Consider the following 144,179-nt stretch of genomic DNA (forward strand, 5'->3'; position numbering starts at 1 on the left):
TATGATATCATTATGCAATGGTAGGCATTCAGTTTTTCCACAATTTATCTTATATCCCGAAATAGGGGAGAAAGAAGATATCAGAGACAAAATAAATGGAATTGAAGGAATGTTAGTATATAGTAACAAATGGTCAGCATATAATGATAATTTAATAACACTGGTTCCAATTTGGAAACCTGTAATATTTGGATCTGCCCTAATGGCTAATGCTAGAGGTTCTATGGCTATGTTAAATAGTAATGGAGACAGTGGGCAACCCTGTCTAGTCCCTTTTGACACAGAAAAATATTATGTTAAGCTATTATTAACAAAAACTTGTTTTAGGATTTTGATATAGTAATTTCACCCTATTTATGAATAAACTTCCAAACCCAAAATACTCCATTGTTGGAAACAAATATCTCCATTCTACTCTATCAATTGCTTTTTCCACATCTAAAATAATGGCCACCAGTTTATCTAAGTGTTGATTAGCCACAGGTAAAATATTACAAAATAATCTTGCTTTATCATTTGTGGACTTATTGATCATAAAGCCACATTGATCCGAGTGAAAAATTTCTGGCAATACTTTTAAACCTAAGACCGTGTGTCAAAGGTTTCTGAGGGCTTTTCTCTTTATCAAAAAAATAGTTCATGAGCTACTGTGAATGCTTTAGAGCTAGAGCTAGTATCTTCTTGTATTAGTTTACATGTGCTCTAGCTATTACTGCAATTGTGAGTAGTTTTCCACTATAATATAGCAGTATGGCCACTCAACCTTGGAATACTGCCTTTAGCTTTACTACTCAGCAAGTTAACGATTTGTTAAGCACTCCTTCTGATTTCAGTCTGGATCAAGAAAATCCTAACACTATCATAGGATGGGAAGACATTACACAGAAATTTAAAAACATTGTTAAAATAGAACTTAACAGCAGTCTATTAATAGAATACTGTAAAAAAAAAGAACGTATCCCTAGAGGTCTACGTTTAAATAAAGCACCGCAGAACTTTAATACAGATAAGGAATTTATTGACAAATGGAATAAGATCTTAAATAAATGCTCATTAGATCTGATGCTGCTCATTATAGAAAGACGTCATCAAATCCAGATCAATCAATCTAAATAATCATTAGATCAAGAAATGATTAAAATCAAGAGTAATATCTCACAAGAGGAGTTTGACAAACAACATCAACTCTTGAAAGATAACATAGATAAATTCAGAGAGAATGTTAAAAACTCCAAACTAAAGAAATTTGCACGCGACGAAAAAGATTATGCCAACAATAAAGTATACCCATGGGTTTATAAGGAAGATGAAGAACACTATAAGTCAAGTGAACCCAATAAACAAGCAAAATTTAAAGACTCATCATCCTCTTCTAGCAGCAGTGATGGTTCCTCCGGTAGAGAGGACCATTTTTTAGAGCGCAGACCCCTGAGACGTGGCAGAGGCAACAAAAGGAACCGGGGAGGACAAACCAACAGACCGTGGACCAGATCCCAATGGCAAAACCAGTGGTAATTAATCTATCCAACAGAATCCTAACAGACTGTGAAACTCAAGTTCTCTCCAGAGGTTTATCCTTTGTGCCATCTCTGCAATTCAATAAATTCCAATCTGCAGTAGACTTTGAGAAATTTACCAGAAAATTACATCTAAGATTATTTTTCAATGATGCAGACAACGTTCCAGATAGGACTATTATTAAGCCTAAATCCAACTGGACTCCATCTACTCCAGTAGACCCAGCAATATTATTGTTCAAACAACTAGTATATAAAGACATCGATCAGTTTGAAACAGACAAGAGACTTAATTATAGAAAATACAACTTGTCTAAAGAAGAAACAGCAGCCCTTAAAAGCTTACAGAATGACACCAATATTATATTAAAGAAAGCTGACAAAGGAGGAGCAATAGTCATATTTAATAAGAATGACTACCTTGAAGAAGGATTTCGTCAGCTTAACGATATCACATCATATACCTTTAAATCCGACAAAGCATTTACAATCGATGATCTCACGGGCAATAACCCCAGCAGTTAAAGAAGGAATGATTACGATGAAAGACAAACAATTTCTCACACGTCACAATCCGAAAATACCTGTTATGTACTTTGTCCTAAAGATACATAAAACTTTGCTTAAACCATCAGGAAGGCCGATCCTATCAGGAAAAGAATCAGTACTTGAACCTTTGTCTACTTTTGTAGACATGTTTCTTAAACTGGAGGTTGCTAAAAGTGCATCATATATCAGAGACAGCACGCACTTCATGCAAAAATTAGAAGAGGTTACAATAGAAGGAGACATCCTGATGACAACACTGGATGTGAAATCCTTGTACACGTTTATACCCCAGGAAGAGGCCCTGTCAACTATTAAATCAACATTGGACTCGAGGGAAAGACCTCACCTGATCACCACAGATTTTTTTTGATGATGATAGCAAGGATTGCGCTCAAAGAGAATTACTTTATGTTTGAAGGCAAATTGTTTCTTCAAGTTAGCGGAGTAGCCATGGGAGCTACATTCGCTCCTTCTATTGCCAACCTGCTTATGACTAACTTTGAAAATGAATGGATTGTCAATTCACCTTTTCATGAATTAATAAAGTGCTGGTGGAGATTCATCGACGACATCTTTATGCTTTGGGAGGGCACAGAACAACAACTCTTTGGTTTTATGAGATGGATTAACAGTTGCCATCCCAATATACAATTCAGAGAGTAACATCCCCATACAATTATCAACTACCTGGATGTAGAAGTTACGTTACAGGACCAGCAATTTGTAACGAGTGTCTACAAGAAGGACACAGATAGGAACACTTTTTTGCACAACACCAGCTGTCATCCATACACATTGAAAAACAACTTGCCGTCTTCACAGATGCTAAGGTTGAGAAGAATATGCAAAAGAACTTCCAGCTTTAAAGCACAAGCAAAGATCCTGAAAATTGATCTCATGAACAGAGGCTATTCATTAAGAACCTTAGACAAAGCTTATAAACGTGCTAAATATAATAACAGGGATCTTCTTCTCTACCATCCAGTGGTGAGAGATAAGGACACTAACATCTTAACAAGGGTTATGAAATACAACGAAACTATAGCGCGCATAATTAAGAATAGATGGGAAATTCTGCAGATTAATCCGATTTTCCAAGAAAAATTTTTACTATAGCCTTTACTAGAGGTAATAATTTAAGGGATATAGTGAGCCCAGCAGAACAAAGAGACAACAGAAGAACAGCTAAAACCACAGGGCATTATAAATGTGGAAGGTAATCTGTTGCAGGAATGGATGCATGAATTTGTGATGCTTCAGGAGTCAGACAGCACACACCAGAATGAGAAAGTAATCTTCTTTATTTGCCAGCAAACAAAGCAAGACATCAGTTCTAGCTCTCTTCTCTTCTGTCACTCAGCTCTCTGGGTCTTTCTCTCAGCTCTCTGTGTCTTTGTCTCAGCTCTCTGTCTCAGCTCTCTTCTTATGCTGTCTTCTCCTCCTTCTGTCTGTTCCTTCTGTCCTTCTCTTTCTTCTGAGCTCCTTCTGACGTAAACTGCTTCTGCTCCTACTTAAATAGGGTCCTAAGCCCTCCTCCTAGCCTAGCCCCCTTTACTCCCAATTGGTTAAGAAATTGATTGGCTACCTTGCCTCAACCAATCATTACTTTTGAAATATCAGTTACATAGGTTCCAGACATCCTAAACTGACCTCTGACCTGGGGCCCCTTAAGCCAGACATTTGGTCTCCAGTCTCTTACATGTTATTATGATTGATTTCTCATATTCCTAGTACTAACTGCTAACTAAACTCTGGCATTCATTAAAGGGGTCAAAAGCCAATCTTACTTAATAGCATACATATCAGGTTATTACTTCCAGGAGGCCAGTCCTACACTTAGCTATAATTAATCAAGACTTTTCCTGACCTTCTTCACCTATCAGCTTATACATTGAACCAGCCAGAACTATGGCTAAGTCAAACCACATGTTGATCTCCTCAACTGCAGTCTTAAACAGCAGACAAAGAGTAATACAGAATTTAACAGACATTCTACATATTAACTACACAGAATACACATATTCTAAAATAAGCATTCTTATAAGACATATTCTAAACATCAGGAATATCTAGAATTATTTAGAATCTAACTAGCATTAAACTAATTCTTTTAAAACTACGGCATGTCTGGCTCAGGCTTTGTTCATTCATAATAGTTTACAGCTGTGCCAGCTAGCATTGGCAATTCACAAGGGACAGAGTTTCATTTCTCACTGACCTTTCCTAACCTTAGCTCGGCCAAGACTTTCAAATAATATGAACCATCTGGCATTCCTTTGCTCTGCTTGCAAGGTAAAAAGCTGATTTTGAAATAGGAATTCAAACACCACTTTTAAACCCCAGATTTTAACAGTTAATATCACTTCTTATATATATAATTTCTTTGTCCACTGCCTCATTCCCCCCTTTGAGACTAAAATCAGCTTATGCAGAGATAAGTCTCACTACTCAAACTCTGGAGATTAGTGATCCTAACTAGGAATAGACTTATGAATCACCATTACCCTACTTGTTAAGGTCCGACGGCATACTGCCGAAGCACATGAGGCCAGGAAACAAAACAAAAACCCTGCTAAAACTAAGACTATTAGGGAAATGAACAAGGGGCGTATCCAGGAGGTCAATGACCACCACCAGGAGGTAAGATCTAATCCTCCTCGGTAATCCTCCACATTAAGGCTAGCCAACTGTAGGACTTTATCCATAGCATGCCTAACTACATGCGTCCTATTTATGACAATAGTACAGCACTCTGAGGAATTTAGCACTGTGCAGAGACCACCCTGAGCTGCAAAGAGATAGTCAAGGCCCATACGATTATACCGAGAAACTATACTTAATTCATTAATTTGATCCTGCAATGCATTGACTACCACATTCAGCTCATGAACTAAAACATGGAGTAGGGACTGAAGTCTCCGGGTAGCCATACCTAGTTCAGTAATACCCGCTACCGGGCCTCCAATTGGAATCCAGGCCGTGGCAGAAAGGGCTACAAGTCTCTTTTTAGTCAGAGGATAAGTAGAATTAATATACTGGAGGGCTAATTCAATCGCCTCATCCTCTGTGGCAACGGAGGAGGGTAAGGACAAAGCCTCTCGCTTAGAGCGGTGCGGGGATAGTGGCTTAAGAGGAATAACTTTAGGAAAATAATTCAAGGTTACCAATACACAAAAATCATATGTGGGGGGAAGAATCATGTGGAGGACATTATCACAGAGCCAGTAATGACCAAGGAGAGGGTGAGGAAAGTTCCCAATAAATGTTGGCTCAGGCTGGACAGGGTACTTAGGGTGCCCATAATGCGAGCCCCTATCCCAGGGGGAACGAAGACGAAATGGAGACTTTGCACACCATAGGCGCCAATCCCCAATTGTGACAGGCTGCTCATTTGTTAATAACTCTTCATACCCCGGGGACTTATGAAAGTAGAAAATAAGCTTGGACACTATAGTCTTCTCAGTGGTACGCTTAGGAGCCAGATAATCACCTGGGTCATAATCTACAGGTATGGTAGCAGGGCACATAGGAGTACCTGGAGAAACTACCCACACAGGTTCCTCCTTCTCTGGGAGAACATTAGTATAGTTACAGGGAATGGGAAGAACAGTTGAGATGCTTCTTGTTAAACAAAACACTCCAGAAGCTGGATAGGGAGACGTAAAGACTGGCCTTAGAGAAGAGTCAGAGGGGGAAGTAGCATTATAAAAGGACCACCAAGTATAATCCTGGCTCCAAGGGCCTGAACTCGAAAAGTAGGGAGGTATAAGAGCTGGGAGCTGCACAGGGACAGGTACAGCTGGGACATCTGTGGTATAAGGAGAAAATCGGGAACACACAATACAAGGGGAAGTAATCTTTGCCTGGCTAATTAGTTCCTGGACAGAGTGTAACCAAAGGTTGGAGCGAGTTGGGGTATTAGGAACAAGGAGGCAAGGAGTAGAAAACAACAAAAGCATCCAAACTACTAACATTTTCTTTCTTCCTAATCTAAAACAAATACAGCAAACTAATTAAGCAATAATATTTCAACAGTCTGTGCTAATCACAGATTACTCTCATATAGTGTTCTCAGTCTTTGAGTTCTTATACCAGTTGGGATAAACCCTCAACTGATAAGGATCAAGCTTTCAAATTCCAAGAAAGCCAGAATCAGGCAAGAAAGAGTCTCAGTATGAAGCCGAAGTTCAGCCGCTCCTGCAGTATGCAGTTGACCCTTCTTTTCAGCTAGTAGATTCTTTGGTTCGGGTCAAGCGCAACTTCAATGGCTCCGCTGGATCTCTTTCTGCTCTCCACTGTCTAGGCTCCGTCTGATCCGTGCTGGGCTCAGTCTGGTCAGCAGACTTAATTCGAGACCAATGGACCCATGGAGTAATCCCTGCGACCTTCACAGCTGCAGGGGTAGAAAGCAAAACAGTAAAAGGTCCTTTCCATCGGGGCCCCAAAGGCTGGAGCTTCCAGTCTTTCACCCAAACTCTATCCCCTGGCAGGAAGGAATGTACCTGAGCCTGGAAGGGGACAGGGTTTATTTCTCTCACATAAGACTGAAGCTCAGAAATTATCTTGCCCAAGAGGGCTACCTGCTCCTGCACCTGGGCAGACCCTAAAATCCCTATGTCTCCCTTAATTCCCTGTAAAATGGCTGGGGGCTTCCCATACACAATTTCAAAGGGAGAGAGGGCTGTTCCTTTAGTTGGGGTGCATCGGAGGCGAAAGAGGGCTAGTGGCAATGCCTGTGGCCATTTCAATTGGGTTTCCTGACAAATCTTTGCTAGGCTATTTTTCAAGGTTCTGTTTGCTCGCTCAACCTGCCCTGAACTCTGGGGACGATAGGCACAATGCAATTTCCAGGTAATGCGCAATGCGCGGGACAGGGCCTGAAGTGTAGCTTCAACAAAGGCGGGACCATTATCTGAACCTATGGCAAGGGGCAGTCCATACCTGGGGATGACATCCCTAAGGAGGGCTCGGGCTACTTCTGTGGCTTTCTCAGTGACTGTAGGATATGCTTCCACCCACCCAGAAAAGGTACAGACCATAACTAAGAGGTATCGGAACCTACCACTCCTGGGCATTTCTGTGAAGTCTATAACTAGGGACTCAAAGGGTGTTAGTCCTCTAGACTGAACTCCTGGTGGAATACGGGGTCCCTGACGAGCATTATTCTGGGCACAGAGAGTACATCGGGCAGAGGCAGTGGCAACCAGACTATCCAATCCTTCCAGCACCACTACTCGATTGAGTAGGCGGGCTAGTGCTGTTTTCCCTAAGTGTGATAGGTCATGAGCTTGAGACACTACAGGCCAAGCTAGGTGGCGTGGCACCAGAACTCTGGTATCAGGGAGATGTAACCAGCCATCAGGTCTCCTTACTGCACCTTCTTCTTGAGCCCATTTCTCTTCCGTTTGGGTGTACATAGGCGTCCATTCTTGCAGTCGAATTTGGAACAGGGGGGTCACAGTACTTGCTGGGGGTCCTCGAGCAGCTTCCTTGGCCACCCGATCAGCATGGCGATTCCCTCGGGCCACTGGAGTATCTATTCTTTGGTGTCCCCTGCAGTGAATGACAGCTACCTTCTTGGGGGCCCAAACAGCCTCTAGCAGCTGAAGTATTTCAGGTCCATACTTAACAGGTTGGCCTGCAGCATTTATGAGTCCCTTTTCCTTATACAAAGCTCCATGAGCATGTAGAGTTGTGAAGGCATATTTGGAATCAGTATAAATGTTGGTTACCAGTCCTGCTGCTAACTCCAGAGCTCGTATGAGGGCCACAAGTTCTGCTTTCTGGGCTGAAGTTCCTTGGGGCAGGGCTCTTGCTTCTATCACCTTGTCTTCTGTCACCACAGCATAGCCTGCCAATCGCTTGGAGTTCTCCACATAACTGCTTCCATCTGTAAAATAAATTACATCTGGGTCCCTCCAAGGAACATCTTTAAGATCTGGTCGACTGGAGTACACTTCATCCATGGTTTGGATACAGTCATGATCTGGTGGTCCCTCAGATGCTGGCAAAAGAGTAGCAGGATTGAATGTAGCCACTGTTTCCAGGTGTATCCGTGGATTCTCACACAAACTAGCTTGGTACTTAACCATACGGTTATTTGTAAACCAGTGGTTGCCCTTATACTCCATGAGGGTAAGAACTGCATGGGGGACTTTAACAACCAGTTCTTGCCCCAAGGTCAACTTATCAGCTTCCTGGACCAGTAAGGCTGTTGCTGCAATGGCCCTCATGCAGGCTGGCCATCCTTTAGCCACTCCATCCAGCTGTTTAGACAGGTATGCAACAGGCCTCTGCCAGGATCCCATCATCTGGGTCAGCACACCCAGAGCAACCCCCTGTCGCTCATGGACATACAGTGAGAAAGGTTTCTCCACATCAGGAAGGCCTAACGCAGGGGCTTGGAGTAGGGCTTTCTTTATGGCAATGAAGGATTGTTGAGCAGTAGGTCCCCATTCAAATGGTTCCTTTTCACCCCCCTTTGTGGCTTGGTAAAGGGGTTTCGCCATCAATGCAAAATTTGGAATCCAAATTCTGCAGAATCCAGCTGCTCCCAGAAACTCCCTAACTTCTCTTCTGGACTTGGGTTGGGGAATTGCAGCTACCGCTTGCTTCCTACTAGCATCCAGTCTCCGACTTCCCTGGGAAATGCAAAAGCCCAGATACTTCACTTCTGACTGACAAAGTTGGGCCTTTGAGCGTGAGACCTTATAGCCTGCATCCAAGAGTAGCTCCAGCAATTCTCTAGTAGCCTCAAAACACTCTTCCTGGGTCACTGCTGCAATCAGGAGGTCATCTACATACTGGAGTAAAACTCGCCTGGAAGGCTCAGATTTAAAAGTCTTAAGGTCTTGCCCTAGGGCTGTCCCAAAAATGGTGGGGGAGTTCTTGAACCCCTGTGGCAGGCGGGTCCATGTATACTGAAGCTTCCTTCCTGTTACTGGGTTTTCCCATTGAAAGGCAAAAAGCAACTGACTGGCTGGGGCCACCCGAATACAAAAGAAGGCATCTTTTAGGTCTAGTGTTGTGAAATGGGTAGCTCCAGAAGGTATCAATCCTAACAGGACATATGGATTAGGCACTACAGGGTGTAATGAGATAGTGGATTTGTTAACCACTCGTAAGTCTTGGACTGGCCGGTAGTCCTCAGTCCCTGGCTTCTGAACTGGCAATAGTGGCGTATTCCATGGAGACTGGCAAGGACGAATAATTCCATAGGATAACAGACGATTCAGGTGTGCTTGGATCCCTTCCAGAGCCTTTCTGGGAATTGGGTATTGGCGAAGATGGATTGGCCGGGCACTTGGAAGTAAGTCTACATGTACAGGAGGAATATTTCGGGCCAACCCTGGGGGATTATCTTCTGCCCATACCCCACTGACCTGAAAGCTGTCTGCCAGGGGTAGGTCAACTTGGCTATGTGACTGATGCAGCCGCCATTCTTCTTCAAGAGGGCAGCAGAAACTCAATATACCCTTAGGGCTGGATATCGGGGGCCGAAAGGAGACTGAAGTCTGGCCATCAGAGTCAAAGGAAATTTGGGCCCTAAGCTTGGACAGCAGGTCTCGGCCTAACAAAGGGATTGGACAGTCTGGCATATACAGGAATTCATGAGTGACTATGTGTGAGCCTAATTGGCATCTACGGGTTGTCAGGAAAGGCCTCCGGTTCTGCACCCCCGTGGCACCCACCACTCGGACAGTTTTTCCAGACACAGGCGCTAATCGCTCCGTCACAACAGAATGTTCAGCTCCTGTATCAATCATGAATGGAATTGAGCGGCTCCCTATAGTTAGCTTGACCATAGGTTCCTGGGAGCCCAGTTTGTAGGAACCCGGTCTGTCCTATTCGTCCCATTCTGCCATCTCGGCTATCCCGATGATGTCAGATTCAGCAGGCTCATATCTTCCCTCTCGAACTCGGCCTCGGCTTCCCCGATCTCCTGGTCCCCTTCTCAGTCCCTGGCGCCTCTGGGGGCATTCATCTTTCCAGTGCCCTCTTTCCTTACAATAGGCACACTGGTCCCTCTCCAATCTTGGTCTGGGATTCTCCCCCCTTGGCCGGGATTGATTGAAGGAATCTCGGGGCCTGGCTGGTGGTCCGGGGTCCCACTTTGGCTTCCCATTAGCTAGAGGTCGACCTCGGTTAAGGGTGGAATTAGTAATGGCTGCCGCTAAAAGGTCGGCCTTCTTCTGCATCTTCCGGTCAGCCTCTCGGCGCACCTCCTGATCTCTATTAATGAAAACCTTGGTTGCGATCTCAATTAGCTGGGTGGTATTCATCCCTGCGAATCCCTCCTGACGCTGCAACTTCTTCCGAATATCTGGCATACTCTGGGCCACCAATGCGCTATTCACCATTCTCTGGTTTTCTTGGGCTTCAGGGTCAAATGGGGTGTATGTTCTGTAGGCTTCAATTAGTCGCTCTAGAAAGGCCCCAGGGGATTCAGTTGCCCCTTGGAGAATTTCAGAGACCTTTGCCAGATTAATGGGCCTCTTTATACCTTTCCTCATACCTTCCAGTAAGTCCCGGCAATAGCCAGACAACAGTTCATAGTGCTGCCCATCATTTGGATCCCAATCTGGAGCTGCGCGAGGAAACCGAGCTCTAACCCATCCCTCTGGGTCCTGTGTCCCCCCGGGGACACGCTCTCGCGTGATGGCCTCAGCATTTTGCAAAATCTTCCGCCTCTCCTCAGTTGTGAAGAGGGTCAGGAGAAGTTGTTGACAATCAGTCCAGGTTGGGTTATGGGTGGCCATAATGCTAGCCACTAGGTCCACCACTGCCTGAGGCTTTTCAGTATAAGAGGGGTAATGCGTCTTCCAATTCAGGAGATCGGTGGTTGTGAAGGGTACATACTGATAGGCCTGTGCCTGTATAACCTGACCCTGATTATTAGGATCTGGTCGAGTGGTAGTTACCTGACGGAGGGGCAGAACTCTCGAGGAGGTGGGAATGGAACCTGAGGTAGAGCTAGGAGCTACCCTCCTATCATGCTCAAAGGTGATTGCAGCAGGTCTAACCCATTCAGTGGAGGTATGTTGAACCCCTGAGGGATGGGGAGGGGTACTCATAGACTGAGAGGTGGTCACAGGTGAGTCAGTCCATTGAAAGGGATGCCGGGCCCCTGATGAGTGGGTAGGGGTATTAGAGGGAGAGGCTGGGCTGTCAGGAGTTGAGGAGTCAGGGAGTGGAACCCAAAACGGGTCTTCAGAGGTTAACAGGAGAGGATTTGGCACAGAAGGGTAGAGGCCAGGTGAAAAGTCCAACCTAGGATGTGGTGGGGTTCGCACAGAAGAGGAACTATCCGGAGAAGCCTGTACTGGAGAGGCTTGAGCTGGGCGGCGTGGATCTCTAGGGGCGGCACGGAACCCCAACAATGGGCCATAAGGTGGTGGCTCAAGGTCTGAGGGGTCATCAGAGAGTATGGGTTTCTCGGACAGGGTAGGGGCGGAAGCCACCGATTGGGTGGTAGGCTTCCTGGGGCTCTTTCCCTCTTCTAGTTTAGATTTTCTAATCTTTCTTTGAACACGGCCTAACATAAATTTTACTGGGGATCCCATATAAATTTTCAACCAGGAGGGAGGGTCAGTCACAAGGCTGTCCCAGGAATCTATATAGGGGAGTTGTTCAGAATATTCTGATTCTCTTACAACTATGCTGTAGACCTTCCGGATTACTTCAATATCTAAGCTGCCACTAGGGGGCCACCCCACTCCCATAGATGGCCACTCAACTTCACACAAGGTTCTTAAGGTACTTGAGCTTAAAGTCTGTCCATAGTCATTAATTAAAAATCCTTTTTTAAAGTTTTTAAGCATACAGTCTAGGGGGGTAGCAATTTGTCTAGACGATTTCCCACCCATAATGCTTACAGTTACAACACACAAAGAGGGAGGGAGTTTTTGAAAGTGCAGTAAGGGGTCTGCACTCTCGAGACACTAGGTAGACAGACAGCAATCGCTTCCTTCCGTTGCTGACCAATTGAACTCGCGTTAATTGGAAATGCAGCTATAAGAAGTCCGCACTCATTAACATTCAGGCATCACACATTCCATACAGAAAATCCCACCCAACAATTTCAGATTTCTCAGTACAGATAAGCTCAAGCGTTTTCGCTTCTAATCTCCTCTAGATTAGAAGGTACTAGGGCCTTCGCTGAGCGTTGATCAGGCTCTCCTTCCTCAATTTGTTTGAGGGGCTGATTTACAATTTTCTAGCTAGAATTACAATACAAAATACAGAATACATACCCGGCGAATGTTCTCCAGTCAGTTGGGTGCTGGGATTAATGCAGGATTCATCCCACCGCTGCCACCAAGAATTGTTGCAGGAATTAATACATGAATTTGTGATGCTTCAGGAGTCAGACAGCACACACCAGAATGAGAAAGTAATCTTCTTTATTTGCCAGCAAACAAAGCAAGACATCAGTTCTAGCTCTCTTCTCTTCTGTCACTCAGCTCTCTGGGTCTTTCTCTCAGCTCTCTGTGTCTTTGTCTCAGCTCTCTGTCTCAGCTCTCTTCTTATGCTGTCTTCTCCTCCTTCTGTCTGTTCCTTCTGTCCTTCTCTTTCTTCTGAGCTCCTTCTGACGTAAACTGCTTCTGCTCCTACTTAAATAGGGTCCTAAGCCCTCCTCCTAGCCTAGCCCCCTTTACTCCCAATTGGTTAAGAAATTGATTGGCTACCTTGCCTCAACCAATCATTACTTTTGAAATATCAGTTACATAGGTTCCAGACATCCTAAACTGACCTCTGACCTGGGGCCCCTTAAGCCAGACATTTGGTCTCCAGTCTCTTACATGTTATTATGATTGATTTCTCATATTCCTAGTACTAACTGCTAACTAAACTCTGGCATTCATTAAAGGGGTCAAAAGCCAATCTTACAAAATAGCATACATATCAGGTTATTACTTCCAGGAGGCCAGTCCTACACTTAGCTATAATTAATCAAGACTTTTCCTGACCTTCTTCACCTATCAGCTTATACATTGAACCAGCCAGAACTATGGCTAAGTCAAACCACATGTTGATCTCCTCAACTGCAGTCTTAAACAGCAGACAAAGAGTAATACAGAATTTAACAGACATTCTACATATTAACTACACAGAATACACATATTCTAAAATAAGCATTCTTATAAGACATATTCTAAACATCAGGAATATCTAGAATTATTTAGAATCTAACTAGCATTAAACTAATTCTTTTAAAACTACGGCATGTCTGGCTCAGGCTTTGTTCATTCATAATAGTTTACAGCTGTGCCAGCTAGCATTGGCAATTCACAAGGGACAGAGTTTCATTTCTCACTGACCTTTCCTAACCTTAGCTCGGCCAAGACTTTCAAATAATATGAACCATCTGGCATTCCTTTGCTCTGCTTGCAAGGTAAAAAGCTGATTTTGAAATAGGAATTCAAACACCACTTTTAAACCCCAGATTTTAACAGTTAATATCACTTCTTATATATATAATTTCTTTGTCCACTGCCTCAAATCGATCTGTTGTTACACTATTCAATCAAAAACTTTTTATAACAGGATTACAGATGAAGAGTTCAGGCTCACTAAATTTACAAACTGCCAATCTGATTATGTAATCTATTCAATAACGTGCTCCTGTCAGAAAGTGTATATTGGTATGACAACCAGAGCTTTGAAAATCAGGCTGTTGGAACATAAATCTAACATCAAAAGGAAAGCTATCAAGGAACCATTAGTAGAGCATTGTATATCAATGAAGCATTCATTTGAGGATTTAAAATGTTGTGCAATAGATAGAATAGAACCACTAAAGAGAGGTGGAAATAGAAAGCTCCTATTACAACAGAAGGAAGCACAATGGATATTTAGATTGAAATCAGTGGAGCCGTGTGGGTTGAATAGCTCAATAGACTGGCATGTGTTTTACTAGAATTCCCTTCTGGCAGGTAGTTTGCCTTTAAGATGACATAGAGGGGGAGTGTATTTAATCGTAGCTGAGAGCATCTGACGTTGTCGGCGTCATTTTGAAAACAGAGTTTCAAGATTAAAAGTAAGTGCACCAGGAGTTGTAGTTGTAGCCAGCAAGAAAAGGAAATGTTAATGGCAAGTGCTTGTGTAATTAACATAATGTTATCTTTCAGCCAGCACAAAGTATAGTTCCTGACGAAGCCGTTTGAGAGTGAAACGGAGGCTCCCTCGAACTTCAAAGACTACATGCTGGGTCCTGAATGCTTGACCATTAAAGCTAAGTGCTCCTTCAAATAAAGTTTCAAGCCCATTTAGACTAGTGCTTTGATTAAACATAAGCAGCGCGTTGCCAATAGAGTACATTAAAAGCAAAAGGAAAAGTTTTTTGCCCTATGATAGAAACTAAACACTGTATACAACGTTACAAACTAAGTAACAGTGTTTTAAACCTAAGACCGTGTGTCAAAGGTTTCTGAGGGCTTTTCTCTTTATCAAAAAAATAGTTCATGAGCTATTGTGAATGCTTTAGAGCTAGAGCTAGTATCTTCTTGTATTAGTTTACCTGTGCTCTAGCTATTACTGCAATTGTGAATACTTTTGATAATCTAAGTGCAAGTAATTTAGCATAAACATCCCATCTTGAAATCGTCTCAATTAGAATCCACCACACTACCCTGCTTGACCACCTAAACTGTCTCTTGTTCTTTAGACCACCAGGTAATTGGAATTAATGCCAATCACACTTCATGGACTTCATATCAAATACCTGTGTAACCAACCCCAATATACTTGTATTGGGTGACATCAACCTTCACCTAGAAGACCCAAACTCTGCCAACACACGCGAATGCAAGGAATTCCTCCATTTATGGGACCTTAAATGGCCACACATTCGAGCAACCCATATCAAAGGGCACACACTCGACCTTATCTCACACAAACTGTCCATGGACCAGAATCTAATTATATCAGATATTAAATGGACAAACACACCATGGTCAGACCACTACAAACTAAACTTATCCCTACTCTGGCGGAAAAAGGGTTCACACCGTATACAAGAACACACAACCTACAGCACACGAGACCAAATAGACTCAGAAAATTCTGGCAGCAAATGTACAGCAATGAATGGTCAGCACAAACAGATACTACATACTATCTCTCAGATTGGGATAAAAGATGCAAAAGCATATTAGACGAAATAGCACCCTTACAAACAATAACCTCACGTAGGCATAACCCAATACCATGGGTCAACGAAGAACTGAAAAAATTAAAAACACAATCAAGGAAACTCAAAAGGGCATGGAAAAAAATAAAAGATGCACAAACACTCAACGCATGGCAACAAACTCAAAGAAAATACAAATATGCAATGAGGCAAGCCAAAAGGCTTTACTACAAAACCAAAATAGGGCCTGAATACAAGGACACGAAAAAATTATACCAACTCGTAAACAAACTACTAGACACCACCACGGTCACCACAACTAACACAGACACCCCAGCGGCAGACGAACTTGCCAAATACTTCAAGGAAAAAATTGTAAATCTACGCAACACACTACCTCAGAACATCTTCAAAATCGAATACTTCATCGAATGTATGGACCCAAACCCCGATGAATCCCCAGCGGACAGACTTTGGACAAGATTTGCTCTCCTCACCACTGAAACAGTCAATCAAGCGACTAACAGGTTCTCCAAGACTAACTGTAAACTGGATAGCTGCCCAGTTACCTAATCTGCCCCCCACCGCTTCATAGCAAACCTCACATACCACATAAACCATATACTTCAACATTTTCTCTTGGCTAAGGACAACAGCAACATCCTCCTCACCCCAATACCAAAAGATACCAAGAAAAAAACAAACGATATCACGAACTACCGCCCAGTAGCATCTATCCCAATGGTAGTCTAACTGATGGAAAGCATGGTAACCAAACAACTTACTGATTACATTAACAAATTCTCAATACTACACGATTTACAATCAGGATTTTGCGCCAACCACAGCACCAAAACAGTACTAATTACTCTCTTAGCCAAATTCAAACAAGAAATTGCATTAGGCAATAACATACTTCTCCTACAATTCGACATGTCTAGTGCGTTCGACATAGTTAACCACAATATACTACTAAGCTTCCTAGGATTGGCGGAAGTGTACTTAGTTGGATCAAGGGTTTCCTAACTAATAGAACATATCAAATGAAATCAAATTCGAACATATCATCACCATGGAAAGCAGACTGTGGAGTACCCCAAGGATCACCACTATTGCCGCTCCTTTTCAACCTAATGATGACCCCACTAGCCAAGTCCTTATCCAATCAAGGCCTCAACCCCTTCATTTACGCAGACGATGTCACAATATATATCCCTTACAAACATGATCTAGCAGAAATCACCAATGAAATCAAGCTCAGCCTAAACATAATGAACTCATGGGCGAATGCATTTCAACTAAAACTTAACACAGAAAAAACACACTGTCTCATCCTCTTATCCCAATACAACATGAGCAAACCCACCAATATAATAACCCCAGATCACAACCTCCCTATCTCAGACAGCCTAAAAATTCTCTGAGTTACAATTGACCGCAATCTCACAATGGAGAGCCAAGTGAAAGCCACAACAAAGAAAAGGTTCCACTCAATGTGGAAGCTCAAATGAGTAAAACCTTTTTTCCCGATATTTTGCAACCTGGTACAAACCATGGTACTAAGTCATCTAGACTACTGCAATGGAATCTATGCGGGATGCAAAGAACAAATTCTAAAGAAACTCCAAACTGCGCAAAACACAGCAGCCAGGCTTATATATGGAAAAATGAGATTCGAAAGCGCCACACTCCTATGACAAAAACTGCACTGGCTGCCAATCAAAGAACGCATTACATTCAAAGTCTGCACCATGGTTCATAAAATCATCTACTGAGATGCCCCAGGATACATGACAGATCTCATTGACCTACCTACCAGAAACGCATCAAGATCAATACGAACATACCTAAATCTCCACCACCCAAGCTGCAAAGGAGTCAAATACAAATCAACCTACTCATCCAGCTTTTCCTGTATAACCACACAACTATGGAATGCACTACCAAGCACCGTGAAAACAACAAACAACCACCTAAAATTCCGGAATTTACTGACAACTTACCTGTTCAGAAAGGCATACCCTAACCATCCAACTTAAATGCCTTAACCCTGCAACACAACGAAACCAAAGCTCTTCCCCTTTACGATTCCCTAATGTGTCTGTAACACATGAACCATCTTCTACTACACCATCAGTCTGTATTTGTTCCTACCGATATTGGTGATCGCCTGTACGGTACTATAGGTAACCCACATTGAGCCTGCAAATAGATGGGGAAATGTGGGATACAAATGTAACAAATAAATTAAATAAAATCTCACTAAGTTAATTAATGAAATTGGTCTATAATTAGATACTAAGGTTGAATATCTATCTGGTTTAGGCAACGCAATTATTTTTGCCTCTGTAAATGTCCCATCAACCAACTGATTTTCTGATATAAAAAACTCTAATAATAAAGGAGAGAATTCTGAAGCAAAAAGTTATAGTACTCGGTAGGTAGTAAACTCATCTGGTCCAGGTGATTTGTTTAAGGGTAGAGATTTTATGGCTTTGCTCAATCTCTTTTTTTGAAAAAGGTAATTCTAAGGTTTGAACTTTATCCTGCGATAATTTAGGAAATGTCAAATTATTTTAAAAATCTTTAATACTCTTATCTGAAGCAGTTCTGAAGAGTACAACTTTTTATAAAATTCTTGAAATAACCTCACATCTGTGACTACAGAAACGTTATTTTGTTCTCTGATAGAAGTTACCTTGCTTCTACTCTTTTTTCTTTTTAATAGATTAACCAATAATCAGCCCATCTTATTATTTTCTGAATAATATTTAGCACCAAAAATGGCCATTTGATGATTAGAGATTTTACTTAATATTGAATTATATTCTGAATGCAGTTTACACAAAGCTTGAAAAATACTAAATTTTGAATTAGAAACATATTCAATCTCTAATGATCTAATTTTTGATTCTAATTTTACTAGGTCTGCTTTCTGTTCTTTATAACATGTTGGATACAGAAAGTGAAAGTGCCTTGGTGCTTTGTAGCTTTTACTATATGAGACGTGGGGTAAGGAATAATATATTGTAGAGGAATATATTCGAGTTATTCCCCAAGTTTTCCACATCATCACTGTGACCCATGACGCCGGTGCTAGTCACCGAAACACGGCCCGTGTCGGGTCTTTTTGTCAAGGCTCATTCATTAAAGAACTGTGTTCCATTTTTAAAGGCCCGTGGTGCTGTTTTTTTTGTCTGGACTTTAGTTTGTACTTCGTTCCCTCTCTTTTGTTATATCGCAGTAAAATTTATAATAATTCCTCTTATATAAGTCTTAAGAGTGTCCCACCAATTACACAGAGAAGTATCTTCCATTTTATTAAAGTAGCAGAACTCTTCAATACCTTTAACAATAGTTTCTTTAAATCCTTTTTCATTAATTAATTTTGCATTAAATCTCCATGCTAAGGCATATTTGACTGCACCCGGAATTTTTAATGATAAATGTATAGGTGCATGATCAGAAATAATCATCTGTAAGATTTCTGTTGAAGAAGTATCTGAAATTAACTCACTATACACCAAAAACATATCTATCCTTGAAAATAATTTATGTGGAATGGAATAAAATGTATAGTCTTTAGTTGTAGGATTTAATAATCTCCAAATATCAAGCAGACCTAAGTTTTCCATGATCTTCTCAAGTACCAGTCTGCCTTTTGGATAAAGGATCTGGACAAGCAGATTTCCTGTCCAATAGAGGATTGAGGGTTACATTAAAGTCACCTCCAATTAAAATGGGAATTTTAGAATAATTAACTAGAGTATCAGCAATATTTTAAAAAAATTGAGGATCATCATTAGTCGAAGCATAAATACATCCAAGAAAAACTTGTATTGAACCAAAGGTTGTTACAATATAGGTCCATCTACTTTCTGTATCTGAGTTAGAAGAGATAATATTTACAGCTAGAGAAGATTTCAAAAATATAGCAATTCCATTTTTTTCCATTCACAGGAGAACAGGAACCAAGAGTATATTTTAAATTTGAAAGCAGATTCCCAACGTTAGAAGTTAAATGAGTTTCTTGAATAAAAAGCACATCTGGTGACAATTTTGGAATATAGGTCCAAACTTTGTTTCTCTTGAAAAGGTTTTTTAGACCCTTTATATTTGTGGATAGTATATTAATATGACTGGCCATTAAAAAATTTTAAAAATGACTGACAATGGAAAATGTAAATACTAAATGGAAAATATTCTAAGTACTCCACCATATGTATAAAAATATATATCATAAAACTCAGCATTGCAAAAAGAGACAAAAACTGCATATAAACAATAACAGAAAAAATAACTGAATACCCAGTTATATAACTAGCATAAAACAACTGAGAAAGTGCCAGCACAAGCTGAATTCCAAGCAAAAAAGAGAACAGCTTCCCTAGGAGATAAAAAGTTATAGTCATACCAGTGCTTTTTTGTGCCGGTACGCACTTTTTTTTTGCGCCCCCCCCCCCCCCCCCCCCCCGGCGACCCTCCCGGCGAGTCCTGCACTTCCTCTCAGTCCCCTTACTTACTTTTTTTTTAAAGACTCAGCAGTGCGAACGGTGCAGACAGTGATTGAAAGAGGCTGTCATCATTGGAGCTTCCCTCTGCGAGTCCCGCCTACGTTGTTACAACTTCCTGTTTCTGTATAGGTGGGACTCACAGAGGGAAGCTCCAATGCTGACAGCCTCTTTCAATCGCTGCCTGCACCATTTGCGCTGCTGAGTCCGAGAATTGCTGGACATGGGAGAGGAGAGGGCAGGGAACGGAGAATTGCTGGACATCGCTGGGAGGGGAGGGAACAGAGAATTTCTGGACCTTGCTGGGAGGGGAGGGCAGGGAACGGAGAATTGCTGGACATTGCTGGGAGGGGAGGGAACAGAGAATTGCTGGACATTGCTGGGCGGGGAGGGCAGGGAACGGAGAATTGCTGGACATGGCTGGGAGGAGAGGGCAGGGAACAGAGAATTGCTGGGCAGGGAAGGGAACAGAGAATTGCTGGACATGAATGGGAAGGGAGGGAAGGGATGAGAAGAGAGAATTGCTGGACATGGATGGGAGGAGAGGGCAGGGATGAGAGAATCACTGGATGTGGATGGCAGGGGGAAGAGAAGAATCGTTGGACATGGATGGCAGGGGAGGACGGGACAGAGGAGAATCGTTGGACATGGGAGGGCAGGGGAGAGATGAGACATGCTGGACATGGATGGAGGGGAGGGAAGAGAGGAAGGAGATGCACATAGATGGGAGGGCAGGGAAGAGAGGAGAAATGCTGGAAGTGGATGGAGAGGGAGAGCAGGAGATAGAGAATTGCTGGACATGGATGGATGGATGGGTTGGCGGGGAGAGAGGAGAAATGCTGGACTTGGATAGAGGAGAGGGGAGAGAGAATTATTGCTTTATATGAATACAGTGGAGGGAAGAGAGAGGAGAAGTGCTGGACATGGATGGCGGGTAGGAAAGAAAAAAGAAGAAGATGCACATGGATGGAGATGAGGGAAAGGGAAGAGGAGAAAAACTGCACATGGATGGAGAAAATAGGCAAAAACTGGATCCACGTTGTATCTCCTCCAGTCAATTCCATGGAGGAGGATCCAGCTTTTACTTATGGATGCAGGGCAAGAAATGAAGAAGAAAGGAGGAAAGTAAAGAAATAAATGGAAAGGAAGCCCTGGAAACAGAGTTAAGAGAACAGATAGAGAGCAGCAGAATCAGAGACTGGGACCAATATGGATAGAAAAACAAAGTTACCAGACAACAAAGGTAGAAAAAATCATTTTATTTTCATTTTAGTGTTTGAAATATGTCCAATTTGAGAATTTACATCTGCTGTCTTATTTTGCACTGGGTATACTGGCGCTGTACAAGCTTACAGAAATTATTTATAATGAAAAAAATCATGTTATTTTTTTTCTTCTATACTAGTATAATATTTTCAATGATGTCTGTTTATATGCGCCATGGCTGGTATAAGGGGTGCGGCTATCATAGGGGTGGAGCCATATGTGGTGGCCCCACCCATAATGAGTACCGGCACCTTTTTTTCTACAAAAAAAGCACTGAGTAATACATCAAGAACACATTAAAATGAGAACAGCAAAATCGAAGAAGAATCATAAGGCAGACGCTATCTTCTCTATAGTGACATCCATTGGTGAAAAACCTTGCTGGTCCAGATAGTCCTGAGAGCATCTGGGTCATCAAAAGATTTGGTAATATTGTTAATGGTAATTTTCATTGTTGTAAGGAAAAAATAACCCATATCTTGAACTGATGCTTTTTAAATGAGCTCGCATTACAAGAAATCATTTTAATGGTGTTGAAATAGCCCCATAATGTCAGTGCTAAAGCTAATGATTGTAGGCACATTTTCTACACTTTAGTTGTTAAAGAGTCACTATTAACCACAATACTCTGGTTCAAAAAATTTGTAAACTAGACTCCTGAGGGGTCCTTTTACTAAGGTGCGCCGACATCTGTATTGGATGCACGCGGGTACATTTTTCAGCGTGCCTGCAAAAAAGGCCTTTTGGGGGGTTTTGGCCGAAAATGGAAGTGCGGCAAAATGAAAATTGGTGCGCATCCATTTTGGGCCTAAGATCTTAGCACCACCCATTCACTTAATGGTAAGGTCTCAAGCATTAACCAGGCGGTAATCATCAGTGCACGTACAATGCTGATTACCACCTGGTTAGCACCACGCGCCAGAAAATATATTTTCTGGCATGCATACTGGACATGTGTAAAAAATTAAATTACTGCCTGGGCCATGTGGTAACCGGGTGGTAGTTTTGAATTGGCTTGCGTTGGGCATGCGTAGGTGCCTACGCAGCTCAGTAAAAGGGCCCCTAAATATTTGAAAGCTTCTGGGCAACAATGAATGGGGACTAAGAACCTACTACTATCATTTATAGAATACTAGCCTAGCCTAAGCACCTAAATACATGCTTAACAGTTAGTACAGACATTTATCCCAGCCATAGAAATGGTATGTTTGCACCTAATCAGTGTTGTTCAAACTATTAGGTCAAAGTACTTAAGTGTTAAAATATACATTTATTTTTACTTAAGTGAAAGTAAAAAGTATAGTGAAAAACACATTAAAAAACTATATTTCTATGGGTGTTCTCTAGCATTAATGCATGCTAAAATGTGTGTGTACCTACAGTATGGTTTAATAAACAGGGCCCTTACACTTAAGTGAAAGTACAAAAGTTATTACCTAATATAATCATTTTTTAGTAAAAAGTAAAAGTAGCACAACTACAATGAATGCAACTATCTCAGGGGCATTACTGGTCTGCAGCAGACCTTTCGCCTCTGATCTGTCCCACCCTTCCGACAACAGGAAGTTGCATCAGAAGGGCAGGACATGTCAGAGGGGAAAAGCCTGCTGCATGCTGGAGGCAGCCAGTGAGCCAGCACCGAACAGGAAAGGTACCTGAACAAAGAGCAAGTGGGCAGGGCCAGGAGGGTGGGGAAAGACACCAGACCATGGAAAGGGGGGAGCAAAGAAAGGGGGGATAAGCCATGGGGGGGGGGCCTTAGGAACCTGGGAGAGGGGCTGGCTGAAAGGTAAATTTTAATAAAGATGTGAGGAATTCATCCCCACGGCTGATCGTCATTTGTTTCATCCTCTACTCCTTTTTGATCTCACTTATAGCCCTCATCATACTTTATCTGAAATTTGTTTCCCTTTTATAAAAAAAAACCATTTGATCTGAGTGTATTCAAAGAATTTCTATTTTCTTTTTCAGAATCTTAGTGAATATTTTAATGTCCCAATTAAGCAATGCTATAAGCCTATAACCCAGGACTCTCAAAGCTACATGGCATTTCAAGTAGTTTAACATTTGAAATATGCACATTTTGGGTACACTTTAAAAATTAAATAAATGCAATGATTATAAACAAGTGGACAATATAAGACCTTGACGATCTATGCTAGAGAGAGCTTTCTTCTCTCATTTAATTACTGGTGCAGGAGCCGACGAGAGAAGGAAAAATTCTAGGCTTGGTCCTTAGTGGAGCGCATGATCTGGTGAGGGACGTTATGGTACTGGGGCCGCTTGATAACAGTGACCATAATATGATCAGTTTTGACATCGACCTTGAAGTAACTGTACACAGAAAGTCAAATACGTTAGCGTTTAACTTTAAAAAAGGAGACTATGATAAAATGAGAAGAACGGTAAAAAAAAAAACTTAGGGGGGCAACTGAGAGAGTAAAAACTGTACAACAGGCGTGGACGCTGTTCAAAAATACCATCCTGGAGGCCCAGGCCATACATATTCCGCGAATTAGAAAAGAAAGACGGAAGTCCAAAAGACACCCGGCCTGGTTGAAAAGTGAGGTGAAGGAAGCTATTAGGGCTAAAAGAAACGCCTTCAGAAAATGGAAGAAGGAACCGTCTGAAAATAACAAGAAACAGCATAAGGATTGTCAAAGCAAATGCAAGGCGCAGATTAAGAAGGCCAAGAGGGAGTATGAAAAAAAGATAGCATTAGAGGCAAAAAAACATAGTAAAAATTTTTTTCGGTATATTAAAAGCAGGAAGCCGGCAAAAGAATCGGTTGGGCCGCTGGATGACCGAGGGGTAAAAGGGGCGATCAAGGAAGACAAAGACGTAGCGGAGAGACTGAATGAATTCTTTGCTTCGGTCTTCACCGAGGAAGATTTGGGTGGGATACCGGTGTCGGAAATGGTATTTCAAGCGGACGAGTCGGAGAAACTTACTGACTTCACAGTAAACCTGGAGGACGTAATGGGGCAGTTCGGCAAACTGAAGAGTAGCAAATCTCCTGGACCGGATGGTATTCATCCTAGAGTACTGATAGAACTGAAAAACGAGCTTGCGGAGCTACTGCTAGTGATATGCAACTTATCCTTAAAATCGAGCGTGGTACCGGAAGATTGGAAGGTGGCCAATGTAACGCCCATTTTTAAAAAAGGCTCCAGGGGAGATCCGGGAAATTATAGACTGGTGAGTCTGACGTCGGTGCCGGGGAAAATGGTAGAGGCTATTATTAAAAACAAAATTACAGAGCACATCCGAGGACATGGATTACTGAGACCGAGTCAGCATGGCTTTTGTGTGGGGAAATCTTGCCTGACCAATTTACTTCAATTCTTTGAAGGAGTGAACAAACATGTGGACAAAGGGGAGTCGGTTGATATTGTGTATCTGGATTTTCAAAAGGCGTTTGACAAGGTACCTCATGAAAGGCTACAGAGGAAATTGGAGGGTCATGGGATAGGAGGAAATGTCCTATTGTGGATTAAAAACTGGTTGAAGGATAGGAAACAGAGAGTGGGGTTAAATGGGCAGTATTCACAATGGAGAAGGGTAGTTAGTGGGGTTCCTCAGGGGGGTTCAAAGTCATTAAATTGCGACAGGATTGTGAAAAATTACAAGAGGACCTTACGAGACTGGGAGACTGGGCGGCTAAATGGCAGATGATGTTTAATGTGAGCAAGTGCAAGGTGATGCATGTGGGAAAAAAGAACCCGAATTATAGCTACGTCATGCAAGGTTCCACGTTAGGAGTTACGGACCAAGAAAGGGATCTGGGTGTCGTCGTCAATAACACACTGAAACCTTCTGCTCAGTGTGCTGCTGCGGCTAAGAAAGCGAATAGAATGTTGGGTATTATTAGGAAAGGTATGGAAAACAGGTGTGAGGATGTTATAATGCCGTTGTATCGCTCCATGGTGCGACCTCACCTTGAGTATTGTGTTCAATTCTGGTCGCCGCATCTCAAGAAAGATATAGTAGAACTGGAAAAGGTGCAGCGAAGGGCGACTAAAATGATAGCGGGGATGGGACGACTTCCCTATGAAGAAAGACTAAGGAGGCTAGGGCTATACAGCTTGGAGAAGAGACGGCTGAGGGGAGACATGATAGAGGTATATAAAATAATGAGTGGAGTGGAACAGGTGGATGTGAAGCGTCTGTTCACGCTTTCCAAAAATACTAGGACTAGGGGGCATGCGATGAAACTACAGTGTAGTAAATTTAAAACAAATCGGAGAAAATATTTCTTCACCCAACGTGTAATTAAACTCTGGAATTCGTTGCCGGAGAAAGTGGTGAAGGCGGTTAGCTTAGCAGAGTTTAAAAAGGGGTTGGACGGATTCCTAAAGGACAAGTCCATAAACCGCTACTAAACGGACTTGGAAAAATCCAAAATTCCAGGAATAACATGTATAGAATGTTTGTACGTTTGGGAAGCTTGCCAGGTGCCCTTGGCCTGGATTGGCCGCCGTCGTGGACAGGATGCTGGGCTCGATGGACCCTTGGTCTTTTCCCAGTATGGCATTACTTATGTACTTATGTATGTACTTATGTCTTCGTGAAAACTAATGAGCACATCAAAAAATGATTTTACAAAGTATTTAGTTCAAGAAAAAGTTTTTAAACACCCACCCACCCCTAGGACAACTCTTCATTTATAGTCAGTTATTGTAATTAGGGTAACAAGCAAGGTGTGCTCTTACAGAGTTTTAAATACATTTCATTACCATCTAAGAAGGAAACACTTAATAACTCACACAATATACTATCCTGCTTATAATCGAAAGAGAAAAACGCCTATATTGCGACCCAAATCGGAAGATGGGCGTCTTTCTCCAGTGGGCGCCCAAATCGGTATAATCGAAAGCAGATTTTGGGCGTTTCCAACTGCAATCCGTTGTGGAAACAGGTAAAGTTGACGGGGGCGTGGTGAAGGCGAAACTGGGGCGTGGTTATCAGCCGAGCAGAGATGGGCGTCTTTAGCTAATAATGGAAAAAAAAAAAGGCATTTTTACCGCGATTTTGGGTCACTTTTTTTGAACCCTTTTTCTTCACGAACAGGTCCCAAAAAAGTGCCCCAACTGACTAGATGACCACTGGAGGGAATCGGGGATGACCTCCCCAGACTCCCCCAGTGGTCACTAACCCCCTCCCACAAAAAAAAAACCCACTTTAAAAACTTTTTTCCAGCCTCTATGCCAGCCTCAAATGCCGTACCCACCTCCATGACAGCAAAATGTGTTCTATCCTGTGACAGCCTTTCCCTGGTTCTGATGTGGCTCTTGGGTGAGTGTGACACCCTTTTCTGTTATGCGCACTGCAGAGTCACATCAGCAATGCATTGTGGTGGGTGTAGGGTATTGGACTCCGTGATTCCACTGGCTTGTGGCAAATGCTCACTATGTTGGTAGTTGGTAGGCTCTTCTCCCATGGTGCTTTTCCCCCTGCTTACTGGGTCAGAGTGTGCCCTGTTTTGTTTCCAGTAGTCCATGAGGTAGTGGCCATTTTTGTAAGCCAGTTTTAGATCCCTTTCACGTGATAGCCACGTTACAGAACTTAGTTCTTACCTTGAATGTGCCTGAAAGAGGGCATTGTACAGCATTCTGCCAGCTCTGACCTACTGCTAATCTCAGTACCAGGGAGACTCGTTGCCAGTGGGGCACAACCTCTGATCTGCAGTTAACTGTGAGTAAGCGTGCTTATTCCAATAAAGGACATTTTCGGAGAGATTAGTCTTCAGGTGTCAACTGGTGTGCCAATGTTATATAGCAGCAACAAGTCCTAGAGGCCTGCGTGTATGCAGGTCCCTGGAGCACTTTTAGTGGGTACCGCAGTGCACTTCAGCCAGGTGGACCCAGGCCCATCCCCCCCTACCTGTAACACTTGTGCTGGTAAATGGGAGGTCTCCAAAACCCACTGTACCCACATGTAGGTGCCCCCTTCACCCCTAAGAGCTATGGTAGTGTTGTACATTTGTGGGTTTTGGGGGAGGGGGGTTGGGTGCTCAGCATCCGTGGTAAGGGAGCTATGCATGTGGGAGCGTTGTCTGAAGTCCACTGCACTGACCTCTAGGGTGCCCAGTTGGTGTCCTGGCATGTCAGGGGGGCGAGTGTACTACGAATCGTGGCCCCTCCCACGATCAAATGGCTCGGATTAGGACATTTTTGAGCTGGGCGTTTTTAGTTTCCATTATCGCTAAAAAAAACAAACGCCCAGCTGAAAAACGTCCATTTTTTCGAAAATACAGTCTGTCCCGCCTCTTCACGTACCCGTTTTCGGACATAGACGCCCATGGAGATAGGCGTTCGCGTTCGATTATGCCCCTCTATATAAACTAAAAGACACTTTTATATTAGGCTAATATTCTTAATACTGTAGCAAGTTTTAAATTATTGAAAAATTCAAAAACACTAAGATGGAGTCAGCAGTCCAGCAGCGAGAGGGGTGCTATCCAGTCTTTTGCATTGAGTGTCTCATGTATGATTATCTCCCAGTTGGTGAGATGTCATATGTTTGTGCCTGATGCAAAGAGCTCCTAGCTCTCAGAGAACATGTTCGTTCTCTTGAGGCTAGAGTAGCAGACTTTGTGGCGCTGAGGGAGAATGTGGTAAAGGTGGTTAGCTTAGCGGAGTTTAATAGAGGTTTGGACAGCTTCCTAAAGAAGAAGTCCATAGACCATTATTGAATGGACTTGGGGAAAATCCACTATTTCTGGGATAAGCAGTATAAAATGTTTTGTACTTTTTTAGGATCTTGCCAGGTATATTGTGACCTGGATTGGCCACTGTTGGAAACAGGATGCTGGGCTTGATGGACCTTTGGTCTTTCCCAGTATGGCAATACTTATGTACTATAGATGGAATTTGCATATGGTGATTTTGATATCCCATAATTTCATCATTGTTCCCTTTGATTTGTGACAAATTGTTACAAATGTCATACTTGGAAGTCTGAATTTTGATTATTGGAAACATATAATATGATGACACTCCCTTCAAAATCTTATAAACTAAGCAACAAATCTTATAAAAGACTAGCCTCAATTGGTAACCAATGGAGTCTTTTGTAACATGCAGAAACTCTGTCAAATCTACCTAAACCACATATAAGACAAATTGCCATGTTCTGAATAGTTCTGTCTTCTCATTAGATGTTTCGTAAAGCCAAGATATATGATATTACAATAGTCAAGCTTTGTAAGGATTAATGCTTGTATTAACAATTGAAATGACTCTAGAGTGAAGTATTTCCAAATCCACTTTAAATTATTCATCATCCAAAATTTTTTTTACATGACTGTTCACCTGGGATTCCCAAGACATTATGTTCAAACCAAACTCTTAAAATTTTCAAAGATTTTTCCAGTATATAAGTTAAACCAGGGGTAGGCAACTCCAGTCCTCGAGAGCCGCAGGCAGGTCAGGTTTTCAGGATATCCACAATGAATATGCAGGAGATAGATTTGCAAGCACTGCCTCAATGGTATGCAGATCTATCTCATGCATATTCATTGTGGATATCCTGAAAACCTGACCTGCCTGCGGCTCTCGAGGACCAGAGTTGCCTACCCCTGAGTTAAACCATTTAGTACTAGAAAAGATGGCTAACAAAATATATTGTGTCAATCAAAAGAAACTTAGTTTTCTCACTGTTTTTAAGATGATTGTTAAACATCCAAATGGACATCATTGACATACAATTTTCTATTTGTGGAATTACCTTCATTACATCTTTATCTATTGGAATCAAAATAGTAATATCATCTGCATAAATATAAGCTTTGTAACCAGCCTCTTCTAGTTATGGTTTCCATATGGCTCCAGAAAAAGGAGGACAGATTGCTTCCATTCAAAGCAATGGAAGTAAAACCCGGACTGGATCAATGTGTCCTCCTTTTTCTAGAGCCATATGGTAACCCTACTTCTAGTTGATAACCCAATGATGCCATAAGAACATTGAAGAGGACTGGGGGAAAAGAGGAACCCTGTGGGACCCCGCAGACCGCGTCCCATCTTTTTGAATATTCTTCCTCTAGCTTCACTGAGTAAGATCTTGCAGGTACAAAATCTCGAAACCAATTCAAAACATTTCCTGTTATACCTATATTGCTCAAAATATTTAAAAGTAAGGTATGGTCCACAAGATCAAACACACTTGATAGATCAAGCGTACATAAGCACACAGTTGTGGAATGCATTACCTACAGCCATGAAAACTATTGATGAAATAACTAACTTTCGCAAATCTCTGAAGACATATCTCTTCAACAAGGCCTACAAAGAGAACCTATAGCCTTATTAAACTACCTCGCCAAACCACCCAGTTACGAAAGATCACCTTCTATACTTACCCGCCTAACACTCTCCTTTTTCTCTTCCCATACTTAATCTCTGTGCATTACTAATTGTATCTGATATCTTGGAATGACAATGTCATAACAAAACTCTGTAAGCCACATTGAGCCTGCAAATAGGTGGGAAAATATGGGATACAAATGCAATAAATAAATAAATAAATTATAAGAGCTTTTTACCCTCACTCAACTTAGTATGTATATCAAAGGTACACAATAACATCTCTGTACTAAAGCTAGAACGAAAACCTGATTGCAAGTGGTGCAGAATATTGAATTTGTCCAAGTACAATGTTAATTAAGTGGTAACTATACCTTCCATAAGCTTAGGGGAAAAAAAGCACTCGAGTGGCCTGTAGTTATTGACCACTATTTGAGATTCTAATTTATTTTTAAGGATAGGAATTAAAATATTACTCAAATAAGAAGGGAAAGAACCTTGTGATAGCAAAATTGTCTACCAATCATAAATCTTGCGCTTAAATTGTAAGGAAGCTGATTTCACGTAATCCAAAGGATTACTTAAGGATTATGTAAGGAGAGTAAATAAAAGCAAGAGGAAAAGGAAACCGATATGGTTCTCCAAGCAAGTGGCTGAGAAAATAAAGGCTAAAGAGTTGGCGTTCCAGAAATATAGAAAATCTCAAGAAGAGCACGGGGAGGAATACCGGATGAAACTGAAAGAAGCCAAGAGAGAGGTACATCTGGCGAAGGCGCAAGCGGAAGAACAAATGGCTAGAAATGTAAGGAGGGGCGACAAAAGTTTCTTCAGGTATATTAGTGAAGGAAGAATGACTAAAAAGGGAATTGTGAGACTAAAAGATACAGCGAACCGCTATGTAGATAATGATGAAGAAAAAGCCAATTTGCTAAATAGATACTTTTGTTCTGTTTTCACTGAAGAAAATCCTGGAGAAGGACCGCGAGGGACTGGCAAAAGTACACCTGAGAATGGAATGGATATAGCACCGTTCACGGAAGAGAGTGTGTATCAACAACTTGAAAAGCTAAAGGTGGACAAAGCCATGGGACCGGACGGAATTCACCCCAGAATATTGAGGGAGCTCAGAGAGGTCCTGGCGGGTCCACTTAAAGATTTGTTTAATAAATCCTTGGAGACGGGAGAGGTTCCGAGGGACTGGAGAACGGCGGAGGTGGTACCTCTTCACAAAAGTGGTGATAGGGAAGAAGCTGGAAACTACAGGCCGGTAAGCCTCACTTCGGTTATTGGAAAAGTAATGGAAGCCATGCTGAAGGAAAGGATAGTGAATTTCCTAGAAGCCAACAAGCTGCAAGATCCGAGACAACATGGTTTTACCAGAGGGAAATCGTGCCAAACGAATCTCATTGAATTCTTTGATTGGGTAACTGGAGAATTGAATCATCGACGTGCTATAGACGTAATCTACTTAGATTTTAGCAAAGCTTTTGACACGGTTCCTCACAGGAGGCTCTTAAATAACCTAGATGGGCTGAAGATAGGTCCCGAAGTGGTGAACTGGATTAGGAACTGGTTGACGGACAGACGACAGAGGGTGGTGGTAAATGGAGTTCGCTCGGAGGAGGAAAAGGTGAGTAGTGGAGTGCCTCAGGGATCGGTGCTGGGGCCGATTCTGTTCAATATATTTGTGAGTGACATTGCCGAAGGGTTAGAAGGTAAAGTTTGCCTATTTGCGGATGATACTAAGATTTGCAACAGAGTGGACACCCGGGAGGGAGTGGAAAGCATGAAAAGGGATCTGAGGAAGCTAGAAGAATGATCTAAGCCAGTGATGGGCAACCTTTTGAGCTTGGTGTGTCAAAATTCACCAAAAAACCGAGCATAACTCGGGTGGTGTGTCACTTCAAGAAAAATCACTGCTACTAGGACCGCCCCCCCTCCACCCGCTACCGGGCCTGGAACTAACTTTAAAGCCTCCTTTCACGTTGCAGCAGCAGGGCAGACCTCGCCTCCTTCCTTCTGTGCTCCGCCCTCGCGGACGTTACGTCAGGCGAGGTCAGGACACGGAAGGAAGGAGTGGCCTGCCCTGCTGCTGCTTGCTGCGACGTGAAAGGAGGCTTTAAGGTTAGTTTCCAGGAGCGAGGAGGGAGGGCGGACCACACTGCAGCGGCGCCGCGTGTCATCAAAAATGGCTACGCGTGTCATAGGTTTGCCATCAGGGGTCTAAGCAATTAAAATTCAATGCGAAGAAATGCAAAGTGATGCATTTAGGGAGTAGAAACCCACGAGAGACTTATGTGTTAGGTGGTGAGAGGCTGATAGGTACTGAGGGGGAGAGGGATCTTGGGGTGATAGTATCCGAGGATCTGAAGGCAACGAAACAGTGTGACAAGGCGGTGGCCATAGCGAGAAGGTTGCTAGGCTGTATAGAGAGAGGTGTGATCAGCAGACGAAAGGAAGTGTTGATGCCCCTGTACAAGTCGTTGGTGAGGCCCCACCTGGCGTATTGTGTTCAGTTTTGGAGGCCGTACCTTGTGAAGGATGTTAAAAAAATGGAAGCAGTGCAAAGAAAAGCTACGAGAATGATATGGGATTTGCGTTCCAAGACGTATGAACAAAGACTTGCTGACCTGAACATGTATACCCTGGAGGAAAGGAGGAACAGGGGTGATATGATACAGACGTTCAAATACTTGAAAGGTATTAATCCACAAAAAAATCTTTTCCGGAGATGGGAAGGCAGTAGAACGAGAGGACATGAAATGAGATTGAAGGGGGGCAGACTCAAAAAAGATGTCAGGAAGTATTTTTTCATGGAGAGGGTGGTGGATGCTTGGAGATTTCTTTATTTACATCAACGAATAACAAAAATACAGAAATCATATAAATACCACTATTCACATGCCTAACACAAACCATTCTATCACCAAAACAATCCCTTCTTCCCCTATACGTATATACACCCCTCCCCCTCCCTTTCCCCCCCCTTATTCCCCCCCTACAATTAAAACCAACACAACATCACAGTAACTATAATCATAAGGCCTTTAACCTCACATGCTTCCACCACAAGGACACCATCGGTGAATCCCTCTCCACTCTTTCCCATTGCGCCACTTGCTGTACCGCCCGCACCACATCCCAACTGACCTGTTCAATGGATCTATCTTCTTGGTGCAAGGATACCCGGCAACGAGCCATCCAAAGACAGAACCGGAGAATGAGCGAAATCAAGAACCCTGTCCCCGGATCCAGCTGACCTCTCTTGAATCGATATCCATACACCCAGTCCGCATACGTATAGGAACGGAACGTGGGGATCTGGAGGAGAGCAGAAACCCTGTCACCCACCCCCCGGGAAAAGGGACAGTCCTTCAAAAAGTGGTCCATGGTTTCTAACTTCCCCACACATTCCCCCCTTGGACAGTTCCTGTCCTGGATCTTCCTATCTCTCAGATTCTCTCTGACATATAATTTGCCGTGTAGGGACAGCCAGGCAATGTCCCGATATTTAGCCGGAATCCTCTCCGAATTGATATTCCGTAGCCCCTGCCTCAGCACTTCCCTAGGAGCATCCCTAAGTACCAGAGGGGAAGAGAACATCTGGGAGCGCACTCTCTCCACCCAGATTCCTCTCTTCCCATCCCTAATCTCCCCCACTAGAATCCCCCAGACCCGTACTAATTTTACTAACGTTTTATAGTACCCTACCCTTTCCGGAGCCCCTTTCCGCAATACCCCTACCCTCTCCCCTCTCCTCCACCCCACCCAAACCCTCTCCCACCACCCCAGCACACTACTCGCCCACCCTGGAGGAGCCTGACCCACCGCTCTCCCTAGATTAAAGTGCACAAACAAAGAACTAAAAAACAAAACCGGATTGATCATCCCTACCCCCCCCTCCTTCCTAGATAGATATGTGGTGTTTCGTTTAACTGGATTCAACCGATTGCCCCACAGCAGCTGGAAGAAAATGCTATACAACGAGGCATAGCACTTTTCAGGTACCAAACAAATGTAGCTGATGAACAAAAAGAGGGGCACCAAATGGGTCTTGATGAGTTTCACCCGATCTTCCATGGACATTTTCCACCTCTTCCACCTGTCCACCCGCCCCTTTGCTTCCTGAAGACAACTGTCCCAGTTGAATTTAGCATAATCTCCTATCTCAAAGTAAATCCCCAAAACCCTCATTCTATCCACCACCCCCGGGAAACCCCCTCCTAATTCAAACTGCTCCCCTCCTGGCCCCAACCACAAACTGTTGCATTTGTGGATATTCACCCGTGACCCTGTAGCCCCTGCGAAATCGTGGATGAACTCCAAAAGTTTATCCCCTTCTGCTTTGTTCGCCATCCACACAGTAATATCGTCTGCGTATGCCACCACCCGCAACTGTTCTCCCGTGCTTACCTCCACCCCCCTCAATCCTCCCACCCCACCCTGCTCCAGACGCCTAATAAAAGGGTCTATAGAAAATGCATACAGCAAAGGGCTTAAAGGGCACCCTTGCCGAACCCCTGCCGTCAGCTCAAATTCCCCCCCTTTCCACCCATTGATCAATGGAAATGCATGTGCATGAGAATATAACAATCGTAATTGTGCCACCCAATCCCTAGGGAACCCGTAATACTCTAAAACCCGCCAGAGAAATTCCCATTGGACCCTGTCAAAGGCTTTCTCTTGGTCAAGCGCCACCATCAGCCACCCTGACCCCTCCTCCCGACTCCGCTCTAAACCTTCCCTCACCCATGCCGCAGCCTCCAGAACCCCTCTACCTGGCACCCCACAAGCCTGTGAGGCTGCCAACAAGTCCCCCGAGAATTGCCGCATACGCTTGAAGAGCATCTGCGCAAAGATCTTACGATCACAGTTTAGTAGCGCAATAGGCCTCCAGTTAGTTAACAGCTGCGGATCTTTGCCCTTACTTAACAAAATCAATGCAGACTCCAACAAGGATTTTGGAAGAGACCCCCTCTGACGTGCCTCTTCCCAGAGATCCAATAGAATCGGAGCCAGGCGCCTGCGAAACGTATGATAGAATTCTGCCGGCAGCCCGTCCGGCCCCGGAGATGTCCTCTTTCTCAGGGCCCCTATAGCCTCCTCAACCTCCTGCAGTGTCCAGGGGCACGAAAGGGCCTGGAGATGAGACCCCCAATTCCCCACCCCCGGAGTCCCTTCCACATACTGATCCATCCTCCCCCCATCCAAGTGCTGATCCGAAAAAAAACCCCTGAAGTGCTCTTCCACCACCTTCAATATTCCCTCTTTGGAATCCTGCATCACCCCCCTAGTATCCCTAAAACCCTCCACCACCCTATGCTCTCTTCTTTCCCTACAACAAACGAAGGGATCTGGGCTAATCAATTTACCAAAGTCCCTCTCATAAACTAAAGAGGAATACCGATCGTATTGAGTCTTCTCTAACAGACACTGTAATTCTTGGATATCCTCTTTCCTCCCTCCCTTGGAAATCAAATAATCCTTCCTTTGCTTCAAGGCCATCCCCAAACGTGTCCTTTCCCTTCCCCTCCTCCGTGCCTGTCCCATGAAAAGGAAACGCGTCCGTTTTTTCACCACCTCCCACCATTCTCCTCTGGAGGGAAAGATCCCCCGTAAGGATAACTGGTCTTCTAAAAAATTCAAATATTTCTTTTGAGCCTCCTCATCCTGGACCCATCTTAAATTCATCCTCCACAACCCCCTACCTATCCTATGAGCCGCCGACCCCCCTACTTCCACAAGAAGCAGTTTATGGTCGGAAAAATCCATGTCCAGCAGGCGAGGCCCCCGCTGGCATACCCCTCTTCGAACCAAAAACCGATCAATACGGCTCCTACATCTCCCCCTGCTAAACGTGAATCCATCCTCATCTGGGAAATGTTCTATGTGAACATCTATCAACCCCCCCTCTTTCATGATCCCGAGCAAGCGCACCCCATCATATGTCACCTGTACCTTAGTACCCCCACTATCCTGTTTCCTAAGAATTAAATTGAAATCTCCCCCCCAAATTACCTGGCATGCAGTAAACAAGTAAGGCCTGATCTTCCCTAATAACAAACTGCGCTCCTTCCTAGTCTGTGGCCCATAAAGATTAATAATTCGCAACGCCATACCCTGCCATAATACGTCTACCACTAAACACCTCCCCACCCCGAGTTCCATCACACGCTGAATTTCCACCTTATGTGACTTAAATAAAATCCCCACTCCCCCATATCTTTCCCCTGCCAGCCCCCACACCGAGGGTCCCCATCTCCAATCCCTGCGCGCCCTTCTCAGCTGCTCCAGGTTCTGCAAACGCGTTTCCTGAATCAGAAAACAATCGGCCTTAACCTGAGAAAAGCACTCATAGGCCAAACACTGAGCTCTCTGGGAAGCCACACTCGCCACATTTAGGGTGGCGAACGTCAGAAGAAGCCCTGCCATACCCCCCATTAGGACTCATGCAACTCCTCACTCTCCTCCTTCCTTTGCATACTATCTACTCTCTGTGGCAACCTGCTACCCAGAATGTAATCCTCCTCTCCATTATCCCCTATCTCTGCCGCCCAGTCCCTTATCCTTGTATCCTGATCCCCACCTTCCCCTCCCCCCTCCCTCATTCCTTTCTTCCTCCCTTTCTTCTTTTTAAACCCTACGGAATCCCTCCCTGCAACCTTCCCCTCTTGAACCTCTCCCCTCTGCACCCCCTCCCCCTCCTTTCCTACCTCTACACTACCGTCCCCTTGAGCCTGCTCCTGGCTAACCACCCCCTGCCCCATCCTCCTCTTACCCCCCCCACCCTTCCCTACCGGAACCCCCTCCTCCTCCCCAACCCCAGCATCTTCCACTTCCATCCCCCCCTCCTCGTCATGGGTACCCCTTCCCTTCCTACCTTGACTCCTTTCCCCCTTATCCTTTCCCCGACTCCTCTCCCCTCCTCCCTCTTCCTGAGGTCCCTTCTCCCCATCATCCCCCTCCCCCTGTATCTCTGCCCCCCCATCCTCTTCTTCCAAAATCTGAAATCGATTACCCCCCTGCCCCACCCCAGGCGACCCCTGTAATGTCAAACCCTTACCCTTTGAAACCTTCCGTTTCTTTAATTTTGACACTTGAACCCACTCTCCCTTTCCCTCCCCCTCCTGTCCCCCTCTATTCTCTAGACCCCCGCCCTCCTCTAACCGTAAACCCTCCTCTTCCCCCTGCAAACCACCCCTCCCCTGTACCCCCAAACCTCCCTCTCCTCCCCCTTCCTCCCAAGCCCTCCCAACCCCCAGACCCCCAGAACCCTGACCTAGATCCTGCCCCTCTCCCCGAATCATATTCCCCCTGCCCTCATCCCTCCTATTATGACGCGCCCTCGGGCAGTCTCTAAAGGCATGCCCCAGACCCCCGCACAAATTGCAACGGATAGAGGAACAATTTTCTGTATAGTGCTCCTTACTCCCGCACTTTACACACTGTTGTACTGGGCAAGACATACTATAATGGCGAAAGGATCTGCAACGGAAACACTGCCGTGGCTGTCCCTTGTAAAAACAGAGAATCCTGTCCCGGCCAATAAAAGCCGCAGAAGGAATGTGCTTGACCACTTGCCCTTCCTGTCTTAGCTTAACCCAAGCCCCCCACCCCCCTGCCCACACCCTACTTGGATCCGGGAGTTTGGATAACGGGGTTCTCAAATCCGCATGCCTCTGTAACCAGTAGGCCAGGTCTGCCCCTGAAATGGACTCGTTTCGTACCAATACAGTGACTTGCACCAAGTCAGGTCTACTAATAGGAATAACCACATAATTGCTCCAATCCCCCCTTCCTTTCACCCCCTCATACCTTTCCCAAAAGATTTCCATACCCCTCTGCGTTAGAAAACTAACATCGTACTCAGGCAAATTAACTGGGTGAATACAGGCATAGAAGTCCTCCGGCACAAACCCCAGACCCATGACCATCCTCAAAACCATCTCCCGAGAAGGCATAGCCCCCTTCCCCACCCATCTAATCTGCACAACATTCCTTCGTTTGGGGATTTGCCCCGCCCCTCTCCCTTCCCCCCCTTTCCCCCTTGATCCCTCCACAGGCACTGGCCGCCCCCCCATCTCCCCTCCCCCCTCACCACCGCCGCAAAGGAAAGAGCACCCTGCCCCTCCCCCGCCCCCCTCACTTCTCCCATACCCTTCTTCCCTTCCTCCGAATCTCGGCTCCCCACATCCCCCTCCCCCACCTGCCGACAAGAAAGCATACCCCTCTCTTGACCAAGACCCTCCCCCCGCCCCCCACCCTCCCCTCGCACACAGCCCCCCTCAACCAGTTCAAACCCAGACCTTCAACTGGGACATCAGGAGCTTTAGCAATTAGTGCACTTTCAGAGCTTACTCTGGTCTGAGCAATTGGTCCAATGTCCTGCTCCATTCCATGCAACTCCTGTTCCAGTTCCTCTTTCTCCTGCTGATTCTCTATGTCCTGGGCACCATACCCTAGCAGGTCCCCTGCAAACTTGGCTGCAGATTGAACAGAGATCTCTCCTGATTCTTCCTCCTGTCCGTCCTGACCTCGCGGGCAGACCTGCTCTGAGCCAAGCTGCACAGCTGATGATAATTGATCACCAGAAACTGCTGCCTCAATCAGAGCACCTTTGGAGTGCTCCTGCAGTTGGAAGCCTGCTGGTTTTTGCTTCTCTTGCAATCTCTCCACACAGGTAAGTTCAATACTTTTTTCCACACCCTGTTCTTCTTCCCCACTAGTGGGTACTGAAAAAGTGTCCTGGGTGGAAAACCTGTCTCCATCCGTTTCAATAATATGAAAGTGTTGTAACTTTGTGTCTTTTCCTTTCTGTTCTACCGGAATACCTGAGGCCAAACAATCCGCCCCTCCCCCTTCTCCTGGAGCTGTATCCAACCTGAGTACTCCCTCTTCCCTTGGGCTCATCAGGGCTTTCATAGTTTGCAATGTACTTTGACTGTTTGGACTTTGTACAATCTCTGTTACCTGTAGATAGAATGTATTTGGATACAGGCAGCAGATGATGTTTTGTATATTCCTGAGAATCTAGCATGTGATGTTTTTGTTCTTTCCTGAGAAAGTAGCAGAATAGCAGGTGATGTTTGTACATTCCTGAGCAGGTTCACGAGCTGTTCATGTAGAGTTGTTCTTGTAAGCAATGCATGATCATGGTTGTGTAAGCAAAATGTAACCAATAGTAATGATAATACATGTAATATCCATGAATATTCATAGAGTATATAAGAAGGGGATTGACTCCCAAATAAAGAGTTTTTTGCCCAGACACACGAGAGGAGAGTTATTTTGCAACATCTGGTGATCCCCGACGTGATCGGTGAAAACGTGACGTACTTACTACGACTGGAACAGTCAGCGCGCCATTCCTTCTACGGAACACTGTAAGTATGGGGGGAAATTTAACATCATCACATAAACAACATGCACAGGAGCTATATACTATAACGCAAAGATATGGTTCCTCCCGAAATCCAATAACTCTTAAAGATATAGAGCGTTTAATTGAGGAAATAGTTTGTCAATGTCCCTGGTATCCAGAGAAGGGATCATTCGATCCTCAAACATGGGAAAAGATAGGGCAGCAGTTTCGTTTAGAGCCTAGAGTTTCGACTCCTATATTATTGACTTGGAGAGAGATATATTCTACTATAGTAATTCTCTCTTCTGGATTGACAGGCATTACTAACGAAAATATATCCAACAAATTGCCAGGCAAGACCTGGTCTCTTTTACCTCCCGCGACTCTTGGACCTACACCTTCTCCTCCTTCTTGTCGGCTGGCCACCGATATGGGAAGGGAAGAGCAAAACAAAACTCCTGACTTTACTACTACTACCCCTAATAAACCAATTGAAAATATCCAAAACAACAACGCTAATGATAGCGTTATTATTACCAAAACACCAAAGAGCGTAGAACGACCTAGTTTAATTCAATTAGGTATACAGCAAGCACGAAAAAATGGTGAATTCATTTGGAACGATGATCTATGGGATAATTCGGAACCTAATCCTAATTTATACCCAGTTACTAGAACTACAACAATAGAGGCAGGGAACGAAACACATCATGCAGAATGGACTGCTCTACCTTATCAAGTTTTGAGAGAATTACGTAGAGCTATCGTAGAATCAGGTTTAAAAGTTCATTTGTTCAAGGCATGATAGAAGGGATTAGTAACGGTTACTTAATGACTCCAAAAGATTGGAAAGACCTTTTCCGTATGCTGTTAACTCCTGCGCAATATGTAGTGTGGGATAATGAATATAAGCAAGCAGCACAACTTATCACTGGGACTAATTTGGTGCCTGATCAAATTTATGGATCGGGACCATTTTCAACCCTTGATATGCAAATTCAACAAAACGATACCTGTTTTCAAGCCATAGGCACTTGTATCTTGCGAGCATTTAAAAGAACACCAGAAGGGAATAAACCAACAAAATCTTTTGCATCAATTAAACAGGGTGCAACCGAATCTTACCTTCAATTTGTTAATCGATTGCAGGAAGCTGTAACTAGGCAAATTGATAATCTTGATGCGCAAACAGAGTTATTGATTAAATTAGCCCAAGAAAATGCAAATTCAGATTGCAAAAAGGCATTGCAGACTGTAGCTCATCGCCCAGGAATTACTTTAGCAGATTTATTGAGCGCATGTGCAGATGTGGGGACTCATGGTTATTCTATGAATTTGTTAGCAGGAGCTATACAAAAAGGTAATAAGCCACAGGGGACGTGTTTTAATTGTAAGAAACCAGGACATTTTCGAGCTCAGTGTAGAGCCCCAGGAGGGGGTGCCAACTTTGCAAAAGGACCTTCTCGACCTTCTCGAAAATGTCCTCGATGTCAAAAAGGATATCATTGGGCCAATCAATGTCGCTCTAATCCAATTAATTCCACACCGCCACCCCCAAAAAACTTTGCTCCGGGTTAACTCCTAACCTCGGTCCAAAGGGAGTGCAAGGGTCTTTTGCTCATAGTACTACTGCTACACAAGGTAGTGCAGGAATTGACCTTATTGCAGCGGAATGTAAAACTGCCATCTTACCTCATGAAGTTCTGGTATATAATACTACCTTTAAAGGACCCATTCCAGCGGCTACTGTAGGTTTAGTATTACCTCGCTCCTCTGCATCGAAGGCAGGTATTCATGTTATCCCTGGAGTTATTGATGCTGATTACACAGGCATTGTTAAAATTCAAGTATGGTCCTCATCACCTTTAACAATTTCTCCCGGGGACTCGTGGGCACAATTAATTATTTTACCATATTTTACAGCACCTATTCCTTCTACTGTCTCTCGTACAGGGGGCTTTGGATCTACGCGACAGGTAAGTGCAGTTTTAAAACCGGTTTCTAATGCACGACCCACTGCTCAATTTTTATTGCAACAAAAGCCCTTTGTTGGTATATTAGATACCGGGGCGGATGTTTCTGTCATAGCTTATAAACAATGGCCTGTGGAATGGCCCATTGAAGATACTTCACATGTGACAGGAATAGGGGGAACTCAGTCAGCCTCCCAAAGTTCTCAATGGTTATCTATTACATATCCTAACGATACCAAGGTTCTAGGACATATTAAGCCCTGTATTTTACAAGTACCCTTTAATTTATGGGGTCGTGACCTTTTGGAACAATTAGATGCATCATTGATCCTACCTGATTAACAGTTCATAAATATGTCTTTTTCTCTTCCTTTGGAATGGAAAACTGACAAACCTGTTTGGGTAGAGCAGTGGCCGATTACCAGAGAAAAACTGTTGATTTTACATCAATTGGTGGAAGAACAATTACAATTAAATCACATTGAGCCTACCAATTCTCCATATAATACTCCGGTATTTGTGATCAAGAAAAAATCCGGAAAATGGAGATTTTTACATGACCTACGAGCTATTAATGCGATTTTAGAACCAATGGGCCCGTTACAATGTGGTATTCCAAATCCTAATTTGATTCCTTATGATTATCAATTAGCTATTATAGATCTGAAGGATTGTTTTTTTTCAATTCCTCTCCAGGAAAAAGATTATAAATACTTTGCTTTTACTGTACCTGTTTACAATAATGCACACCCTACTACTAGGTATTGTTGGAAAGTTTTGCCCCAGGGAATGTTAAATTCACCCACTATTTGTCAATACTATGTTCATCAAGCCTTGCAACCATTTCGTGCCTATTTCCCTCAACTTTTGGTATATCATTATATGGATGATATACTAATTGCAGGGATAACTCTTCCCCCTTCTTGGAAATCTACTTTAATTTCTATCTTGGCCTCCTCAGGATTAACAATTGCCTCAGAGAAGGTTCAAGAAAAGGAACCCTATTTATATCTAGGTTTCCGTATGACTAAAGCTGCAGCCCAACCTGTCGCTCCTCATCTCAATTTACAGTCTCCCACGACATTACATCAATTACAAGAGATTTTAGGAAATCTCAATTGGTTACGTCCCTACTTGAAACTTCCTACAGAATTTTTACAACCCCTGTTTCTCGCATTAAAAGGTCATAAAACACCTGCTGAATTAATTACACTCACTGCATCGCAACAAACAATTCTGTCACAATTGGATCAAATCTTACAAACAAAATGGACAGATAGACGAGATGCATTTGCCCTTTTTTGTTTTTGCGTTCTCAAAGACCCCACCCACCGACAACCGTTTGGTGTCTTATATCAAGATACAACTCCTCCGAAATTGATAGAATGGGTCTATTTACAGAATACTCTCCATTCTACTATTACACAATGGCCCCAGCAACTAGCCTTGCTGATTACTAAAGCTCGAGAGCGAGCAACATTCATGACTGGTTTCGACATTCTTAAACTCATCATTCCTCATTCTTTGTGGCAGTGGGAAAAAATGATTCAGTTCTCCGACGACTTGCAATTTATTTTAGCCACTTATGTTGGTATTATAGATTGCCACTATCCTAAAGACCCTCGCATACAGGGCACATCCATTTTGCCAATCACTCTTCATGATCCCATTTCTTTACGTCCACTCCCTACTGCTCTCACCGTCTTTACAGATGGTAGTCCCACTCGTGGGGTGGTTACTTGGTACAATCTGAACAAATGGCACGTCAAATTTACCTCTCCACAAACCTCTGCTCAACGTTCAGAGCTTGCTGCCATCATCCTGGCTCTTTCTTTATTTTCAGATCAACCACTGAATCTTATTGTTGACAGTCAATATTGTGCTAATCTTGTCCGTCGCATGCCCGACAGTTATGTATCATTCAAAATGGATGCCTCTTTTTATGCTTTACTGTTAACCCTCCAAGGTTACTTGGAGAATCGCCTTTCTTCTCTCTTTATAGGTCATATCCGCAGTCATCAACCTTTTCCTGGTGGTCTGTCTGAAGGGAATGCTCGAGCGGATCGCCATCTTCATTTTTTCTCCACAGCACACTGCAGTCATGAACTTCATCATCAAAATGCACCTAGCCTAGCTCGCCAGTTTCAAATTTCTTTAGAAGAAGCTAGAGCTATTATCAAAAATTGTCCACAATGTTCCTTTTCAGCTCCTACTACCTTTTTTCCTGGAGTTAATCCTCGTGGTCTGGAAGTTAATAGCCTCTGGCAAATGGACGTTACTCACTTTCCCCCTTTTGGTCAATGGTCTAAGCTTCATGTGGTTGTTGATACTCATTCTGGATTTTTGTGGGTCACTGCACAAAAAGGGGAAACTACATCTCATGTCCGCTCTCATCTTCTCCAAGCTTTTGCGGTCATGGGTGTTCCTAAAACTCTCAAGACAGACAATGCCCCTGCTTATACTTCCACCTCCTTACAGGAGTTCCTGACCCTCTGGCATATTGAGCACCTTTTTGGTATCCCCTATAACTCCACTGGTCAAGCTATTGTTGAACGTGCTAATCGCACACTGAAAACTGCTTTAAGTAATCTGACTACAAAAAAAGACGGTATTCTCCGTCATAGAGTAAGCATTGATGAATGCTTAGCACAAATCCTTTACACACTGAATCATCTCAATCTCATCAATAATCCTGCTACAAAAACTTTTTCTTCCAGATTTGAACAACATTTTCGTACTCCTGCCCCACCTTTATCTCGTCCTTTGGTCATATACCGACAACTACCTTCTGATCAGTGGAGTTCCCCTGTGCCTCTCCTTACCTGGGGTCGTGGTTACGCTGCTGTTCAAACAGATTCTGGCCCGGTGTGGATTCCAGCAAAGTGGGTGAAACCTCATGTCGTGGCATCAAGGTCTTCACAACCCAATTCCCAATTTCACACTCACCCTTCAAGGACCGCAGATGCAAACACGCAAACGGTCAGTGACTCGTCAACCTAATGCTCCTGTTACTTGGGGACAAATTAAAGCCTTGAGTCAACAAGCTACAGAGACTTTAGAAAAAGCTCATATTGAAAAGACTGATGATAACTTCGTAGTGGCTATTATTGCAGCGCTTAATGCTAATTCCATTACATTGCTTCTACTGTGTTGTTGTTTGTACATACCTTGTGGACAGTCACAATTACTTCCCACAAAAAATATTTGGGAAGCGTTTGCAATTTCACTGAACCAAACTGATTTCTGTCTTTCTCATCAAAAGGCAGTTGGAGAAGTTTTGGCAACTTGCCTGATTCCAGTATGTCATGATCCTAAAGATATGCAAAATGATACTTGGTTTTATTCACAGATTCCTGTTAATTCATCCTATCGAAATGCTTCTTATGAATACCATAATTGGGGAACACAAACCCTGTTGCCGCCTACTTTGGCAATGCATGTGAGAACCAATCAAATAGCTAGTATCAATATGACATGTGCTCGTATGGTTAATTGTACCCGATCAAATTGTGTTAATTTTGGACCAACTTTGTTAAATTGTAGCTCCTACGAAAATGTTTCATATATTTATAAATTTACTCATTTACCCCCTGGCTGGTTTTGGTCATGTGGAATGTATACCTTTAATTATATTCCAGCTAATATATCTGATGGTACTACATGCTGTCTAAGTCGACTCACTATGGTACTTCCCAGTAAACATATTTTATTTTCTAACTCCTCACATATGCGATCCAAGCGTATGACCCTTGCTGCCAATTGCAATGATAATGTTAAATTTCTGAGTCAAACTGAATATCTGGCACTTGCATTTTCATTAATAGGTGTCCCTGCATTGGCAGCGGCAAATGCAAAAAATATTCGTGAATTAGCCTGTTGGGCAATTAAATCAATCAATGCAACCTCCACTGCTATTAGTTTACTTAATGCTGAGCAACAGCAATTACGTCATGGAGTTTTACAAAATCGAGCAGCCATTGATTATCTTTTATTACTTAACCATCATGGTTGCGAAGAGTTTCAGGACATGTGCTGTTTTAATTTATCTGACAATTCAAAGGCCATTGACAAACAATTAGCTTTCCTACGGAATTTAACTACTCATATTACTATTCATAATAACCTACTCTCTGATGTATGGGATCAATTGTGGCAATGGATCCCTTGGACCTGGCTCCGCCCTATTATCCAGTATTTAGTCATTGGTATTTTTGTTTTCACTATTTTTTGCTGTTGTATACAATGCATTCCTAACCTTTTTTCTTTATGTTTTCCTCGTCCATTCGCTCCAACACGTCACTCTGCTCAATATGTTTATAAGCTATTACAAACATCTCCACCTCCATCTCCAGCTGGCACACCACGGAGATTTCATTAAAAAAAAAAAAAAAAAAAAAAAGGTGGAGATGTAGATAGAATGTATTTGGATACAGGCAGCAGATGATGTTTTGTATATTCCTGAGAATCTAGCATGTGATGTTTTTGTTCTTTCCTGAGAAAGTAGCAGAATAGCAGGTGATGTTTGTACATTCCTGAGCAGGTTCACGAGCTGTTCATGTAGAGTTGTTCTTGTAAGCAATGCATGATCATGGTTGTGTAAGCAAAATGTAACCAATAGTAATGATAATACATGTAATATCCATGAATATTCATAGAGTATATAAGAAGGGGATTGACTCCCAAATAAAGAGTTTTTTGCCCAGACACACGAGAGGAGAGTTATTTTGCAACAGTTACCAACTGCCTTTTGTGAAACAATGTTCCTGAGCTTAAACTGGTAGATTCCTGTGCTGGGGAAAAAACCTCCTGGCTCCTAGTTTTAGATGTACCAGCCTGCATCCTCTCTTGATTCTCATAAACCTCCCTCAAGGGATTTGCAGAGCCTGTTTTAAAACAAGCAATTCTTTTTTCCTTCTGTTTCAGCAACTTTGTTAAGCGCTTTTCTTCCGTCTTATACTTTTGACCATGCTCTGCTGGGGCAAGCCTACTCATGGCTTTAGTCATTTTCAACCGTTTCCCCAGCTCCTCTATTTCCTTCTCCAGAGACTTGATGTGCCTCACCCGCTCCACCGTTTCTCTGGCACACTGTCCTGGGTCCATCTTCTCCCACTCACCGGCCTCCTCCCCTTCTTCTGACCACTCTTCTTCACTGCCGGCTTCCTCAAATCCCAACTGGGCCTCCTGCCCCACCTCCATTCCTTCTTGTCCTTGCTCCTTCTGGGTCTGCACCTTTAGGGCCTCAACCTTCCTCCTTCCTCCCCCATGATCTTCAGGCTCCTTACCTGGACGCCGCTGGGTCATGGAGGAGGCGCCAGATCCACAATCCTCCCTGGCCCTGGAAGCTTTACGGTCCAGGGGACTACGCTCCCTTCGTGCTGGAGGAGGGGCTGGCTGAGAGCTACTCCGCCGGGCCTTCAGATCCTTCGGCCTTGTAGGCCCCATAGCCTGGGAGTTTCCTGGGCCTCTCTCCCCAGGACCCCTCCGCCTAGCTGGGGAAGGGACCAGGCCTGGCTCCCTTTCCTCAGAGCCTCTGACAGCACCTCCTTCCTGTCCTATGTCTGACAACAACTGACACTTGGAATGCCCTCCCGCGGGAGGTGGTGGAGATGAAAACGGTAACGGAATTCAAACACGCGTGGGATATGCATAAAGGAATCCTGTGCAGTAGGAATGGATCCTCAGAAGCTTAGCCGAAATTGGGTGGCGGAGCAGGTGGGGGAAGAGAGGTTGGTGGTTGGGAGGCGAGGATAGTGGAGGGCAGACTTATATGGTCCGTGCCAGAGCCGGTGATGGGAGGCGGGACTGGTGGTTGGGAGGCGGGAAATACTGCTGGGCAGACTTGTACGGTCTGTGCCCTGAAAAAGGCAGGTACAAATCAAGGTAAGGTATACACATATGAGTTTATCTTGTTGGGCAGACTGGATGGACCATGCAGGTCTTTTTCTGCTGTCATCTACTATGTTACTATGTATGTTACAAAGGACAAAAGTTCAATTGGCAATGTGATTTAGCAAATTTATTAATTGATTCATATCTTCCAACTAACCTTGCAAATCATGCCAGATCATATCTACCGGAATCCTGTCAGCACTAAATTTAAAATTTGGGAATTCCACCAACTGGCTACCATTAAATTGAGCTCTTACATTAAGTATCTTGTTCCTAAAAAACTGGGCCAATTGATCTACCAAAGGAACAGAAGATGTAATGGTCACTTGCTCAACATCAAACAGACTTTGAACTATTGTAACAAGCCATTTAGTGCTTAGATTATCATACCAACTAATTTAGAAAAATAAATGTTCTCTGCCTGAGTTAAAGCTCTTTGGTATGAATTTACTTCCTGTGACATGGATATGAATGTGAGTATATACCTTCCTGAAGTCCAGAGAGCATAGCCAATCCCCTTCTTGGATCAAGAGAATGATGGTGTCTAAGGAAACCATCCCCAACCTTTTATCTGGCTAGATATTTTTGAGGGCCTTCAAGCTCCAAGGCTCATGTAAGCAGTGTGTGTTGTTGCTGGCAATTACTGCATTTGAAAATTTGAGGGTGTGAGGAGGAAAGGGAGAGATAGATGCCAGAGTTGCACAGGGGGAGTGAGGGAGATGCCAGAGGGGAAAGGGGGGTAGTGCCATAGTTGCATGAGAGAGAGAAGGGGAGGGGGAGATCCCAGTCCTGCACACAACTAAGGGGAAGGGAGAGAGATGCTGGTCTAAGAGTTGCACAGGGGGAGAGGAAAGGGGAGGTGCCAGAGTTGCATGAGAGGGAGAAGGGGAGAGGGGGAGGAGGAGATCCAAGACCTGCACACAGCTCTGGGGGAGGGTAGAGGGATGCAGTATCCACAGGGGGAGAAAGCAGAGGGAAAAGAAACAGAGACCAGATGGGAGATGAGAGGAGAGATGCTGCATCGACGCAGGGAGGGAGATAGAAGCTGGACTGGGGAGGAGAGATGGACAGAGGACAAATTCTGGCTGCAGGTTGGGGGGGGGGGTGCAAGAGGAGGGGAAGAGAGAGGCGATAAGCTTGACTATGAATGAGATAGGGACACAGAGAAAGGATGTTATGCTTGGAGGGAGCATAGGAACACTTAGGGCAATGTTGGACAAAGGAGGAGAGATAAGTACACTGAGAAGGCATGCAGAATGGGGGTGGGGGTTGGAAAAGACAGGGACACAGAGGGAAGATGCTGGACAGAATTAAAAGGAGACACAGCAGGGAAGATGTATGGTGGGCATGGAATGAGAAATGTGAAATGGACAGGATACCCTGACAACAGAATTAGAAAGAAAACAGAGAAAAGCAGAAAAGGGACACTGGAACCAAAGCAGATGGAAAAATAAATGTTCAGACAATAAAGGCAGAAAAATATTTTATTTTGAATTTATCGATTAGAATATGTCAGCTTTGACAAATATGTATCTCTATCTTGCATTTCAATTTCTATTCCTCTACTATTGCTATATATGAAGACTCTGACTTAATGAGTTTTCCCACTGATGTGTGGTCCCTTGTTTCATATTTGTTGAGTGTCTGTTTGTATTTTGTGCATATGACCAAGGTATAATATTCTGCTAGCATGTAGTTTCTGTGAGGTATTCTGCTAACGTTTAGTTTCTATGTAGGGATCTGTAGCAGTTGGACTTGTTCTGGTTTATTTTTTTTTAGCAGGAAATTAGGGTGGTGCCCTTTCTATGGGTAGGGTTGTTGCTATTTGAGTCCTGGGCATTCTATCACTCTAGTCCCTGCTGCCTACAAGCAGCAAGCTGTGAAAGGCTTATAGAACTGCTGTAAGTGTGATGGTTTTGATGGCAGACCCTCAATTGGGTGAGGTTGCCAGTGCCACCCCTGGCCATTCCAAGGCAATGGAGGGTAAAGTGGCTTACCTAAGACCAGAAGAAGATGCTATGGTACTTAAACTTGGGCCCTTGAATTCCTAGCCTGCTGCTTTGACCATTTGGCTATTCCTCTGCCCTGTTCTGGACAATAGTGCTACTTTATTATAACAGTTTTTCTATAGCATGTAAGTCTGGAATGTGTTTGTTGTACAGTTTAGTTACTGGAGCTGCTGTTATGTAAATGTAATCTCCTGGTAAACTGGGGTTGGAAATTTCCTCAGGGGATTACTAGACTGCTGTAGAACTCTCCAGGTTCACTGGGTGGGGGAGGGAGAACAGTATGGTGGGTGGGAGTAGAGCCCAGCCCAAAGGAGGAGTGACAATGGATGTCATAACTGGAGTGGAGTTGGGAAGTTATAAAAGTAATAGAATTAGCAATCACATGGTCTTTGGTTGCCTTCACCCCCACCAGGACTCATGAGGAAAGGGGGCTGTCCTGGATAGGTGCAATAACCTAAGGCTGATTAAAGAGGAGGTTTTTGCCAACAGGAGCATTAATTGGTGAGAAGTGCTATGGATGGGTAGAAAGGGCAGTGGCATAGCTAGGTGGGGCGCAGGGGGAGCGGTCACTCCCCCAAATGGATTTCTAAAAATAAAGGCACCTATGCGCATGCACTGCTGCTGCCTTCCCGCTGCCAGATCGTGAGTGACACCTTTCTCGACGACGACCCGACTCCAACTTTCAGCAGCCAGCACTGTGGGGCAGAAGACTGCAGAGGCAGAGTCTTCCTCCTCAGGCCCAGAGCGGGCGGGGTCATCCGTCTCCCTCGGGCACAGTGCCGGTCGGTGCGGTGTTTGGCACCAGCGTACCAATGAATGCAGATTTCACTTACTCCTCTGAGCCCAGCTGTTCCACGTTCAGACGCATCGCGCGGAGCCTCTCTTGGCCTCAGCTTCAGCTGAGCTCTTCTTGACTCTGTGTGGAGTAAGGGACCGCGGTGCGCTGTGCTGGCTGGCTGACTGTGTGTGTGTGGGGGCTGGGGTGGACTCAGGGAGGGGAATTGATGGTGGCAGCAGGGAGAGAGAGGGGAGGGTGCTGGACTCAGGGAGGGGGGTCGAAGACAAGGAGGTTAGACAAAACAGGAGAATGGGTGAGGCTATCTAGCCTTTTGACCCAAAACAATAGCAAAAAATGATTAGAAGTAAGGGACTGCCTATGCATGGTCCATCCTAAAACGTTTAAGCTGTTCCAGTTGGATAGGCAGTGCCTGAAAAGGGGGAGGACAAAATATTTTTTATTTTAGTTTAACTTAGTTGAAAGCTTCCCATATGTAGATATAAATATCATGAAATGACAATTGAATATCACTAAAATAGCTTTACAAATTATTGTAGCTGGTAGAAACAGCACTAAAACTCTATTTTGTGCTAATTTTTCTACACTGTTCAATATAATACAGTTGACCAAATTTCAGTGAGGATATCCTGTTTCCTGATGGATTCAACTTTATGTTAACTATTGTAATCTGCTTTGGGAAGCCTGGTGTTATAAAGATGGAAAGCGGGAAGAGAAGTGGAAGATAGCAGACCATAGGAGAAGGGGAGAGATGCAGCTACACAAACCCTGATAGCTTGGTTCCTTCCTGGATTGTGTACACTCAGCAGGCTTTCATTTCTGGTGTGCAGTGTGCTGTCTATACAACCTGGAAGGCACATGGCATTGGGAATTTGTGTAGCCATGTCTCCTGGCACAATAAGGAGGAAAGGTGGAGAGAGGGGATAGGGAATTGCTGGACCATACGGGTGGAGGGAACAAATAGAGGGGATAGGGAACTGCTAGACCATAGGGGTGGAGGAGAGAGAAGGGTTGAGGGGTCAAGGAGATGCTGGGCTACAAGGGTACAAGAAGGGAGAGGGAGGGAGGGGAGATATTGGCATGGTGGAACAATGTGGGCAGAGACAATAAAGGTTCTCAAGGAGAGATGAGTGAGAGGAGGATGGTAAGTACAGAGGGTAAAATTGTATAATGGGGAGTGAGTGAGAAAAGAAGGTTAGGGAAGAAGTGAGACAGAAGAGGTAGGGGTGAGAGGAAAATATGGAAAGTTGATAGGTACTGGTAAGTTGATAGGTACTGGTAAGTGAAATATAGGTGGAGGACTGAAGAGTGAGAAGATAAAATCTGAGAGGAGAGACAGAAAACAGAGAAAGAAGAAATGTGTCAGAGACAGATATTGTGAGGGAATAGAAGAAGATAAGAAGGAAATGGAGAAAGGACAAATGGACCGTACCTACTGGAAAGGCAGCAGAAAACAGACAGAAAAACAGAAAAGAAACTGGGGCCAACATGCTTGAAAAAATAAAATACCTAGACAACAAAGGTAGAAAAAAGTGTTTTATTTTGAATGTATTTGGTGGAATATGTTAGCTTTGGGAAATGTGCATCACAGATGTCTTTTGTAATTTTTTTTTTCAGTACAAGAAAAAATACATTTGTGTTCTCATTTCTCCCATGTTATGCAACATGCCTAGTTTGATTTCTTGGGGTTCCCAATTCAATTTTTAGCTTTATATTTCTGAAGTGATCCCTTGTTCTATATTTGGTACGTGACCAAGGTGTGGTATTCTGTGGGCAAGTAGTTTCTGCGTAGAACTCTTTAGCAGTCTCACTTGTTCTGTTTTACCAGTAGTAAATGTGTTGGTGTTCTAGAGCTCCATATATAGTATTTGTAGTGCAGGTATATTGGTGCTCTAGGACCCAGTGTAATATTTATAGTACCAGCTTTTCATAGGTGAATATGGTGTGGTTCATTTTCTGTATAGGTTTTAGTGTCTTTAGTGTGTTGTTGGTGTTATTTCATAAACTGTCAGGCTGTATTTGAAAGTAGGCTGTAGGGCAAGGGCTGCCTTTGGTGACCCTTGTCACCAAAAATAAAAATGCTCAGGACTAATGGGCTCCACATCCTGTACAGTCACCACACAAACAAAACCCCATCTGATTTAAACAAAGTTTCTGCTAGTGGAACGAGTGTTCCTGAGGAGATGGTCCCAATTTGAATAATTTTACTTGTAGTTAAGAAGACAGGCTGCCTTCTCTGGCTGGTCTTGGGACCTCTGCTACCACCCGTCTCCTGATGTAACTTCCAGGTTCCTTGTAGGTGGGATGCAGCAGAAGCAGCCTGTGTTAATTATTGCCGGCCACAGTCACTGCACCTAAGCGACAATACCGGCACTGGCGCCTGTCCGACACTGACTAGCGCCTAATTTACAAAAGTTTGCACCCCCTGATGTCAAAACCTGGCTACGCCTCTGAGAAAGGGTTAACCCAGCCCGGGAGCAGAACAGGAAAGATCCTGTTCAGTGCCAGAGCAACAACTTGTGGAAGTGCATCTCTGGAGGAAGGACAGACAGGGAGATCTGGTTCTTAGTGGGTCCTGTGGCTGCGTAAAAGCCCAGCGGGACAGCTTGCTGTGGAAGCACAGCGTTGGATTGTTCTGCCAGAAGGATAGGTATTAGAGGTCTGGTGGTGCTGTAAATATGCAAATATCCTAGGATTTATAAAGAGACTATTAATTAAGTAGATAAGATTCAAATCAAGAGTCTTGGACTGGCCCCCCCAAAAACTGATTGGATACAAAAAACATTTTTTGATATTAAGAAAGTACGAAGTTTGGATCTTTGCCTGTTGCAGCATTCCAGTAAAGTTCTGTTTTGCATAAAATACAAATCCTGGAGTGGAGAGTTTCTTTGGAGTGAGAGTGAAGTTAATTTGCTTCCAGACTGATACTCAGCTGCCAAGGGGTCCCAATTTTTGAGAGGGAGATTTTACTAGATGCTTCCCAGCCCCGCCCCACTCTGCCTTGACTCCACCTACTCTACATGGATCCGCCCCTTGACACACCTCAATCCCACAGCCATTTCTGAAAATATTTTATTTAATAGCCTAATATCCGTTTCAATTAGCTTTCAGAGGCCAAAACCTCCTGCCTCAGGTCAGGTCAGGACAGTATAATGCTGTTACGGTATCCTCTCATGACCTGAGGAAGGAAGTGCTGGTCTCTGAAGGATAATCAAAAGTGTTTTAAAAATCAATGACGGTATCACCTTATTTTCTATTTTGTGTTTTATTTGCATTTATTATCCTTCCTTAAAACAGCTAACACATTGCTGTCTTCTCTTAACTCTCTTGCCAGGGTATCCCACGTTTTCCCACTTTTTTGCAGGCTCAATGTGGCTTACATTTTACCGTTAATGGCGTTAGCCAATCCCGGTCCGAACAAACACATGGCATGAATGAACACAAAGTGACACCATGGCAGAACGAGGTACATGTACGGTAGGTAATTGGGGGGAACTCAGAGAGGGAGAGGAGAGGAAGAGTCAGGCAACGTCCACTACGGTCCCCGGCCATATCGTGTCACAAGTGTTCAGGCATTCCACGTTGGGCCTTTGGGGCATGCTCCTCCGAACAGGTCCGTCCCCAGTGCCCTCCAGAAACCTAGGCGGTCGAGCGCAGCCCCCACTGCTTCTGGCAGTGTGCTCCAAATTACATTGGAAATCAGATCCAAGGCTATATAAAAAAAGACTAAAATAAACTACTATGGAAATCTAATCTCAACTGATCCTTTTGATACCAAATGTATTTTCAATATAGCCAACACCCTCTTAGATACTCAGACTATTAGCTATTACTAGCTCCAAAGAATCATTTGTCATTTTCTCTCCTTTTTCTTTGTTTCTTCAATTTATTTTTCTGCCTCGTTCTCTGTCCACATTTAATTCATTCTTACTATCCATTCTTTAATTTCCCTCTTTTTCATCTACCTATGGCTTTTCCTCACTTTTGTTCTCCCCATGCCCCTTCTTCTTATTCTCCAGTCTTTCACTAACTCTATCCTCTCCCCCTTTCCATCCAGCATCTCCCTTCTTTCTCTCCCCATCTTTCCAGTGTCTCTCTCTCTCTCTCTCTCTCTCTCTCTCTCTCTCTCTGCATCCTTCCATCCAGCGTCTCCTCTTTCTCTCCCTAACATTCATCCAGCACCTTCCCTCTTTCTCTCCTACCCTTCCATCCAGTGTCATCCCTCTTTCTCTCTCCATCCTTCCACCCATTACCCTCTCCCAATCCTTCCATCCATTGTCTCCCTCTCCTTCCATCCATTGTCTCCTTCTATCTTCCCCTTCCTTCTAGACAGTTTTCTCTCTTGACCCTTTTCCATTCAGCATGTCCTCTCTCTCCCTATCCTTCCAATGTCTTTCCTCTTTCCCTCCCTACCCTTCCATCCAGCGTTTTCCCTCTTTCTGCCCCCTCCTTCCAGCATTTTCCCTCTTTCTACCTCCTTTCATCCAGCATTTCTCCATTTGACAGCTAGGGTCTCTCCCAGTTTCTCCTCATCAGCTTCTCTCTCTCTCTCTCCTGCCCATGTCTCCTCTTTCTCTCTCCATCTTGCTATTCATCTCTCTCTCTTTCTCGCTCTCTCTCTCTCTCTCTCTCTGTATTCCTCTTCCATCCAGCATCTTCTCTCTGGCTCTCCCCTGCTCTTTTCCACTCTCTCCTCCAGCATCCTCACTCCCCTACCCTTTCCAGCCATGTTTCTCTCTCCCTCGCAGCGCTGACACAAGAACAAAAACAAGCGCGGTGCCACAGACGCCTTCAAGCATGCAATGTCGGCTCTGCCGGTCCTCTGCCCCCAGAACGAGAAATTGATGTCAGCGGGGGCAGAGGACAGCAGAGCTGACAGTGCATGCCTGAAGGCTGCTGCGACCCCGCGCTTATTTTTGTTATTATGCCGGCTGTGGAAAGAAGCAGCGTGGTGCTTGCCGCTGCTCAACAGAAGGTGCAGCAGCAAAATTCAGCGAGAGACTTTCCCGCTTTGGCGAGAGTGCAGGAGATGGCCCGCCAAAGCAGGTATGCTGATAAAAGAAGAAATAATAAAATGTGACTTAAAACCTTACGGCCTACCAGGATCAGGACACGCCCCAGCCTACGCCCAGCTCAGTGGAATAAAACCTTTGTTTGTGGCCCTGGTTAGGGTACTGACCTGAAAAGCTAGCTGGTGCCCAGAACTGTGTGGGGAGACAACAGTTACATAAAGTTTGTGAAATAATCATAAAATGTACATACATGTGGCAGCTTTTTCTTCTGAGATGACAACCCTAGTGTGGACAGTTGATTGTAGAGGGATGGGGCAGGGGAAAGATGCAACAGTAGGTAAAGCATGGGGGCAGAACATGGAGCAGGGCAAAATGTTGGCAACCCTAAATCTATGTGGGGTCTAGAATCCAACTTAATCCCCATTTCTTTCTGTTTCAGGCTGCCTCCCCCTCCCAAAAAAAGGCGGGGGGATTTGATACAATATATGCAGTTATAGCAACTTGATAGTTCTTGTTCAGAACCTATGTGCCCTGCCTTTTGTGGGCCTTGTTCTTCCCCATTTTTTGTTTAAGATAGCCTGGTAGCTAGGTATTCACACATGTATGAACATCTTATATTTCCTCAGAGAAAATAAAATTACTGAACTGTTGCATAAGCTCTCCAAGGACAGCCTCCCCTTGGAGTTGAATTCTATCAGCTATATCATGGTCCTGTTTGATGGTGGCAGGCAGAAATATGGATGCATGCTTGGGAAAATGCTTCCAAAACTTGAATTAAATAAGTTGAGCAGCACTCTCACATGAGCTTCTTCAGGATGATGTCACCCACATGTAAAAATAGTCATCTTGCTGTCCTTAGAGAACACCTACTACAGGTGATTAACTTTGTTTTCTCTGCCTATTAATACCCCAACATTAAAAAACACCTTAAAGCCCATAACAGTACCTTAATATAATGTATCTTTCCTCCTCTACCATCCCACAGCACCCTCATGCTCTCAGTACTGCCCCTTGTTGCATACTCAGTCTCATATACTTCTTGTAGGCACCAATTCTATGGAAAGAGTCAACAACTAGAACTAGCAGTATCTAGTGTTTCAACAATTTTATTGATGACAATTCAGAATAAACATATTCAAAAATATACATGTTTACGAAGATTCATATACATAACTGTGCCCAGTAAAGACCAAACGAAATAATCTGTCATCAAGCTTTTCACAAGCTTTATTACCCACCCTTCCCCTATATGTACTGTACGTGCAAAACATGGTAGACAAGTACTCCCAGATGCAGTTCAAAACTATAAGACCCTCACCCATTCTTCTCTACCCATCCCCCCCCCCCAAAAAAAAACGGGGATAACAGTACTCTTATTGGGAATTTAGAATAAAGCTACGAGCCCTTGGGGATAAAGATTGTATGTACGGGTCCCAAGTTATCAGAAAAGCCCTTCTTCGGGGGGGAGGATCCAACCATTCTGCACTCCATTAGCAAGAGATCATGTAATTTATTTCGCCAATGCCAAAACTCTGGTGGAGAATTACTCTTCCATGCACTCAGAATGAGACGTTTGCCCAATATACAAGCCTTGCACACCAATAATTGAGCCCCTCTACTTGCTACAGCAAATAATTTGTACTTCTCTAGGATTATTCTGAGAGGAGAAAATGAGATTTTCATCCCCAACAGCGCCTCCAAAAAGCTGATCAACCCAGTCCAGAAAGCCTGGATCATCGGACATTCCCAGAGAGAGTGAAAAAAGGATCCCGCCTGCCTTCCACATTTTGAACACAGGGGGTCTGCCTCCCCTCCCATCCTAAAGACTTGAAAGCCTTAGTCAAATATGCTCTGTGCAAAATACGATATTGGCATTCAAGGATATCTGCATTTATTGACAGTGAAGGTATACAGGCCAATAACTGATCAAAATCTAGAACAAGATCTGGCCTCTCTAAGTCTTGAGCCCAACGGTTTCTGATACTATCCTTATTCTTACGAGGAGCTAACCTCGTGAGTGCCTTATACAACCCTGAGACCGAAAGATGATCCCCCAGGACCAGACCAAAGAAATCTCTCGCATGCTTGCTATGTCTAGCTCCCAAAATCTCACCTCCTATTGTACATACATAATGAGCTAATTGGTTGTGCGCATAAATGTTACTAAAGTCAATTCCCACAACCAATGCACCAAGATTCAACATCAAACCTCTCACATTCAGAACATGTTCCAGTCTAGTAATGCCCATGGCCTCCCATCTTCGAAACACTGGGTTATCTGAGCCCGGGGAAAACAATGCTCCTCTGAATGGGCAGCAGGTCAGAGGCTTCCGAAGCTATTCCCCAATATCTAGTCAGGTATCTCCAGACCTCCCTCAAGGGCCGTAACAGTACATTCGCTCTAAAAGGGGCCAGCAACTCCTGGCTCGGGACTTGCAGCAAAAAAATACAAGTGGCATGGTCAAAAGTGATTCTTTTCTAGTTCCAAGGAATTTTAATCCTGTCTATCTAGTAGCCAAGTGCCCAAATGACGGAGTAAACAAGCTTGATTATAACAACGTAAATTTGGAATGCCTATGCCCCCCTCTCGCCAAAACCCTAACATGAACTGTATGGACAGTTTGGGCTTAGCTCCTCCCCAAATGAATTTTCTGTCTATGCAATAAGACCAGATCCTTTGCCAAAATACGTAATGGCAGCATCTGAAAAGCATAAAGCCATCTCGGATGTTCAATCATGCGAAATAAATGTATTCTGCCATGGAGGGAAAAAGGGAGGGTCCTCCAGTTTTTCAAATGTTCTACAGTATTCTCCAACAAGCGAGAAACATTTAAATGCTATAAAGTCCCTACCTTCATTATAAGCTTGATTCTCAGGTAGGTAAAAGATTTGTGAGCCCACTTAAAAGGAAATGCCTCTCCCCATTCCTGTCTCAATTGCTCCATCGACACCAATGCTAGAGATTTGGAGAAATTTAATTTAAAACCTACAAAATCTCTGAACTCATAAAACAAGGACAAAACAGCTTCCAGAGACCCATGGGGTCTAGTAAGATGCACTAAGAGATCATCAGCAAAAGCTGATATCTTGAAGGTGGAATGCCCAATGGGTACTCAAAAAATCTCTGGATGAGAAATGATTTCTCTAATGAGGGGATCCAGAGAAAGCACAAAAAGCAATGGGGATAACGGGCAACCCTGTCTTGTGCCACAACATATGGGGAATACCGAAGACCTCTTCCCATTGACCCACATAAAAGCCTTTGGGTCGGAATATAACACTCCTACTGCCGCCCCAAAAACCTCAATACCAACCTTTTTCAAGACTGCAAAAAGAAACTGCTATACCACTCGATCGAAGGCCTTCTCTGCATCAAAGCTTATCAGCAAAGATTGCCTTCAAGACCATTCCACTGCCTCCAAGGAAGCCAAAATAGATCTGATATTCCTAGCCACCGTCCTTCCCTTCACAAATCCCACTTGCGGAGGAGAAATCAAGTCCAGGGAGCACATGAGATAATCTATTCGCCAAACTTTTTGCATAGAGTTTCACATCACAATTGAGAAGAGAGATGGGTCTATATGATCCCGGATCCTCCGGAGTCCTCCCTGGTTTCAAAAGTACTATCATTTTAGCAACTTTAAAGGACTCCAGCATGGTCCCAGATACTGCCATTGAATTAAAAAGGTTTAGCAAGGGGGATTTCATCTGATCATAAAGTAACTTATAGAATTCCATACTATACCCATCTCGGCCTGGTGCCTTGTGGAACTTGCTCTGTTGTATTGCCAGCAGCAGGTCTCCCTCTGTAATGGGGACATTGAGAAATTCCCGCTGCAAGGATGAGAGTTTGGGCAGTGATAAAGTATCTAAATATAAGTCACTATCTAGAATAGCGTCTGCAGGCTCCTGATATAATCGTTCATAATATTTCCTGAAATACGTCGCTATCTCTGCGACTGATCTAATCCAACCACCTCTGGGGTCTCGCAATTGCATTATCCTAGAAGGTCCTTTTCTTTTTTTTGAGTATTCGTGCCAACAGGGCCCCCGCCTTGTTCCCATGAAGGTACAGCTTATACCGGTAATACAGTTGGGACTTTCTTGCCCGCTGGTGGAGTAACTCATTCAACTCTCTCTGGGAAGTCAAAAGGGCTTCTCTAGCAGCCACTGACTGGGTGGCCCCATAATGGAGGCCCTGCTTTCAGACTACCTTCTCCAAACAGAGAATTTCTTTATCTCTCATTTTCCGGGCATGGGCTCTATAGGAAATTATCTCCCCTCGCAGCACTGCTTTAGCTGTTTCCCAAAAAAGACAATGTTGGTGGGTATGAGCTCCATTATGGAACACAAAGTCCTCCCCTCTCTCCCGGAGAAAAGCACCAAAACCCGCATCCCAATAAAGGTCTAATGGGAACCTCTAGTTTTCTCTCTGCTTAATACCCGCCCCTTTTTCCCAGTGAAACCATATGATGGCATGATCTGAAACCTCACAAGGGCCAATTTCTTCTGTAGTAATTTTAGAGAAGGGGACTTGATATCAAAAAATAATCAATGCGTGACTACATCAAATGCGCTCATGAGAGATGTGTATAATTTCTAAGTGTGGGGTGCAGGACCCACCAAACATCTATCAAATCTAAAGCACTGCAGAGGAAAGGCAGGCCCCTAGAGTACAGACTTAAGCTCTGGGACCTGGAAGAGGATTTATCCATCTGAGGGTCAAAAACCGTATTAAAATCCCTCCCAAAATAATTAAGCTATGAAAAAACTTCTTGTTAAAAACATTAGGAGTGTAAACATTACAAAGTACTAATCGTTAACCCTCCAACACTATCTACCCTCTGGGCAGCATTTGACTGACTTAATCTGTACATCTAGTCCTCTGCAAAAAAGAAGCAGTACGCCTGCCCTCCTCTGCACTGCCGGGGCCTCTACCAAATGACCCACCCACCCTTTCAGAAATTTAGCATGCTCTACTGAGGAAAGATGGGTCTCCTGCAGGAACGCCACATCTGTTTTATGATGTTTCAGAGCCTGTAGCACCTTCATTTGTTTAATCGGTGAGGAGATCCCCCCCCAAATTCCAGGATATAAACTTGTGACCCCAGGGCCCTCAAAGATTATATTCTTATTACCATAGACAGTACCAAATTGAAGAGAGAAAGGGTGCCCCCCAGCCCTTAGGCAACCCCCCCCCCCCACACACACACACACAGCCAAAAACACAAGCACTCGATATTCCCCAATCCTACCCAAAGGGATTGACTTATATCATGGACTTTCATCCCCATCAAACCAAACACTAACAAAACAAATCCCCCTCCCAAAACACAGCCACTCCTCCCCTCCTCCCTCCCTCACCATTCTTCCCCTTTCCCTACCCCTCCTAAACAAGAAATTCTAACTTAGAATCAGATCTTGAGTTCTTTCCATTTCCCCTCCCCCCTCGCATCATTATTACTCTGAAATATTATAACCCTTATTAAACTTAGCAAGAACAGTATATTGGTGCATATCATTGCAAATATTTTTCCTTCCAGAAAGAAAAGAAAAAAAAATTGGTCTGAAGAGCCACTCTGTTTAGAACTGTTTCTTGTTCTCCACTTGATACGCACAGTTCCAGATACAAGCTGCACTCAATGTTCCTTTCTGCTCTTGAGGCTCCTATACCAGTTATCCAGAGGAATGTTCTGTGTGGTATTTCGTCCTGCACCTTTCATTTCAGGTCAAAAAAACAAAACAAAACATGACACTTCCAAACATAACGTTAAAACAATGCTCCTTGCTACTTTTGAGCCCATTACATCCATAATCCAAAGTATTAGTCTGTGCAGAGATTCATTCTCCTGTCTTCATGCCTGAATTCAGTGGCTAAGCTACTGAAAGAGCCCAGCTCCCGCCTCAGGTGGCACCCGGCTCAACGACCATCACCTGATCCGAGGTCAATTGAATAGAATATTTTGAGGCCTCCTCGGCGGAAATGAAAAACCTGGTCTTACTATTGTGGGAAATTCTGAGCCGCGCTGGGTACAGTAAAGCAAAAGGTATTTTCCTTGCATACAGCAACTTACAGGTCTCGGAAAATAAACGTTGTTGTGCAGCTAGCGCCGCTGAAAAGTCCTGAAAGCAAGAGACTTGGTTGTTTTCATAAGTTAGTGTTCGCATCATCCGCATAGCCTGTATGATTTCCATCTTTTGCACATAATGAAGAAGCTTGAGAATCAAAATCCTCGGGCACAGATCTTCTGGGTGAGCCGGCCCCAATCGGTGCACTCGCTCAATTTTCAATGGGCCCTCCGCCAATTTTAAGTTTAAAACCTTTGGCAGCCAGGTCTCCAAGAAAACCTGCAGGTCGATGTCTTTAATAGACTCCGGTAGCCCAACTAGCCTGAGGTTATTGTGGCGAGTTTGATTTTCCAAATCCTCTAGTTTCGATTCTAGCCACTCTACCTTATTTTGCAGAATCTGCTGGTGGTTTTCCTACTGCAGGCATTTGTCTTCCACATCAGAGAGTCTCTGTTGGTACCCTGTTAGATCCGTACATAAACTTTCTAGTTTCTCATCCATTACCTCCAGTTTATCTGATATCTTCTGTAATTTCCGATCTACTGAGGCCTCCAACAATGCAGACACTTCCACAGCTATTTCAGCTGCCCATGCCGAACCAACTGATGACAATCCCGAGGAGCCACCATCCGCCATCTTGCTTGCTCCCATGCGGCCTCGTGTTCCTTCCTTTCTCTGCGATTTTGCCGACATAGTCTGTAGAGCAAGCACTCACCACTTCTCCTCTCCCTTGCCGGATACTTCCACCACTGGAATCTGTCGCTGAATGGTTCTTTGCACAAGTTTATGAGATGCTTGGGGTTAGATGTTTATCGAGGGGACCTGGAGCTTCTCTCTGCGGCTTCCTCTCCCTAGCCTAGTATCACGTGATCCTCCTGAGACTCAAACTAGCAGTATCTAAACACATTCTTTTCATGACAGCCATCACAGTTTTATGTTTTAGATTTCACAAGCTATAGTACTCACTTTAAAAAAAAAAAACCCTTTGCATCCACTATCACTTCCCCAGATCTTTTCATTTTCCTATGTTCCCTCCTCCTCTCATTCACCTAAATGTTGACCCCTCTTCCTCTGACCAATGTCACCACTCCCCAGCAGCCCCAAGTGGCAACCTTCAATTAAAACTTTAGCTACCATATTCACCAGACAGTACAGTACCCAAAGTACTTAAGATAAAACACTTTGCTCTCTGCTCATGCTCCACTGCTATATATCCTTCCTTCTCTCTACTACTCTCTCTGGCAGGCTGTGGAGGACTTTACCTCCTCTATTGCTGCTGCTGCTGCTGCCCTGAAGTGAGCATCTATGTCATTTCTCCTGAGCCTTGCCCACATCCACCATCTTAAGTAAAGTCAAAAACGTCTCCACTGCCTTCAGGGCAGGGCCAATCTTAGGCAGGGGCGACAGGAGCGGTCGCACAGGGCCTCGCACCTCCAGGGGCCCCGCGGCGCTTCCTGTCACTCCCTGCCATATCATCGCTCAGCTGCTTTCCTTCCAGCCGCCCTGTGTTTAAAAAGTCGCAGCAGCAGTGAAAAAGCAGGCTCGCCTCTAGCCTTTAAGCCTTCCACTTCTCTCTCAGCGTGCACTATGCAATTTCCTGTTTCCAGTTTCCGCGAAGTTGGCAAGGTGTGCAGGCTAAGAAAGAAGGGGAAGGCTTAAAGGCTAGAAGCGAGCCTGCTTTTTCGCCGCCGCTAAGACTTTTAAATGCTGAGCGGCTGGAAGGAAAGCAGCTGAGGAAAACTGAGGGCACAGATGGGGTTGGGGTAAAACAGGTTGGGACCTGAAACTCGGGAGCTGAAAAGGGGGGTAAGTTAAGGGGGGCTGGGGCGGGAGAGTAACTGGACATGGAGGGGAGGGCAGAGGAGAATCACTGGATATGGATGGGATGGGAGGGCATGGGACAGAGGAGAATCACTGGATGTGGATTAGAGGGGAGGACAGGGGGCAAAGGAGAATTGCTGGGCATGGATGGATGGAGGGGAGGGAAGAGAGAAAGGCGATGTACATGGATGGATGGAGGGGAGGAGGAGGGCAGGGGACAGAGGAAAATCACTGGATGTGAATGAGAGGGGAGGACAGGGGGCAAAGGAGAATCGCTAGGCATGGATGGGTGGGGAGGGCAGGGGAGAGAGTTGCTGGACATGGATGGATGGAGGGAAGGGCAGGAGAAATGCTGGACATGGATGGAGGTGAGGGAAGACAGGAAGGAGATGCACATGGATGGAGGGGAGGGAAGAGAGGAGAGGGCAGGGGACAGAGGAAAAATCACTGGATGTGAATGAGAGGTGGAGGACGGGGGCAAAGGAGAATCACTGGACATAGATGGGAGGGGAGGGCAGAGGAGAATTGCTGGACAAGGATGGATAGGGAGGGCAGGGGAGAGAGAAGAGTTGCTATGGAGGGGAGGGCAGGAGAAATGCTGGACATGGATGGAAGTGAGGGAAGACAGGAAGGAGATGCACATGGATGGAGGGGAGAGGAGAGATTCTGGATAAGGATGGAGGAGAGAGGAGAGTTGAAATGCTGGATATGGATGAGGGGAGGGAGGAGAGGAAGTGAGATGAACATGGATGGAGGGGAGGAGAGAGAGGAGAAATGCTGGACTTGGATGGAGGAGAAGGAAGAGAGAGGAAGGAGATGCATACTGACGGAGATGAGGGAAAGGGAAAAGAGGAGAAAAACTGCACATGGTTGGAGAAAATAGGCAAAAGCTGGATCCACTCTATAACTCCTCTAGTCAAGTCCGCAGAGGACCCAGCTTTTACCTATGGATGTAGGACAAGAAATGAAGGAGAAAGGAGGAAAGTAAAGAAATAAATGGAAAGGAAGCCCTTAAGTGGATTTAAGGGAGCAGATAGAGAGCAGCAGAATCAGAGACTGGGACCAACATGATCAGAAAAACAAAGTCACAAGACAACAAAGGTAGAAAAAAATCATTTTATTTTCATTTTAGTGTTTGGAATATGTCCAATTTGAGAATTTATATCTGCTGTCTTATTTTGCAATGTATAGCAATGTTCTGTTTTTCTGGTATTGTGCTGCATGCAGACTCTGTATGCTAATTTGGTTTGTGTCATTTTGGGTATACTGGAGCTGTAACAGCTTACAGAAATTATTTATAATGAAAAAAAAAGTTATTTTTCTTCTCCTGTACTGGTGTAATATTTTCAATGATTACTGTTTATATGCGCCATGGCTGATAAATGGGTGTGGCTAAAATGTGCCAACATTGTCTAGTTCAGCACACTATTAGCAGCCAAGTTCATACAAAGTTAATTATGTTCAGAGGAAAATAAATTTGTTGGCTCAGGCTGCTTGCTATCTGAATATTCAATCACTGTTTCATTATTGCTACCAAGTATTACATATTAAGGGAATTCATTTTAATTCATTTATCTAGTCCTTACGTGCACATGGTTTTGCTTTTTTAACCCAAAGGTTTCCTAGTATAGCATTTTTCATGTTTGAATTAGTTTTTGTGTACAAGCTTTGTTTGATTTGTCTTTATTTGAAATGGGGGCGGGGCTGGGGCCTGGGGGTTGCCCAGCGAACTGGTGGTCTGCACAGGGCCCCGCAGTTGCTAAGACCAGCCCTGCTTCAGGGAATGTAGATATGGTTCCTTTCCATTGCCTAAATCAATCAGAGAGACTAGATTCTATATGCTTGCACTGTATCCCTAGTCATATAAACCATTTCAGCACAGAGGTCCATAAATACAAAACTTTCCAATTTTTGTAAAATACATGACAAATTACTTACTCTGTCTTGAAACCACAGAAAGTGTACGATAGTAGCTTGGGAGTCCCTGTTTCAGCATTTTCCTTTATAAAATTACCAATCTTTTGGAGTTTCTACACCACCTCTTGCTCCTATGCTCTGTCACTGTTGCTTGCACCTTCTAACTTTTCTTCAAATTTCTCTACTACTTTTGCCATGATTTCATACTTTGACTCATACATTTTTCTTGGAGCAATAAACTTATCCTTGCATCAGTGCATAGCTTGCCTTCCTCTGAAAGATTGCCCTCTGGGGAACCAGACTCCAGTTTCAGGTTTGAAAAGCAAGGCCAAATAAATGGGTTTTGAGAGCAGCCTTGAAGTTTCCACAAATCAGTTCAGCACAAAAGTGTGCGAGTAGTGAATTCCACAGTGTGACTGCTAAGAAGAAAAATGCAGGATATCACGTCTATCATAGCATACCTGCAACAATGGGGGACGGGAAAGAAACGAGTCATTTGAAGAACCGAGGTAACAGGTTGGTTTATAAGGGACTAGTAGAGAGAACAGATACAGTGGAAGGCTTTTGAAAACAGCATCATGTGCAAACATAAAAATCTTGAACTGGATACAGAAGAAAATTGGTAAAAAGTGGTGTTCACAAAGTGACGTGATCATATTTCTGTGTGTTAGAGGACCCTTATCTCTTCATTCTCTATTATCTATAACCTTTTTAGTGCATATTGAGGGAGACTAGTGAGGACCACTTTAGCATTTTCTAGATGAGAAGTAGCCAAACCATGAAGAACTATTTGTTGATAGAGAACAGTAGTACCAAACAAAATTGATGAAGAGCCATGAAGCTTTGCTAAGCAACGGAGGAGATATGTTGATCAAATAGTAATGAGTCTTGACCTCAAGATAATGGAACTATATTAAACCAATTGAATTGGTAACCCAGAAAGATGAGTTGTGAGAACATGTTGTAAAGATCTGTCGGTGAACCAGGTAGTCACTCTTTCTGAAGGATTTTCTGAAGGAGTTCAGAGAGATGAGGACATCTCTCTGGGTAAGTGAACATTATTTTTCTCTGTGCTTTGGTGACTTAAAAGATTGAGATAGAAGAGAATTTGTAGCTTTATTGATAAAAACAGTTTGGATTTAATTTTTAAAAAGCATACAGTATATAACATTTAAATAGTGTACAACTCTTTTCCTCATAGTTTCAAACTTAAAAACTATCTGCCAGAAGCTTAAAACTTAACTGTTCTAGCCTAGACCTTTAACAGATAACCTATAAAAAATTAGACCAAGGCTTAGTTTGCATTTCATAAAAAAAAAAAGCAAAATTATTTTATTAACTTGTTTAAATAAGGTAAAATTCCTTTCCCCATAGTTTTAAACCTAAAACTTTCTGCCAGAGGCTTAAACTTAAAATGGAAAAAGGATCCAAATCATGAAAACAAGAAGCAATGCAAATAAATGATAAAGAAGGGTAAAAGAGAATAAGAAGAGAAACTTGCCACAGAGACAAAAACCCTTAGTAATAACTTTTTCAAGTATATCAGAAACAGAAAGCCTGTGAGGGAATCCATGGGACCATTTGGATCATCAAGGAGGCACTCATGGAGGACAAGGCCATAGTAGAGAGACTGAATGAGTTCTATCCTTTGGTCTTTACTGAAGAAGATGTAAGAGATCTACTTTCAAGGGTGATGACGCAGAGGAACATTTCCTGTCACAAAGTGTTGCTTGCTGATCGGTTGGCTGTTTCTTTGTTCTCTCTGTGGATTAACTTGTTTTTATAACCACATGTATACATAAAGGATTTATTCAAGCCAATCAGCTTCTTCTCAGAGAGAGTTGTTTGTGACCCCTGAGGCAGGCGCTTTGGCACTGAAACACGGACCGTGTCGGGTCCTTGATATGAATATTCTGAATAAACTGCTTCTTGATATTATCTCCCTATTGGTTTGCACATTTGTCAGCCTCTAGTTTTACTGTTTTGCAAAGGAACTGAGGCCATGATGCTCAGTAGCAAATGCCATTAGCGTCAGACTAGCACCCGCATTTGCTAGTACCAAATGCTCAGAGTCGACAAGCGCAAGAACCAACGAACTCAACTGGATCTGAGCGCATTGAGCATACAAATGCATGCTGATGTGGTGATTTGCTTTTCCTGCTACAAACCCTACACCAGCTCGGACTCGCTTGGTGCAGAAGAGGCAGGAGAAGGCCACCATCATGAGAAAAATCTCTTACCTTCAGTATCACTGGTTGTTAAATGTCATTCTCTGGACCAGGTTGCCTTTGGCATCTGTAATTCTGGAGCTTGCTGGTTTATAAAGAGTCCTCGGACGGAGCCCTGGGTGCCTGTTTTTACTGTTAGCTTACAGAGACAGGTTAGAGATGGATGCCCCCTCTCCAGTCTGCCAGCCTTTGTATATACAGTATACCTGAACAAGCAAGGAGAGTGTGCATGCAGAGAGGCCTATTTAAAGTGCAGGAAATATGGTACTGTGTGCCGGCCACACTGCCTCTTCCCCCATTGGAAACCAGCACCTCTTTCTCCTCCTTCTCTCCTCCCCCTCTGGTGTTCTAGGCATGTGCTTAAGAGCTGTGCTTAATGTAAAACTCTTGAGTGCAAGTGCCAGACACTATCCTTCTGAATTCCCTAATGCTCAATGCTATAAGCATGCCTAAATTTGCATCTCATTAGCATTGAGCATAAGGGAGTTCCTTCACTGCACTGTTTGGATGTTGTTTTTCTGGCACTGTTCCATACAGCTCCGGAGTTCTGACCATCAAGGCCTGAAAGATATCTTGGTGAACCTGAAAAAGGTACTGAGCCAAATCAGCAAATTAAAGAGTAGTAAATCATCTTGACCAGATGGTATACACCCTAGAGTACTGAAGGAACTCAAGCATGAAATGGCTGATTTGCTGTTAGTGATCTGTAACCTTAAACTTTTCCTCAGTATCTGAAGATTGGAAAGTTGCTAATGTAATGCCGATTTTTTTAAAGGGTTCTAGGAAATTACAGACTGATAAGCTCGACATTCATAGACGGTCGGTGGCCCAACTGTTTGGGGAGGCTAAAGGGGGCGGTGTTAGGGGTGGGGCCAGGGGCGGGGCTTACATCCATAATTGTCTGACGACAAAGAAAAAAAATAAGTAAAAAATAAGTCACAATTAATACCTTATTAAATTTAGATATTAAATATGTATCATATGTCAAAGAATAAAGTGGTTGCTCAAAGTATGTACTAACCACAATTGCTCAACTGCAAAACACTATGCACAAATTTCTGCAAAAACACACTCATAAACCTTACTGTACCATAACACTGGGCAGACCCTAATAAACCAATATACCACCCATACGGAAAATGCAGACAGTCAACAATATGAAACAAGGGATCATAATATCACAATTCTCATGTAGAGCCACAAAACACCTTTTTAGGGTGGAAAGTGTTCACAATGAGCTCCTTTTATGTAGATCCTTCAAGAGGAAGTGTGTCATGATTTCGGCTCTAAAACCCTTTCTGATGATTTGGTGCCACTTCAGTAAGGCCAATACACAATCTCTCCACTGCAAAACACTATACACAAACTTGTGCAAAAACACACTCATAACCTTACCAAACCATAACAGTACTAATTCCAAGGACAGGACAAGCTACAACCTTATGCATGGAAAGGCAGCACTGTAATTACACCAGGCTCTAAAACACCAGTGCACAACCTAGTGAAAAAAAAAAAAAAGGGCTGAAAATACTACACGCTAGCAGAATACTGCACCTTGATCACATGAAAAACACATGACACAACAGATATGAAGGCAAAATACTGAACTGGAAAGTTACCTCAAGAAGTCAGACTCAGCATGCAGCAATACTAGAAACATTGAAACTTACATGCAAAACATCACAGATGCACATTTCCAAAAGCTGACATATTCCAGTTAATAAATTCTGAATAAAATACTTCTTTCTACCTTTGTTGTCTGATCATTTAGTTTTTCTATTCGCTTTGGTCCCAGTGTCTTCTGTTTTATGCAGGGTCTTCTTTCTATTTGATATTTTTTCTCTCACCATGTCCACCATCCTCCTGTGTCCTTATGCGTCCTGTCTACCATCTGTAGCCCTGTCCCTATCCTTCAGTATCCCGATCCAGCTCTTAAATTCAACAGTTTCCCCTCCATCCAGTGGTGTGCTGGAGCCGGCTCGCACCGGCTCTGCAGAGCCTGTTGTTAATTTTTTAACAATTTAGGGAGCCGGTTGTTCTGCTCTCAGCTGCGACTTGAATGTTTTTTTTTTTTTTTACAAATTGCAACAGGAGGCTGGAGGCAGGCATGCCCAAACACACCAGCTGTCACCTGATATTGGTGCATGTGTGGTGTGTGGCAACCCTGCCTCCTCGTGCTGCACTGCAGGCAAGAGGTTCCTCGGAGTTCCTGATTCTCTCTTCCCTGCTGCTGCCCTTCACACTGCCCCATGCATTGAACTTTGTTTCTTCCCTCCCGTATCCGCTCCCTCTCCCTGCCTCCCTCCTTCAACCTCTCCCCCACCCCTACCCCCGCCGCAGTTCAGACTGGATCGTTACTTACTTGTAGACAGTAGGCAGCATGATACCAAACAATACCACCGACTACACAAAAATCCTTGACTGCTTAGATCCAAAACCTGGGGAATACCCAGCTGATCGTTCGTGGACCAACTTCGACGAATTCTCAGTAGATGAACTCTCACAATGGCTTAAAAAATATAGCAAGTCTCAATGCAAATTAGACATCTGCCCTGTTAGCCTAATAAGAGCTGCTCCAAAACAATTCAAGAAAGACCTTACGGACCAAATCAACCACAGACTCCAAAATGGCCTATTCCCCACGAATAAAGGAAACATCCTACTCACACCTCTGCCAAAAGACGCTAAAAAAAGCACAATGGACTTAACTAACTATCGACCAGTTGCATCTATACCGCTCATTACTAAAATAATGGAGGGCATAGTAACGAAACAACTCACTGAATACCTAAATAAACACTCGATTCTACATGAGTCACAATCAGGATTTCGATCAAATCACAGCACCGAAACTTTACTAGTGGCGGCAATGAACTCATTCAAAAAAACAATTACAACCGGCAAGAACATACTAGTACTGCAATTTGACATGTCAAGCGCCTTCGACATGGTTGATCATGGAATACTACTTCATATTCTAGAATACTTCGGAGTCGGAGGCCCGGTCCTCAAGTGGTTCGAAGGATTCCTCACCACCAGATCCTACCAAGTAATAACAGATGCCGAAAGATCACCTCCATGGACGCCGGAATGCAGAGTTTCTCAAGGATCCCCCTTATCACCTACCATCTTCAACTTCATGATGATAACACTAGCTAAACTATTAGCCAATCACAACCTTAACCCTTTCATATATGCAGACGATGTCACAATCTACATCCCGTTCAAACACAATATAACCGAAATCACCAACGAGATCAACCAAGGCCTCAGAATTATGCACACCTGGGCAGACTCATTCCGTCTAAAACTCAACGCTGGAAAAACTCAATGCCTAGTACTCACTTCTCAATATAACACAAACAACTACTCCACTATTACCACACCATACTGCACCCTTCCTATTTCAGAAAACCTGAAGATTCTCTGAGTTACCATAGACCGAAACCTCACTCTCGATACCCACGTGAAGAACACGACAAAAAAGTTGTTCTACTCGATGTGGAAACTCAAGAGTCAAGCCTTACTTCCCGAGAAGCATTTTCCGTACCCTGGTACAGTCTATGGTACTAAGTCACTTGGACTACTGTAATGCTCTGTACGCCGGCTGCAAAGAACAGACTATCAAGAAACTCCAGACAGCCCAAAATACCGCAGCCAGACTCATATTTGGTAAAACCAAATACGAAAGTGCGACACCCTTAAAAGAGAACCTTCACTGGCTACCACTCAAAGAACGCATCGAATTCAAGATATGCACGATCGTACACAAGATCATTCGCGCAGATGCCCCTCTTTACATGTCTAACCTAGTGGACCTACCGCCCAGAAATGCCAAGAGATCAGCCCGCAAATTCCTCAACCTGAACTTCCCCAGCTGTAAAGGGCTTAAATACAAGCAAGCATAGGCCACCACCTTCTCGAATAGAAGCACACAGCTATGGAATGCGCAACCCCCAACCTTAAAAACCATGGACAATCTAAGTAACTTTCGCAAATCCTTGAAGATACATCTCCAACAGAGCCTACAAAAAGACCCTCTAAAAACACAAATCACTACACAACCCACCCACACAACCAATTACACCTCCTACGTCACCCTACTTAACACCCTCTTCTCTTTCTCTAAATATCTTTGTCCTACCACCGACTATATCTACTATTCCTTCATGAATACATCATAATAACACTCTGTAAGCCACATTGAGCCTGCAAATAGGTGGGATAATGTGGGGTACAAATGTAATAAATAAATAATTCAAAGTGGTTAAATCGCAGAAGGATTGTGAAAAATTACAAGAGGACCTTACGAGACTGGGAAACTGGGCGTCTAAATGGCAGATGACGTTTAATGTGAGCAAGTGCAAAGTGATACATGTGGGAAAGAGGAACCTGAATTATAGCTACATCATGCAAGGTTCCACGTTAGGAGTCACAGACCAAGAAAGGGATCTAGATGTCGTCGTTGATGATACGTTTAAACCTTCTGCTCAGTGTGCGGCGGAAGCTAAGAAATCAAACAGAATGTTAGGTATTAGGAAAGGAATGGAAAACAAAAATGAGAACGTTATAATGCCTTTGTATCGCTCCATGGTGCGACCGCACCTCAAATATTGTGTTCAATTCTGGTCGCTGCATCTCAAAAAAGATATAGTGAAATTAGAAAAGGTGCAGAGAAGGGCGACGAAAATGATAAAGGGGATGGGATGACTTCCTTATGAGGAAAGGCTAAAGCGGCTGGGGCTCTTCAGCTTGGAGAAAAGGTGGCTGAGGGGAGATATGATAGAGGTCTATAAAATAATGAGTGGAGTTGAACGGGTAGATGTGAAGCGTCTGTTTACACTTTCCAAAAATACTAGGACTAGGGGGCATGCGAATGATGCGATGAAGCTACAATATAGTAAATTTAAAATGAATTGGAGAAAATTTTTCTTCACTCAAGATGTAATTAAACTCTGGAATTCATTGCCAGAGAATGTGGTAAAGGCGGTTAGCTTAGCGGAGTTTAAAAAAGGTTTGGACAGCTTCCTAAAGGAAAAGTCCAGAGACCATTATTGAATGGACTTAGGGAAAAATCCACTGTTTCTGGGATAAGCAGTATAAAATGTTTTGTACTTTTTTGGGATCTTGCCAGGTATTTGTGACCTGGATTGGCCACTGTTGGAAACAGGATGCTGGGCTTGATGGACCTTTGGTCTGTCCCAGTATGGCAATACTTATGTACTTATGTTCTTGTGTGTTCAGTGGCAGCCAAAAAAGCAAAGATTATAGATAATCTGATGGACAAGATGACGACGATAAACCATACTATGCAATCAGTGAACTAAGCTATGCTCCTGTAATAATTAATCTTTTTATGTATTCTTTTGATCCTTTTGTATTCATGATGCTAAATTCCCTATATAAGGAACTGGCCTTACTCCAGAATTTAGAACATACCTTGTCTGCCATTAAGACTTGTATGTTCTCATATATCAATAAACAATCAATAAAGACATTTTCCAGTGTGGGTCATTAAAAAAATCCATCTCCAAATCATCTATGCGGTCCTGCCCTAGATATTCCTGGGGTCATATTTAAAAGTTAATCTCAGGATTTTCAACTTTTCACACACCATATTGAGTGTGGCACCCAGCCACAAAGGAAATTTCACTGATGGTAAAATTGAACTTCTGGCAAAGGAGATAGCCAAAAGACACTCCAATCTATTTGTCCCCAAGGGCCAGAGGCTAGCAGCCACCACAAAGGGAAGAGAGTGGAAGGCTGTGAGAGACCGCATCAGTACAGTGTATCACTTATGACATTCTCCTCTTATAACAAGAGATGGTATCTTGAGTTCTTCCTGACAACAATACTTCCCACATCCAGGAAGTATAGCATAAACTCCAATGAGCTTCTCCTTTCCAACAGGAGATGACCATGTAGCATTCTCTTGCAAGTGCTTTATTTCTCTTTCAAAGTTAACCTTGAAGGCTCCTTTTTGGCTCAGGGTGAGCAATCATAAGACAGTATTTCCTCCCGCTCTGGTTCAAAAGATAATCCCCCTTGTCAGAGGCCAGATGCCTCTTACTTGCTCAGTTCACCCCTCCTCCCCATGCTTTGTTTGGAAAGAGAAAAAAAATGAAGGACCAGGAGGAACTTTATGCAAATCAGTTAATTTAACCACTGGTTTAATCAAAGCAGTCTGTTTCCTTTTCTTGTTTAAGTTGGTCCTAACACAGTCTTTCAGAGTTGGAGAGCTCTCAGGTGCTTTACTTTTGAATAAGCAATCTCCCCCATCCCCCTCTTAAGAAGGAAACATATCAAATATAAAATGCTTAAGTCCAAAATTCTCTTCAGTTCCTAGTATCACAGATTACCTCTAAAATTGTAGAGTTTGAGAACCTTCTAAACAAGCCTAGGGCTCAAACTCCTGGCAAACCTAAAACCCTCATTAATCACAACAAAGCAGGCTTGAACATTGTGTTCCCCTCCTCACCTCTGCCAGCCAAAAGGTAAAGATTATCTGCCCTTGTTGTTACTCACAGGTCTTTTGCTGAGGCCCTGTTTATCACTACTTTAGGTGCTGCCAGGAACATCTCCTCCTCATAGCTCATAGTTTCTTCATTAGTTTCCTCACCTCCATGGGTTGGCTGGTCTCCTCCTCTCCACCACCTTCTGGTTCAATCAGAGATTTTAGATAGCCCTGCTTTTTCCCAGGAAACCTCCCCCTCACTGGGCGGTACCACCAGTGCTTTTCTGGACCTGCCCTTCCCCATCTGGAATCGTCCCCTTTCCTTGGCTGAACTGAGTGTCAGTGCCCTCTACTGGGGAAATCTTTAGTAGCATCAGCTTTCCTCCACATCTCTTTTCTCTGCTGGAATAAAAGGGAAAGGTGTCGGGACCAGCTGGGTTCCCCCTTTAGCTCCCGTTTCCCTCTTACGCACTGTAACCATGAAGTGGAAGACTGCAAGTGGAAGTGGTGGCAGTTAAAGCAGGAGGTGAGGCACAAGGCTGGTGCAAACTGCCCAGAGCAGGACACCATCAGCGTCATCCCTCTGGAGTGGATGGTGCATAGCCTCCTGCCCGGGATCCATGGGATTGGGATCCAGGATACCTTAGCACAGCCTGAGGGGTCAAGTAAGTTTTGGCCTAGGAAGCTGTGCTGTCTGTTGTGTTTCACTCTCTCTTCTACAAGAGGGGACAGTGTGGGGTTTCTCAGTGAATATCGCTCCCATGTGTGGGCCAGTTTTACAGATAAGTAGGGGAGGGGGTAAGAGGGTACACTAGAAGTCATGCTGAAAGGCTGGTTATCAGGGGCCATAACCCAAAATATCAACAGGGTGTAGCAGGTTGTCAGCAGGTGGGGGAGGGGGACTCAGCTAGGTGGGAGGAGAGCCCCAGTATTTGTCATATTTTGGTGTCTTCTTACCACCCCCCCCCCCCAACCTTGATCCATCACCAACCAGTGCTTGGATATACACCCACCCCTGAAGCCTTTGCTGATGTGCCCTATGAGGGTGAAATGCCACAAGAGGAGGCACAGTGGACCCATCACAGACCCTCCAGGCTGAGATGGCAGCTGCTGCACCTCACTAATTAGCTCTTTGGCCCAGTGCCGTAGCGAGGGCGGCTGACACCCGGAGCGGGTCGCTGCTGCGCACCCCCCCCAGGTGCAGCACGGCGCACCCCCTCCCCTCAGCGCGCGACCCCCCCCCCCCCCCCCCGGAGTGCACTGTTACCACTCACGTAGGAAAGGGGATGGGCAGGAGGGCCGCTCCGCCACGAGTGCACGTTGCTGGGAGCTGCGTCAGCTCCGCTGGTTCCCTGCTCTCTCTGCCCCGGAATAAGAAGTAACCTGTTCCTGGGCAGAGAGAGCAGGGAAACCAGTGGAGCCGACACCCCCCCAGCGGCGTGCACCCGGGGTAGACCGCCCCACCGCCCCCCCCCCCCTCCTTCCTACGCCACTGCTTTGGCCACAATGTGCAGCTTGGTGATTTTATTGCTGCTAGAAGTTGCAGCTGCTCTGGGAGAGGGTGGTGGCACAAACAGAATGTGGGTAGCTGCTCAGAAGGATAGAGGAGGGAATCCTGGGCCTACAATGGGATCTCCAAGCATATACCACAGCCCAACCTCCAGAGAAAGCATACAGTAGCCTCACCTGCTACTGCTAGGCCATCAGACAGCCCCTGCCACCTCCATCTTCCACCAGTACTGGTGATCCCAAACCAGCTGCCAAGCAGAGAAGGATGGCACTCTCAGTCCCCAGGCCAGTGGTCCAGCAAGACATCAGCCTCCGTCGGCCACTGTACAGGCTCCTATTCTGGGTCCTGTGCCCAGATTACAGTCCAACACCCAGCCAACTAAGTGGCCTGACTTTGAGTGTACAGCCAAGGCAGCAGGCTGCCATGTAGAGAGTGATGAAACTTGGAGCCCAACAGGAGAAGATTCAGACAATATTTCAGCAGCAGACCTGGGCTGCCACCAGCTGCTTGGGGACAGGGTGGGAGAGGTACAGGCCAGTGAGGCCGGGAGGGGGAAGGGAGCAGAGAAAGGGGAAGTATGGATCCTAAGGAGCTTAGCCGAGATTGGGTGGCAGAGCCAGCCGGTGGTGGGAGGCGAGGATAGTGCTGGGCAGACTTATACGGTCTGTGCCAGAGCCAGTGGTGGGAGGCGGGGCTGGTGGTTGGGATGCGGGGATAGTGCTGGACAGACTTATACGGTCTGTGCCCTGAAGAGGACAGGTACAAATCAAAGTAGGGTATACACAAAAAGTAGCACATATGAGTTTGTCTTGTCGGGCAGACTGGATGGACCATGCAGGTCTTTTTCTGCCGTCATTTACTATGTTACTATGTAAGTAGACAATTTCTGTGATATACTGCCTTTCTGTGGTGGGCTTTGCTAGGGGAGGAGATGTGAGGGTATGAGGGAGGGATGTGATAAGGTGTGGGAGGCTCAAAGTGGCTTACAATACATCGTGAATACTGGAAATAAGAAGAGGATATACATTTGGTTTTACAGAAGGATTTTGGTTTACATGGTCATGAAATATAAGATAGTGGTATTGCAGAACACGTTAACATACATTAGGAATACAAGATAGTAGTACAGCAGAAGACATTATAAGACATTAGGCGCGTTACGACGTTTCTGGGCATCAGGGTTGGAATTTTGGTATCGTATATAGGCATCATGGGTGGAACTTGGGTATCAGGCACAAATGTCCATAATCTGCACCTGAGAGTCACACACAACCTGCATATTCATAGAGTGGAATGGTTTCCTATTCCTATAGGTGACCTCTCATGTCCGGGGAGGTCTGAGTGCAACATGTCAGTCAATGATGCCTATGACTGAGGGGAAGTGAGCTATGCCATAGAACTGAGCCATGTTGTTCTGCAGGGCCTGGGGGTAGTGGGGAAGGTAATGTGGGTAAGGAAGGCATCAAGGAACTGGGTGAGGCAATTGGAAATGATGGGCTGGGTCAGGCCCGCAATCACAGCTAGGACAGACTGGAAGCTACCAGTGCCCAGAAAAGTGAGGGATATGATGGCCTTCAGGTGGACAGGGATGGGATTGTTCCTATGGGTCCTGGGCTGCAGGAGGGGTTGGAGTTGGTCACACAGGTGCTGGATGGCAGGCCTATCAAAACCTATTGAGACATTGCTGGTCAGTAAGGGCCAGGAAACAGGTACAGGGCTGGAAAACTCTGGGATGTGGGTATCTCCTGCGGGGCCTCCCCTACAAACTCTCCTCCTTCCCCAACATGTGAGCCACCAGTGTATTCAGTGCATCCACCACGGATGCAACCTACTAGCCCCAGATACACCACTGTGCACACCTCTACCTACATACCTAGTGAAAACCACCACCAAAGAACACCACCTGGCACTCACTCTCCCACCACCAGCACACAGTCCCCACAACAGCACACATAGCAGCAACAGCAATCACTCACTCTCCCACTGACATACAATGCAGTCATACACAACAGCAGCATACAGCAATCACTCTCTCAGCAACACCAAACACTCGTGCCACACTCTCTAAGCACACACTCTCCCAGCAGCAAGAAAACAGTCTTCATATACACAGCAGCAGCACACAGGACAAACAGAGCAATAAGAATAGACAAGCCAAACAGGTAAGGAGGTATAATAGAAGGTGTATGGGCTAGGGGACGAGTACTTGGGGGGGGGTGAGTTATAGAGGAAGGGGTAGTTGTGGCTGGGGGGGCCAGCAGGGGTAGGCAAGGAGTTGAGACGGTCAGACACAAAGGAAGCAAGTCAGAGAATGTAAAGATCACTGGCGTAGAAAGGGGGGGCGGTCCGCCCCGGGTGCACGCCGCTGGGGGGGTGTCGGCTTCGCTGCTTCCCTGCTCTCTCTGCCCCGGAAGAGGTTACTGTTCCGGGGCAGAGAGAGCAGGGAACCAGCGGAGCCGACACAGCTCCCAGCGACATGCACTCGGGGCGGTTCGGCCCTCCCGCCCCTCTTTCGAAGTAAGTACGTGCTCCAGAAGGGGGGAGTGCATTCCAGAGGGGGGTGCGTTCTGCAGGGGGGAGGGTGTGCTCCGGAGGGGGGAGGATGCGCTCCGGAGGGGGAGGGTGTGTCGTGCTGCACCCGGGGGGGGGGGGGGTGCGCATCGATGACCCGCCCCGGGTGTCAGCTGCCCTCCCTACACCACTGGTAAAGGTGACAAGGTTCAGACTAGGGCAAACAGACAAACGTTAACACAGCACTCAGCAACTCTAAACTTTCTCTCAAACTAGAAATTCCTCCACTCTCCAGCTCCACAAATGGGTCTAAAGTCAGCTTTCCTCTTACCCTAGGCGCTTTTATATCAGGTCTAATTCCATATGTTTTTCTTCCCGCCACTGGGAAAACATTTTGCTATCCTTTATGGGCTGGATACATTCATTCCATAACACCGCCCATGTCACGCCTCCGAAATGCCCCCTCTGGAGACAACCTGAACTAGACATACTAGCAGTTTAGACCAGTTTTATTCTTTTCATTACGTCTATCCGCCTTTTAAGCCATTTTTTAGATGTTTCTCTCTTTCAAAAATGAGCCCCAAGGAGGGGCATAATCGAACGGCGTCAGCATCTCCGTGGCTGGCCATCTCTGGGGCTGGCTCCGTAAATGGGCGGAGCCAACCATATTTTCAAAAAAGATGGCCGGCCGGTTAAATCTCAACATTTAGGTCAAATGTTGAGATCACCGGATTTAGAGATAGCCGGCTTCGGTTTTCGGCCATAATGGAAACCGGGCCCAGCCATATCAAACCTGGCAAAATGCAAGGTATTTGTAGTGCACTGGTCCCCCTCACATGCCAGGACACCAACCGGGCACCCTACGGGGCAATTCTAAAAAAAAATTTTAAAAATAAAAATTGCTCCCAGGTGCATAGCTCCCTTCCCTTGGGTGCTGAGCCCCCCAAATCCCCCCAAAACCCACTCCCCACAGCTCTAGACCACTACCATAGCCCTAAGGGGTGAAGGGGCACCTACATGTGGGTACAGTGGGTTTTGGGGGGGGTTTGGAGGGCTCCCATTTACCACCACAAGTGTAACAGGTGGGGGGGATGGGCCTGGGTCCACCTGCCTGAAGTGCACTGCACCCACAAAAAACTGCTCCAGGTACCTGCATACTGCTGTCAGGGAGCTGGGTATGACATTTGAGGCTGGCATAGAGGCTGGTAAAAAAAAATGTGTAAAAAATTTTTTTGAGGGGGTGGGAAGGGGTTGGTGACCACTGGGAGAGTAAGGGGAAGGTGATCCCCAATTCCCTCCTGTGGTCATCTGGTCAATTGGGGCACTTTTTTGAGGCTTGGTCGTAAAAATAAATGGACCAAGTGAAGCCGGCGAAATGCTCATCAGAGCCGGCCATATTTTTTCCATTATTGGGCAAAGCCGGCCATCTCGTAACCACGCCCCTGTCCCGCCCTGTCCTGCCTTCTGTACCCTGCCGAAACACCCCCTTGAAGTTTCGCTGGCTCCGCGATGGAAAGCAGTTGGCGCCGGCCAAAATCGGCTTTCAATTATACCGATTTGGCCAGGTTCAGGAGATGGCCGGCCATCTCCCGATTTGTCGGAAGATCGCCGGCGATCTCTTTCAAAAATGAGCTGGATGGTGTCTCTAGATTTTCAAAAAGTTTTTGACAAAGTCCCTCATGAGAGACTTCTGAGAAAGTTAATAAGCCATAGGAGAGGAAGCAATATTCTGTTGTGGATTGGGAACTGGTTAATTAATAGAAAACAGAGGGTAGGATTAAATGGCCATTTCTCTCAATGGAGGAAGGTAGAAAATAGAGTGCTCCATGGATCTGTACTGGGACCGGTGCTATTTAACATGTTTAGAAATGTTCTGTAACTGGGAACAAGATGACACAAAACTATTCAGTTGTTAAAAACACATGTGAACTATGTAAAATTGCAGGAAGAACTGGCTTAGGAAATGTGAAATAAGACTCGGCATCCAAATGGCAGATAAAATTTAATGTGGACAAGTGCAAAGTGATGCACATTGGGAAAAGCTATCCAAATCATAGTTACCTGATGCTAGGTTCCACACTAGGAGTCAGCACCCAAGAAATAGTTCTAGGTGTCATCATGGAAAATACTTCAAAATGTTCTGCTCAGTGTGCAGAAGATGCCAAAAAAACAAACAGAATGCTAGGAATTATTAGGAAAAGAATCTGTACTATAATAAAAAGCACCTCCAACGTTCTGAAGCTGACTCCTTGGCTTCACTCAAGTGAAGGGATCGTAAGGTTCGTTACCTCCGTAAAACTGTCACCATCTCTCTTGGCCCCGCCCCCGCAACTCTGATAGGTCCGCCGCCCTCGACATCAACACGTTTTGACGAACGCAATATCATCACGTTATGACGTCGAGGGCAGTGGACCTATCAGAGGCGCGAGGGCGGGGCCGAGAGATGGTTACAGATTTCGGAAGGTAACGAAACTTACTAACCCTTCACTTCAATGAAGCCACAGAGTCAGCTTCACAACGTTACAGGTGCGATCGCAGGGTGAGCAGAGGGGGGGAACAGAGGGGGGCAACTACCCTGGAACTGGGAGGGAGGAAGACACGGGGGCCAACGACCCAGGAACAGGATGGAAGGATGGATGGATGGATGGATGGATGGATGGATGGGTGGGTGGGAGGGAGGGCCGACCCTGGAACTTGGAAGGGGGGACAGGTGGATCGTGAAACTGGGAGGGAGGGGGAGAGGGGGGCAACGACCCAGGAACTGGATGGATGGGTGGGTGGACTCTGGAACTTGGAAGGGGGGCCAGGCAGACCAGGAAACTGGGAGGGAGGCGGAGAGGGGGGGCAACGACCCAGGAACTGGATGGGTGGGTGGGAGGGAGGGCGGACTTGAAAGGGGGGCCAGGCGGACCATGAAACTGGGAGGGAGGGGGAGAGGGGGGCAACGACCCAGGAACTGGATGGGTGGGTAGGAGGGAGGGCGGACTCTGTTTAGCCTCAGGCCCACCCGCCCAGAAGCAGATCCTTATCGTGACCGTCTCCCGCCCCTGCCGCAGCGCTTCATTTAATGTTGTCGGCGCTGCTGTTACAGTTTCCCACCCCCGCGGCGGCGCTGTACACTTTACCTAACAGCCAACGCTACAGATGTAGTGCTGACGTCCGAGTCTGACGTCCTGCTCTGGGGCCTTCCACGCTGATGTAACTTCCTGTTACGGAGGCGGGACACGGAAGGCCCCGGAGCAGGACATCGGACTCGGACGTCAGCGCTGCATCTGTAGCGTTGCTGCTAGATAAAGTGTAAAGCGCCGCCGCAGGGGTGGGAAACTGTAACAGCAGCGCCGACAACATTAAATGAAGCGCTGCGGCAGGGGTGGGAGAGGGTGAGGAAGTCAGTGGGGTGCTGCGTGCTGGCCCAGTAAGGGGAGGCAGGGAGGGGAGGGAACAGAAGGGTGCTGGACTTGCCAGGGGCAGAGGGTTGGAAGGAAGGGAGAGAGGTTTTGGGATTTGCAGAGGGGAGGTTGGAGGGAAGGGGTGAGGTTTTGGATTTGCAGAGGGGAGGTTGGAAGGAAGGGGAGAGGTTTTGGAATTTGCAGAGGGGAGGTTGGAAGGAAGGGGAGAGGTTTTGGCAGTGGCGTACCTAGGGTAGTTGACACCCGGGGCCTGTCATTTTTTAACACCCCCCCCCCCCAAATCCAGTACTAGGCATGCCGAGAATACAAAACACTCAGGACCTATAGAGCAATTCTACCATACCATAAGCAGTCATTTCTACGAGTCACACAAGGAAAAGGAAAGCATCTTAAACACTACAGTGAGCACTAGAACATCAATTCACCTATTGTAAAACGAAACCAGACAGAATAGTACAGATCGTAGATCCTGCACAGTCAATGCCAACTGAAAGCCATGTCTTTTTCACAAACACAGATACACCCTAATCCACTATAGAATAAGTAATCATAAACTTTCTATTTAGACAAAAATTAAACTGAACCCCCAATGCCAGACTCTGCATACAATGCAACACCACAGAAACAGAAACTGTCCCCTAGTACTGTACAAAATATAAAGACAGCAGATGTAAATTTGAAAAAAAACTAACAAGTACCAATCACCACTTTACAAATTAACAAATAGAAATAAAACAAATATAGAAAGTAAAATACCATTTTATTGGACTAATACATTTAGCTTTCAGAGGCCAAAACCTCCGTCCTCGGGTCAGTACAGTATAGTGCTGTTACAGTATCCTATTCTGACCTGAGGAAGGGGGTTTTGTTCTCCGAACGTTAGTCAAAATGTATTAAAATTAGTCCAATAAAAAGATTACCTTATTTACATGTTCTATTATAAACATTTAACACATCTACAATACTTTATCCTAAAGCAAAAAAAATAAAAAATATATATTTTATTTACAGTTTGTTGTCTCTGGTTTCTGCTTTCCTCATCTTCTTTTCACCGTCTTCCTTCCATCCAGCATCTGTCTTCTCTCTCTCTCTCTCTCTCTCTCTCTCTCTCTCTCTCTCTCTCTGCCATCCAGTGTCTGCCCTCTCTGCCGTCCCTTCCATCCAATGTCTGCCCTCTCTCCCTGCTCCTTCCAGCCACATCTGCCCTCTATCTCTGCCCCTTCCATTCACTGTCTGCCCTTTCCCTTCCATCCACTCCACTGTCTGCCTTCTCTCTGCCCCTTCAATCCACCATTTGCCCTCCCTCTCCCATCCATCCAGGGTCTGCCGTCCCTCTCGCTCCCCCTTCCATCTAGGATCTGTCCCCTCTCTGCCCCTTTTTTCAGCCCCCAGTTCCAGCCCCCTTCTCCCCTCTGAACACCCCCACCCCAGTCCCCTTCTCCTGTCTGAGACCCCCACCCCAGTCCCCTTCTCCCCTCCCCTTCCCTTCTCCCCTCTGAGACCCCCACCTCAGTCCCCTTCTCCCCTCCCCTTCTCCCCTCTGAGATCCCCACCCCAGTCCCCTTCTCCCCTCCCCTGTCTGAGACCCCCACCCCAGTCCCCTTCTCCCCTCTGAACACCCCCACCCCAGTCCCTTTCGCCCCTCTCCTTCCCCACCTCAGTCCCGTTAAAACCGGCGAAGCAATGTCGCAGGCAGCGCCCCTCATGCCCTGCTTGTAAAAAAAATCAAATCTTCCTTCTCCTCGTCTTGACGTCGACTCGGGCCTTCCAATCAAATTGATTGGAAGGCCCGAGTCGACGTCAAGACGAGGAGGAGAAGGAAGGAGATTTGATTTTTTTTTTTTTTTTACAAGCAGGGCACGAGGGGCGCTGCCTGCGACGCTGCTTCGCCGGTTTTTTTTAATGTGCGGCGCCGCGGGAACGGCCATGGGAGGCGGCGGGAGCGGAGCACCCCCCACCCACTGGCACCCGGGGTGGACTGCCCCCCCCTTGGTACGCCACTGGGTTTTGGAATTTGCAGAGGGGAGGTTGGAAGGAAGGGGAGAGGTTTTGGATTTGCAGAGGGGAGGTTGGAGGGAAGGGAGAGGTTTTGGATATATAGGGGGGTGGAAGGAAGGGGAGAGGTGCTGGATATGCAGGGGGGGTGGAGGGAAAGGGGAGAAGTGCTGGATATGCAGAGGGTTGAAGTGAAGGGGAGAGGTGCTGGACATGTATGGGGGCTGGATGAAAGGGAAAGAGGTGCTGAATAGGGGGGCTGGATGAAAGGGAGAGAGATGCTGGACGTGTGGTGGGGGGGGGGGGCTGAAGGAGAGGTGCTGGATATGCAAAGGGAAGGGAGAGAGATGCAGGGAGAAAGAGCCAGATGCATAAGGGGAAGGGAAGAGAAGCTGGTTGGGGGGTGGGATCAGAGAGGAGAGGGACACATTGGTGTGGAGGAGGGAGAAAGGGGACATAGGGAAGTATACAGATACAGAAGGGAGATGATAGGCATTAGGTGGGAGCATGGGGACAGGGACACAAATGTGAGATGCTGTATGGGGATAGCACATGGGCACAGAAGGGTAATGCCTGACCAAGGGGGGGGGGACGGGGATATGGAATAGAGATAAAATGCTGGACACTGGAGAGGGGGGTATATGGACACGGGGGGGGGGAGATACCAGACAAGGGAGAGAATAGGAATGCAGAAGGGATATGCTTGGCATGGGGTGCATAGGTGCACAGAGGAATGATGATGGATGAGGGGATATGAACACAGGGGAGATAATGAACAAGGAAATATAGGAAAACAGAGATGGGAGATGGATGATGGACATGAAGAAAGAAGAAATGTCAAATAGGAGACCCTGGCAAGTGAGTTAAGAGAAGACAGAGGGAAGCAGAAACCAGAGACTGGGACCAATATGATTTGAGAAAAAATGACCAGACAACAAAAAGGTATAAAAAAATATTTTATTTTCAATGTTGTGAATATAATATGTTAGATTTGGAATGTACATCTTGCCAAAGTTGATGGTAAACACGGCTGGGGTCCAGGAAAGAAATCTAGGAAAGGACCCCAAAGTCCATTACCAGGCTGCGCCTTCAGCTTCCAGCATGCAGGCTTTCTCTGGCCAAGGAACCAAGCACAATTGCCCTAGTTGCATCCCCTAACACCATCCCTGGCATGTGCCATCTTTATATTTTGCACAGGAGCAAATGCCTTTCTTTCTTGTTTCTCTGGTGTTGTACTACATGCAAGGTCTAGTTTCTTGGGGTTTCCATTTAATTTATATTTCTAGAGTTTGTGGTCACTTATTCTGTATTTGGCATTTGTGTCTTGTGTGTGTGACTGAGGTATTCTGTTAGCATGAAGTTTCCATGTAGCATTCTGTAGTAATTTGGCTTGTTCAGCTTTCCTGATAAATGTATTTGTATTTTAGGGCCCTACTATAATATTTAAGGCACTTCTTTTTCATAGGTAGGATCTTTGTTTTTGGAAGTTAGTGTTGGCATGGTAAATTTGCTCAAGGTTCTGAGTGACTTTTGTTTTATAGATTTTTTTAAAGTTAATTTATAATATGTCTGTAATTGAGATTACACTAGAAAACAAAATTTCTTTATATGATGAGTTTTATGGAGAATTGTCCTTGCTGTGCTCTGTATCCATTGTTGGTGGAGGGCCAGGAGGTTCTCTGGATGCAGAATGTGTTTGGCTTCAATACCATATATGTGTTGGAGGACCATGGCTCAGTGGGGCTGAGTAGTGCAGTCTATTGTACTTCCCTTAGCTCTAAATTGGCCTGCAGCCACTGAAGCCTGCACTGCAACCCTCATTGAAGTTATGGGGAGTGGGGTAGGGACAGAGCATGGGTGCATCAGGTTTGCTGTTTTTTTCTTTTTCAAAAAAGTTGGCAACTCTAGTGCCCACCCATCCAACCTGTTGGCCCACCCAAAAATTGCCTTCTGGCTACGCCACTGCTCCATGGTGTGACCTGACCTTGAGAATTGTGTGCAATTCTGGTCACCTTATCAGATATAGTGGAATTAGAAAAGATTCAAAAAAAGGGCAACCAAAATGATTAAGAGAAATGGAACTCCACTCATACGAACAAAGGCTTAAGAGGTTAGAACTCTTCCGTTTAGAGAAAAGACAGCTGAGGGGGGATATAATAGAGGTCTAGTAGAATAGGTAAATGTAAATTGCTTATCTTTCAAAAAGTACAAAGCTTAAGGGAAGCTCTATGAGATTACATGGTAATACTTTTATAACAAATAAAAGAAAATATTTTTTACCACAATGAATAATTAAGCTGTGGTAATTACAGTTACTGTTTGTGGGTTTAAAAAAGATAGACATGGGGGAAAGCATTACTTATCTCTGGAACTGGTAGAATGGAAACTTGGGATTCTGCCAGGTAATTGTGACCTGGATCAACCACTATTGGAAACATAATATTGGACTAGATGAACCACTGGTCTGACCCAGTAAGGCTATTCTTATGTTCTTTTATGTATGTTATCCTGTAACAATTTATCAAATTGAGACACTTTTGCAGATGTTCCAAATTGGGCTTTGAGAGGTCTGTGTTTTATAAAAGAATATCAGCATAAAAATGTACATTAATACTGGTAGTCTGAATGATTACAGCAAGAGGGGCCAAGAACAAAATAAGCAATAGAGGGGAAAGCATAGAGCCTTGAGAGACCTATCATGATAGATCATGCCACATGGAAGTAGAGTTTTGAAAAAAATTATGGTTCTGGAAGAATGATAAAAACCAGTCTAGGACACTATCGGATAATCCAATTGCTGATAACCTCGTCAGAAGAATTTCATGGTTTACCAGGTAAAATGCAGCTGTGAGTTCAAGAGACACCACTAAAGCCACATTGCCCTGTTCGAATGCATTTGGATTTAATTAACTGAAGGTTAGAACTGTTTCTGTGCTATTAATAGCTCAGAAGCTCGACTGTATTGGATGTAGTACATGGTCTTTTCTGCAAATTGAGATAGCTGTTCTAGAATTTTAGATAGATCAGATTTGAGACAGGCCTATAACTTGAACTTGTTACAGGGTCTCATTTGGGATTTTTTTTTTGAACAGGAAACAAACCAGATTTAGGACTACAGTTAAAAAATCTGAACAAATAAGTGTAGGAGGCCAAGAGTGTTAACACACAGCCAAGAACACCAGGTACTACTGGAAAGGAAGGTTTCTCCAGAGTCCAGTCAATCTGATAACTCTGTGCACTGTAAAGCAGTATTACAGTTAGGAAAAGGTGATAGAGAAAAATGGAAGAGCAAAGTGCACGAGTATTATTAGTAAAAGATTGTGCCAGGTCTTCAACAGTAAGATTTATTTATTTATTGCATTTGTATCCCACATTTTCCCACCTCTTTGCAGGCTCAATGTGGCTTACAATACATCATGAATAGTGGAAAATGAGAAGAGTATAGACATTTGGTGTTACAGAAGGATTTTGGGTTGCATGGTAATGGAATACCTGATAGTAATATAATAGAAGGCATTATTGACATTTCTGGATATACAGTGGGGGAAATAAGTATTTGATCCCTTGCTGATTTTGTAAGTTTGCCCACTGACAAAGACATGAGCAGCCCATAATTGAAGGGTAGGTTATTGGTAACAGTGAGAGATAGCACATCACAAATTAAATCCGGAAAATCACATTGTGGAAAGTATATGAATTTATTTGCATTCTGCAGAGGGAAATAAGTATTTGATCCCCCACCAACCAGTAAGAGATCTGGCCCCTACAGACCAGGTAGATGCTCCAAATCAACTCGTTACCTGCATGACAGACAGCTGTCGGCAATGGTCACCTGTATGAAAGACACCTGTCCACAGACTCAGTGAATCAGTCAGACTCTAACCTCTACAAAATGGCCAAGAGCAAGGAGCTGTCTAAGGATGTCAGGGACAAGATCATACACCTGCACAAGGCTGGAATGGGCTACAAAACCATCAGTAAGACGCTGGGCGAGAAGGAGACAACTGTTGGTGCCATAGTAAGAAAATGGAAGAAGTACAAAATGACTGTCAATCGACAAAGATCTGGGGCTCCACGCAAAATCTCACCTCGTGGGGTATCCTTGATCATGAGGAAGGTTAGAAATCAGCCTACAACTACAAGGGGGGAACTTGTCAATGATCTCAAGGCAGCTGGGACCACTGTCACCACGAAAACCATTGGTAACACATTACGACATAACGGATTGCAATCCTGCAGTGCCCGCAAGGTCCTCCTGCTCCGGAAGGCACATGTGACGGCCCGTCTGAAGTTTGCCAGTGAACACCTGGATGATGCCGAGAGTGATTGGGAGAAGGTGCTGTGGTCAGATGAGACAAAAATTGAGCTCTTTGGCATGAACTCAAATGCTGCCTATGACCCAAAGAACACCGTCCCCACTGTCAAGCATGGAGGTGGAAATGTTATGTTTTGGGGGTGTTTCTCTGCTAAGGGCACAGGACTACTTCACCGCATCAATGGGAGAATGGATGGGGCCATGTACCGTACAATTCTGAGTGACAACCTCCTTCCCTCCGCCAGGGCCTTAAAAATGGGTCGTGGCTGGGTCTTCCAGCACGACAATGACCCAAAACATACAGCCAAGGCAACAAAGGAGTGGCTCAGGAAGAAGCACATTAGGGTCATGGAGTGGCCTAGCCAGTCACCAGACCTTAATCCCATTGAAAACTTATGGAGGGAGCTGAAGATGCGAGTTGCCAAGCGACAGCCCAGAACTCTTAATGATTTAGAGATGATCTGCAAAGAGGAGTGGACCAAAATTCCTCCTGACATGTGTGCAAACCTCATCATCAACTACAGAAGACGTCTGACCGCTGTGCTTGCCAACAAGGGTTTTGCCACCAAGTATTAGGTCTTGTTTGCCAGAGGGATCAAATACTTATTTCCCTCTGCAGAATGCAAATAAATTCATATACTTTCCACAATGTGATTTTCTGGATTTAATTTGTGATGTGCTATCTCTCACTGTTACCAATAACCTACCCTTCAATTATGGGCTGCTCATGTCTTTGTCAGTGGGCAAACTTACAAAATCAGCAAGGGATCAAATACTTATTTCCCCCACTGTATGTGGGAGACTTGGCTGTCTTGATACAATTGGGTACAAATGACATAGGAAAGTACAGACAGAAAGTTGAAATCCAGAACCTCTAGAGCAGTGATTTTCAACCTTTTTCAATTTGCAGCACACTTACAAGGCACAAAAATTGTCAAAGCACACCACTGGAATCTAACCTGTACCCGCCCATCCTGCTAAGATCCATTCCATCCCCACAAGTAATCTTCTCCATCCCCACCCATACCTGTAACCTTCAGAAGTAGTTATTTCATTTAATTATGCTACTGAAATACATTAGAGCACCAATATATCTGCCACTGGGAAACTGGAGCAAGACGGTCTTATTACAGATCCCTACACAGACACCACATGCCAGCAGAATCCTTCACCTCAGTTGCAGATGCAGAACATGACTCTCGCCTGATACAAAATAGGAAACCGCAAAAAACATGCAGACAAAACCAAAAGCAGAGATTCCAGACTCTGCATGTCGTGCAACACCAGAAAAATGGAAAGAAATGCATATCCTCCTTTATAGTGCAAAATAAAGCCGACAGATATACATTCTCAACACCACAGCCATAATTCAACCACTAAACTGAAAATTAAATCATTTTTCCTACCTTTCTGGTCTGGTGATTTTATTATTCCAATCATCTTGTTCCCAATTTGTGGTTCTACTATCCTCTGTCTGTGCTCTTAACTCTCCAAGGCCTCCTTTCCATTTGCAATTTCTTTTCTCACCTCCTGCACTATGTCTGTTTGGCACTGATCTGTCACATTCAGCTTTCATCAATTTCTCTGTCACCTTCTCAAATTTATTTTGTTTTCCTTTCCCGTCCCTTCATGTTCAGCCTGTCTCCCCTCTTCCCTTCCCTTTATGTACAGCATCTCACCTCTTCCCTTTTCTTTATGTGCAGCATATCTCACCTCTTCCCTTATCTTTATGTGCAGCCTGTCTCCCCCCCCCCCCCCCCCCCCCCCCACCTTCCCTTCCCTGTATGTGCAATATTTCACTCATTTTCCTCTGTGGTATTGTCTCTCCTCCTCCTTCTTTCCCTGCGGGTCCTGGAACCTCTCTCCTTCCCCCCCCCCCCCCCCCCCAAGTCCAGCAACTCTTTCCCTTTCCACATCCCATATCTTCATCCACCTCGTTGGATCCCTCTCCTTCCTAACTGACCTCCCTGTCCAGCATATGTCTCCCTCCTTGCCCCTCATTCAGAACCTCTCTCCTTCCTTGACCCCTTGTGTCAGTCTTCAAAATTATTTCCATTTCTTCTCTCTTCTTTTCTCTCTCTACATTTGTTTGCCACTGATCTACATTTCTTTTCCATTTTTCTCTTCTCTGCTTTTATTTACCTATTTGATTTTACCCTAATTCTTTTTCTCTCTCACTCTTTTTAGACTCCTCCTTTTCGCCTCTCATCTGCCTACTGGCTTTTTCTATCTCCTTCTCATCCCAGAACTCCCCTTGCTCCCTTTGTCTCTCTCCCTAGTCCTCTATTTCATAGTAACTCCCCTTGCTCCCTTTGTCTCTCTCCCTAGTCCTCTATTTCATAGTAACATAGTGGATGATGGCAGATAAGGACATGAACAGTCCATCCAGTACGCTCTATATCCTCTGCACACTCCCTCTCAGCCCTCACCTACCCTGTACTAGATCTCATTCCCTTACCAGTCCTAGCTCCATCCCTGTTGCTCCGTTCTCCTATGCTTTTAATCTCTTACTCTCTACCCCCCCCCCCAGCCCTGAGTCCCATCAGAAGATGGTCTTTCCAGGGTTTCCAGTCCATTTGACATTTTTTTTCACCATGTCCACCATCATTCCCTCTGTGTTCTGTTTAGCACCTGCCCCCTGTGTCCCTGCCCATTCTAGTGTCCAGCTTTTCCCTCTCACCCAGAGGCAGGCCATCTCTCTCAATTTTTCTTTTTTCATTTTTGGGTCCAGTGTCTTTCCTACTCTTCCCTCTGCTCACCTGCCTTCTCCCCTCAGCATATCTCTCTCTCCTTCCCTCCATTACTCCAGCCTCTCTCTCACTACCTTATCCAAACTCTCTTCTCTCCAGGTCACCTCCCCCTCCCTCTCTCTCCATCCCTGTTTGCCCCGTGGTCAGGCATCTTTGTATTCCTGCCCACCCAGCTTTTAAACTAGTGCCATGGGGAAAGCTGACAGTTGCTAAAGAGCTTATGGTTCTGAACAAGGTATCTTTGAAGGACATCATTAAAATAGGGAAACCAGGGTAACCTGGTTGCAATATGAAAGACTACAAATTCTCAGCCAACTGCTGAGCAAGTTATTAGTAACAGAAACAGCAAATATTGTTTAAAGTGTCTGTAAACAAATGCTAAAAACCCAAAAAATAAGATGGGAGAGACTAGATTTAGAATACATAGTGCTAAATTAAAAGGTACATAAAATAGGCATCTGTAAGACCTAGTGGAAGGAGAATAACCAATGCGACTCTGTCATACTAGAGTACAAATTATATCATAGTGACAGGGTGGATCAAGTTGGTGGAGGGGTAGAGCTATGTTAAAGAGAGTCAGGAAACAAAATACACTTTAGAATACTTATGGATAGAAATTTCATACCTGAAGAGGAAAAGAACAGAACAAGGGGGACACCACCACATGCCTGGCCAGAATGAACAGACAGATGTTGAAATGTTAGCAGAAATTAGGGAAGCTAACAAATTAGGAAACACAATAACAGTGGGTGAAAACTTGAAAAAGTGGAGAACAAATAAGAAAAAATTAAGAGAAAAAGATCTCAAATGTAGTACCCTCTTACTTCCTATTATTTATTTATTTGGATTTTGCTCAGTAGTAGCTCAAGGTGAGTTACATTCTGGTACACTGGATAGTTCTCTGTCCCAGGAGGGCTCATACACAGTGTGCTATGGATTAGAGCTATCCCAGCCATCGGTCATTAAAAATAACTTCGCATTATGTCCAGAATTTATCCCCCCAATATTCAATGCTATTTAACCAGCCAAAAATGGCTCTTGGCTAGTTAAATAGCATTTAACTGGCTATCCACAAATATTCAGTGGGAGAGAGCTGGTTTTCTCCTACTGAACATAGGAGCTGACTCTGTGGGTACTTGAGCACCCCCAATATTGAGAAAATTCCTTGTATGTGTCCAAGGTAGGGTTATTTCCACTGGGCTTAGCACCCCTAATAATTCTGAAAAGTTGGCTCCTATGCTACTGAATATTTGCAGTCAGCACTTAGTGGCTAACCAGTTATATTATTATTAATTTAGATTTTGCTCACACCTTTTTCAATAGTAGCTCAAGGTGAGTTACATTCAGGAACTCTAGATATTTCTCTGTCCTAGGAGGGCTCATAATCTAAGTTTGTACCTGAGGCAATGGAGGGTTAAATGACTTGCCCAAGATCACAAGGAGCAGCAGTGGGATTTGAACTAGCTACCTCTGGATTGCAAGACCAGTGCTCTAACCACTAGTCCACTCCTCCACTCCATGTATTGTATGATATAACTGGTTATCCGCTAATATTCAGCTCAGCGCCAGCTAAGTTTGGCAGCCAAATTGGGCCACTGAAATAGCAGGCCTATCTTTGGCCGCTATAAATTTAACCAGCCAGTGCTGAATATTGGCTTGGCCGGTTAAGTTTAAACCGTCCAAAAATAAACCAGATATTCAATATCTCCAACTTTCAATAATATCTATCATAGTACTAGTGATTTTTATGCAAAGGCTAGAAAACAGGTTACTTATGAGAGGATAACACCCTCAATGATGTCATTCATTCACTAGAATAAACACTGCTATAGTTGGATCCTCGAATCACAATAATTTCTAAATACCACTCAGTTTTTCACATGTCCCACAGCACTTCATACACAGTCACAGGAGAGAGGGTAAAACAGCATACAAGCATAAACAGAAACAGAAAAAAGCAACACTGGGCCTTCAGGATAGAGATTTAAAGGACGACATTTATCTCTATCCTGAAGGCCCAGTGTTGCTTTTTTCTGTTTCCACAGCAGTTCATAAGCAGCGTGAGTACATAGGATTATCAAACTTCTCAACAAAGGCCCTGTTTTGCTAAAAGTTGCTTCAGGAGAAATTCATCTTCTCACATCAATGATCCGTGCTTCCAAAATGGCCGTAGTAAGGTCAGATGCCAACATATACACGTTATGACACCATGCACAACTCCATCTTTAAAACGTCATATCAACATCATCTGAAAACTCACTCAGATAGGTGCAAATTGGAAAAAAACACATTTCATTCAAAATTAGCATTTAATCCATGCAGTTCTACTGTATTCGCTCAAAAAATCCAACGCTGCTCCCACTGCCATAGACAGCGGCAAATTGTTACCACAATGTTTAGAACTTGAAAGCTGCTCCAAAACAATGCAGGTAAAGGAGTTTAAAATCTATGACCCGCCATCAAGCACTGAGCCACCAAGGGTTCCATCATTTTCTAGGCAGAAATGCAATGCATGTTCAATCAGGCACATTTTTAAACACCTAGAAGTCTGTCCCACATACAGAAACTTCCAAGTGCGTTCCAAAATGTAAATCACATTTTGCGACTGACATGTAGTCCACTCTGAGTCCTCTGGGTGGATAAAAAATTAAACAATCAGTTTACATGGAGGAGCATTTTAGAAAGGGCATCCAACTCAAAATGCAGATATACCAATCAGTACATCATAATTTGCATAGATACATATATTAAAATGTTATTATCAACAGATTTCCTTTTAAATTCTAACAATGTCTCCCTAGGATTATAAAGGGCTCATTTTCTAGCTTGTTGATCAATTTATGTGGATACTCACATTCATAAAATTTGTTACATAACCCTTAAGAGGTTTTCCAATATCAAATTTGATTATCAGTTTCATAGTTAAGAAATAACATTTCTTGATGCAAGACTCAAATGAGATCAGGAGAGTCCTCATACCATGATTTATAACTACGCAACAGACCATAATATTTTATTATACTATCAAAGTCTGCATCTTGTTCATGTTAAATCCAGCCTGCCTTTTTCTCTATGATATCATAGAATTTGTGCTTCAAATAGAGAATATTTGAATCTCTAAATATAATCCCTTCTCTATGCAAATTGATAGAAATATTAAGAGACATCTCCTTGTGTTACAAACTTATCCTTGTATTAAAGATGTAGAATGTATTTTTGATTATGAAAAAAATAATCTGAATGATGTTTTGTATAAGACAGATATAGTATCTGCTAGTACTAATTCGATGGTACAAGTTGTTCAGTTTGTCATATCATGCAAGACACTACAGAGTTTATCCACCCCATAGACTCAGAGTATACAAACTGACAGTGCATACCATATATGTCAGTTGCAAAATATGATTTATGTTTTGTGATTTATTTGTAAACTTCTATATATGAGACAGACTTTTAGATGTTTAAAAATGTGCCTGATTGCACCTAGGCATTGCATTTTTGCCCATGAAATGATGGAACCCTTGGTGGCTCAGCACTTGACGGCAAGTCATAGTTTTAACTCCTTTACCTGCATTTGTCTTGGAGCAGCTTTCAACTTCTAAACACTGCTGTACTATTCACCACTGTCTACGGAGATTTTTAGACTAAATACAGTAGAACTGCATGGGTTAAATGATAAACATTGAATGGATTGTGTTTTTTCCAATATGGACCAATCCATATGATTTGATGAAAGAAGTAACAATGCTTGGGCCACTTGACAACAGTGATCATAACATTATCAATTTTAGTAATTTGAGTAATACACAGAAAATCCAGTTCATTAGCATTTAACTGTCAAAAAGGAGATATAAGTGAGGAAAGTGGTAAAAGAAAAATCATAAGATCAGTTGCAAAGGTCAAAAGTTTACATCAGGTATGGATGTTGTTTAAAAATACCATCCTGGAGGTCCAGATCAGACATATTTCACATATTTTAAAAAAGGCAGAAGGAAGGCCAAATGGCAGCCAGCATGGTTAAAAAGTGAGGTGAAGGAGGATATTAGAGCTAAAAGAATATACTTCAGAAAATGGAAAAAGGATCCAAATGAAGATAATAAGAAACAACATAAGGAATGGCAAGTCAAATGAAAAGCACTGATAAGGAAGACAAAGAGAGACTGAGGCAAAAACACTAAATAAAAACTTTTAGGGTACATTTGAAACAAAGAACTAGTAAGAGAATTAGTTGGACCACTAGATGATTGAGGGGTAAAATGGGCACTCAGGAAGGAAAAGGACATAGCAGAGACACTAAGGCGTGCTTTTACTAAGGTGCACTAATGGATTTAGTACTAAGGGGTCCTTTTACAAAAACATGCTAGCATTTTTAGCACATGCATTAAATATGCATACGCCCTATGGGCATCTCTAATGTTTAGCGCATGCTAATCATTATCATTTATTTACTAAACCATTACTTATTGCATCAGCAAAACAGAACGGTTTATATTGTAAAAAAATATACATTTAAAACACAAAACACAAACTAAGAAATCCATTAGCACGTGCTAAAAATGCTAGCGCGTCTTTGTAAAAGGACCCATCAATGATAAGAAGCCCTATATCAAGTGCTACAAATAAACATTATATTCCTATGGGTGTCTTATCATTTAGCGTGTGCTAATCATTAGTGTGCACTAAATCTGTTAGCACGCCTTAGTAAAGACCCTAAATGAATTCTTTGCTTTGGTCTTCACAGAGAAAGGTGTGAGAGAGAAAGAAACCAGAACTGGGATTTAATGGTGATGAGTTGGAATAACTGAAACAAATGTCTATAAACCTGGAAGATATAATAGAGCTAATTGACAAACTAAAAAGTAGCAATTCAACTGTCCAAGATGGCATATGTGGTACTCAATTATATTATAACTTATTTGGAACTTATCCTTTAACATCAAGTGTGGTACCTGAAGATTAGAGGGTAGCCAATGAAACGCTAATTTTTAAAAATGGTTCCAGAGTTGACTCAGGACATTATAGATCAGTGAACTTCATGTCACTGCCAGGCAAAATGGTAGAAACTATTATAAAGATCAAAATTACTGAGCATATACATAAGATTGGATTAATGGCACAAAGTCAACATGAATAAAACCAAAAGTCTTGGCTCATCAATCTGCTACATTTTGGGTGAAAAAAGCTGAGCCGGTTAATACCGTATTGTGTATTTGGATTTTTAGAACGCATTTGACAAAGTACCTCATGAAGGACTCCTGAGGAAAATAAAAAGTCATAGGTAGGAGACAGTGAGGGGCATAATCGAACGTGAACGCCTATCACAATGGGCATCTATGTCCGAAAACGGGTACATGAAGAGGCGGGACAGACCGTATTTTCGAAAAAATGGACGTTTTTGAGCTGGGCGCTTTTTTTTTTTAGCAATAATGGAAACTAAAAATGCCCAGCTCAAAAACGTCCTAATCCAATCCATTTGGTCGTGGGAGGGGCCACGATTCGTAGTACACTCGTCCCCCTGACATGCCAGGACACCAAATGGGCACCCTAGAGGTCAGTGCGGTGGACTTCAGACAACGCTCCCACATGCATAGCTCCCTTACCACGGGTGATGAGCCCCCAACCCCCTTCCCCAAAACCCACTACCCACAAATGTACAACTCTACCATAGCTCTTAGGGGTGAAGGGGGCACCTACATGTGGGTACAGTAGGTTTTGCAGGCCTCCCATTTACCAGCACAAGTGTTACAGGTAGGGGGGGGGGTGGGCTTTGGTCCGCCTGGCTGAAGTGCACTGCGGTACCCACTAAAAGTGCTCCAGGGACCTGCATACACGCAGGCCTCTAGGACTGGTTGCTGCTATATAACATTGGCACAGCAGTTGACACCCGAAGACTAATCTCTCCGAAAACGTCCTTTATTGGAATAAGCACGCTTACTCACAGTTAACTGCAGATCAGAGGTTGTGCCCCACTGGCAACGAGTCTCCCTGGTACTGAGATGAGCAGTAGGTCAGAGCTGGCAGAATGCTGTACAATGCCCTCTTTCAGCCACATTCAAGGGAAGAACTAAGTTCTGTAACATGGCTAACACGTGAAAGGGATCTAAAACTGGCTTACAAAAATGGCCACTACCTCATGGACTACCGGAAACAAAACAGGGCACACTCTGTCCCAGTAAGCAGGGGGGAAAGCACCATGGGAGTAGAGCCTACCAACTACCAACATCGTGAGCATTTGCCACAAGCTAGTGGAATCATGGAGCCCAATACCCTACACCCACCACAATGCATTGCTGATGTGACTCTGCAGTGCACATAACAGAAAAGGTGTCACACTCACCCGAGAGCCACATCAGAACCAGGGAAAGGCTGTCACAGGATAGAACACATTCTGCTGTCATGGAGGTGGGTACGGCATTTGAGGCTGGCATAGAGGCGGCTGGAAAAAAAGTTTTTTTAAAGTGGGGTTTTTTGGTGGGAGGGGGTTAGTGACCACGGGGGGAATCCGGGGAGGTCATCCCCGATTCCCTCCAGTGGTCATCTGGTCAGTTGGGGCACTTTTTTGGGACCTGTTCGTGAAAAAAAGGGTCCAAAAAAAGTGACCCAAAATCGCGGTAAAAATGCCTTTTTTTTTTCGATTATCAACTAAAGACGCCCATCTCTCCTCAGCCGATAACCACGCCCCAGTTCCGCCTTCACCATGCCTCCAACATGCCCCCGTCAACTTTACCCATTTCCGCGACAGATTGCAGTTGGAAACGCCCAAAATCGGCTTTCAATTATACCGATTTGGGCGCCCACGGGAGAAAGACGCCCATCTCCCGATTTGGGTTGCAATATAGGCATTTTTCTCTTTCGATTATAAGCTGGAGTGTCCTATTGTAGAGTAACAACTGGTTAAAAGAAAACAGATAGTAGGGTTAAATGGTCAATATTCTCAATGAAGAAAGGTGAATTGTAGGGTTTCCCAGGGATCTGTACTGGGACCACTGCTTTTTAACATATTTATAAATGAATGAGCAAGAGGAATAATGAGTGACGTTCACTGCTTCTTAGCATATTTACAAATGAACTGGAAACAGGAATAAGCGAGGTGATCAAATTTGATGATAAAGTTATTCAAAGTTGTTAAATCAAAAGAGGATTCTGAGAAATTTAAAAAGGACCTTACAAGACTGGGTAACTGGGTATCCAAATGGTAGATAAATTTAATGTGAGCAGTGCAGAGATGCACGTGAGGAAGAAGAACCTTAACTATAGCTGCATAAAGCAAGATTCCATATTAGGAGTCACCGCCCAGGAAAAGGATTTAGGTGTCATAATTGATAATATGTTCACATCCTCTACTCAGTGTGCAGTGGTGGATAAGGAAGCTGACAATGTTAGAAACTAGAAAGTATTAAAAGAGGAATGGAGAATAAAACAGAGAATGTTATAATGCCTTTGTATTGCTCTATGGTGCAACTGCACCTTTAATATTGTGTGCAGTTCTGGTCACCGCATCCCGAATAAGATATAGCAGAATTAGAAAAGGTATGAAGAAGGACAACCAAAATGATAAAGCAGATGGGATGACTCCCCTTTGAAGTAAGATTAAAGAGGCTAGGGCTTATAAGCTTAGAGAAAAATGGCTAAACGGAGATATGATAGAGGTCAATGAAATCATTATGGATAGGCCTTGTCAATCCTGGCTTTACCCTATTAATATCTATGAATATTGTCTAAGAGGAGATCATTTCTATATCCATGTATTCAGAGGGGTAATACATGGTAATTGAGTTGGACTATACTTGATAATGGAGTGTCTTGGTAACTCTAGGTTAGATGAGTTATGACTCTGAACAAGTTCAGTTTTGCAACCACCATTTCTGTTACTCATCCTTACCTATTTAAGATGAAAATTTCTCAGAAAACGCTTTCTACCAGCCTAAATTGCCAGACTTAATTGGGCAGACTTAAACGGTCTGTGCCAGAGCCAGTGGTGGGAGGTGGGACTGGTGGTTGGGAGGTGGGGATGGTGCTGGGCAGACTTATACGGTCTGTGCCAGAGCCGGTGGTGGGAGGCGGGGATAGTGCTAGGTAGACTTATACGGTCTGTGTCCTGAAAAGGACAGGTACAAATCAAGGTAAGGTATACACAAAAAGTAGCACATATGAGTTTATCTTGTTGGGCAGACTGGATGGACCTTGCAGGTCTTTTTCTGCCGTCATCTACTATGTTACTATGTTATAATAGAACTTGCCGTCTGTGCTGGTTTTCTCTTCTTTTACTCTTTCTTGTCCTTATATGAGTATTGCAATTGTTCCTTTTGGGAGGATACATTTTAGTTGTTCTTTTCGGGAGAATACATTTTAGCCCCTGAAGCAGCCCTCTGTGGGCGAAACACGGCCTGTGCCGGGCAACTTTCTTATATATGATATCTCTACTAAAAACCTTTGGATGTCACTTTGATCTGCTCGTTTATTGTCCATGTTGGATCTTGCAGATCGCTTGCCTTGTTGTTTTTTGGGACCCTAATAATAATACTGTACATGGGCTATGGCTAAAATTATGCACATATTTATTTTAAAACAAAAGGGTCACAAAGCAAATAAAAATCAGGGATAAGACTACAAAATGTAGATCAGAACCAAAGAACAGAAAATATGATTATTTGAGATCAGCAGTACTTTGGCAGATTATCTAATGTTTCTTTGTTCAGTGGAATCTGGATTCCATGCCATATGTGTTCAGTCAGACTTACCCAGGGATATGATAAGGATCAGGTGTGAAAAGGTGGTTCTTCTGAGCTCGTATCATTCCAGCATCCTGAGGTGTAACATAGCTAGAAAGAGCTAGTTGCAGTGGGGGTGGCAGGAGTAAAGCAGCAGTTACCAAGCAACCATTATGAACAAGGGATAGGGCACAACATCAGCAGCAATCATACATTAATCCTTGTGCTTCACTGTATTACTGTGAAGCTAGTTAAAAAAAAAATCATTTTCTATCCCAGTAGGAGACTATTTATGGACCCTATAGTACTTAAACTGTGAGGAAGACAATATGATTAGATTAGATTAGACACCCCCTCCAACTGCACCACCACTACCACCATGATGACCATACCACTAATTAGAGTAGGTGGCTGAGAACACTCTAGCTTACTTAGGCAAACAATTTTTTGACTCTGCCTGTTTCTTCCTCTCCAATACTTTTGGTTCAAGTGTAATTGGTCCCTGCTGGGCCTACAATGCTATGAGTTTTCAGATGATCAGAGCATGGCATGGCATGGCACCCATATGCTGGAATGAAGGGTGGCACACAGTGGAGGATTCTCCCCAGAGATCATACAGCAAAGTCCTAAGGCAAGCAGAATCAGCTCCTGTTTAGTTCAGGTGTTTGATGCTTTCAAAATTTGGCACCCAACCAGTTTTCTATCCTAAATCCATTTCTGGTTCAGAGGTTCCCCCCCCCCCCCCCCACCCCCCAATTTGATCTGACTGAGCTGGAATGTTTTTGCTAATAGTTGCACTTATTTATTCTTTTTTTTTAGGGTGGGTAAGGAAAAAGGGGAGGCATTGCATAACTCAGAAGAAATACTACTACTACTACTTGACATTTCTAAAGCGCTACTAGGGTTACGCAGCACTGTACAATTTAACATAGAAGGACTGTCCCTGCTCAAGGAGCTTACAATCTAAAGGACAAATGTACAGTCAGTCAAATAGGGGCAGTCAAATTGGGGCAGTCTAGATTTCCTGAAAGGTCTAAAGGTTAGGTGCCGAAAGCAACATTGAAGAGGTGGGCTTTGAGCAAAGATTTGAAGATGGGTAGGGAGGGGGCTTGGCATAAGGGCTCAGGAAGTTGATTCCAAGCATAGGGTGAGGCGAGGCAGAATGAGCGGAGCCTGGAGTTGGCGGTGGTAGAGAAGGGTACTGAGAGGAGGGATTTGTCCTGTGAGCAGAGGTTACGGGTGGGAACGTAAGGGGAAATGAGGGTAGAGAGGTAATGAGGGGCTGCAGACTGAGTGCATTTGTAGGTAAGAAGGAGAAGCTTGAACTGTATGTGGTATCTGATCGGAAGCCAGTGAAGTGACCTGAGGAGAGGGGTGATATGAGTATATCGGTTCAGGCGGAATATAAGACGTGCAGCAGAGTTCTGAACGGATTGAAGGGGGGATAGATGGTTAAGTGGGAGGCCAGTGAGGAGTAGGTTGCAGTAGTCAAGGCTTGTCAAAAGTGGTAAATCTGAGCCGTCTCATTTAAATTATGTGGACCTAGATAAGCCAGTTAAAGTTTGCCATTATTATAGAAACAGCTATTAAATGGGCCCAACAAGGTGGCCAGAGCCCCACCTGCCACTCTGTGCAGGTTACACTCCTTCATTGAACATAAGTATTGCAAACAGGGCAGTTGGCAATTTGTCATCATACCAACTACTTATATGAAGCAATCATCAAACACAATACCACAGCAACATGCCAATAGTCCAAAAAGTTATTATTATGGCTGCAGCATAGTCACATTCATTATCAATGTATTATTGAACCAACAATCCAACAATATTGCTAACTAACATTTAATCACTAAGCCTTAAGATGTCTTCTCCTCTAGGGCTCCCAATTTTTTTGACAAAGAAAAATCTAAAACCTGCCCTGTTCTATGTTCCTCCCTTGACATAACCATGCCTCTTTTTTGCCATGCCCCATGACCCTTCCCAAGTCCCTTGCCACACCTACTCTTGCCCCTTTCCTGCCCCTCTGCCACCAACTGCACACACTAGGCATGCCATCTCAGAAGAGAAAACTGCCACATGTACCTATGTTCTGATTATTTCACAAATTTTACATAACAGAAACAGGCAAAAATCTTTTATGAATATGTAATCCAGATAAACCAAGTACTCTATGGCAAGTATATTTTTCAAACTTTTTATTAATTTTTAAAACACCACAGGGTGGAGCCATGCAGCAAGATGGCCATGGCTCTCTGAGCTTCATCTGTTCCTGTGCTGCCTGTGATATGTGAACTGGTCACCCTTCCAGGACCTGGCCAGGGCTGATCCTGCTTAGCTTCCTTCACAAATGTTCACCAACACCAGGCTTCTTATCCTATATAATAAAATGCACCTCCAACGTTCTGAGGCTGGCAGCGTGGACAAAACCTTGAAGCATTCGTGCTCACTGCTTCTGTATGGTGCATCACCCAAGCCCCTCCCCTGCCAATCTGCGAGCCAAGCAGGGGGAGGAGTAGGGAAACACGCTCCGCGTGACGTCTCTGCAGCCACTCCTCCTCTCCCCTCTACGTCACTGCCCCTGGAGGAAGACCCCGGAGGAGCGCAGCGACGTAAGAGGGGAGAGGAGGAGCGGCTGCAGAGACATCAGCCAATCTGAGATGGCTGTCTATGGAGGTGCGTTTTAGTTTTAAAAACTTTGTATTGTTTTCTTCTTTTGATACCAGCTGCTGCTGCTCAACAGGAGAAGCAGCAGCGCCAGACACCATTAGTATTAGCGGTTGCGAGTGGCAAGGGGGTTGATGTGGGCGGGGGGAGGGGCTTGGTGATATGCCGGGCGGCGGGGTTGGGTGATGCGCCAAGGGGGGAGGGGCTTGGTGATGCACCATTACAGAGGGCCTTGGGTGATGCGCCGGGAGGGGAGGGGAGTGTCGCTGGACATGGGTGGCTGGAAGGGGGCAGGGCATAGGCGCCCTGTATAAGAGGCTTGGGGAGCCCAACCGTGACCTTCCCCACCTGCCTCCTCCTCGAATTTAGCCCCGGATCAGCCATTAACAAAATTGTATCTTCTGCTGGTGCCTACCCCCCACTGAGCCCGCTCACTTCCTTTCTTACCAGCTCTGCCGGAACCCCCCCCCCCCCCCCCCCCCCCCCCCCCGTAACTTCCTGCATGGTATGTTCCGACAGCAGAGCCTGGGGCTGTGACTGTGAGCCTGAGTGTTGCAGCATGCAGCTCTTTTCAGTCAGTCACCAACCGAACCAGGGAGGGAGGTAGAGGATCGAGCAAGCTGGCAAGTGTTGGAAGGGGGAGGAGCAGGAGGAGTATTTGGGTCTCGTTTTGCTTTGCTTTGCTGAACAAGAGAGGGTGGTTATAATCAAGAGTCCTAGGAGGAGATTTAGCAGTGCATTAACACATGGTACTGCCTGGTCACCTGATTATGAAAATATATAGGTGCTTCATTGAGCAATTCTTAAGACTTGTTTTTGTGAAATAGGAAATGATGGTGACTGGTGAGGGAGGAGAAACAGAGGGGTGATGATGCAGTGGATGATGAAGGGAGGAGAGAAAGATGGGGAGAGATGGTGGTGTGGGCAAGACAGTGGGGCAGTGTTGGATTGGGGCAGAGAGAGAGGTTTTAAAAGTTAAAATAAAAGTAAATATTTTATTTCATGCAGATCTCTTTTGTTTGAACATAACTAAATGGGCTATAAGCCCCTAATGCAGTCCATTGGTTTTCTTATATTTTGTCCTTGTGATGACTTATACTGTGCCAAAATTGAAAACTCTAACTGGTCATTAATAAAAGGAGCTCATTGTGAACACTATCCACCCTAAAAGGTTGTTTTGTGGCTGTACATGAGGAATTGTGATATTATGATCCCTTGTTTCAAATTGTTAACGGTCTGTATTTTCCATATGGGTGGTATATTAAGGTCTGCCCAGTGTAATATTTACAGTGCTGCCTTTTCATGCATAATGGTTTTGCTTTTTGAGTCCTCAGAGTTAGTGCTGTTATGGTACAGTAAGGTTCTGAGTGTGTTTTTGCACGTTTGTGCATAATGTTTGTGGTTGAGGGATTGTGTGTTGGCCTTACTGAAATGGATGGAAATAGCAGTGTTTAGTAATTGATAACATTTTTGAATAGTATACATTGGTTAATATATGCTTTGAGCAACCACTTTATTCTTTGACATGTGATACATATCTAATATCTAAATTTAATAAAAGATATTAATTGTGACTGTTTTACTTTTTTTCTGTGTGTTGTCTAATTATGGATGTAAGCCGCATCCCTGGCACCACCCCTAACCCCGCCCCCTTTAGCCTCCCCAAACAGTTGGGCCATCGACCGCCTATGGGGCAGGGGGAGGGGAAGGTTGCTGCACATGGGTGGCTGCAGGGGGGCAGGGAAGAGGGAGATGGGGAGGGGGTCCTGAGACCACATGGGTGGCTGCAGGGGGGGGACAGGGGACACAGGAGGGACACTGCAGGGGGGCAGGGGGAGATGAGGGTTGCTGCACATGGGTGGCTGCAGGAGGGACGGGGATAGGTGGGTCGCTGGACATGGGTGGCTACAGGGAGGGCCAGGGGAAAGGAGAGGAAGGTCATTGGACATGGGTGGCTGCAGGGGAAAGGAGGGTCGCTGGACATGGGTAGCTGCAGGGGGACAGGAGGGTTGCTGGACATGGGTGGCTGCAGGGGGGGCAGGGACAGAGGAGGGTCGCTGGACATGGGTGGCTGCAGGGGTGAGAGAGGAGGGACGCTGCACATGCGTGCCTGCAGGGGGAGAAGAGGATTGGTGGGGAGGGGGTCCTGAGACCACATGGGTGGCTGCAGGCGGGGCAGGGGAGACAGGAGGGACGCAGCAGGGGGAGAGGAGGGTTGATGGACATGGGTGTCTGCAGGGGGGCAGACGAGAGGAGGGTCGCTACACATGGGTGGCTGCAGGGGGATGCTGGACATGGGTGGCTGCAGGGGGGCAGGGGGAGAGGAGGGTCGCTGCACATAGGTGGCTGCAGGGGGGCAGGGGAGAGGGAGGGGGTGAGGCGGTTCCTCAGACCACACACTCACTCACTCTCTGTCTCTCACATACACTCTCTCTGACACACTCACTGTCTATCACACTGTCTCTGTCACACACACACTCTCTATCTCTTTGTCCCTCTCTCTCACACACAGTCTCACACACACAGACACTCTGTCTATCACACAATCTCTTTCACACACAAACACACACACACTCTGTCTCTCTCTCACATTCTCTCTCTGACACACACGCTCCATCTCTCACACACACTTTCTGAAACATACACTCCGACGAGGAAAACCTTGCTAGCGCCCGTTTCATTTGTTTCGGAAACGGGCCTTTTTTACTAGTAACCACATAATCTTCATGGCTTATTTCTTCTTCAACTTAAACATAGCAAAAAAGCACTTTACTCAGAGTCTTCTAATTAAACCCTTTTCATACTTAAAGCAGTTCCTCAAACTTTCCCAGTTCAAACAGCCCAACAAAAGCATTTACTTTTCTTTCTCAGAGGGCTGTCACCTTTGCAGCAGAGAGCTCCTCCAGCGCTTCCATCTCCTTTCAAAACCCAGGTAGGTATAAGGTGGTTGATTAGCTTATCTACTACTACTACTACTACTACTACTATTTAGCATTTCTATAGCGCTACAAGGCGTACGCAGCGCTGCACAAACATAGAAGAAAGACAGTCCCTGCTCAAAGAGCTTACAATCTAATAGACAAAATAAAGTAAGCAAATCAAATCAATTAATGTGAACAGGAAGGAGGAGAGGAGGGTAGGTGGAGGCGAGTGGTTACAAGTGGTTACGAGTCAAAAGCAATGTTAAAGAGGTGGGCTTTCAGTCTAGATTTAAAGGTGGCCAAGGATGGGGCAAGATGTAGGGGCTCAGGAAATTTATTCCAGGCCTAGGGTGCAGCGAGACAGAAGGCGCGAAGTCTGGAGTTGGCAGTAGTGGAGAAGGGAACAGATAAGAAGGATTTATCCATGGAGCGGAGTGCACTGGAAGGGGTGTAGGGAAGGACGAGTGTGGAGAGATACTGGGGAGCAGCAGAGTGAGTACATTTAAAGGTTAGTAGAAGAAGTTTGAACAGGATACGAAAACGGATAGGGAGCCAGTGAAATGACTTGAGGAGAAGGGTAGTATTAGTAAAGCGACCTTGGCGGAAGACGAGACGGGCAGCAGAGTTTTGAACCGATTGGAGAGGGGAGAGGTGACTAAGTGGGAGGCCAGCAAGAAGCAGATTGCAGTAGTCTAAATGAGAGGTGACAAGGGTGTGGATGAGGGTTTTGGTAGAGTGCTCGGAAAGAAAGGGGCGGATTTTACGGATGTTGTAAAGAAAGAAACGACAGGTCTTGGCGATCTGCTGGATATGAGCAGAGAAGGAGAGAGAAGAGTCAAAGATGACCCCAAGGTTTCGAGCTGAGGAGACAGGGAGAATGAGAGAGTCATCAACAGAAATAGAAAACGGGGGGAGTGGGGAGGTGGGTTTGGGGGGAAAAATGGGAAGCTCGGTTTTGATCATGTTTAATTTCAGGTGGCATTGAGACATCCAGACAGCAATGTCAGATAAGCACGCTGAAACTTTGGTTTGGATGTAAGGTGAGATATCAGGGGTAGAAAGGTAGATTTGGGAGTCATCAGTATAGAGATGGTAGGAAAAGCCATGGGATGAGATTAATGAACTAAGGGAAGAAGTGTAGATAGAAAAGAGAAGGGGACCAAGAACAGAACCCTGAGGTACCAGGCAGGACCCAGCCCATAACCACCTACACCTGTTTCCAGCCCATGACTCTCCCTGGTCCTAGCAACCTCCACCTGACCATTCCCCTACTGGCTCCCTCTAGTGACTCATCCTGGGCATTTCCCCCCATTTCTATGGAAACAGCGCCCTCTAGTGGCCTACCCAGGACAGGACAGCCCCATACTCTTCACAGATAATATGATGCCCAAGGGGGAGGTGAGCACTCTGTGAAGGGGAACAATTTACCGACTCTAGGAAGAGTGGACCATGTGAGCCTCTAGCACTTTCACTCATCCAGAATTGATGATACTATTCTTGATGCCTAGTATTGTCTAGGGGGGAGCTAGATACACTTCTCAGTTACATGCTGCTTATTTTGAGGACACTATCACAGATTGATCCTCCCGAGATTTAAGAATTTAATTGAATTCTTACTTGAGTTGTCGGGGAAGGGGAGAATGATTTGGGGGTGGGGGTGACATGGGTCTGCCAGGGAAGTATTCACACGGAAATGGGGTTATTCTTGTGGGGATGGGTTAGGGTTTGCATCTTAGGGGTGGGAAGGTTCAGGGGGTGTTGGGGCTAGGGTATGCACATGGGACTTTAGGGCCTGCAAAGGTTTTGGGGTCATCGGTTAGCTTTATAGGTTGAGGTTGAAGCCTGGCCCTGGTTCATATTTTGCAAGTGGGGGGAGCTGGAAGCTGGGACAGCCCTCCCTATTGTAGGCATTCTAGAGTTCTTGCTCTTATTGAGGTCTCAATTTTCCGCTCATTTATAGATGCCTCTTAAAATAGTATCCTGGAATGTGAGACCCCACCTGGAGTACTGTGTTCAGTTTTGGAGGCCATGTCTTGCTAAGGATGCAAAACGACTTGAAGCAGTGAAAAGAAAAGTTACAAAATGATATGGGATTTGCGTTACAAGACATATGAGGAGAGACTTACTGATCTGAACATGTATACCCTGGAGCAAAGGAGAAACGGGTGATATGATACAGATGTTCAAATATTTGAAAGGTTTTAATCTACAATCAAACCTTTTCTGGAGATGGCAAGAGAGTAGAACTAGAGGACATGAATCAAGGTTGAAGGGGGCCAGACTCAGGAAAAATGTCACGAAGTATTTTTTTACGGAGAGGGTGATGCATATTTGGAATGCCCTCCTGTGGGAGCTGGTGGAGTAATGAAATTCAAAAAAGAGTGAGATTAGCACAAAGCAATCCTTTCAGAAGGAATGGATCCACAGAAACTTAGCGAAGATTGGGTGGCAACACCAGTAATTGAAACAAAGCTAGTGCTGGGCAGACTTCTATGGTCTGTGCCCTGAAAATGGCAAGAACAAATCAAGGTCAGGTATACATATAAAGTAGCACATACAATGAGCTTATCTTTGGCAGACTGGATGGACTGTACAGGTCTTTATCTGCCGTCATCTATTATGTCACTAACCAGCTTATTTTTGAAGGAGATCGCCGGCGATCTTCCGATACAAATCGGGAAATGGCCGGCCATCTCCTGAAGCCGGCAAACTCAGTATAATCGAAAGTCGATTTTCACCGGCTTCAACTGCTTTCTGTCGCAGAGCCAGCCAAAGTTAAAGGGGGCGTTTCGGCAGGCTATGGAAGGCGGGACAGGGGCGTGGTTACGAGATGGCCGGCTTCGGCCAATAATGGAAAAAAGAAGGCTGGCTCTGACGAGCAGTTCGCCAGCTTCACTTGGTCCATTTATTTTTAGGACCAAGCCTCAAAAAAGTACCCCAACTGAGCAGATGACCACCTGAGGGAATCGAGGATCACCTCCCCTTACTCCCCCAGTGGTCACCAAACCCCTCCCACCCCAAAAAAGTTAAAAATCATTTTTTGCCAGTCTCAAATGTCATACCCAGCTCCATGACAGCAGTATTGTAGGAATATATGAAAGACAAGTGCTGCATGCATTAACTGTCAACAATTCTATGAGCTATGATGTCATTGGATATAGTGTAATGTCTTGTGGGTGTGTCTGAGTCACTCTAGTTGCTCTAAGAGTGAGTCAGTCTGTGTCAGCATAAGATGGTGTTAGCAATCTCTCTTCAAGCTGTATGATAACCAACTGACAGAATTTTGTATTCAGTAGTTTTACCATGTCTACTGCAAGTATGATGTAAATAGTTATCTGAAGAAACTGTAAGTAAACATCATTTTTGTTTGGAAGTTAAAGAAGAGAGAGTAATTGAATCTTTTATTCAAGAGTCTGTGAGAGAGAGAGAGAGAATTTAAATTTAAAAAAAATGGGAGTTAACACTTCTAAAGCTCTGCTGCGTATGGGCTAAATCTGCTGAAGTAAAAGTCAATTTTTTCATTTCTCCCCATCATATTGGGTTATGGGCCCAGACCACTAAAATAAAAAAAAAAGAAAACATTAAGACATTTTTTTTATCTCTCCACACAAAAAAAAATAAAAAAACAAAACAAGATGGCAGCTGCACCATTACTATGTTCTCTCAAAGTGCCCCAACTGAATGAATATAACTATATTCAGTGGGAGATGAGATTTAAATGTATTATTGAAGCAAAGAAGCTAAATATATGTTTGGATCAAGTAAGAAATGCTGACAATTTTGAAGAATGGAATACTGCAGACTGTTATGTCAAATGTATACTATATGAAGCTCTGACAGAGAAACAGGCAATATTGATTGATGGAACAGACACCTCAAAAGAAATATTGCAAAAATTGAAAACCATGTATGGTACTTCATATACAAAACAACAGCCTATATGGTTATCAGAAATAATTCAATTGAAGTTGAATGACAAGAAAAAATGTAATGATCATATAACACATTTAATGTCATTATTTAAGAAGCTAGAATTATCGGGTATACCTATCTGCGATGCTTTAAAGAGAGCTTTTATGTTTACATCTGTGTCTAAAAGTTTTGAAGTATTCAGGACAGTGAATGAAGCAATTGAAGGACAATCTTTTGAACAGGCTGTCTCTAAGCTTAGACAAGAATGTATTATAACAGAGGAGATCTGTTCACCAAGAGAAATTAACCAGAATGAAACATTTTTCTCAGCGATGCATAGTAGGAGGCGGAGCTATAATGAAAAAAGCCTGCCCAGAAACAAGCTGATTTGCTATTCATGTGGTAAAGAGGGACATGTATCAAAATACTGTAACAAGAAAAACCACACCCTTTCTAGCTCATTTAAGCCAATGGAGAATAAGCATGGTCAAAGAAGAAATTATGACCATGACAACAGTAAGAATAAGAGCTGTATAATGACAGAAAAATCTTTTAATATAATGAAGAACACTTCAGATAAAAATAGTTGGATATTAGATTCTGGCAGCACAAAACATATAACCAATAATAAAGAATTTTTCACAGATATGAGACCAGAAGATGGTAGTCTTCACACAGCAAATGCTGGCTCAACAATGATCAAAGCAAAAGGAAATGGACATTTAAAATGCATAGTATCAGATGGAGTCAAAAAAACTCTTGTAAAAGATGTCTTATATGTTCCACGAGCAGTTTGTAATATGCTCAGTGTATCAGCATTAGACAAGAGGTTTTTCAATTCATTTTGAAAATAGTAAATGTACAATTTCTGATGGTAATGAAATTTATGCTGAAGGTTATATGAATAACAATGTCTATAAGTTAAACATTACAGGTGAATCATCACATCTTATAAAAACAAAGAAGAATACAGAATGTAATCTTGAGACCTGGCATCGTCGAATGAGACACAGAGATCCAAAGGTGATCTTGGAGCTGCAAAGTAAGCAACTTGCAACAGGCATAAAAATAAGTGCCAGTAATGGTAAGATGGAAAAATGCATAGATTGTATTACTCAAAAGGGGGTAAGACCCTCATTTCCATCATATAAAGGAAAAAGAAGTAGTAAAATACTGGACTTGATACATAGTGACTTATGTGGACCATTTAATATTCCATCACTAGGGAATAACAAATATGCATTAATATTTGTGGATGATTTCTCTAGATACTGTATGGCCTATCTATTAAAAGAAAAGAATCAAGTTGCTGATATGTTAAAGAAGTTTGTAGCCTTGGTAAACAATAAATTTGATAAAAAACCAAAGATTCTACAGACTGACAACGGTGGTGAGTTTACTTCACATACCATACAAACATTTCTAGAACAAGAAGGTATTCAGCATATAAAGACAGTTGCATATACACCAGAACAAAATTCTGTAGCTGAAAGAAAGTTCAGATCGCTTGTAGAAATGACAAGATGTATGCTATCTGATAGTAATCTTCCAAAGAGATTATGGGGAGAAGCAGTTCTCACAGCAGTATACCTACAGAACAGACTACCTACAAAAGGGACTGATCGCACCCCACATGAAATGTGGCATAGTAAAAAGCCAAATCTGTCACATATAAGAATATTTGGAAGTACAGCATATGCTCATGTGCCGAAACAGAAGAGACATAAGCTGGATTCCACAACAGAAAAAGGAATTCTAGTGGGCTATGATTCAGGTCACAAAGGTTATAGAATTCTGAATCTAAACACTGGATTTGTTGGTGTAAAACACATCACATATTTTGATGAAAATAAAAAAATTGATAAAGACTGGAAAATTCCAAATGAACCTTATCATCCAGAATATGAAAAGAAACCAATAATCAATATCCCGGTGATTATAAACACTAACATACCAGAATTGTCTGATAATAATTTTTCTGATTCTAATGAGGAACAGGAAAATGAAATAGATACAGAAAGTGTTTATACTGAAGACAGTACCACTGATGAAGGGGAAATGATTGGAGATAGAATCTCGATCTCAGATGACAAGGAGAGGTCAGACCAACAAAATGTCAGACGCTCATCCAGAGAAAATCAAGGTAATCCACCCCAAAGACTATCTTATTTAACAACTTCTGATGATGCACAAGAACCTTTAACTTGGGATGAAATTGATCAAATGTCTGAAAAAGAAGCAGAAGAATGGAAAAAAGCTGCACAAGATGAAATCGACGCGTTGCATAAAAACAAAACGTGGAACTTAACTGAATTACCCCATGGCAAAAAGGCCATAGGATGCAAGTGGGTATTTAAGTTGAAAAGAAATGCACAAGGACAAGTAGAAAGATATAAAGCCAGACTGGTAGCAAAAGGTTATCTTCAAAAATATGGTGAAGATTATGATGAAGTATTTGCACCAGTAGTGAAACACACAACAATCAGAACTCTCCTAAGCATAGCTGCATCAAAGAAAATGCAAGTGAAACACATAGATGTTAAAACAGCATTTCTTCATGGAGCTATATCTGAAGACTTGTATATGAAACAACCAGAAGGTTTCATAGATACAAATAACAGTCATTTAGTGTGTAAACTGAACAAAGGTTTATATGGTTTAAAGCAAAGTGCAAAATGCTGGAATGAGAAAATGCATGAAATGTTAACTGATTTAGATTTTAAGCAAGGAGAAGCAGATAAATGCTTGTATACTAGACAAAAGGAAGGTCATTGTGTGTACATTTTAGCATTTGTAGATGATTTGCTTATAGCAAGTGAAAGTGAAAAAGAGTATAAAGACATTGTAAAGTGTTTAAATCAGAATGTTGAAATAACTGAACTTGGAAATGTGTCATACTATTTAGGTATGAATATTGAAAAACAGAAAGATGGTTCTTATTTAATAAGTCAGAAACAAAAGATTAATAATCTTATTGAAAGTATGGGTATGCAGGAAGCACACTCAGTAGGTTCACCTATGACCACAGATTTTCAGAGGGATGAAACTGAAAGGGAACCATTACCAGATAACATTCTATACAGATCTGCAATAGGAAAACTTTTGTATCTAACTACCACTTACAGAGTTGATATAGCGAATGCTGTAGGAATTTTAAGTAGAAGAGTGAACAAGCCTACTAAGACTGACTGGACTGCTGTAAAAAGAGTGGTAAGATATTTGAAAGGTACAATTGACTGTAAATTGGTGATTCCGGTAAATAGTAATCAGAAATTGATTTGTTACTGTGATTCTGATTGGGCTGGAGATCATTCAGATTACAAATCCACAAGTGGGTATGTGTTTATGTATGGAAAAACATCTATTTCATGGGCAAGTCATAAACAAACCATTGTAAGTTTATCATCCACAGAAGCAGAATATGTTGCTGTGTCTGAAGCATGTCGTGAACTAATGTGGATAGAAAAACTGTGTACAGATTTTGGTATAGAACAGCAGAGACCGATACAGATTTTTGAAGACAATCAAAGCTGTATAAGGTTGTCAATAAATGACAGGGTACAGTCTAGAACAAAACATATTGCAACAAAATTCCATAATGTCAGAGAATTGTCAAGGCAAGGAGTAATAAGTTTGCAATATAAACAAACTGACCAAATGATTGCTGATATCTTGACGAAACCGCTAGCTGTAAGAAATTTTGAAAATCTACGAGAAAAGCTAGGACTGTATGTATATAAATAAATATATAAGAATTAAATTGTTGGACAATAATGCATGTGAAGGGGTATGTAGGAATATGTGAAAGACAAGTGCTGCATGCATTAACTGTCAACAATTCTATGAGCTATGATGTCATTGGATATAGTGTAATGTCTTGTGGGTGTGTCTCTCTAGTTGCTCAAAGAGTGAGTCAGTCTGTGTCAGCATAAGATGGTGTTAGCAATCTCTCTTCAAGCTGTATGATAACCAACTGACAGAATTTTTGTATTCAGTAGTTTTACTATGAGGGGCATAATGGAAAGATCGTCCAAGTACGAATTAGGACGTTCTTACGAAAACGTCCAAAAATAGACCTGTATAATGGAAAAATAGTGTGGGCGTTTTTCGATAATCGATTATCCCTGTAAGAAAACAATCAAATGACGAGTGCATAAGCGTGACTAAATTGGGCGCCCTAAGATGGTCGATTATTGCAGGTGCAAACGACCAAATCACGTGGTGTGTAAAATAATGTACATAGATGTATCGCAAGTACAGTACATGTTGTTCAGGCCATCCAGGTACGGAAATATATGAGGAACGCATATATGTGTCAACTACAGACATATCATGCTGCTCCACCCATACTTTCATCATATGTGCCCATCTGAATGTCCGGATCTGCATGCACTGTACACCTACTGAACATGCAGTAAATGCATATTGTGTATATGTGAAAAGGGTCGGGTGGGGTGCGTCATACTCATCTATATAAGGCACGTTTCACACTCCTGCAGGCATGTGCACGTCAAAGACGTCTATGCTTACGAGGGCGTCCACGTGCTGATAGGGGCCATATATGGAATGGTCATCCATATATGGAGCTGTGCATGAAAGGACGTCCCTCACGCAAGGTCGTCTATATAAGGCACTTCTTTTCCAACACGTGGAAAAATGGCACAACGCAGGGAGCCAAATTTTGGAGAAGAGGAGAGCCTGCTGCTTGTCCGGCTCTACCTAAGGCACCGGCACAGGCTGTTTATCCAGCACCACCACCTGCCCCCCAGGCTGCAGGCCATGCGAGCCTGGTCCCGCATCCGGGAAAGACTAGAAAGGTAAGGTTATGGCCCAACCCCCCTCCCCTCCTGTACCTACACATATAACAGCTCCGTCATCAATGTTACCAGCAGTAACTGGAGTGTCCATGCAAGGATCATGAGTAATATAGGAACATGCACAATCACTAATAATTTGTATGTTATTGAAACGACCACCATTCCCACATCCCTACAAGAATGTATTTCGTTAGGCTAGGTATGTGACTATGCTATTAGTGTTATGTGACAATTTCGTTAGTTATGTGAAGGCCACATTTTCCAACCCCTCTTTGCAGCCAGTGGGTTACAACGCCTCCGAATAGTGGAAACATGAGACCAATGAAACCTATACCATACTTTATAACATGGTCATGATAACACATATAAAGTAGTTTAACAAGCATACATTATAATGTATACAAACGGTACTGTCTGGCCTCATGCCCACCTCTCTGGCATCATCTGCATAGGAACCAACTCGGTGGCTGCTGTGGGTGCTTGACCACCCCACCCCCAATATCAAATATGTATGGAGGGAGGGGTCATCTCCACTGGGGGTTCCACCCCCCAAAATGGTAAAAAGGTGGCTCCTATGATTCACTACCAATGGAGGTGCCCCCCCCCCCCCAACACTGTAGACCCTCTCTCTCTGGTATGTGAATAGCAAATGAATGTGTGCAGAGGACAAAAAGGACCAACACCCCTGACCCCTGCTCTACAAACTTATATCTTACAGACGCTTTGGAGTCCACAGGGACCTGGAGTCCCTGAGGAGGTGGTTCCGCCGGGTGAGGCGGGAGAGGCCCGACCTCATCCGGGCGGTGCGAAGGCACCTCAGGGCTCGCCGTAAGTATTCAAAAACAGGACACCTGTACAGATTACTACATACATTTCATGAATAAAGCAAATGTGTTGTACAATATCACTTCCCATGTGCCTAATAGCCACCTAGTAAGTAATACCATATCTGTCCCAGATCAAGGATGCAGGTTGCAGGGGTTCTCCCATGAGCGTGCCTGCAATGTCCAACCATCCCCCCCGAGATGAATGAGATGATATGCCACACTTTACTATTCCCCTTATTGTGGTGGCTGATTACTGTGTCCTGGTACAGCTGCCTGAGGCCCTACTTTTACTGCATGTTATGGCCTAAATCACATAAAAGAATTGTGCTCAACACCCTTCCCACTGCCCCCCCCCCCAATAACTCCTACAACAACTGCCCATCAACCCCTCGTTGCATCTCACAATGCAAACATGCTGGTCAGCAATGAATTTGGTATGGCAACATGTCCTGCGTGGTGTGTGTCAGAGGAGGGTCCAGGGTTCTGTTTCATGTCATCTGATGCAGCTCATTCCCCATGGGCATAGGCTACGCCTTACCACACCCTGCCCCATCCCCTGCCTCACGCCACCCAGCTACTGCACTATGCAAGCCATGGTGTATGCACTGATCTCAATCACACTCCTTTTACATACACAGGGCTCCACCAGCAGGAAGCTGAGCGGGAGGATGAGGAGGGCCACCACCTCCAGGAGGAGGAGGAGGAGCAGGAGGAGCAGGAGGAGGGGCACCTGGATGAGGAGGAGGAGGCGGAGCAGCAGCCAGGCCAGGAGGCGGCCCACCAGGAGGAGGAGGAGGACTCGGAGGAGGGAGTCCTCATCATAGATGAGGATGAGGACATTCATGAGGACCCCTCCCCACCTGCAGCTCCGTATGAGGCCTCTCCCTCCCCTCAGGCAGCGCCATCGCCTGGCCCACCTCCATCCCCTGGGCCAGCTTCAGTGTCCCCTGGCCCACCTCCATCCCCTGGGCCATCTTCAGTGTCCCCTGGCCCACCTCCAGCCTTTGGCCCTGCTACTGTGGTGCGCCTCCTGCAGCAGCTGGTAGATGGCCAGCAGCAGCTTATACAGTGGTGGAAATAAGTATTTGATCCCTTGCTGATTTTGTAAGTTTGCCCACTGACAAAGACATGAGCAGCCCATAATTGAAGGGTAGGTTATTGGTAACAGTGAGAGATAGCACATCACAAATTAAATCCGGAAAATCACATTGTGGAAAGTATATGAATTTATTTGCATTCTGCAGAGGGAAATAAGTATTTGATCCCCCACCAACCAGTAAGAGATCTGGCCCCTACAGACCAGGTAGATGCTCCAAATCAACTCGTTACCTGCATGACAGACAGCTGTCGGCAATGGTCACCTGTATGAAAGACACCTGTCCACAGACTCAGTGAATCAGTCAGACTCTAACCTCTACAAAATGGCCAAGAGCAAGGAGCTGTCTAAGGATGTCAGGGACAAGATCATACACCTGCACAAGGCTGGAATGGGCTACAAAACCATCAGTAAGACGCTGGGCGAGAAGGAGACAACTGTTGGTGCCATAGTAAGAAAATGGAAGAAGTACAAAATGACTGTCAATCGACAAAGATCTGGGGCTCCACGCAAAATCTCACCTCGTGGGGTATCCTTGATCATGAGGAAGGTTAGAAATCAGCCTACAACTACAAGGGGGGAACTTGTCAATGATCTCAAGGCAGCTGGGACCACTGTCACCACGAAAACCATTGGTAACACATTACAACATAACGGATTGCAATCCTGCAGTGCCCGCAAGGTCCCCCTGCTCCGGAAGGCACATGTGACGGCCCGTCTGAAGTTTGCCAGTGAACACCTGGATGATGCCGAGAGTGATTGGGAGAAGGTGCTGTGGTCAGATGAGACAAAAATTGAGCTCTTTGGCATGAACTCAACTCGCCGTGTTTGGAGGAAGAGAAATGCTGCCTATGACCCAAAGAACACCGTCCCCACTGTCAAGCATGGAGGTGGAAATGTTATGTTTTGGGGGTGTTTCTCTGCTAAGGGCACAGGACTACTTCACCGCATCAATGGGAGAATGGATGGGGCCATGTACCGTACAATTCTGAGTGACAACCTCCTTCCCTCCGCCAGGGCCTTAAAAATGGGTCGTGGCTGGGTCTTCCAGCACGACAATGACCCAAAACATACAGCCAAGGCAACAAAGGAGTGGCTCAGGAAGAAGCACATTAGGGTCATGGAGTGGCCTAGCCAGTCACCAGACCTTAATCCCATTGAAAACTTATGGAGGGAGCTGAAGCTGCGAGTTGCCAAGCGACAGCCCAGAACTCTTAATGATTTAGAGATGATCTGCAAAGAGGAGTGGACCAAAATTCCTCCTGACATGTGTGCAAACCTCATCATCAACTACAGAAGACGTCTGACCGCTGTGCTTGCCAACAAGGGTTTTGCCACCAAGTATTAGGTCTTGTTTGCCAGAGGGATTAAATACTTATTTCCCTCTGCAGAATGCAAATAAATTCATATACTTTCCACAATGTGATTTTCCGGATTTAATTTGTGATGTGCTATCTCTCACTGTTACCAATAACCTACCCTTCAATTATGGGCTGCTCATGTCTTTGTCAGTGGGCAAACTTACAAAATCAGCAAGGGATCAAATACTTATTTCCACCACTGTAGTTGGCCAGCACCAGCTGCTGCAGGAGGTGAGAGCCCTACGGCAGGGCAATGAGCAGCTCCAGGGCCCACTAAGGGTACTGCTGGGGCTGCTCATTGCCCTGCTACAGAGGGCCTTGCTCAGAGGGCGTGGCCGCCCTTAATTTAAATAGGGGGGGCCTGTTGGGGGTGTGGGGAGTGGGTGGGGGAGGGAATTGTTGGGGTTGTGTGTGTGGGGGGAGGGAAATGTTGGGGTTGTGTGTGTGGGGGGAGGGAAATGTTGGGGGTTCTGTGGGGGGTGGGGGAGGGAATTGTTGGGGTTGTGTGTGGGGGGGGAGGGAAATGTTGGGGGTTCTGTGGGGGGTAGGGGAGGGAATTGTTGGGGTTGTGTGTGTGGGGGAGGGAAATGTTGGGGGTTCTGTGGGGGGGTGGGGGGAGGGAATTGTTGGGGTTGTGTGTGTGGGGGGAGGGAAATGGGGGAGGGAATTGTTGGGGTTGTGTGGGGAGTTGTGGGGGGGAGGAGGGCATTGTTGGAGCTTATTTTGTAGGGGTGGGGGGGGAAATAAATGTTTCTGTTACAATATAACTATCAGGGTGTGTGTGTGTGTGTTTGTCTCCCTTGTGCATTACATATCACCAAATGGTGCTGTTGAGTTGAGAGGAAGGAGGCAGCAATATGCATAGCATTAAATGTGCTGTGTGAATGAGAAGGTGATGTATGTCTGAGAATGTTGGCCATACAGAACACCACCTGTTCATTCCAACCTGCATGGCCATATGTGCAGGGGGGTTGGGCCAGGGAGGCTGGATGGATATTTGTGTTCATTAATAAAAATGGCCAGCCAGCATCTCTCTCTCCCTCCCTCCCCTCCACCATACTGACCCACAATACAGAGTGCCATCAATAAGAGATTAATAGTGTACCACGTGTGATCTGCCAGGTACACACTTCCACATAACTCCAGGTACCACATACACAGTGTTTGCTGTCTGATGGACACATATCCTTACCCACAAGCCACATTGGTGGGGGGGGGGGGCCAAGAAGGACCTACAAACAGCTGGCTCATATTTTCACATTGAATACATCAGCTATGGTATATAATGCTGAGGAGCAAAAGGGAAACAATGGGAAACCCAATAGATGGATGGGTACTTCATCACAGTTGCAATGTAATACTTGTGTTAGGGAAGGGCACAAATAAAAATGGTGCTCATTATTTGCAGGTGTGATCACACTTTCTCCAGTAGTCGATCAAGGTGTGTTACATTCAAGTATTCTGGGTTTGTGTCAAACTTTGTCCCTGAAGTGACTTGCCTTAGGTGGGATTTGAACCAGCAACCTTATGATTATAAGGCTGGTGCTCTAACCACTAGGCCACAGCAGCCACCAGGCTTTAGCCACCACCAGTTACTTTGGGTTGGTACCTGTACACACACCCCTCTCCCTCACCACCACGTCATAGGCCTCAGTGGCACTACCTGTAGCCACCTCGATCATTTTGTCCAGGCTACCGATTAAAAACAATGTAATGTGCATGTTCCCTACCCTACTACCTATGGAGCAATTTAGGAAGGTGTTCCATAATGTGCTATACACATCCATTGCATTAATCATTCTCCCCTCCCCCGCATATGGACCTTGAGAATGGGTGGCCACTTCATAAATGGGGACTGGGGTACACCAGATAAACAAGGAAGATGGAAGCTACCGGGAACCAATACAGCACCTCCAACAGCTGGCCCACACCACTGAGGACCTGCCAACCCCACAGTACAGTGCACAGGAACCTGGTGAAAAGAGAGCTACCTAACATCTGACTCCAGACTACATACATACAGTGAATGCACACTCCTTGACTATGAGCACAAAGAGAAGAGGTGGCAGACAAATGAGAGCTTACCATGAACGTCTGTTTCAAGACTGTGTAGTGCGCCTTTTATCTTCTGGAACATTAGCTGCACATCTCCCTGATTGAAATGACCCTTACCGAGGGGTGCTTGATTTGGGCCGACTGTACTAAATTCTTGGCCCCCACACACTGCCTGCTACAACCAGGCAGAGAGAATGGGAGAAAGGAAGGGAGCATCAGGGGATGTGGAAGATAGGAAACGGAAGGCGTGGTGGCTGAGGGCCAACAATAATTCCCCCCCCCCCCCTAAATACACAGGTGTACCCAAGCATACATTGCTAAACACATACCTTCATATAAGTGAGGGTAAAACCCTGTAAATGATTATTACGAACAACGGGCAAGGTCTAAGTGCAGGAAATGGCAGGTAAAATAGCAATGAAGAAAGGGAAGGCAGGTGGAGACGCCCATACTTATCTACTCATAATCGAAACCATGTGTTCCTAATCGCTATCTGAGCTGGGCACGCTTAGGAATTATGTGTATAATTGAAAAAGAAACGCCCATATCAGAAACACCTATTCCCCCGTCTCAATGGGCGTTCTTGGCGCCTATATAAACGCCCACTCCGTATTTTCGAAAACCCCATTGGTACAATGCCACCACGCATGCCGCCGACCCGGAAGGGTAATTTTGTCGAAGCAGAGGTGGAGCTCCTGGTGCAAGAAATAGTACAGCGGCACCGGAGTCTGTTTGCTCCCACAGGGCAGAGGCTGGCAGCAACATTAAAGCAGCGCGAATGGGAGGCAGTACGGGACAGCCTGAATGCTGTCTTCCATGCTGGGAGAGACGTGGAGGATTGCAAGAGGAAGTGGCGGAAGCTGAGGAGGGATGTTCGGAGGAAGGCGGGGGCCAATCCCCCAGGCAATGACACTGCCAACCTTACGCCCATGGAGCTGATGGTGTACTCCCTCCTACCCCAGGAGGGCATCCACGGGATTGGCTCCCTGGACACCTCGGGCCAGGCTGAGGACTCAGGTAGGTGTTTCATTATGCAGTTGGGGTATCTGTTGTGCTGCAGTACACTTGTGTTATAGAAGTTGGGGTCAGGGGGAGGGAGGTGAGGAGTGGGGGGCAGGAGGAGGTAGGTAGGTGGGGGGGGGGAGTATCTCTGGCTGTCTTTATGTATATTAACAGGCCACCTTTATGATGCTGTTGTGACCTGGTAACCCCTACTCACTAGCTCTCTACCCTTACTCCCTATCCCTACCGTTGTCATAGGGTTTCCTCTTACTTGTCCTGTGTGCCCATATTTATTGAATTAATTGTAAGCTCTATTTGAGTAGTGGTAGTGGTCATGTGTGTTATAGGAGCAAGCAGACAGGGTGGGTGCTGTGTGTGTGTGTGAGCACCCCCAATATTGAGGAAAGATCATTTAGCTGTGCAGGGAGGAGTGTTGGTCACTGGGCTTAGCACCCCCAATACTACTTTCCAGTTGGCTCCCATGGGTGTGTGTAGGTTACTACTGTGGCAGAACTTTGGGGGCCGTCCTTCCCTACTACTCCCTCCTATTTTCCCATTACCAAACTGTGCCTAGTTCCTCCTGTGACCTCTGTGCTCTACTGAGTGTGGGCCACATGCATTCAACTGAAGGAGCCTGTAATGGGGGTCATAAAGCAGTTCTATGCAGTTTAGCAAGTCAGTAGTAACACAACACATGCTGCAATGTTGTTCAATTTAACAATTATACAACTAACAGCTTGAGCACAACGTTGTGAGTGGTGTCCTTCTCTTGGCTGCTCATCCACCACCTCTACCCAGCTGCCTGCGGGGCTCTCTCTTTCGTACCCGTGTCAATTCCATTCCTCCTCACCATCTCTTTGCTGGGTCATCAGGTTGGGGGACATACCAATGTATATGAATGCTGAAAGACAAAAGTGGGTTATTTGCACCAACACTATTCCTCACTCTTGTGCTATACAGGTGATGACTCAGAGGAGGCTGGCCCTAGTGGCCTGCAAGGCCAACGCCCTACACCAGCAGTCCAGCCTCAACCTCCACAGCCTGCAGCACCAGCAGTCCAGCCTCCACCACCTGCACCAGCTGTCCAGCCTCTACCACCACCAGCTGTCCAGCCTCTGCCACCACCACCACCACCTGCACCAGCTGTCCAGCCTCTGCCACCACCACCACCACCACCACCTGCACCAGCAGAGGCCGCACCTCCAGCACCGGAGGACTTTGTTGAGGAGGAGGAGGGCCCAGCTCCCCGCCAGAGGCCATCCGGCCAAAGGAGGCAACTCCTGCGGCTGGCCACGGAACTACTCCGCCACAACGTGCGCTTGGAGGAGTACCGGCAGCAGAAACTGGAGCTGCAGCGCCAAGCACTGGAGGCACAGCAGCGAGCACACCAGGAACTCCTCCAGGCGCAACGTGAAGGCCACCAGGAGGTGCTCCAGCAACTGAGACGGCTGGAGCAGAGCATCCAACACCTGCGCCCTCAGGGCACCGCGCCTACTCCAGCCCCCGTGCTGCTGGAGCAGCCCCTGCCATCAACATCCTCCTCCACTGACCACCAGCAACCACCAGCTAAGAGGTGGGCATTGCGATCCTCAGCCTCCGCACCCACTCCTGCAGCACCCACCAAATCTGCTCCCATTCTGGGTCCTGTGGCCAGACCACTAGAACCAAGAAGGTGGCCCGATTTCCACGGTGCAGCCGAAGCCGCAGGCTGCCGTGGGGATAGGGAGGAGGACACTGGGAGCAGCAGCTCAGAAGAGGGTGAAGAGACTTCCCGTGCAGCACCAGCTGCAAAGGAAGGGCGTGGGAGGGGTAGGAGGGGACAGGGGAAGGGAAGGGGAAAATGATCGGACATGCTGTAGGGTGAGGGTTGGTGGGAGGGGGGTGGGTGTGGGAGGGGGGTGGTGGTGGTGGTGGGGTTGAACACACACATGCACTGAATGTAAAAAATAAATGTTCACTTACTTTCACCTAAAACTTGTTTCAATGAGTCTTTGTCTTGCTCTTACGCCAAGCTGGTAGGCATTGAGCTCTGCTCTGTGGGCTGGGGGTGGAGGGGGCTCCTCTTCCAGCTCATCTGGGGCCTCTTCTGGTGGTGGCTGTGGCTCCTCTGGGAGAGGCTGTCCTCTGCGCTGGGCCAAATTGTGTAACATGCAGCACGCCACAAAGATCTTGGCCACCTTTTCTGGACTGTAGAGCAGCTCTCCTCCAGACCGGTCCAGACAGCGGAAGCGGTTTTTCTATAAACCAAAGGTGCGCTCAATGATCCCCTGGGTGCTGCGATGTCTCCTGTTGTAGGTTTCTTCTGGCCCTGGTTGTGGGTGGATCAGGGGGGTCATGAGCCATGTCCTCTGCGGGTAGCCTCGGTCACCTTTGCAGAAAAGCAGAATGAGATAGATGAGTGTGTATCGCTTGGAGCAGGTACAGGGGGGGCGGGGGGATTTGGATAGTGGGTTGTGGTGGAGGAAGCCAGGGCGGAGGGTTGCCCAGTGGAGGAGGTCTAGTATGGGTGGTACATGCATGTTGCACTTACCTAGTAGCCATCCACCAATGAACTCCCCTCGCTCGAACCTGCGGAAGATGCCCGAGTGCTGTAGGATGTAGGCATCGTGGCTGGAGCCGGGGTACCTGGCACACACGTCTAATATCTCCCCCTGGGCATCACATACAACTTGCATGTTCATAGAATGAAATGCCTTCCTATTTCTGTAGGTGGCTTCGTGTGCCCGGGGGGGTCTGAGGGCTACGTGTGTGCAGTCTATCACACCGATGACCGAGGGGAATCTAGCAAGAGCATAGAAGGCGGCCATGTTGTTGTGCAGGGCCTGGGGGGTGGTGGGGAAACTGATGTAGTGTGAGGTGTGAGTTATGAAGGCATCCAGGAACTGGGTGAGACAGTGTGAAATAGAAGCCTGGGTGAGGCCTGTGTTAGCAGCTAATACGGATTGAAAACTGCCAGTGGCCAGGACAGAGAGAGCGGAAGTGATTTTGAGGTGGGCAGGGATGGGGTTATTCCTACGTGTCTGGGGCTGAAGGAGGGGTGTCAGCTGCTCACACAGCTGACGAATGGTGGCCCTATCAAACCTGAACCTTGTTAGACACTGCTGGTCAGTGAGTTGTAGGAAGGTGGTGCGGGGCCTAAACACTCGGGGCCGTGAATACCTCCTGCGGTGGGTGGCCTCTTCGTGTAGCATGCATGCCACAAGTGCATTAAGTGCATCCATATCCCCACCACCAGTGCAAGTATTAGGACTAGTAGTCAAGCAGCACCACACACAGATCTTTCACTTCCAGCCACCACACCCTCTGGCCACTCACTCGCCAAACAGTACAGGAACACAGAGACAAACGGAGGTCAGGGAATAGAGTATACACGTGGGAGGAGTGAATGGGGAGGGATAGGGGGAGGGGAAGGGGGTGATGGAGCAAAGGAGTAGGAGTAAGGAACGGTCAAAGGGTAAGACACAAAAAGAGGCAGGGCACACAGACAACCGTCACAGGTACTGAACACGCTCGGCTTTCTCTCTGCAACCACCACTTCAGCTCTTCCACCAACTATATCGCCACTCTCCAACTACACACAATCGCTAATGGGTCTAAAGACGCTTTCCCCCTTGCTCTGGTTGCTTTTATTTCGGGTCCATCATATTACGCCCATCTTCCCGCTCAACCAGAGCCATTTCGCTATTCGTTATACGTTGTACCCGTCCACGTCGTATCACCGCCCCTAACACGCCCCCGACACGCCTCTTATTTGGACGTTTTTACGTCCACGTACGAGCGACACGGACGCACTGAAACATTGCTTTCGATTATATGGATTTACTCGTTTTTGTGAGATTAACGTCCATCTCCCGATTTAGGTCGGAACTTGGGCGTTTGTCTCGTTCGATTATAAGCAGGTATGTCTACTGCAAGTATGATGTAAATAGTTATCTGAAGAAACTGTAAGTAAACATCATTTTTGTTTGGAAGTTAAAGAAGAGAGAGTAATTGAATCTTTTATTCAAGAGTCTGTGTGAGAGAGAGAGAGAGAATTTAAATTTAAAAAAAAATGGGAGTTAACACTTCTAAAGCTCTGCTGCGTATGGGCTAAATCTGCTGAAGTAAAAGTCTATTTTTTCATTTCTCCCATCATTAACAAGGTACAAATTGTATCACAGAGAGAATCAAATTGGAGGGGGGGTTGCACTATATGTTAGAGGGAATTGAGTCAAACATAGTAATATAGTAGGTGATGGCAGAAAAAGACCTGTACAGTCCATCCAGTCTGCCCAACAAGATAAACTCATATGTGCTACTTTATATGTATACCTGACCTTGATTTGTATCTCAAAACAAAAGCAAAAAGGAGGTGAAAACCCTCACGAAACCGTGAGATAAAAAGTAAAAAGTGAGGAGAATAGTTGAGGATACCAAAAACGTATATGTTTATTCACATAAAAAAACAATTGTATGTATAAAATATAAAACGGACCCGACACGGCCGTGTTTCGGCCCTAAGGCCTGCCTCAGGGGTCTTTGCAACCTCGGAAGATGTTTCTCAGAATGTATATTCCAAGGAAAATATCAGGACGATAATCTCTTAAGATCTATGTACTCCTCTCTTCTAAAAAAACATATACAATTCGTAGACATCTCTCTGGAGAGAAGCATCATTTGAACGTTGTGCTTTTTAGCACATTTCTTATATATATGTTTTTTTAGAAGAGAGGAGTACATAGATCTTAAGAGATTATCGTCCTGATATTTTCCTTGGAATATACATTCTGAGAAACATCTTCCGAGGTTGCAAAGACCCCTGAGGCAGGCCTTAGGGCCGAAACACGGCCGTGTCGGGTCCGTTTTATATTTTATACATACAATTGTTTTTTTATGTGAATAAACATATACATTTTTGGTATCCTCAACTATTCTCCTCACTTTTTACTTTTTATCTCTTGATTTGTATCTGCCATTTTCAGGGCACAGACTGTAGAAGTCTGCCCAACAGTAGCCCTGCCTCCCAACCACTAGCCCCACCTCCTAACCACCGGTACTGCCACCCAATCTCTGCTAAGCTTCTGAGGATCCATTTCTTCTGAACAGGATTCCTTTATGTTTATCCCATGCATTTTTGAATTCCGTTACCGTTTTCATCTCCACCATGTCCCTCGGGAGGGCATTCCAAGTATCCACCACTCTCTCCATGAAGAAATACTGACATTTTTCTTGAGTCTGCCCCCCTTCAACCTCGTTTCTACCGCCTTCCCGTCTCCAGAAAATGTTCATTTGCAGATTAATACCTTTCAAATATTTGAACGTCTGTATCATATCACCCTTGTTTCTCCTTTCCTCCAAGTTATACATGTTCAGATCAGCAAGTCTCTCCTCATACATCTTGTGACGCAAATCCCATACCATTTTTGCAGCTTTTCTTTGCACCGCTTCAATTCTTTTTACATCCTTAGCAAGATACGGCCTCCAAAACTGAACACAATACTCCAGGTGGGGCCTCACCAACGATTTGTACAGGGGCATCAACACCTCCTTTCTACTGCTGGTCACACCTCTCTCTATATAGCCTAGCAACCTTCTGGCTACGGCCACCGCCTTGTCACACTGTTTCGTCGCATTCTCACAATTATCAACACTCCAGACCACACCCTCCCTATCTCAGACAGCCTGAAAATCCTCGGCGTCACAATAGCCCGCTACCTAACACTAGAGAATGAATTGAGTTGCACTTTTCTGACCACTGACAGGTCAGTTATGACCCATGAACTGCATAGCTAAAGGCTCAAACTTAAAAATGCCTGAGGGCTGCATCTTTCTGTACTTTCTGCTGAAAGCTGTGAATTCGAGGTCATGCTGATCTACAGCAAGGAGCGCTCTTCCCCTCCCTGACAGATTTGGTGCCACTGACTCTACATCACAAGGACACTAAGAATGTATACACAGTTTGAAAACGAAGATGAGTTGAGGTTACTAGACAAAACAATGATAAGACCTGGGTCTTGGAGAAATTCCTGTGGCAAAATGACGGCTACAATCTCCTGTAAAAGAAACCTTGGACTTGTTATAAGATGCTGTGTTCCATAACATTCAGATAGTGTGTTCCATTCTATGTAAACAATGCAGTAAGACAGAAATTAGCTGAAGTTGCAAGGCTGTATGATTTGGGAGGGAATTGATGCCCAATCCATTGTACAAAAAGGTATATAAGTCACTGTTGTATTGTATTTAGGCAGAGGCTAAGATGATTATCAGTTAGTAAATCTTTACAGCAGTGGTATCTCTCTCCCTCTCATAACAAATTGCCCCCCCCCCTCTCGGCAGCTATGGTGTGCTTCTCCATAGCCTGTACCTGGATTACTCTTGTGTCTGCTGCCTGCCTTTTGACCTTGCCTGTACCTGGATTACTCTTGTGTCCGCTGCCTGCCTCCAGACCTTGCCTGTATCTGGATCACTCTCTTGCCTGCTGCCTTTCTAGCCATCATGTTCATCACCCCGTTCCCTGCTCCATCTCGTAAGCCCTGCAGGCCACCCGCACCTAGGGGCTCAACCTCTGGGGAATGGCGGTCAGCGCAGGTGAAACCTGGGGTTGTCCGGCCGCCAAGCAAAACCTGGTCCGAGTACTGGGCTCGACAGCGCTCTACTTGGTACAAAACTCACAGGTCTGACAGGTATTCCTCTCCGTGTTCCTCTTCTTGAGTTTTTCTATATTTCATGAACACCAACTCTTTAGCCTTTATTTTCTCAGCCACTTGCTTGGAGAACCATATCGGTTTCCTTTTTCTCTTGCTTTTATTTACTCACATAAAGGTTTGTGGCCATATTTATCGCTTCTTTCAGCCTGGACCACTGCCCTTCTACTTCTCGTATGTCCTCCAAGCCCATCAGCTCCTTCCTCGGGAATTCCCCCATTTTACTAAAGTCAGCATGCTTAAAATCCAGGACTTTTTTTAAGTGGCTGCCCTCCACTTCAGCTGTTATATCAAACTAAACTGTTTGATGGTCACTGCTGCCCAGGTGGGCACCCACTCGGACATTTGACACACTATCCCCATTTGTGAGCACCAGAGGGGGAGTCAAATAAAATAAACATTTCACATGACACAGATAGCAGCGTGGAATCATTATGGATAGAAATTCCATGTGTGAAGGGAAGGCGTATTCTTGTAGGGTTGTACTACAGTCCACCGGGACAGAACAAACAGACAAATGGAGAAATGTTTACAGAGATGATGAAAGCTGGCAAACTGGGCAACACTATAATAATGGGTGATTTCAATTACCAAACAATAATTCAATGAACAGTATGAGCTGTAACTCCTGCTTGTGTAATCTAATACTGTAGGGACTGATAAACAGCCAAACACAATCTCAAAGGATTGTGCATAAAATGAATAAATGTCAGTAATGATAAACACATGGGAAATACCCTCAGAAACCAAGGTTTCTACCAAGGTCTGACCAACAAAACACTGATATCTATAAAAGATTTTTGTGTCTGTGATCTTGTCTCTTTCATAGGGTATATTTTCCCACAAATTAACAAATAAGACTAATTGTTCAAGACATTACTGAGTACAATAAACTTTTCAAGCTACAGCATAGCTTAAGTAAAAAAAAACTTAGCTTTCTCTTAGCTGGCTTGATACCCCACACTTCAACTGGTGACTTTCAATCTTATTCACGGGGCCCAGATTGTTTCACCCACTTCAGGGCTTCATCAGGAACCACTCAACTTGAGCATGATTGTTGTAGGGTTATAGATAGGATTGCTTGATTTCTGAGCTCCTAGAATATCAGTGTTTTGTTGGTCAGACCTTGGTAGAAACCTTGGTTTCTGAGGGTATTTCCCACATGTTTATCATTATTGACATTTATTCATTTTATGCACAACCCTTTGAGATTGTGTTTGGCTGTTTCTCAGTCCCTATTTGATTTCAATTACCCCAATATTGACTGTATAAATGTTACATCAGGGAGTGCCAGGGAGAAAAAAAATTTCTAGATGTAATAAACGACTGCTTTTTGGACCAGCTGGTCCAGGAACTGATAAGAGAAGGAGTCATTTTGGATCTGGTCCTTGGTGGCATACAGGGCATAGTGCGAGAGGTGGTGGTGTTGGGTCCCCTGGGAAACAGTGATCATAACATGATCAAGATTGAACTACTAGCTGGGATGAACCCGCAAAGGAAATCTACTGTAGCTGCATTTAATTTTTGAAAGGGTGACTATAATAAAATTAGGAAAATGGTTAATAAGAAACTAAAAGGATCAGCTGCAAAGGTTAGGACACTAGCAGGCTTATTTTCAAAAGAGAAGGGCGCCCATCTTCCGACACAAATCGGGAGATGGGCGTCCTCTCAGTATCGCCCAAATCGGCATAATTGAAAGACGATTTTGGGTGTCCTCAACTGCTTTCCGTCGCAGGGACAACCAAAGTTGACGGGGGCGTGTCGGCACGTAGCGAAGGCGGGATTGGGACGTGATTAAGAGGTGGGCTTCCTCAGCCAATAATGGAAAAAAGAAGGGCGTCCCTGACGAGTACTTGGCCGACTTTACTTGGTCCATTTTTTCTTGCGACCAAACCTCAAAAAGGTGCCCAAACTGAACAGATGACCACCGGAGGGAATCAGGGATCACCTCCCCTTACTCCCCCAGTGGTCACCAACCCCCTCCCACCCTAAAAGAAAACGTAAAAATTTTTTTGCCAGCCTCAAATGTCATACCCAACTCCATGACAGCAGTATGCAGGTCCCTGGCGCAGTTTTAGTGGGTGCAGTGCACTTCAGCCAGGCGGACCCAGGCCCATCACCCCTACCTGTTACACTTGTGGTGGTAAATGTGAGCCCTCCAAAACCCACCTGAAACCCATTGTACCCACATGTAGGTGCCCCCCTTCACTCCTTAGGGGTATGGTAATGTTGTACAGTTATGGGGAGTGGGATTTGGGGGAGGGGGTTGAGGAGCTCAGCACACAAGGTAAGGGAGCTATGCACCTGGGAGCTTTTTCTGAAGTCCACTGCAGTGCCCCCTAGGGTGCCCGGTTGGTGTCCTGGCATGTCAGAGGGACCAGTGGACTATGAATTCTGGCTCCTCCCATGACCAAAGGGCTTGGATTTGGTCGTTTTTAAGATGGGCGTCCTCGGTTTCCATTATGGCCGAAAACCAGGGACGACCATCTCTAAGGTCGACCATCTCAACATTTAGGTCGACCATCTCTAAGGTCGACCTAAATGTTGAGATTTGGCCGTCCCCGACCGTATTATCGAAACAAAAGATGGACACCCATCTTGTTTCGATAATTCGGGTTTCCCCGCCCCTTCGCGGGGCCGTCATGCAAGGATGCCATCATGAAAACTCGGGTGCCCCGTTCGATTATGCCCCTCTAAATCAGGCATGGACGTTATTCAAAAATTCCAACTTGGAAGCCCAGTCCAGATGCATTCCACGTATTTGCAAAGCTGGAAAGAAGAGAAAACATCAGCCAACATGGTTAAAAGGTGCAGTTAAAGAAGCTATTACAGCCAAAATATTTTCCTTCAAAGAATGGAAAAAGGATCCAAATTAAGAAAATAAGAAGCAACATAAGCACTGGCAAGTCAGATGCAAAGCATTAATAAAGAAGGTTAAAAGGGAATATGAAGAGACACTTGCCACAGAGGCTAAAACTCACAGTAACAACTTTTTCAGGTACATCAGAAGCTGAAAGCCTGCGAGGTAATCTGTGGGACCATTAGATCACAAAGGAGTAAAAGGGGCGCTCAGGGAAAACAAGGCCATAGCGGAGAAACTGAATGAATTATTTGCATCTGTCTTTATGGAAGAAAATGTAAGAGATCTGATTGTACCGGATTTGGTTTTCAAGGGTGATGATGCAGAGGAACTGAGAGAAATCTCGGTGAACATGGAAGATGTAGAACTGAAAAATGAGCTTGCGGAGCTACTGCTAGTGATATGCAATTTATCCTTAAAATCAAGCGTGCAACCAGAAGATTGGAGGGTGGCCAATGTAACGCCGATTTTTTTTTTTAAAGGCTCCAGGGGAGATCCGGGAAATTATAGACCGGTAAGTCTGATGTCGGTGCCAGGGAAAATGGTAGAGGCTATTATTAAAAACAAAATTACACACAAAATTAGGACATAAACTCAGAGAATTCTTAAAAGGGGATGCACATGGTCACGTTTCCATATCTAGTTTGCACCGGGCCCTGCTGTCGCTCTTTCCGCCCCGAAACTATGGAGCACTCATAGAGGCTTGGAGCAAAGACCTGGGATATGAATTAAAGGGAGTAAATTTTGCAAAATTGATAAAAGATATCCCCAGGCAAGTTAGCGGGGCAGAGCTACAGGAGAGCCAGTATAGGATATTACATAGGGGATACATGGCACAAACACAGGCAGCAAGAGCGGGCTGTGCACCGGATGCTCAGTGTGTAAAGTGTAGACAAGTGAGAAATACACTTCTACCCATTACCACTCAGAGTTGCAGTCATCTACCGCCCCCCTGATAAGCCCCTCTCTTCATTCCTTACTGACTTCGACGCTTGGCTCACCATCTTTCTTGATCCCGCATCTCCATCCCTCATTCTTGGTGATTTTAACATTCACGTTGACAACCCATCCAACTCCTACGCTTCTAAATTCCTCACTCTGATATCCTCCTTTAACCTCCGACTATGCTCTACCACCCCTACCCACCGTGATGGCCATTGTCTCGACCTCGTTCTCTTCTCTTACTGCTCACCTTCCAATTTCTGCACCTCAGTCCTTCCTATCTCAGATCATCACCTAATCACCCTCACACTTCATCACCCTCCCCCTCAACCTCGCCCAACTATAACCACGGCCTTCAGGAATCTCCAAGCTGTCGACCCCCCTACCCTGTCCTCTCACATCTCCAATCTCTTCCCTTCCATTTCGTCTTCTGAATCTGTCAACACGGCTGTCTCTACCTACAATGAAATTCTCTCCACTGCTCTGGATACCCTAGCACCATCGGTCTCTCGCCCCACTAAGCGCATTAATCCTCAGCCCTGGTTAACCCCTTGCATCCGCTACCTTCGCTCCTGCACCCGATCTGCTGAATGACTGGAGGAAATCTCACACCCTGTCAGAATTCACCCATTACAAATTCATGCTATCCTCCTTCCAGTCCTCCCTATTCCATGCCAAACAGGAATATTATTCCCAATTAACCAATTCTCTTGGCTCCAACCCTCGTCGCCTCTTCGCCACCCTCAACTCCCTACTTAAAGCGCCCTCTGCTCCCACCCCCCCCCCCTCACTCTCTCCTCAAACACTAGCTGACTACTTCCGCGATAAAGTGCAGAAGATAAACCTTGAATTCACTTCCAAGCCTTCTCCTCCCTGTGACTTCTTAACCCGCTCCCTCAACCAACCTAACCTGGCCTCCTTCTCCTCCTTCCCTGAGATCACCGAAGAGGAAACTGCTCGCCTTCTTTCTTCCTCTAAGTGCACCACCTGTTCCTCTGACCCCATTCCCACCAATCTCCTTACCAACATCTCCCCTACAGTTAACCCCTCAATCTGTCACATCCTCAACCTCTCTCTCTCCACTGCTACTGTCCCTGACACCTTCAAGCACGCTGTAGTCACACCACTTCTCAAAAAAACATTACTTGACCCCACCTGTCCCTCCAATTACCGCCCCATCTCCCTTCTACCCTTCCTCTCCAAATTACTTGAACGCGCTGTCCACAGCCGCTGCCTCGATTTCCTCTCCTCTCAGGCCGTCCTTGATCCGCTTCAATCCGGCTTTCGCCCATTACACTCGACAGAAACAGCTCTCTCCAAAGTCTGCAATGACCTGTTCCTGGCCAAATCCAAAGGTCACTATTCCATCCTCATCCTCCTCGACCTATCTGCCGCCTTCGACACCGTCAATCATAATTTACTTCTTGACACACTGTCCTCATTCGAGTTCCAGGGCTCCGTCCTCTCCTGGTTCTCCTCGTATCTTTCCCAACGCACCTTCAGAGTATTTTCTAATGGCTCTTCTTCCACCCCCATCCCGCTCTCTGTTGGGGTTCCTCAAGGATCTGTCCTTGGACCGCTTCTTTTCTCGATATACACCTCTTCCCTGGGTTCGCTGATCTCATCACATGGTTTCCAGTACCATCTCTATGCCGATGACACCCAGCTTTACCTCTCCACTCCCGACATCACAGTCGAAACCCAGGCCAAAGTTTCGGCCTGCCTCTCAGACATCGCTGCCTGGATGTCCAACCGGCATCTGAAATTGAACATGGCAAAGACTGAGCTCCTTGTCTTTCCACCCAAACCCTCCTCTCCTCTTCCCCCACTCTCCGTCTCTGTTGACAATGCCCTCATCCTCCCCGTCTCTTCAGCCCGCAATCTCGGAGTCATTTTCGACTCCTCCCTCTCCTTCTCTGCCCATATCCAACAGACAGCCAAGACCTGTCGCTTCTTCCTCTATAATATTAGCAAAATTCGCCCATTCCTCTCTGAACAGACCACCAGAACCCTCGTCCACTCGCTCGTTACCTCTCGTCTTGACTATTGCAACCTTCTCCTCGCTGGTCTCCCGCTTAGCCACCTATCCCCCCTTCAATCTATCCAAAATTCCGCCGCACGTCTTATCTACCGCGTGAACTGATACTCTCATATCACCCCTCTCCTCAAGTCGCTTCACTGGCTCCCGATCCGCTACCGTATACAATTCAAGCTTCTCCTATTGACCTTCAAGTGCACTCAATCTGCAGCCCCCCATTACCTCTCTACCCTCCTCTCTCCGTATGTTCCCACCCGTAACCTCCGCTCTCAGGACAAATCACTCCTATCTGTACCCTTCTCCACCACCGCTAACTCCAGACTCCGCCCCTTCTGCCTCGCATCACCTTATGCCTGGAACAGACTTCCCGAGCCTATACGCCAGGCGCCCTCCCTGCCCATTTTCAAGTCCTTACTCAAAGCCCATCTCTTCTCCCTTGCTTTTGGCGTATAACCACCTTCCCCATTCATGATACCTACACTGACTACTTAGTTTGTTACCTTTAGATTGTAAGCTCTCTTGAGCAGGGACTGTCCTCCCCATGTTTAAACTTGTACAGCGCTGCGTAACCCTGGCAGCGCTATAGAAATGCTAAGTAGTAGTAGTAGCATGCATTTTGGAGTTGTATCAAAGTGAAAATATTCTGGAAAAGGATCCATAATTACCTTGAGACTCTCATAGGCCACAGACTAATTCCCTCATGGAGAGGGGTGTTATTAAACAAAAGGGGGGCCTATGAGCTATCAGATAAGAACATGGATCTATTACTGGGTAAGGCATATGCAGTGGGGAAAAAATGTATATTGAGGCATTGGTTGCAAGAGGAACCACCCACCATCTGGTTTTGGAGGAATAAATTTCATGAGTTGATGTTATGGGAGGCTAGAGCAGCACGCGGCATCCCAAAGAAAAGAAAAGCCTTTATTTCAATTTGGAACAGATATTTACACAGTATCTCACATAAAGCGAGAAGCGCAGTGCTCAATAATCTGCCCCTATTATAAGAGGAGCACAGTGCCAAAAGAAGCAAGACCAATATTTTACACTCTGGTAGGAATAGCATGTGCAAAGGTAGAGGTAACTAACCATGATGTTTAGAGAACATTTTAAGCGAGTAGAGGGGGAGGGAGGTTGGGGTGGAGGGGGGAATAGGAATGGGAAGGGTAATGTTCAATGCATAATAGAGGGACATGTGTATTATTAGATAGGAGAACAATCCTTTGAAGGAGCACATTAAGAGGACCCACCAGTAAATATTGTTGGGATAATACACTGAGTAAAACACGAGTTATAAATATTGGAGTTTCATATAAAAGTTTATTGTTAATAGTTATGCAACTGCACAGTAATTATACATGTACACATTATAGATATAGGAGAAGACAAGAAGGAAGGGATAGGGGAGAAAAGTTTGGAAAACATTGATGATGGACATTCAGGTTTAGTAATATGTACTAGACTTCGCTGTTATACGATTTATATTGACTGAGATGGACTTGTATACCATGTGACCTCATCAATAAAAAATTGTTGAAACATAAAAACAAAATTACAGAGCACATCCAAGGACATGGATTACTGAGACCTTTTGTATGGGGAAATCTTGCCTGACCAATTTACTTCAATTCTTTGAAGGAGTAAACAAACATGTGGACAAAGGGGAGCCGGTTGAAATTGTGTATCTGGATTTTCAAAAGGCGTTTGACAAGGTACCTCATGAAAGGCTACAGAGGAAATTGGAGGGTCATGGGATAGGAGGAAATGTCCTATTGTGGATTAAAAACTGGTTGAAGGATAGGAAACAGAGAGTGGGCTTAAATGGGCAGTATTCACAATGGAGAAGGGTAGTTAGTGGGGTTCCTCAGGGGTCTGTGCTAGGACCGCTGCTTTTTAATATATTTATAAATGATTTAGAGATGGGAGTAACTAGCGAGGTAATTAAATTTGCTGATGACACAAAGTTATTCAAAGTCGTTAACTCGCGACAGGATTGTGAAAAATTACAGAAGGATCTTACAAGACTGGGAGACTGGGCGGCTAAATGGTAGATGACGTTTAATGTGAGCAAGTGCAAGGTGATGCATGTGGGAATAAAGAACCCGAATTACAGCTACGTCATGCAAGGTTCCATGTTAGGAGTTACAGACCAAGAAAGGGATCTGGGTGTCATCGTCGATAATACACTGAAACCTTCTGCTCAGTGTGCTGCTGCGACTAGGAAAGCGAATAGAATGTTGGGTATTATTAGGAAAGGTATGGAAAACAGGTGTGAGGATGTCATAATGCCATTATATCGCTCCATGGTGCGACCGTAGCTTGAGTATTGTGTTCAATTCTGGTCGCCGCATCTCAAGAAAGATATAGCAGAATTGGAAAAGGTGCAGCGAAGGGCGACTAAAATGATAGCGGGGATGGGACGACTTCCCTATGAAGAAAGACTAAGGAGGCTAGGGCTTTTCAGCTTGGAGAGGAGACAGCTAAGGGGAGACATGATAGAGGTATATAAAATAATGAGTGGAGTGGAACAGGTGGATGTGAAGCGTCTGTTCACGTTTTCCAAAAATACTAGGACTAGGGGGCATGTGATGAAACTACAGTGTAGTAAATTTAAAACAAATCGGAGACAATTTTTCTTCACCCAACGTGTAATTAAACTCTGGAATTCGTTGCTGGAGAACGTGGTGAAGGTGGTTAGCTTGACAGAGTCCACAACTAAATGGACTTGAGAAAAATCCACAATTCCAGGAATAACATGTATAGAATGTTTGTACATTTGGGAAGCTTGCCAGGTGCCCTTGGCCTGGATTGGCTGCTGTCATGGACAGGATGCTGGGCTCAATGGACCCTTGGTCTTTTCCCAGTGTGGCATTACTTGTGTACTTATGTACTGAGCGAAATTGACAAATTAAAGAGTAATGAATCACCTGGACCAGATGGCATACAGCCAGGGTTACTCAAAGAACCAAGTATGAAATTGCTGGTCTGCTGTTATTAATATGTAATTTGTCGTTAAAATCATCCATAGTACCTGAAGATTGGAGAGTGGCCAATGTGACGCCAATTTTAAAAAAGGGTTCTAGGAGTGATCCGGAAAATTATAGACCAGTAAGCCTGACGTCGGTGCCAGGCAAAATAGTGGAACTTATTATAAATAATATAATATTACAGAACACATAAACAAACATGGTTTAATGGAAAAGGGTCAGCATGGGTTCAGACGAGGGAAGTCTTGCCTCACCAATTTGCTTCATTTCTTTGAAGGCGTGAATAAACCTGTGGATAAAGGTGAGCTGGTTGATGCAGTGTATCTAGATTTTCAGAAAGCTTTTGATAAAGTTCCTCATGAGAGATTCCTGAGAAAATTAAAGAGTCAAGGGATAGGAGGCAAAGTTCTGGTGTGGATTAGGAATTGGTAGAGAAAACAGAGGGTAGGGTTAAATGGTCATTTCTCTCAATTGAGGAGGGTGAACAGTGGAGTGCCACAGGGATCTGTACTGGGACCGGTACTATGTATGGAAATCGGAACAACAAATGAGGTGATACAAAACTATTCAAGGTGTTAAAACACATGTGGACTGTGAAATATTGCAGAAAGAACTTAGGAAATTGGAAGACTGGGCATCCAAATGGCAGATGAAATTTAATGTGGACAAATGCAAGGGGATGCACATTGGAAAGATTAATCCGAATCATAGTTACCTGATGCTAGGGTCTACCTTGGGGGTCAGCGCTCAAGAAAAAGATCTGGGTATCGCTGTAGATAATATGCTGAAATCTTCTGCTCGGTGTGAAGCAGCAGCCACAAAAGCAAATAGGATGCTAGGAATTATTAGGAAAGGGATGGTGAATCAGTGGCATAGCCAGACCTGACATTTTGGGTAGGCCCAGAGCTAATCGCCTCCTCATCATCCGGCCTTCCCTCACTGTGTCCCGCCCTCGCGGAAATAGGAAGTTACCTCAGAGGAGGGCAGGACACAGTGAAGGAAGGCCGGACGAAGGGCAGATGCGAGGCGCTGCCTGCGACGCCGCTTCACATATCTTTTTTTAAAGGCAGGGTGGTGCAGGGGCGTAGCCACGGGTGGGCCTGGGTGGGCCTGGGCCCACCCACTTTGGGCTCAGGCCCACCCAGCGACGATGCAGAGCGACGACAAAACGCAGGCCTTCTTTCCCCTCCCTCCCTCCCCTTCGGCCGCTGTCTATCGCTACAGCTGAGCAAAGCTGCAGCGCACTGGGTTCGTCTCCGTCCTGCCGCTACTTCTGCCCTCTGGCTCCATGATCTTGTTTGCTTATCTGCAGCAGTTCCGGATCTGTGCGCTCCCAGGGCTGTCTGTGTATGCTGCCTGCGAGTGCTTCCTCTGCGCTGGGCTCCGCCTCTTCAGAAGAGTAGGCGGGGCCAGCGCAGAGGAAGCAGTCGCACGCAGGCAGCATACAGACAGGCCTGGGAGCGCGTGGATCTGGAACCGCTGCAGAAGAGCAAACAAAGATCACAACGGAGACGGACCCGGTGCGGTGCAGCTTTGCTCAGCTGTAGGGATAGACTGCGGCGCTGCCCGAAGGAGAGGGGAAAGAAGGCCTGCAGCCAGGTGCCAGACTGTCGCTGGGGAAAGGTAGGGAAAAACGTGTGTGTGTGTGTGGTGGTGGTGTGTGGGTGGGGGGTCGGGGAGAGACAGGAGCACTGTTGGGATGAGGGAGTGAGACAGGGTAGAGCTGGGGAGGGACGGAGAGATGCTGCAAGGGGAAAGAGAATGAGAATTGTTGGATATGGGTGGGATGGGTAGAGGGAGAGAAAGGGCATGAGAGAAAAAAAACATTTTGGACATGGAAGTGGAAGGGAGAGGTGAGAGGGGAAATGTTGAACATGGCAATGAGGGAAAGGAAGGATGGAGAGATGATGATGGTGGTGGTGGGGGGCAGAGAGAGATGTCAAACCAGGGGCTCAAGGCAGGGAGAGGGAGTAAAGTTGGACATGAAGGTGGAGAAGAGGAGAGGAAAGGAGAGATGCACAAGTGAGGGAGGGGAGAAAGAGGGAAGATGGATCCAGGGAGAGAAGATAGACAGTGGATGGTAGGGAAGAGAAAGGGAAAATGCTGGACAATGGGGGAGGGAAGAGAGAAAATTTTGTGCCCACCCACTTTGTGCTCAGGCCCACCCAAAATTGGCTGTCTGGCTACGCCACTGGGTTGGTGGCAGGAGAAGAGCCAGGGCTGTCATCTGTCCACGAAGCTGGTAGGCAGGTGGGGACTGCAGCGCCAGCAGCCCTTTGGGTGAGAGCAGTGGGGGTGCTTGCACCCCCCATGATTTTCTGAGTGCTGACTGGGTGGGCCTGAGTTGTGATTAGGTGGGCCTGAGTGCCATAGCTACGCCCCTGTGGTGAATAAGACCGAAAACACTCTAATGCCTTTATATTGCTCCATGGTGCGTCTGCACCTTGAGTATTGCATTCAGTTCTAGTCACTGTATCTCAAAAAGATATAGCAGAATTAGAAAAGGTTCAAAGGAGAGCGACCAAAATAATAAAGGGGATGGAACTCCTCTCATATGAGGAAAGGCTAAAGAGGTTAGGGCTCTTCAGCTTGGAAAAGAGACAGATGAGGGGCGATATGACTGAGGTCTACAAAATCCTGAGTGGTGTAGAACGAGTAGAAGTAAATTGATTGTTTAGTCATTCCAAAAGTACAAAGACTAGGGGACACTCGAGGAAGTTACATGGAAATACTTTTAAAACAAATATATTTTTTCACTCATGGAATAGTTAAGCTCTGGAACTCTTTGCCGAAGGATGTGGTAACAACAGTTAGTGTATCTGGGTTTAAAAAAGGTTTGGACAAATTCCTGGAGGAAAAGTTCATAGTCTGCTTTTGAGGCAGACATGGGAAGCAACTGCTTGCCCTGGGATTTGTAGTATGGAATGTTGCCACAATTTGGGTTTTTGCCAGGTACTTGTGACCTGGCTTGGCCACTGTTTGGAAAACTGGATACTGGGCTAGATGGACTGTTGGTCTGACCCAGTATGGCTACTCTTATGTTGTTATGACATCATATTTTCAATTTGAACCTTATAACTGGGGAGGGGGGCAACTATGGGAGGGGAGGTGGCACAGTATTTGGAAAATGGACCAGGGATGGAGGACCCTCCGGTGCCTGTTCAACCAGCGGGCTTCCTTTCCGCGGTCAGTAAGACAGCATTTTCCCTGGCCATTCAACCATTTAGGTGCTGTACCCCATAAACAATATTCCCTAACAATACAAATGTTGGGGGATGGGGTGAAAATTATTAACAGTGGGAGAGAAGGAAAAGTATATACATGTTTACCTATAAAACATATTTACATTTACATCATACTTACTTATAAAAGAGAAAGGGAAAAACACAATAGCAGTCACACACCATGACTACTGCACACTTCTTCCAAGCCTGGCCCTGGCCATTGCCCCCTGCCCCCTGTCTGCCCCTACCCCCCCCCCCCCCCCCCCATAACATCCATCCTGCAGAGGGTCTGGTGGATGTCCATCCATCTTAATGGGTATCACATTGTCGTGACACACATTCAAAATGGCCTACTGCACTCCTCCTTGACCCCCTGCCTCTCTTTTTTTATATCTACCACTGAGACTTAAGAGACATTTATTGTTATTGAGAGAAGCACAACACAGCATTGAATATTAAATTCTGTTATATATTTATTGTTTTTCTCTACATTCAAAATGTAATAAAGATATCTTTACCAGTGTTTACCACAGGGCTCGACAAATTGCCAGACCTGGCACCTAGGTTTTGCTGGCACAAAATGAGGCCCCTGCATGAAGGAGGCCAGCTGTCCATAGAAGGAGAGCTATCGGATCACAGGGCTGATCCCCCAGCCTACTGTCTTGTTCTGCAGAGTTCTGAGGAGACACCCTGGTGTGAGCCCTTGGGTCCGTCCGGAGGGCAGCGGAATGGTTAGCCACCGTTCTCCAGAGGACAGCCGACCCACCCCCGATCTTCGCCTGGGAAGGCCGCCATTCCCTGGAAGTTGAGCCTCCAGGTGCAGGCGGTCTACAGGGCTTCAGGAACAGGGGGCGGACAGGCCGACCTGACAGAGAATGGACAGGACTCCCGGGGAGGAGGATGGCAGACGCCCCCGGCGGAACTGGCAGCAGGCACAGAGAGGAGTTTGGCAGCGGTCGCAGCAGGCAGCGGTCAAGGAGAGTCAGTAGTTTGGCAGAGGTCGAGGCAGGCAGCGGTCAAGGAGAGTCAGTAGCTTGGCAGAGGTCGAGGCACTAGCAGGATGCAGACCAACCGGCAAGTGCAGGATACAATCCAACAGGAGCAGGAATCTCCCACGAAGTGGAGCTCTCTGAAATGAGAAGCCAAAGCACTGGCTAGAGGAGCAGCGTTCCTTAAATAGGTCTCCTCATCAGCGCGGGACCCCCAGCTGCTGCTTACAGCCTCTGACAACCAATCGTGAAAGACGCCAGTCGACGTCCCATCAGCCTGGTCCCACAACCGGAAGAGACACCGGCTATCCTCCGCCGGCGCCATGTTGCAGAAGTTCCGCTCCAAAAGTGGGAAGCCGCCCATCGGGGAGAACCGTGCCGGAATGGCCGGCGATCCGGGGTGCAGACACGGCATGCCCGGTCCCCATGGTTGAAGGTAATAGCCGGCCATTCTTGTCAGGTGCCGATAGCCGGCCACCGGCGGAAGACCGGCGAGAATGGCCGGCCATCCGAGGCGAGGCTGGAACACGCTGCCCGCCGACTCCCGCAACAGACAGGTGAGTGTTGCCACTGGTGGGGTTCGGGACACCTGCCTTCTACGGTGCTGCTGACTATTGCTGTGTCTCTGAGACTGAGTCCTGATGTTCAGAAACACAACAAAAAAGGAGCAGGCCCAGCATCAGTGGTAACAAGTGTAGAGCAGCTTTTGAGTCCCTGCTTGTCTTTCCCCCTCTGGCACATATTGAACATGTCTGAGGGGGGCGAGACCAGCGGGCTTTCATCAGAGCATAGACTCAAAGGCTCCTCTTCTGTCATGTTACCACTGATGCTGAGCCTGTTCCTTTTCGTTGTTGGGACCTAAAGCGACTGACTGGTTAAATGGGAGGAGACAGAGGGTAGTGGTAAATGGAGCTTGCTCGGAGGAAACAGATGTTATCAGTGGAGTGCCACAGGGATTGGTCCTCAGGTGGGCCCTGTTTAACATATTTGTGAGTGATATTGCAGAAGAGCTGTCTGATAAGGTTTGTCTCTTTGCGGATGATACCAAACTCTATAATAGGGTGGATACCCCGGAGGGTGTGGATGGCATGAAGAAGGATCTAGCTAAGCTTGGACTGGTCTGATAATTAGCAAATAAGATTTAATGCTAAGAAATGTAGAGTCATTAATTTGAGTTACAATAATCCAAGGGAATGGTACAGTATTGGGAGTGAAGTGCTTCTGTGTACAGAAGAAGAGCGGGACTTAGGGGTGGTTGTGTCCAAAGACTTTAAGGTGGCCAAGCAGGTAGAAAAGGTGATGGTCAAAGCCAGAAGGATGCTTGGGTGCATAAGGAGAGGGATGACCAGGAGGATAAAAGAGGTGATAGTGTCTTTATATAAGTCTCTGGTGAGGCTTCATTTGGAGTACTGTGTGCAATTCTGGAGACTGTACCTATGGAAGGATATAAACAGGATGGAGTTGGTTCAAAGGGCGGCTACCAAATTGGTAAACAGTCTCTGTCATAAAACATATGGGGACAGGCTCATGGACCTCAACATGTATACGCTGGAAGAGAGGCGGAAAAGAGGGGATATGATAGAAATGTTTAAATACCTCAGTGGCATTAATGCACAGGAGGTGAGCCTTTTCCAAATGAAGGGAAACTCTGGAATGAGAGGACATAGAATGAAGTTAAGAGGAAATAGGCTTAAAAAGAATCTAAGAAAATATTATTTCACAGAAAGGGTGGTGGATGCATGGAATGGCCTCCCAGTGGAGGTCGTGAAGAAAAGGACTTTGTCGGAGTTTAAGAAAGCGTGGGACAGGCACGTGGGATCCATTAGGAAAAGGAGGAACTAGTGCTTACTGAGGAAGGGCAGACTGGATGGGCCATTTAGCCCTTATCTGCCATCATTATTCTGTTTCTATTTTTCTGTTCTGGGGAAAGGGATGTTATCAGTGATTTGCTGCAAAGTTCAGTTCTTGGGCAAGTTTTGTTTGTATTTTTCACATTTTGGTAAGCAATATTGCTGAAGGGCTGTCATAAGAACATAAGAGTAGCCATACTGGGTTAGACCAATAGTCCATCTAGCCCAGCATCCTGTTTTCCAAACAGTGGCCAAGCCAGGTCACAAGTACCTGGCAGAAACCCAAACTGTGGCAACAGTGGCGTAGGGAGGGCAGCTGACACCCGGGGCGGGTCGCCGATGCGCACCCCCCCCCCCCACCGGGTGCAGCATGACGCACCCTTCCCCCTCCGGAGCGCACCCTCCCCCCTCCGGAACGCACCACCCCCTCTGGAATGCACCCCCCCTTCTGGAGCGCGTACTTACTTCGAAAGCGGGGTGGGAGGGCCGAACCGCCCCGAGTGCATGTCGCTGGGAGCTGCGTCGGCTCCGCTGGTTCCCTGCTCTCTCTGCCCCGGAACAAACCTGTTCCGGGGCAGAGAGAGCAGGGAAGTAGCGAAGCCGACACCCCCCCCCCCCCCCGCAGCGTGCACCCAGGGCGGACCGCCCCACCGCCCCCCCTTCCCACGCCAGTGTGTGGCAACATTCCATACTACAAATCCCAGGGCAAGCATTGTTTCCCCATGTCTGTCTCAATAGCAGACTATGGACTTTTCCTCCAGGAATTTGTCCAAACCTTTTTTAAACCCAGATACGCTAACTGCTGTTACCACATCCTCCGGCAAAAAGTTCCAGAGCTTAACTATTCATTGAACAAAAAAATATTTCCTCCTATTTGTTTTAAAAATATTTCCATGTAACTTCCTCGAGTGTCCCCCTAGTGTTTGTACTTTTGGAATGACTAAACAATCATTTTACTTCTACTCGTTCTACACCTCTCAGGATTTTGTAGACCTCAGTCATATCTCCCCTTATCTGTCTCTTTTCCAAGCTGAAGAGCCCTAACCTCTTTAGCCTTTCCTCATATGAGAGGAGTTCCATCCCCTTTATTATTTTGGTCGCTCTCCTTTGAACCTTTTCTAATTCTGCTATATCTTTTTGAGATAAAGCGACTAGAACTGAATGCAATACTCAAGGTGCAGACACACCATGGAGCAATACAAAGGCATTATAGTGTTCTTTTGTCTTATTCACCATCCCTTTCCTAATAATTCCTAGCATCTTGTTTGCTTTTTCAGCTGCCACTGCACACCGAACAGATTTCAGCGTATTATCTACAACAACACCCAGATCTTTTTCTTGAGAGATGACCCCCAAGGTGGACCCTAGCATCAGGTAACTATGATTCAGGTTATTCTTTCCAATGTGCATCACTTTGCATGACCACATTAAATGTCATCTTCCATTTGGATGCCTAGACTTCCAATTTCCTAAGGTCTTCCTGCAATATTTCACAGTCCTCATGTGTTTTAACACCTTGAATAGTTTTGTATCATCTGCAAATTTGATCATTTCACTCGTCATTCCGATTTCTATATCATTCATAAATATGTTAAATAGTACCAGTCCCAGAACAGATCCCTGTGGCATTCCACTGTTCACCCTCCTCAATTGAAAGAAATTACCATTTAACCCTACCCTCTGTTTTCTGCCCAATAACCAATTCCTAATCCACACCAGAACCTTGTCTCCTATCCCATGACTCTTTAATTTTCTCAGGAGTCTCTCATGAGGAACTTTATCAAAAGCTTTCTGAAAATCTAGATAAACTACATCAACCGGCTCACCTTTATCCACATGTTTATTCACACCTTCAAAGAATTTATTTCAAAGAAATTAAGCAAATTGGTGAAGCAAGACTTCCCTCATCTGAACCTATGCTCTGTCCCATTAAACCATGTTTGTTGAGACAGAGTCAGCATGGGTTCAGCCGAGGAAAGTCTTGCCTCACCAATTTGGAGTCATACAATTTCGTGGAATGAGGGAACAATAAGTCTGTTCTTTTGAAATGAATGCAGTGTACAGTAAGGTGTAATAAATCGAGAGAGAAATAGAGGTTCTCCAGATGCACAGATTTTAAATACTAAAAGGAGGCGTTTGAATTTAATACGATAAGACATGCTGTATTTTGGACTATTTGAAGATGCTGTAGGTCTTTTGATCTTATTCCTTGGTAAAGGGTATTACAATAATTAAGCTGGATAATGACTAAGGAGTGAATGAAGATGTTCAGAGCAGACTGTGCAAGAAACAAGCATACTGAATTCAAAGCTTATAGAATGAGCATTTTACAACAGAGGATATCTGAGAAGTAAATGTTAGTGAGTTGTCAACAATGACTCCTAAGATTTTGACACAGCTGGTCAATAGAACTGGGATGGAACAAAAGAGTATGGGCATTATTAGGGCCTTGTCAACATTGCCAGTGAAAAGCACAGTTTGCAATTTATTAGGGTTAATGGATAATTTATTGTTTCTAAGCCAAGATGTGACCAGCATCAAGTTCTGATTTATATTATGGATTTGCAGTGCGTCTGTGTGTCCCACTGAACTTTCTTTCTGAGAAGTTCCGAGAGAAAAGGACATTTCTCTGGTAAGTGAACGCTATTTTGCTTTGTGCTTTGGGAACTTAAAGATTGGGGTTTAAAGGAGGAATTGTAGGTTAGTGTTAGGCAAAATAAAAATATGCAAAGAGCTCCTAGCTCTCAGAGAACGTGTCCATTCTCGAGGCTGGAGTAGCAGACTTGGTGGAGCTGAGGGAGACAGAGAGGTGCATAGAGGAGACCTACAGGAATGTTGTAGAGAAGTCCCAGCTCCAGTCTGGTAGCCCCTGTGCTACCTTGGAGGAGGGAGGTCTCCTAGAAGGAGAGCATCACCCTGGTGAAGTAGGAAGTACTCCTGTAGCCAGAACCTGCCCACCAGGGGATGTACTATCCTCTCGCACCGAGGATATGTTTCCAAGTGCTGCCCAGGAGGGAAAGGTTAGCACAGCTGTTGTAGTTGGTGATTCGATCATTAGGCATGTAGATAGCCGGGTGGCTGGTGGACGTGAGGATCGCCTGGTGACTTGCCTGCCTGGTGCGAAGGTGGCAGACCTCACGTGTCACCTAGATAGGATTTTAGATAGTGCTGGGGAGGAGCCGGCTGTCTTGGTACATGTGGGTACCAATGGCATAGGAAAATGTGGGAGAGAGGTTCTGGAAGCCAAATTTAGGCTCTTAGGTAGAAAGCTCAAATCCACATCCTCTAGGGTTAGCATTTTCTGAAATGCTACCCATTCCACGCACAGGGCCCAAGAGACAGGCAGAGCTCCGGAGTCTCAATGCGTGGATGAGACGATGGTGCAGGGAGTAGGGTTTTAGATTTGTTAGGAACTGGGCAACATTCTGGGGAAGGGGGAGCCTATTCCGAAAGGATGGGCTCCACCTTAACCAGGGTGGGACCAGGCTGCTGGTGTCAGCACTTAAAAAGGAGATAGAGCAGCTTTTAAACTAGAAACAGAGGGAAGGCCGACAGTCGCTCAAAAGCACATGGTTTGAGATATGGTATCTTCCAAAGATATCACCAAAGCAGGGAAGATAGGGTATCCTGATAGTGAGGTTGCAAAAGAGACCGTAGTAGATCAGGTGTCCTTAAATGAAAATAAAAATCAGACAAAAGATTGCAAATTAATACTGTCAAGTACTGAGCATGATGTAAATAGGAACAACAAACACAGTTTGAAATGTCTATATGCGTATGCCAGGAGCCTAAGAAATAAGATGGGAGAGTCAGAATATATTGCGCTAAATGAAAAATTAGATATAATAGGCATCTCTGAGACCTGGTGGAAGGAGGATAACCAGTGGGACACTGTCATACCGGGATACAAATTATATCATAGTGATAGGGTGAATCGAATTGG

At 45.0% G+C, this 144,179-nt stretch overlaps 1 protein-coding gene across 1 annotated transcript; it reads right to left on the bottom strand.

The window, feature by feature from the left end:
• Positions 1 to 2,771: 2,771 nt before the first annotated feature.
• Positions 2,772 to 45,378, bottom strand: LOC115472508. The gene is made up of 3 exons (XM_030206798.1): positions 45,350 to 45,378; positions 37,585 to 38,248; positions 2,772 to 2,800 (listed from the first exon to the last, which is right to left on the bottom strand). Exons 2-3 carry the CDS (start codon positions 38,198 to 38,200, stop codon positions 2,772 to 2,774), a joined length of 645 nt encoding a protein of 214 aa, XP_030062658.1. The 5' UTR covers positions 38,201 to 38,248; positions 45,350 to 45,378.
• Between the last annotated feature and the right edge of the window lie 98,801 nt (positions 45,379 to 144,179).

The sequence above is a fragment of the Microcaecilia unicolor genome, chromosome 6 (genome assembly GCF_901765095.1).
Source record: "Microcaecilia unicolor chromosome 6, aMicUni1.1, whole genome shotgun sequence".
In the NCBI taxonomy this organism is placed as follows: domain Eukaryota; kingdom Metazoa; phylum Chordata; class Amphibia; order Gymnophiona; family Siphonopidae; genus Microcaecilia; species Microcaecilia unicolor.

Excerpts from the sequence above, each read along its gene's own strand:
- LOC115472508 (XM_030206798.1), bottom strand. The coding sequence starts at position 38,200 with ATGAAAGCCCTGATGAGCCCAAGGGAAGAGGGAGTACTCAGGTTGGAT. Across the intron at positions 2,801-37,584 it reads TCCTGATGTCCCAGTTGAAG|ACACTCGTTACAAATTGCTG; the intron begins GTCTGGGTTTGA and ends TCCTTCTTGTAG.